The 144179-nt window shown below is 40.3% G+C and overlaps 11 protein-coding genes and 1 long non-coding RNA gene across 18 annotated transcripts in view; 8 read left to right on the top strand and 4 right to left on the bottom strand.

Annotated features, from left to right (window-relative positions):
• The first annotated feature begins 20071 nt into the window (after nucleotides 1-20071).
• LOC147753212 (uncharacterized) lies at nucleotides 20072-40705 on the top strand. Its single transcript, XR_015311893.1, has 5 exons — nucleotides 20072-20088; nucleotides 20227-20290; nucleotides 39491-39786; nucleotides 40196-40366; nucleotides 40631-40705. It is a non-coding gene; the product is annotated as an uncharacterized LOC147753212 (long non-coding RNA).
• An 8645-nt stretch (nucleotides 40706-49350) lies between these two features.
• LOC111262355 (uncharacterized) lies at nucleotides 49351-51728 on the top strand. Its single transcript, XM_022836557.2, has 2 exons — nucleotides 49351-49690; nucleotides 50183-51728. The coding sequence occupies exon 2, from the start codon at nucleotides 50229-50231 to the stop codon at nucleotides 50979-50981; it is 753 nt and encodes a 250-aa protein (XP_022692292.1). The 5' UTR covers nucleotides 49351-49690; nucleotides 50183-50228; the 3' UTR covers nucleotides 50982-51728.
• LOC111262357 (Cytochrome c oxidase subunit 6B) lies at nucleotides 51718-54809 on the bottom strand. Of its 2 annotated transcripts, none has more exons than XM_022836558.2 (4): nucleotides 54192-54809; nucleotides 52531-52640; nucleotides 52242-52343; nucleotides 51718-52004 (listed from the first exon to the last, which is right to left on the bottom strand). In XM_022836558.2, the coding sequence occupies exons 1-4, from the start codon at nucleotides 54304-54306 to the stop codon at nucleotides 51960-51962; spliced, it is 372 nt and encodes a 123-aa protein (XP_022692293.1). In that variant the 5' UTR covers nucleotides 54307-54809; the 3' UTR covers nucleotides 51718-51959. The 2 variants fall into 2 exon arrangements, with proteins under 2 accessions (XP_022692293.1, XP_022692294.1); XM_022836559.2 differs by having other exon boundaries at nucleotides 51718-52040; nucleotides 54192-54793.
• Nucleotides 54810-63652: 8843 nt separating this feature from the next.
• On the bottom strand, nucleotides 63653-65579 carry RpS7 (ribosomal protein S7). 3 transcript variants are annotated; one of them, XM_022836541.1, is made up of 3 exons: nucleotides 65561-65579; nucleotides 64630-64868; nucleotides 63653-64086 (listed from the first exon to the last, which is right to left on the bottom strand). In XM_022836541.1, exons 2-3 carry the CDS (start codon nucleotides 64866-64868, stop codon nucleotides 63744-63746), a joined length of 582 nt encoding a protein of 193 aa, XP_022692276.1. In that variant the 5' UTR covers nucleotides 65561-65579; the 3' UTR covers nucleotides 63653-63743. The 3 variants fall into 3 exon arrangements, with proteins under 3 accessions (XP_022692276.1, XP_022692274.1, XP_022692275.1); XM_022836539.1 differs by lacking the exon at nucleotides 65561-65579 and adding an exon at nucleotides 65256-65554 and having other exon boundaries at nucleotides 64630-64881; XM_022836540.1 differs by lacking the exon at nucleotides 65561-65579 and adding an exon at nucleotides 65256-65554.
• A 271-nt stretch (nucleotides 65580-65850) lies between these two features.
• On the top strand, nucleotides 65851-68112 carry mRpS11 (mitochondrial ribosomal protein S11). The gene is made up of 3 exons (XM_022836542.2): nucleotides 65851-66083; nucleotides 66995-67173; nucleotides 67611-68112. The coding sequence occupies exons 1-3, from the start codon at nucleotides 65887-65889 to the stop codon at nucleotides 67826-67828; spliced, it is 594 nt and encodes a 197-aa protein (XP_022692277.1). The 5' UTR covers nucleotides 65851-65886; the 3' UTR covers nucleotides 67829-68112.
• An 8435-nt stretch (nucleotides 68113-76547) lies between these two features.
• LOC111262351 (zinc finger X-chromosomal protein) lies at nucleotides 76548-77823 on the bottom strand. Its single transcript, XM_022836545.2, has 3 exons — nucleotides 77723-77823; nucleotides 76962-77210; nucleotides 76548-76774 (listed from the first exon to the last, which is right to left on the bottom strand). Exons 1-3 carry the CDS (start codon nucleotides 77748-77750, stop codon nucleotides 76548-76550), a joined length of 504 nt encoding a protein of 167 aa, XP_022692280.2. The 5' UTR covers nucleotides 77751-77823.
• Nucleotides 77097-79009, top strand: LOC147753211 (uncharacterized). The gene is made up of 2 exons (XM_086969076.1): nucleotides 77097-77181; nucleotides 77832-79009. Exons 1-2 carry the CDS (start codon nucleotides 77168-77170, stop codon nucleotides 78274-78276), a joined length of 459 nt encoding a protein of 152 aa, XP_086825202.1. The 5' UTR covers nucleotides 77097-77167; the 3' UTR covers nucleotides 78277-79009.
• Nucleotides 79010-86816: 7807 nt separating this feature from the next.
• Nucleotides 86817-94795, top strand: LOC111262352 (uncharacterized). 3 transcript variants are annotated; one of them, XM_022836547.2, is made up of 8 exons: nucleotides 86817-86997; nucleotides 87654-87809; nucleotides 89158-89265; nucleotides 90251-90430; nucleotides 90870-91288; nucleotides 91731-91917; nucleotides 92289-92462; nucleotides 93239-94795. In XM_022836547.2, the coding sequence occupies exons 3-8, from the start codon at nucleotides 89170-89172 to the stop codon at nucleotides 93743-93745; spliced, it is 1563 nt and encodes a 520-aa protein (XP_022692282.1). In that variant the 5' UTR covers nucleotides 86817-86997; nucleotides 87654-87809; nucleotides 89158-89169; the 3' UTR covers nucleotides 93746-94795. The 3 variants fall into 3 exon arrangements, with proteins under 3 accessions (XP_022692282.1, XP_022692283.1, XP_022692281.1); XM_022836548.2 differs by lacking the exon at nucleotides 86817-86997 and adding an exon at nucleotides 87126-87143; XM_022836546.2 differs by lacking the exons at nucleotides 86817-86997; nucleotides 87654-87809 and adding an exon at nucleotides 88312-88650.
• Nucleotides 94796-118077: 23282 nt separating this feature from the next.
• Nucleotides 118078-123438, top strand: LOC111262349 (uncharacterized). The gene has a single exon (XM_022836543.2). The coding sequence runs from the start codon at nucleotides 118307-118309 to the stop codon at nucleotides 122693-122695; it is 4389 nt and encodes a 1462-aa protein (XP_022692278.1). The 5' UTR covers nucleotides 118078-118306; the 3' UTR covers nucleotides 122696-123438.
• A 1003-nt stretch (nucleotides 123439-124441) lies between these two features.
• Nucleotides 124442-127516, top strand: Cnep1r2 (CTD nuclear envelope phosphatase 1 regulatory subunit 2). The gene is made up of 3 exons (XM_022836549.2): nucleotides 124442-124830; nucleotides 125586-125693; nucleotides 126035-127516. Exons 1-3 carry the CDS (start codon nucleotides 124803-124805, stop codon nucleotides 126274-126276), a joined length of 378 nt encoding a protein of 125 aa, XP_022692284.1. The 5' UTR covers nucleotides 124442-124802; the 3' UTR covers nucleotides 126277-127516.
• Nucleotides 127517-135061: 7545 nt separating this feature from the next.
• On the bottom strand, nucleotides 135062-141486 carry LOC111262354 (uncharacterized). Of its 2 annotated transcripts, none has more exons than XM_022836553.2 (10): nucleotides 141409-141486; nucleotides 140545-140654; nucleotides 140133-140190; nucleotides 139918-139985; nucleotides 139600-139674; nucleotides 139186-139286; nucleotides 138644-138873; nucleotides 137722-137954; nucleotides 137366-137507; nucleotides 135062-137065 (listed from the first exon to the last, which is right to left on the bottom strand). In XM_022836553.2, exons 2-10 carry the CDS (start codon nucleotides 140628-140630, stop codon nucleotides 136931-136933), a joined length of 1128 nt encoding a protein of 375 aa, XP_022692288.1. In that variant the 5' UTR covers nucleotides 140631-140654; nucleotides 141409-141486; the 3' UTR covers nucleotides 135062-136930. The 2 variants fall into 2 exon arrangements, with proteins under 2 accessions (XP_022692288.1, XP_022692286.1); XM_022836551.2 differs by having other exon boundaries at nucleotides 141140-141480.
• A 1454-nt stretch (nucleotides 141487-142940) lies between these two features.
• Nucleotides 142941-144179, top strand: part of LOC111262350 (uncharacterized) — a 10541-nt gene continuing 9302 nt past the window's right edge. Inside the window, exons 1-2 of the mRNA XM_022836544.1 lie at nucleotides 142941-143106; nucleotides 144160-144179. The exon at nucleotides 144160-144179 is cut by the window's right edge and continues 249 nt beyond it. Coding sequence (XP_022692279.1) covers nucleotides 143036-143106; nucleotides 144160-144179 — 91 coding nt within the window. The 5' untranslated portion in view covers nucleotides 142941-143035. The remainder of the gene's footprint in view (nucleotides 143107-144159) is intronic.

Raw genomic sequence — 144179 nt, 5'->3', positions numbered from 1 at the left:
TCATGATGACAATGCTAAGGAGTGTAAACAGACAGGTCTTGCTTGCCTATGCTGCTCTCGTCGATGTTTTGACTTGCCGCCTTTCGGATGCCCGTTGATGTTGTTGTTGTCGTGGTATTCGGAGTCGTTGGTGGTGGCGTTCATGATAACGAGCACGATGAGCGAGGGGGTGCAATCACTTCGAATAGAAACCACATAGCAATGGGTGAACTATGTCGTGTCGTTTGGTCTGGCTCACATAGTCTATGTTGGGTTCGGCTGGGATGGCCAGAGTTAGCATTAATCGAGGTCGACAACCGAGGTCAGAGCCCTGGCCTTTCAGTGTCGACGCCACCGTCACCATCAGTACCTAATGATGTGTAAGGACCAGGCGTGCAGAACGCCAACGCAGTAGCTAATGACATGACGCAATTTTTTCTCCTCATTCTTGTTGACCGACTTGGTGCCAATTAGTTCGTAGCGTAATAGCTAAAATGCAAAACAATAACGCGGCGTAGCACCGTGAAAAGAGGATGCGTGAAGCGAACCTTTGTGAGAACGCACATAGTGAAGGATATGTCAAATAAGGCAAAAAAAAAGGATCTTTGAGCATAAATGACCATTTGAATGATTGCCAAAAAAAAACATGAAACTGTTCAAGTAAAGTAGGTAAGCTATTTGGTAAATAAAAACAGCTTAAAGCTCGAGCATTATAGAGGAAAATATAGTACTGTGCAATTTCATGGGAAGGTGCTTTCTTAGCATGCACACTTTAGTGCCAACTGCCAAATTCACTTAAGCCGTTGGTAGGTTTCAATCTACAAATGGGCATATATACATAGCATGTGTGTAAAAAAGCGCGAGGTATTTGGGGCCGGACAAGGAAAACATTCTTGGCATCTTTCGACCTTTTCATTTTTCTTTCAATGCAGTGGGCAATTTAAGCCGGTACCTAAAGTCACTCGTTAACATTCCATTTACCCACAGTACCGTCCTGGAAACCTTCATTTTTGTTTCTTTAATTCTCTCATCTTAACGAGCAGACGTATTTAATTGTGCTCGCTTGTTATTGTTCGGATATATCCTTTGAAGTGTCTGAATCCTTCCTCTGCTACGGTAATTTGTTCAGTACCATACAACGGTTGTTTTTAGGAAACCATAGTAATGCTAATTCAATTCCGACTCGGTTCAATGTTAACCAACCACTTTAATAGCGACACTGCCATCATACAATTTTTAATAGGAGTTCATATAAAGAACTTTCACAATCCTCTAGTCTTCGTGTGGCTTTCAAAGAAAACAATTTAGCTTGCAAGCTGTTACCCGTAGCCTAATCCTCACAGAGGGTCATGCTCATAGATATTCACAGTTTAACAGCTTTGAGGCCAACAAATTCAGCTTTGTTATTTATTTCATTAATTGTTACAATATTCCGAACGTCCAAGCAAAACCTAGTTGCACCACCAGTCTCTTTGCCATGTTATATCTTTTCTTCTTTGGAGACTAGCGTCAAATCACTACGCAATCGTGTCGCTTTCCTCTTCTTCTGTTACAGCGCACCTAGGCGCTCACACACACAGATGAGGTTGTTATTGTCCCTACCTCAAAAAAACCCAGCCAGATCACATCTAATGGGTCAAAATGGCTGCCTACTTTGGTAGCTGATGGGATTCAGCTGAGCTAATTGAAGTGAGCACTACCGGCCCAGGCGCTACACTGGTATCCGTCTATATTCATCCCTTTTTGTTTGTCTCGTTAGCTGGAGAAAAGACGGGTTTGCCGTATAACTGACGGATCGGAGCAGACAATGAGGCCAAGAGCTTGTAGAGAAAATCGCGCTACAGTTATAGGTACCTTCGTCATAGCCACCGTTACCACCTTTCATATCGCCATTCCATTGGACGCATGGGGTCTCGGTTCGGTGATGGATGGCTAACCCTGTTAACCGGTATTGTCGTTAGCGTCGGCGTATAGCTATTGTGGTTCTTGTCGTTGTTGATATTATTATCTCCTGCCCTCAGAAAAAAGGAAGCAGAGTTCCGTAGCACCAATGAAAACCCCCGCCCCATCCACCCGTTTCCGTAGCACCCAACACTTCGTTAATATGGACCGCTCAATATTAGGATCTACGAGGTGCAACTCCCTGGGAACTAAGGGTTCTTCAGACAGAGAAAGGATCGAGGGAATAGGTTTCCAGTAAATTAAGATTCGTCCTGAATGTGACTAGATGACGGTTATAGTAGCAATAGTGAGGTTCATGGTAGAGGGATGCTGCGCTAGTTGGAGCTAATTGTCACTTAAGATGTCAACAAACTAAATACTATTCCATTTTAGACACCATAATAATTTTACCGGGGTCTAGTTGTAAATTTCTTAGCTGCCAAAGCTGACCACCGCATAAACACAAATGAGCGCCAACCAACGCGTAAAAAAACTAAGAAGGTAAAAGGTTAATTAACCACAATTCGTTTTTACCCGGTGAAGAAGGTCGAAGTCAATGTATTAATATTCTAGCAGGCTTATCACTAGATAGTACAGCAGGTCGACGTGATAGCAACTGTAGAGTCAACGATTGGTTCCCCAGCGAACAGAACTGCTATTGCCGACAGCAAGTGGACTAGTAGTTCTCACGAAGTGCCACCGTCCGTGAATCCCACTCTGGCTGTTACTTCTTCGTCACGCTTCTTTACAAGCCGTTGGAATGGTAGCTTATCCTTGCAACAGCAGTCGCTAGGCCGCCTATCAGGTTCCTGCAAACGCAGGAGCACTCGCTAAGTGCACACTTTCTATAGCCAACAGGAGAGCAATGCGGCCCAGGTGCAGTGGGTATGCCATTCCAGCCACGACGGGATAGGCTTATATAGGCACATGTGTGACTAAGCTACCCGTTGCTCGAATAACGGACAAAAAGTTGCCAAAAGGAGGCCGAAGAACGAACGTGCTATTCACCAAGTGGGCTGTCTACTCCTACAATGCTCAATAGGGTTTCCCGAGAAAAAAAAATACATATTTTTGGAACTAGGTTTGTGAAGGCTACCTAGATGTAGCTATATTCAGACGCGCCTATCTTAAATGCTACGACGTATTAAATTAAAACGGCTTATTGAAAATGAATATAGCATATACACGGTAGACATTTCTACTGTGCGATCTAATTGAGAATAAAGAAAGGACGCTACTAATTCTTAAATGCATGATACGGGATTTTCTCGATGTAAGCAAATACTATGCAAAGTATCTTAAGACAATTTTCATAAAAAATAAGATTTATCAACGTTCAGATATTCCTGTCCATGTTTGTTTTTGTGATTACGTACGATAAAAGCCTTTCGGCCCAGATCGACTTTATAAATAAGGCAAAGTATAAATTTGTCAGTATATTTTTACCATTCACCAAAGGGGAGACCCTGCATTCACCAAGGGAACGTACTAGTCGATATAGATAGGGCTATTTTTGTATGTCGTATGATAAATGACGTCAATGAAAATTGCAATATCGTTTGCTTTGGGGAAAAAGACATTTTGAAGGCATCGGATTCGTACACCGAATAGGAAACAAATCTACCAACGACTAACGATTTTCGACTGGTCGATAGAAGGAGCAGGAAATATATTGAAAGTCAATGGCGAGCGTTCTTTGTGGGCATTTGCACACATCTACTGGGGGGTTAATTTTCTCAAAATATACCCGTGGATATTGGTACAACTCAAGACAGATGACGCAAATAGTGTTCCACAGACAAGGCTGGTAACGATTTAGTATCATTTCGTCGGCAGGCAAACATTCGTCATCATTATCTTTTTTGCCTCCTTTCTTACTACAAGTTTAGGCCAAGAGCCTCGCGCTTAGGTGCCGTAATGATTTGGTAATTTGGATGATGATGATTTGGATGAATGATTTGGATTTGATTTGGTAATATTTTGTTATCTTAGCTATATCGTAGTCAGAACTGAATAATCTGCTCACACTAATATTAAGACTGTATAATTTATTCATTGACTGAACGTGCCGCACGCAAATAGAGACATTAGCAAGTGCACGCAGATTTCCATACAGGGAGGCGGGACGTTTACATAATTTCACTTTTAGGCCACCTAACATAAAACACTAATTGTCTATGTTATTAATATGTATAGTAAACCCATGCTATGGCGTTTATTTTTATGAAACGGAAATCGGTCAAGATAGGAAAGACAGCAGGTTGTTTCCGCGTATGCAGACCTGCATTTTTGCGCGTGCTCCGCTGACTATGTGTTTTATTCTATTCGACGAAGCCAACTACTACGTATACAGCTGCTGAGGCTAGAAGTTCTCTGTGAGTGTTCAATTAAAAATTCGTACGCTATATAATATTTCGATAGATCCTGTGGATCGAGCAGTTTTTTTGAGCAATGTAACTTGTAGGAAATGTAGAAATGCTAAAAGGCATATTTCTGTTTTTCCACGACATATTGTGACCGTCAGTAGAACCATCGACGTCAGACAGGGTCTATGTGCCGACTAGTTTTCTATTACGCAAAATCTTCTTAGGGATGTCGGCTAAAGAAGAACGCTACGTTTCAGTAAGAGTCGTAAAATGGATCGCCTAATTAAACCAAATGGCACGACATAGTTTGTTGCTTGAGAGCAAGTTTGAGGGCAGAAACTTTTCCTGCTTATTTCGAATTGCGCAAGCGTACGAGACGAACTTGGTCGACCTGCTTCAGCCGGCTTACCCCCTTATCCTGACTACTTGTACTGTCGATGTCGATGGTGCTAGACCGAATCAAACTTGTAATAAGCCAGTCTTATGAGAACAAAGTACGAGGTCCATAATGCTGCAGGTCACCGTCGAAACCACTACATGCTGGTACTTAAGCAAATACAAATGGCGCAACGAGAAGAAACAGAAACGAGCATTCTACGACACAAAAACGTGCACGGCAAAGGCACAAAACAAACAAGAAGTCAGCTTTCTCATATGCGCCGCACGATATACGTGTGCACGTACGTTATACTGTAACAGACAGGCTCGCAGAACCGTAGAACAATATTTAGCTCTGCTGTTTAGGAACAAGGGGGTTAAAGTCGCAGACTAATCAAAATCGATCGTTATTGTGAAAGAGATAACGGCAACGATCTGATATAAGAAAATGTCGGCGCTGAGAGACTTATTAACGTGAACTACCATACCTATTATGGATGCCTATAGCATGTTACGGGCGTGGAAAACTTTTATACTAGACATCTCGAAACCGGTTGATTCATACGACAAACCAACGGACGACATGGAACAAACTCAGCCAATAAAAATTTTACTTTTGGAAATCTTGATTGAAGCTAACTTGATAAGCTCTTATGTTCTAGGTGAAATGCTCGCGCCTTATAACATCTAAAAATTCACTTCGATCCATTTCATTCTCAGGAGAAAGCATCTCTGACCCAAAAATCAGTGTAAGATTATCCAGAACTGAACGGAACATAAAGCATGGATTTCGGCCGCTTTCTAAATCATGCGTTCCTTTTAGGTCAAGCTTTTGGTTGTTTCTAATCAAGAGTCTCATGTTTGCTTCTGTGAAGACCCCTATCCGTTTTCCCAACGGCATAGCTAAAGTGTAGCCTACCTGTGTCCGAGGACGCTTAGAGCATCCCGGTTCAGTGAAAGCAAGACGCGAATCAGAACCAGCGGCCCTGACCTGCCAATACCCGCCACGAAAACAGCCAGAAGGTAAAGTAGGAGAAAAAAGTGGAGGGAAAACGAAGAGTTCATCGAAGCGTAACACTTCGCCATGGTCTTGGCAGTCGACGCCTCTGCTCGCCTACCAGACCACCACCTAACGGCTGTCTACTTCGTCGCTGCTGGTAGGGCCTCAACCACGCTTATAGTTCTGGTAGTCAGCATCGCGACCCGCGACAGCCAACGTCGGCTATTCAGGCAACCGGTGCTAGCAGCTAGTTGCTGACGTTTTCGTTGGAAAACGATAATATGCTGCCCACTCATCCGAAATAGAAAGCGGCTACTTCCTTTGCGGCTGCGGGTTCTCCTTTGTCATCGTTCGTTTTCTGGCTGGCCTTTCGCCAGCCAAGAGATATCTCCTCATAAGTTCGCTGTTTCACTTCCTCAGTGATTTTGAAATCGCTGTCTTTTTTACTTTTTCTACGTTTTCATTGTTGTTCGTGCCATATTACCTTATGTGCTACTGTGGCGGTACGCAGGCATCCTAAAGAACCCGTATTTGCCGAAGAAATCGACGATCGCCGAAACAGATTTGCTGCCATTCGATACGCAAAAATTTATCAGTAATACTGAGCGAACAGCTAGATTCAATAGCGTATACGGAAGTTAAAGAAGGCTAGTGAGAGGCATACCAACAAGACCGAAAAATGAAACGGGACAAAGACAGGTTGAAGAGAGCGACTGTGCTGTGATTTTAGATCATGCGTTGCAAATTGTCTCTGAACAAAAGCAAGCTCAATATCGGGGGATACGCAGACTAATGATACTCGTGAAGTGTCTGCGTGAAAGGTCTCAATCATCTCAACAACGGAACAGCACAATTTAAATACCTCAATGTATAGCTACAAAACACTGTAGTACACTAATTCTATGCGATTCAAAACTGACGCAGACCCCTATACCTACATTTGGATAAAAAGTGGTTATTTTAATATTATACCGAGTGAGCTATGTCTACTACGCTTAACTAAGGGGAATAATGTATAAATTTTCAGGTTAGGATTCTGTCTGTGACGCTCTCAAATTAGCTCAGGCAGAGAAACTAGATTTGGCATAACGGAGCATTGAATATGCCTAAACTAAGACATCGAACAGCGAATTTATTTAGCTCACTTGTCTGAGCTGATATTCTTAGAAATGTCTTTTCCCTAAATAGGACTACGCCTCTAGTCACTGGTGGATCTCTTGAAACGTAGCCAGAGCAGTATTTTATATAATGTTTCCTTCTATATAGTTAGGAAACGAGTAGTTTTCTGAGCCATCCGTTCTAAAACTGTCTGCTAGTGCCTCAGAAATTAGCGAAGGAGGTGATAGTTATCGAGACACTTTCAATTTATGAGAGAAAGCCAAAGCAGAACAAGGAGCGGAAAGATGTGTCATAGGCACAATATAATTTCGTATACAAGTCACGCTCGCAGCAAGAACTAGGAGTCAGCGGGAATTATTCCTCAAGCCTGTTCCATGCTTGCTGATCAGTAAGCAGAAATTTATAAACCAGCTTAAGTCAAGAAAAACTATCGGCAAAGGTATACGTTGTTAAGTTCGAATAGAAGTATTTCTTGTTAGTGAAGCTGGCGCTAAGATTTATATGAACGCGTCAGTCGGTGAATCGACAACTTTCGGAAGCCGTAAGGATGAGGGAAGCATCAAGAAGAGGACTGCCTGACTAAATTGTGCCGTTTACGTTAGAGCCACCCATTTACTGGTAGAAAAACTAAATCATTTTTCTGTTAATCTATTTAGTTTTCGGACTACAGTTAATTAATTCCAAAGCAATTCCTGCAACCATCTCGGTCACATCTACCAACGCTAGCGCAGGCGAAAAAAGTATAACCCAAATCGATTGTTTGACCAAATACGCATATACTGCACACAAGCTGTTAAGCTAGAATCTAGTGTTCATTTTGTAAGATTTATAGTAATTCGAATAGCGGTATACGCGATAACAATATAATACAGACACAGCCTGAAGTTTAGCCTACTCTACAAAAAAAAACCCACATTTAGGGTAAGCCGTTGGTAGGCGCTCCTGATGGTAACGACCCAACCTTGAATCTACCTGTTCGGTGCATTTTTTCTACCTGACCCCCATATGTACTAAATCTCGTATCGCTGCTAGCGCCATCAACCCAGCTTCCAGCCCATTGTTCTACCGTAATGGTTATTATCGATTAGTTTAACCAAATCCAGCGAATCGCTATTAATTTTGCTCCTAGGATAACAGCCGTTGGCATTTTTAGGTTGATGCTTCTTATGCTCCACCTTGCTGGGTCTTTCTAACGCGTTCACGTGAATTTCACTATGTCGTTGGCTTGTTAGTTAGGAAGAGCGGCAGACACGCCAGGCGACTACGTGGTCGACGAGTCCTTTTCCTTATATTGGCAGCTCTTGGAGGAAGCGTTGCCGTGGGATATCAAAGTGGGAAATTGGGGACAGTTTGTCCAAGGGGGAATCGGGGATGGAATTGGCACATGTGAAACGATGAATGAGTTGGGAAACGAGTATTATGGTCGAACTCTTTAAAGACAGCAACATGGGAAACACGCGGATCGTGTTCTTGCTCAAACAGCTCCTCGGAACACGCCGTTGGATCCTTTGCTTTAGAACTGTTTCCATTGCGATAGTGTATAAGTAAATTACGTATGAAAGTAGAACGGCCCCATACTCAGGCAACGAGCAGTCTATGTGTGGTGTAACTGCCAGGTGCATGCGAGGATCGTCGAGCGCAGGGAAGATCGAACGTGTTCACGTCGATGAGCAGATAGTTCGTGAGAGAATGCTACGCGATCAGGAACGTTCGTATCTGGAACGACATAACGTTGCGTTGTATGTTATTTTTTTTTGTTTAATCGCATTTAGTATGAATGCGATGGAATTAATCTCCTTGAACGGTATTTTTGTGACTTATATCAGCGATTTTCACAGGAATTAACAAGCTTCAAAGATAGTAAGATTTGTTCTCTGTGGACAACAGCATCAGTATTCCCGCTAGGGTCCACTATTTGCCCTTATGGGATACATTGAAATCATACATAAGGAGTTAGCACAATTGCGAGGTTATAATCGTGATGTTATTTTTGAAGTTTTTCTGTTGGAGTTAACTCACCAATTAATTTAAGTTACGCATGTTTAATGTACATACTCTCTTTGACCGAGTCAGCAAGTCGCTGCTTCAATCCATACTCGCCCGTATCTTACTCATGGCTCATCGCATACATCTGAAATGCTACGTCGTAAACTCTCCTCGCCAACGAACCCGACCTAAACAGCATTTGTCGATATTTGCCCCATCAATGCTGAACTTGCGAAGCAACTAGTTCCCGCTACGGGCAGATGGCTGAGTCACAACATACGAAAAATCACAAAGAAATGCAGATGAAGAGAGTCAAGCAAAGCCAGCATTATTTCCTTTTATAGGGGGCAGGCAAGCGAAATTTTTGTTATTACTACTTACGCGTAAACAGATCAGAAACTGAGTCAGAGCGGGAAAGACTTGCATATGAACTAAGCGCAGCCACAATACGCAAGGAAATTAATATGCACAAATTAATCATTGCCCCTTACGTTAATAGGGACAGAAAATGAAGGAACAGAACCTAGAACAAGCGGAGTCCTATGTAGACAGACGTTTATGTATAATACTCGGTGCCAAAAAAGAGTCTTAGTCCTGACGGTTACTGTATCAGTCTGTGTACCCAATGTAAAATGAAAGCTTTAGACACAACCGAGACTTAATGGTCAGAGAAAGGATGCTAGCGATGAAGTGAGCATTAATGGAGATGGCAGTCCGCTGCAAAAACTGTCCAAATTTTCTCAAACAACTAACAGAGGAATGATCTTATCTGTATTTCTTTTTTAGCGTAGAGGTCCCGGTAGAAGCGGATACATCAAATGCTGTCGTCTTCTTTAGAACTGGCTGGCATCTACTTCGCGTCATCTAGTGAAGCGCCTCGAATTCGTCTCGTGTATTTTGTCATATCTAAAGTTCTACATCGCAGTGGTTGAGACTTAACCAGATCCAAGGTGACCTACAGGTTAAGCAATGTCACCGTTTACTACAGCAAATGGATATCTGCTGGATAGCTAGATTTTTCTCGTTTTTAATAAACACCTAATTGATTCTAGCTTAGTTAAAGGGAGCTTTTTAGTAGCTTATATGCTCAGCAAACACAAAGTTTTTGAAAGTTAAAATAGCTTAGCTATTTTAAAAGTAACTCCCTCGTGAGTTTTTTTTTTTGGTGGACATTATAAGCGTTTATCGTCTGAGACATCCTTTATATACCGAAGTCCCGCTTAGGCTAGTTCTTCCTATTTCTAAAAGTACCACGACAGTGGCACGTATACTATGATGGTAACTATTTTTTCAGAAAAACCTATTATACGAGCACTCGCGAATTGCCGCGTGTACTCTAATCCAACGTAGCAAACATGTCACAGTAGTTTCAGGCGATGCTGCGCACAAGTAAAAGTAAAGCTAAAATACAAGCATTGTTTACAGGTCATTGTTTTTCTGTTTTTCTAAGAACTACTTCTAAAGCTGCCCTCATATATGCGTGCCGATCTACATAAGGTAAACATATGTTTAAGCGATTTGCAAAGTATACTATAACCGGTAGCCTCCGCGAAGATGAAGTAGTAACGTGTTTGTCTAGTTAATTTAGAAACACATGGGGTGGTCCAAGTCCGAAACTGGGCCGAGGCACCTTTCCTCCAAAGCAGGAAACGAGTTATCCAAAGTAGTCGCCAACGGCTATAACAAATGCAAAACTCAAAGCGTTTTTTCTACAGTTAATATGTTTAGGTATGTCATGGTGATGATACGAACGTAGTTTATGTTATTATATGTGTATATATATATATATGTACGTTTTGTAAAGTTTCAAGGTGGTATCTATTTTTATGAACAGGTCCCAATGACGGTCATTTTCGCAGTCTCTAAAATCTCTACTAGACCTTAAAATGACTCCTTACACAGATTAAAAACGGCGCCATTTTTGTCCGGATTGGCAACGTGTGCTTTAGCTAAGCTTAAATAAAAGTTGTTTTTTTCAGGCACCCAGAACTTCATATTCGTACAAAAGCCAGACCCGGCAACCATCTGCAGGTATACAACTATAACTGCTTTCAAGTTTTGCCCTATTTCATCTTAAGCGGTCAGCGAAAGTAGTTGAATCCGTTACCTCGTTTGCTTTACCATTCAGGAACTTAGCTCGAATCTAGCTTTTAGTTCGACCCCATGTAGCAGCCACGTCCATAGAAACGCAGTTCTTGTTCTACAGTTCTCCAGAGGGGATGTGCAAGCGAATAAAACAACAGCGGGTCGAATGAAAAAGCATCAACAGCAAGACCATACGCAAAGGGTACGGCCGCTTCAGATGCTGTCTGACGCGCATCAATCGCAAAAACTTCCTTGACTTCAGGGAGCATTGTGGCCGTTGCAGCAGTAACAAAAAGGGCAAGTTTGCCAGTATGCCTGCAGCCCCCCACCATATTTATCGCCTTTCTGCACCTTACTAAGTTAAACTAGCCGTACTGGTGAGAAAGATTTAATTACTTTTCTAATAGTAACAACTTGGGTGGTTTTTCCATTTCAAAACGACTAAGAATTTTGGTTGGTTTCGCTCTGGCACGTACCACAAATATGATCAGTTGAAATGATGACAGAAACACTAACATGATGAAGAGGATGCGCCTGATGATAGCAATGCGACAACAAACCATAGGCAAGAGCAGCTGAAAGAGGCCGCAATTATTTAAAACCTAACTGCTTAAATCATATGCTAAAAATGATCAAATCGTGGGTCAATGGGTTGATGGGTGTCTAATCCAAAATTTGCCCAGATGTTGTTAAGGTTGAAGGTTTGAGCCAGTTTAGCCGGTTGGCCTAACAAACCTTACAACTTGCATATTGAGTACCGAACCGATATTTGAAATATCACTTTAAACCTCAATATGCAATTTTGTCAGAACGAGCAATACATGTAAACAGAATATCTACTCATTTATAACGGTTTCAATAATATTCATAAATTCTCGACAGAGAGTGGGTTACTACTTCTTCGATATAATCATGCACGCTATAGTATATGCCTAGGGCCGAGTTCGAACCAGGGATCTTTGGTTTAATAACCAGAGGTTTAGTTGTTCAAGTGACTTCACTGAACTGATCAACTTGAACCCATAGCCTAGCTAGGTTAGGCGATCGAGAAGAAAGAAATGCAATTTGCTTCTTGTGGTAGCCATCCAGACACACACTTTATAACATTCGTATTAAACTTTAGTCTGCTTGATGCGCTTGAATTTTACTAAGTGCACTGTGCACTAGCATGTTGCAATCACCACAGGTTTTAACCTCAGCGCAGAATCTCCCAGAATCTCCGCAGGACTAGCGGTCCATACGAGTTCATGTTTCCTAAGTCTGGCCATTCTCCTCCGTTCTCGCTTTTAGAACGTAGCCTTATGCGGGTAACGTTTCAACAGAGTATGTGTAATAGGAAAGACAGATCGACAAGTAGACTTATGGCGAGGAAAGAAAGGTCGCTGAATCTTTTTGAAATGTTCTCCTTAGTGTAAGCACAATTGAGGAATTTTAGGTCTCTTGCCAGTCGCAAGTCTTGCTCGAAGGACATCTACGTGGACGAGAGGTGTCGTAAGCATTACGGCTATGTGTCTGTGCTTGTTGTTACGGTCGAAGCTGTTGCTGATGTAGGCTTGTTAGTCTGCCAGATGCCGTTGGAGGTGACTATGATCATGCGTTTGCTGCGCCTTCATGGGGGCTGAAAGGACGAAAGCTCCCATGGTCTATTCAGATGCAAATGTGCTATGTTCGTCGTATCTACACACGCATGCGCGGTCTCGCTTAATTAAGGAGCTGCCTTGCGCAGCCAGCCGATGATCGCTAATGTAGTCTGCTCCAACCATCCCAATTTGCTCCTTCTCCTTGCTGCACGTGCGTATTCACTGTTAGCGATTGTTCCGTTTTCCCCAATGAAACGTCGCATGCGGTTGCGTTTTGGCAACATTGCCGATGCTTATCGAGTAGACCCCGCCAACTTGGATGGCCACGGAAAGGCTATGGGCCAGGAAGAAGCAGATCGACGGAACAGTGCGGAGAAAAGCTCCCGACGTCGCTTAAACACATCGCTCGCTATATGAACGCGATTGGGAGATGAAACGGAGCAGAGGTCGACAGATAAGGTGAGGGAACAATTGAGTGGGCTAGAATTACCGCCTGGTCATGATTAAAAAAATAATGTATTTTATGCAAGACGCTACTCTGAATTTAATAATTTTGTCACCTGTACGATGATAGGTGCTTTCTCAGTCGACCACGATAATGACAACATTAAACTGTCTACAAAGGCTCAGCCTTGCGAGGGTGCTGAGTGCCTAAACGTGTCCTGAGACCATGCGCTAAGTGAATTGGCCACGAGGGAAGCCGGTTCGCGATAAAGGCCACTCGTACTGCTTGCCGTATGAATTACTACTTGCGATGAAGGTTTTCAAGAGCGACTATTAGCTACAGGTCATGTAAAGGTTACCAGTAAATCGCGTGGCAAGGGGTTAATTGAGGGTAAATCTGCTGTACAAGTTGAGGCCATTAAAGAAATCTCACTTTAACAAACAATTATCTTTCTTCACCTCCGCACATGAAGCTTCTTTCCAAGCATCTCCGCTGAATGATTTTCCGCTAAATGGCTACATAACATTCTCCTTTACGTTGCATTTAAAACAAAACAAAGCCAGCTAATATGGTCATTGCACTAGTCAGGTTCTCTGTGAAGCACACTATGAAATATTTTTTGATACTCTAGAATCGATACGGAGTAGCCGATTCAATTTGAACGATATCTTGGCGTTGATTTTGTTTTTGCCATGTTAAGTTTGTCATTCTTTGAAACGTCTTTACTTTATTAACACTGCAAAAAAAATTGTATTAAATAGACGTTATTACAATAAAATATAAGGAGAAAGCCCACTGTTCATCTTTAGAATATAGCTTAATAACATCTACTTACCAGTGTTTCCACGCGTGATGGATTCAAAGAATGATCCTAGGTTCCCTTGATTTCCCGACAGTGATTGCTCACCGACAGAACCTGTAAACGTAGGATCTCGTATAGCAAGATTAAACACATGTGAGAAAAAGGCAATCAAGACTTTACGATTTACGGAAGTGTCCGTTCGCAATAATTCTTCCGTTTCCATAAACGTATTAACGAGCTCATTTTTCTGAGTAATCGTTCGCAAAGACTTCAGGTACGTGCCATTCGTCATAAGAATCAGGAGGGCCCGCCAGAAGCTAAAACAATAGGCTGTCTTTAATTTTACTCTGACAAAAAAGATTTGGCGTGGATGCAAAAGTCAATTGTTAACATAACTACTATTACACGGTATGTTCACAATCCAGGGGGCCTTGGCACTAGAGATAAAGCTAAATTTTTTTCCCGTACCTACGATCTGAGCGGTACAGCCAATGAAGAAGTCGTTGTAGCGTTGTGGCTGACAAAGGAAAGTACGTTTTTAATTTACAAACTGTGCTAAAACCGTCGATTAAACATTTTTGGCCGCATAACAGTCAGATTTTGATCCGCCGGATTATAGTATGCAAAATTTGATTGAATCACACCTTACTAAATGTCGAAACGTTGCCCAAAACTTGTGGCTCTTTTCGTGCAAATCGATAGAAACGTTTCGAAATAGTGCTAAAGACAGCTCAGACTCTGAACTGAAACTGTGATGGAAGTGAGTGCAAATTACATTTAACTAATAACTCGTAAGGGATGCCTCTATCAGTCCTCATTTGAATACAGACCTATGAACAAATGACATTAAACTTCTCGTATACTGTGTTATATTTTGGTTTTACAAACATAATTTAACAATAAGCGTGGTCGAAATTGAAACCATATGCAGACACACTCGTAGCATTTGTTATTTTGCTCATTAGGTCTCAATAAGAAGTCACTATCTATTTGTCGGTAATTACTACTCAGGACAGATCAACTACGAACCTAATTAAAAGCGTTTTCAACTCCCGTGCATGGTAAGTTCCCAAGCCTGCAAGAACGTGCTGCCTCTTACCGCTACTGCATGACAAAATCGAATATTTCCAAATACACGCTATTTATGTCTCACTACAACAACAATTTTCAAGTATCTTAATGACAATAGATCACGTAACCTTACGTTTATGTGTTTTAAAGAAAACCTCTATATTCCACTTACTCATCATGTGCATCTTTGCCGCAGGAGAGTTCAATTTCTGCAAGGATACTCATGAAAGCACCCCCACGGCTTCTATTATTAATACAGTAACCCTGTCGTTTATTTACCTCTGTTGCACATGCTAGATTTATTAGGGCATGGGAGGAGCATTCAGGTTCCACTTGTTGTTGCCGTTTTCCTCTTTTTCTGCAGCTGAAGAGAAACTGCTGGCTAGAAGGGGTGGTAATCTCAGTCGTATTTCACCACTGCCAGGCGACAGGCGAGGTGGTTTGGTGGATGTGAGCCTTTTAATCAAGCAGGTTTTGCCATCAGATTCTTGCTACCCCAGCTGCATGTAGGTTCGGATATAGGTCGGCACTGGGCGGCCCGCAAAGCCTTTTCGCAAGCCGCAGAGCTGCTTCCCCGCAAGCAGGTAACGCTGCTTTTTCGGCTGCCAGCGTTGTGTCCGCGCCTGTCGTGGTATTTGTCTTGTTCGAACACAGGAACAAACGTGCCCTTGCTTTTCCACGGCTTGCGCAGTTTGACATCGCTGCCATTGTGGCATTCTGCTGCCCGCGGTGACGCAGCTCCGGCAGATTCAGTACTCTAAAAGGCTTCCCGTGTCCTAGGTATTACCCAGCTGCTCCCACCTCCGCAGCAGATGGCAGTGGATCGAGCGGTCACTAACCGAGCATCCCAAGCTCCTTCGGTCGAAACCGTATCTGACCCAACCAAACTGGGCCGAAAAAGCAAACGGGACAAAGCAGCCAAAGGGAAGAAGAGAACGAGAAAAAAACGAATGACCGTCTTCTTCACACAGACGGCCGTCGGCCGACGATCAGCACTTCCACCGCCATGCGTTTCTAGAAGAAACGAAAAAGGGAGCATTGAAGAAAGCGGCTGTTGTCACCTTGGTCTTGCAGTAGCCAACTCTCATTCACAGTAATTCACCACGACCGCTGCGTTATCGAATCGGTTGGGTCTGTACGACCACGTACACCTCGTAGGCTTCCCGTACTATCTACGTTATTCTCAAGATGCTTGCGATTCAGCGGCTAATGAACTTAGGATGTGCAATTCTAATTCTTCCCTATTCAAGTTTCTTAGTTATACCTCTCTACGTGACTAGCCTTCCAACCACGTTCATTTCAATGCTGAGCCCTTTTCGCTTGTGGCCAGCTTGTAAGTTAAAAAAACATTCAAATAGAATATTAAGCTCAGCCTTACAGGATGAGTCCTTGTTCCAGGTTTCAAGCATATCGGTAAATAGGAGCGCCCTGAATCCGGAAAAAAGATACATTGTCCTAAAATCGTTTTTTACTAATTTGTCGTGAAAGAAAAGCCAAAGACACGTTTTTTGATAGATAGTTCCTAAGATATATTTGAACTGATGCAATCTGTCCGAGTATTCGATGCTTAGAATTAAAATTAATCCGTAACGTCTAAAAAATCTATTCAACATCTAAGAAACGAAAAAACCTAAACAAAACATGCTACTGTTCACGTTTTTTCATTTGCCCGTCGGTAGGCAGCTTCTAGGTGGTTTTGTTAAACACAGTAGACCACACCTCTTCTAAAATTCTGTGGCATACCAAATTGACGTTATTTTTGTCAAGACTGGAAAAGTAAAGCATAAAAACAATAAACATTAACAATCATCGCTGGTAAATATTATCAAGCCGCATTCTAACCTGATTAGACCAATAGCCTTGGAACATATTGAATTGAGCAGTAAACCTAAAAGTATGATCGGTCATGATTACCGAATACCGATTTATTTTCCTAGATATACCTCTTTTCTTCTGAGAGAACTCTTATGACCTTATGCTTGTCCTGTAAATTAGCTCTCCCAGACATTTGGATCAGGAGAGTGAGCACTGGTCGTCCGGATAGGGGCCCCTTGTTTTAGTTCAATAGTTGTAATAACATTCCTAAATTATGGATAATTTGAAGTATCTGGGGGGCATAGCAATACGGTCTTATTTGTTTCTGTTCAGTCATGAGTTATTACATCTCTCCGCCTGGCCAAAAAGCCTTCTTATTCACAATACTTATATACCTAGTAATCAAACAAATTAAATATCTAATAATAAGGATATAGCACTAGACAAAGACATTAGGTAAACGGCGCTGCAGCGTCCACAGAACTGTTCGGAAAATGGAGCTGAAAACGAAGTAGAAACCGGGCGCCAGCGGTGGTGGTACTGCGTACATCTTCTAAAGATTTTCGGTTTTACCGCCAATGAATTACAACGTCAATAGCGGCCCATAGCATTGTGCAGCCCGTCGGCCCTGCGTAGGAAAAGAAGCCATCTAAGGTAAACAACCATATTAACAGCACCAATGGGCTAGTTGTGACGCTCTTACAAACCTGCTGTCATGGATGCATCACATTTAAAAAGGAGATGTATCAGCAAGGTGAGGAGTTTTTCAAAGACGTTAGTCACCTCGCCTCCTAAACAGGAAGTTCCCAAGAAAGTTGCGAACCGGCAAATGATTATATTACGAAAAAAATGCAAATTTTTCTACTCCCTATATCGCAGCGCCTTATCGTCGAAAGTGGATTTTATAGCTATAAGAATTAGGCGGCTGGAAAGATTGCCTATAACATTGCCAGGAGGATAGAGCCTTGTTTTAGGCATAAGAATCCTGACAACCAAGAGATGCAGGCGCCAGAAGATGCTCATCTAAAAGCTATTGATGGCAACAACTCGAGAGCGACTGAGCAGAAAACCCAGTCAGCTTAAGCAGGCTTTTAGAACCAAACGTTCCGGTAACCGACTTAGTTTCAAAACGACGAATCGCCGTCAAGCAAAGCAACCGTTAAAAGCTGCAGTTCAGAAAGGCAGTATCTAAGCCAAGCAATTGGACCAAGGTCAACGGGTCCCAGCTGCCTCAACAGTGGAGGACTTTGTAAAGCAGGTTTTGACTAGTTTTGACTTTGTAAAAACGATTGGCGAGTCAGCTCCTGTACGCAGCATCACGAGGGTGATCACGGGGCTTGCAGCGAGGTCAAACTTTGAGAAGACGTTAACAACTGCGATGACTATAGCAGTGCTGTGAATTCTTTTTTTTTTTTAATACCATGACTTGTATTGCATTATACAATATCCGATCAGTGCACACAGACGTATGGCGTTATACTCTAGCAGAGGAAGTTACGAAAATCATAAAATTAAAAAATAAAAATCGAAGTTTCTTCGTGCGCCGATTTAAAAAAAAATTGCCCTTCTGCAATTTTAGTCAACGGCGGTAGATGTTTACGTAGGAAAAGTTATGAAAGATAGTCAGTTTGGCTATAGCCAAATAGACCCAGATATGCACCACATCAGTTTTTTTACTTGACCTTCAGCTCTCTGTGAAGTTATTAACCAAAGACTACGAAGTTTTCTATGTCAGAGAAAGTCATATCATCGATTCTCACCGGTTCCCATTTCAGAAGTTATGCAATCTACCTTCTCGTGGTCTATAGAGCTCGTCTCTCAGCGAGCTTCTTAAAGCGAAATTGACCCTCCGATGTTTGTGTAGATGTGCCTGTTTGTGTGTGCGATGGAGGACACCCCGGCCATTGGAAGACTCTTTCACCCTTTTTCGTGGGTCCTTCAACCTTTGGTTCGCTACACCCGCTTGACATCCAATCTAATCCGTATTCCAATCCAAGGTCTTCCTGTCCTAATTAACGTTCTTCCAGGCACGTCCGCGGCAGGCACGAAGACAAAAAGGCGTTCGTAGTTATACAACCGCGATATTCTTCGAAGCATCCATCCGCTTTTCGTCGGCTTTTAGCCGGAAACGCAGAAAAGTGAATGTTTCTGGAAAATTATTTATTATTAACACGGCCTACTGGTAGGACAAGCTGAAGGAGGAAAGATGGCAACGTTGTTCTGATTAGCAGCATAAGATTTAATTATTTGGATAATTCTTGGATTAATTCCGTTTTTTACAGGGGTAAATAGGTAAGCGTCCATGTCATGTGAATTCTCTGTTAGCCGAATGATTGATAAAAAAAAAAGTGTAGGAATAAGCCGATAGGCTCTACGAAAATCGGAAAAAAAACATACATAAATAATGTGTGCTTAGATATGAGCACTACCGCTTGGAATAGAGATGTAAATTCAATAAGGGTGGATGTGTGAGGCCTTTGTTTTATTTATGTCTCATAATAATACATTTAGTATAAAGTAAAAGTAGTATACTTTTGGTTTTAGAAATACAAAAAAGATAGCAGATTCAAAAGAAAATTATCGTAATCTTTATTCTTTCCGTGAAGCCTAAATGGCTAAAGCTGATGGATTGCCAAATTAAGATATCTTTCCATAGAAAGGATGGTGGTTCGCATTACTTTTTTGTGTGTTGTTTCACCCCCATAGACACCCCATAGACATTTAAATATCTGCGAAAGTAGACTTGAGTTAACAGTGTTTGTCAAGGCCTGATAACGTTTGTCTCGTTGAAAAGGTGTCATACAGTCGAGGTCTGTTTGTTCCACTGATGAAATATCAGATCGCCGATCAGGGCGCTTCCTTCTATCTACTGAAGCAGCGACGATCGGGGCCATCGCTGTGGACGTTTTGGTTCCGTATAACAGTCCCATTATTGTTGAATTTATTTTCGACATCGAATGTTTGGTAGAGGCATCACATTTCAGTATAAAAACCAGAATCTTTTTGTTCATGATAAGGTTTAAGCCGGCACGTAACTAATCTACACAAACTTTTATAGAACGAATGAAATTTGACTAAAGAAGTTGTTATTTAAACACGATCCACTGAATTACGTATAAACAGTATTGCGTGGCTAAGCTCAAAGCATGAAGCAGCGCGAAGCAAAGAAGGGTACATTGTTTCTTTCCCTAGAGTCCTACGCAAAAGACATAGGCCTGTGTGGACAGTTTGAGCCGTGTGTGTGTTCAAGACGAGGTCGACAGTAAAACAGCAATATAAGTATGGCAAAAAAAATGCCTATATATATATATATATATATATAAATAACCAAAAGGACACATAATAGTGGCCAATTTCTATTGGCTGAAAACGTGTACCCCTTTTGCCTTTTTTTTTCGCATGGCTATTGTTTCTCAGTCGGTCTCAAACGAGGAGCTATAGCGTTCTTCGAGAAAACTTCGCAAGATTGCTTGAGAAGTAAAAAAACGATGCCGTAGAGTAGGCACACCCTTGCGCAACAGGTAGGTTTTTTTTGCGACGGAATGGACTAAATGGTTCTACTGTTGAATATCTCAATGTGCCACTAACGGCAACGTTTGAGAACCAACGTCTAGAACACTAACAAACAGATAAAGGACATAAACGAACCTAAATTTCAGGGGCTGGATGTGGTCGGATGTGAACAGAGCTTGTGAGGAGGACTCGCCTACTCTCACGGGTATAGTAAGTCATCTGCTTTGCTTCTAAATAATAAGATATGTAATATTTATCAAACACCTCCGTTATTATTTACTCCGACCCTTTACGGAAGTATAGCGCAGTGGGCACACCAATACTCAATCGCCTTTTGTTAGGGGGTACCCCCAACGCGTTTTGGGGAATGAAAATCCAACGGTTGTTAGTTCTAGGCAAGTTAACAATATCCTTTATTGAAGTGATGCTAAATTGTAAACAATATTATTCGAAGCTAAAAAGAGTACACTGAAAAAGTCAAATTAGCCTCTTAACAACTACGAAAAGCTAGCACACTACTCTCACAAAGTTACGCCGTCCATTCTACAGCTGTTTATAAAGTGTTGGAGAGAAGTTACTATATTGCACTACAAATTGACAAATCTGCAAGTAAGAAACAACGTTTATTAACAAACGTTCGACGATACCTAAACAAACCCTTGTCAGATACTTTATCTCATTTCACTAGGCTTATTTTGTGTTAAGCTAAATGATAATATTTAAGCGTACATATATATATATAAATAACAAACAACGCATGGGAATATATGATGTTTACAATTAAGCTCTTAAAAACAAAGTTTTCTAGCCAATAATGTTTCATCATGGAAAATCACCATGGAGATGGTGGTACATTTTTTGGTGAGCAAACCTTGAACTCGATGGGAATTCTACAGCGAAAAATTCATTTATACGAGTGAATTTTTCGCTGTACAAATGTATGGCTTTCTTTTCCATGTACTTTTTTTAGTGTGAGGTCCATGCATATTTTATTAGCATCACTCTATCGATCTATCTACTAGTCTGTTTTATTTTTTTTTTTAAAGACAACATAGACGTAGTGGGAATGAGTTCTTTGATACTTAGCTTGCGTAGCACTCACTTCTTCACGTCCTTTGCATCATGGCCTTCGCTGTCAAACGTGCGAATACGTAAAGTGAGCTGTTAAGAAGTTGCCGTCATAGTGCGCTATAGGCACTACAATTAGAAGGCCCATTTGAAGAATTCAATAGACCTCGCTCAAAGTTCAGAGTTGGGGAAAACCATTCATTTCAGTACATCTAGCACCTTTTGGGCGCTTCCTTTAATTGCATGACAGGTTTAATGCCGACGCTATCCAGTGATTCTCATTCCGGTACCAGGTCAAGGGCTGACCTATACGAGGACACACTGCGCATGTATTCATACATATGTAGGTATATAATACTCAATATATCCGTAGATCAATATAGTCTAGATTATAGCGGCAGGCTGGCAGGGGCATCATTTGGCAACGTGCTCATGTTCGTCTGCGGCACTGAGCTAAACTTGCAACCCAGTTTGCTTTAAACAACCGTAAAAGGGAGTCTAGACGAATGCAATGAAAGATAATGTCGCATGAAATCTGCTTCCTCCTTTTCATCAGGGACTCACAGACGAACCAGAGGGTCGTTGATTGTTCTTGGACAAATATGAGTCCATGCAACCTTGGGTTATAATAGACATGATCGTACATTTGGACAGTAAAAAGTTGTATTGTGAATGCTGCGGATGTGTCACCTCTTTTTGTGCAGTAAATCATACGTTCTTTTTCATTGCCACTTGTAGGTGTAGTGGAACCCCATAGGTCAAGAACTACATAGGTGTGTTATATTTTTAAACGGCGGCGTTTTATTTCGGGTATTTTTTGAGAAACAGAATTATATCAGAGCATTTATTTGTTTTGCATTTAATCGAAACGTAAAGAATCAAAGTAAGCAGACCATTTTTCTACTGCTGTTTTGCCTGTTCGACAAGTATATTTGAACTGAAAGCGATTTGGACATTATAAAAGTTTCTGCATTAATAGCTATATATGAACCACTGCATACTCTATACAAAGGTCGCTGATATGACAAGGAAATGGACAGAACTAACTTACAATTCAACCTACTAATATATATCTTAAGCTTATGCTCGTTAATACACGTGCTCGTTGACAAAATGGCCGGTGGCTCATATAACTCCACCTCTGGCCTATCCAGTTTTACCCTGTATGCCTGCGTATATGGGCTAACGACGTATTTTCTTTTTAAACCTCCTTTAGATTGTGAGATAAAAATGTGTTTAGTGAACGACCTGTCGTAAACATTTTTCCGGAACAATGGTTGCGCCTAGTAAACGTTCGGTGATAGAACATCACCACTTTGTAATCTGTAAAAATATTGCTACATAAAAGCCATATATTCACTGCTTGACGAAGATACGACCTCATCCGGTCCGGTACCATTCAGTGGCCGTTTTCTCTTTGAGGACGTCCAAAATTATACATCGACAAAAGGCAAACGTACTTTCTAGCGGACTGTTTCTTACTTTCGACAACACCAATAGCCCGTACATCTTAAATTAGCATCTTTCACATCAAACACTCCCATGGAATACAACGAAGGGGATTAGCTATGCAGGTCCTACCGTGTCAAAATACGCTTCTGAAACTCGTCTTTCGATGACAATGCTGACTCCTTTAGAGGACAGGTTCTAAAGCGACTATAAATATTATGGGTTGTTTGCAGTTGAGATGGCATATTTGTTTCCGTTTAAGTTAGGTTAATTTTTCCATTAGTTTAGCTTGCTTCCTTAAAGATCAAAAATAGTCTATCAGGGACATATAAGTTACGAAACAAAAACGTCAGTTCATTGTATTCACGAACCGTATACTCAGCTCGGACACAAATGCTACGTAGTGCAACGCCCCTTAGGCCAAAGATAAGGTAACATTGCCTCCGATGGCCTTTAAATGATTGTGCGCTAAAGTAAAAGACAAAGCCTTTTTTTTTGTGTTTCTCAAACACGCAACATTGTTAGTGTTTATATTTATAAATTACCCTGTAAACGTCGCGAAAATCGTATAAAAGTTCGCCCTCTAGGCATCGATTGACTGGAGACTTTATCTTTATAAAACGGATCATTGTTGTTCGTTGAATATTTCTAGTGCCATTATAAAGTACCTTTGCTATCACACGAGTGCCTAATAATAATAATACCTATTATTTATACAGGTAAAAATATATAAAAGACTTGTACAGTGATCGATTGGTCATTGTTAATAAACTCGCAGCTTTAACCTGTTATGCTTTCGTTATGGTGACAATGTAGGGTTCGATGTCATTGAAGAACGGCATCGCGGAAATCATCTATTTTCGTTAGGGAATGCTAGGTTAACGTCGGACTGTCTGGCTATCGACAATGCGTGTCACGCCACTGAACCTATAAAACAGGTCGACATCCAACACAGTTAAAGAGAGTCCGGTATTAGTAGAGACAACGAAATAGTTAACGTTAGGAGGAACGGAAATTAGATGGTAATCAAAACACCGTTATCCCTTTGCAGGGACAGACAGTGTTAGCCATCTGTGCTTCCGTCTGTGCGCCACGCGTATACTATATTGAGTCATTCTACGCCTGTCTGATGTAACGGACTTTTGCCCTTTTTCGAAAAACCGCCGGTGGAATCACAGAGATCGCAAAGCCGACCATACCGAAAAAGGCAAACCAAGCCCCAATAGGCAAACCAAGCAAGCGATAATACGGCCCACATGATTTCAATAATTACCTCAATTTGGACAGACGTGAATGTCTCCGAGGGGTACATTAACTGGCGTCTCGTCTTGTCTGCTGCCGTATATGAGAGAGTGCGTAAGTCATTCCTTGACAGGTAGACGTACATACGTAAGATGCTTAATGTCCAGATGAAGCTAGTGAATATGTGAGAAATACCCACGAATAGGGCTGAAAGGATTTCTACTCTTTAGGGGCTGGATAATATAAAGGCTATAAAACGTAGCAAAAATGAAGATTTATAGCCAGTGGCGAAAATGAACTCATAGGTATAATACGCAGGCGTATTTTTCAGTTATTTGAAGCACATTGTTGCGTTGTAATCAAATCGGTATGACTGAATTTTGTCGAAAATATTGTGACACACCTCAATCAAAGTATCGAAGACAAAAACAAATTACTTCACTGTCTCCTCATATAAACCAGTGAACTCTACTGTTTGTCTACGTGAAGTTTATTACACTCTGAAGAATGAAGCTAGGAGCGCGATATAACACATATGCTGTACATGCTTCTTCCTTGTATGATACGGCTTCTATTTCAAAATACTCTACGAGACAATGAATCGTTGTCGATACAAAGCAGAGTCATTCCAGAGTCTCGTATACTTTCGCATTCCCACGCGCCCGCCAAAGTCCGACGACAACACTCATTACCTCGATCTGGACGGATTCGTTTTTTTTTTGATGCATATGGATTAGTTGCATCTGCCCTTAGTCGTCATGCATGCAAACCATAACAGCTACTTACAAAACAAGATCCTGAAACTTCCCGACGAGCTGGGAAGAACTCAGCTACCACTACTATTTAGGTGTCGCCATGTAGGAAGATCATTGTCGGCAATGTGCAGTTCGCGACTAGAGGCGAAGAGCATTGCTGGAGGAGACTTTCCGCTACGAAGACTGTCACGTCCGCTGGCTGAGTATCGTGCTAGACTAAAGATATTGAAGAATCGCTTATAGCAACTGAATTACGGCTGGACACAAGACAAACAATGGGGTATCGTGTTTCGTTTTCCATTATTGCCTGCGGTCCATCTCCAGTTTGAATACGGTCTGATGGAGAAGGTCTATACGCGGCAGACAGACGACACTAAAGCAGGGAGGCAATGCCGCACTTAGCGACGGCTTCCCAAATCCCGTATCCAGGCCTACGGTACGGGGTGCTTCAAGGGCCATTTGAGTTCGGTTAATCTGGTAACAAATCCGGCTGCCGGATGCGGCGAGCATAATAGGATGATCATATGTATTCAGTGCTTAATCGTAGGGTTCTGAGGGAAAGGTCCCGTGCCAGATTGTGTTTAAGATTGTTCGATTACATCTGACGGCCAATCTTTATTCATTTTATTACCCGGTTTCCATATATGATGATCCAAGCATAATTTATAAGGATTCATAACATAAGCCAATTGAAAAGTCACTCTCTTCCAATCTGACTATGATGATGTTACGTGAGAATAAAGTATTCCTTCTTGTATTGGCCGTTTCCATGAGGTAGTTCTACGTCTTTACCAATAATATATTTAGAAGGATGGTATCCCTAACAGTTGTTGCTGTTGGCAAAATTGACAAGTAATGCTGCACAGAAAGTGGCAGACAGTGGGATGAAAAGGGAAAACCTTAGATCCTGAGGTAAACGATCAAACTTCACAGTTATAGCCTTCTCATCGTATATCAAAAAGATATCCTTATTCAAGTCACACAGGCTAATTCAAATAAAGTACTCCTCTGTGGGTAATCATCAAGTTACACCACGACGAAACAAACAACAAAAGCCGCTAATGCGCTAACAGAATCCAGCTATTATATATACACATATTATATAATTAAATCAACTCACAAATTATTAAAGTGTCACTCCCCTTATCGAAATTAGCAAACGTATACAAAAGTTACTCTTTGATGTATCATTATGCGTACATCTGAAGAATACTACCTGTAGGATTTTAGACAGCTGCGTGGAAAAGGAAACAACAAATAAATATGGCCAAGTGGCCAAACCACTGGCCCCTCGTTGAAGCTCACCTCACGTATACCAGGCACCATATCGAGTTTTATTTATGGCACCGTTTCGAATTTGGAGTAGGCCAGTAGTTACTGACTTAGAGAAAGCTCACCACCAAAGACCTCGGCAGTGGTTCATCCAGTAAACGAGACTCTCCGTAGGGTGCCTGACATGTGGGTGTATAAATTCTACTCAAAGCGATGGCCACAGCAGTTAAAGGTTAAGACCAGAATGAGCTGACCTCGCCGCTTTGGCAGTTTGAGATACTGGGCAATCAAAATAGTTATTAACTCGATTTTGATAGTACGCTTATCCATCCAACCTCGAAACGATGTAAACACGTTCGGTCGCGACGATCTACAATACATATAGCCACGTCACGCTACCATATTGTATGAATGGGCTTGTCTTTTTCCTGGGGTCTTTTCTATATGCCAAATATAAGCCAAAGTCAACATCATGCGTCAACGAATCCTGATCCACACAGTACATTGCTGAACGTCTACCATAACTGTTTCCTGGATTGGGTATGCTTACGACAAAGTTCGCCATATGTCAGCGACCCTCTAAGTGGCCTTAGCAGCGTATGCACTTAGATATATATATATATATATATACGACACCCGAGACCTACTCAAAGTGACCTCGTTGGTTAACGCACAGATTGACACCGTAAATGCGAAATGATACGAAGGACGCTCTGAGTCGGGCTGCACGCTGCTCTAACTGTCGTAATAATTGTGTTTACCTTGCAAAGACCGTCCATTTCTAGCATCGAAAGGTGAAGTTAGCTGTGCTGAAAACACTGAACGCTCGAATCGAAATAAATAGGATGAATTGTTAATTTTAGTTTTACTCATGGGAGTTATGCGTAAAGTTGTTAACAAAACCCACTTTCTGGCTCTCTATTGGCGCATTGCATATGATAGTGCAGACAACTAACTGACTACTACACATTTGAAGAGGTATTGGGTCCTTTGGCTTCTAGAAAAGCGTACACAACTTTCTGGACCATATGATTTTACATGGCCATAATAATGTAGACAATATATATTTTGCTTTTGGGTTTTCAGTACAATTCAAGGTTTATTTTTTATTGTCAACCCTTTCATGCGTACTATCGTGGCCTGACCTTCATTCGCGCACGTCGCAAATAATATGGGCGTGCCACCGTGTCCCCGCCGGCTTTGAATATGTCGTCAATTTCCTCAAAAAAATGTTCGGATAAAGCGGTCGGAACTGAGAAGACATAAGAGGCCGAGTCGGTAAAGAGGATAGTGCTGGCCGTTAGGTTTAGGAAATGGCCATCTAGGAGTTTGCAATATCCTTCGTCACCGAGCTACCGACGACGCGGCATTCTCTTACAGCAGCCTTCTGCCTCCAGGTAGTAAGTGTTCGCAGCAAAAAGCAAATAGGCAGAAGAGCAAGAAAGAGAATTTCATAAGTCCATAAAATAACTGCTGATACTGCATAGAGCGCTCTTCACTGCAGAGAACTTTGCCTCCGCGTTAGCTTTCTAAGATGGAGCGCTCATTTTCTTTACGAGGCCTGCTGAAATAAGATCTAAGGTCAAGGTTCCAAGTCCGGCAAGGCTTGCCAGCACCTTTTGGGACTCGTTCGCTCTTAACAGACTGGTAGAACAAACCTTGCTAGGCCCAAAATATCGACCTTATAGGTATGTGTATGCGTATGTATAAACACGCGGGTATTGTCGAGCACGGAAATTGCCAATAACGTATGAATAGGCTCAGCGCACCGCGGACACTAACCAACCGGGCCGCTAGCTAAGACGCCAAAACTTCTCTCTGTCCGTCCGACGAGCGAATGTTCGTCTGCGTCGCGGCGTCTGCTGCTTTTCAACACCCCTCCCTCCTTTCCCCGCGCTTCCCCCGACCGCGCGTGCCTATTTAGAGAGCTCATTTTAAATGTTTAGACAAGCGCTTCTAGATTCTACAAAAGGCGGTAGCCTGTACAGCCAGAACATTCTCGCTCTTGAATTTTCACCTTTTACGTTACGTATCCGAAATGTGCAACAATTGCATGCGCTTTGGTTGTATCTGAAGGCCTTTTAAAGTATCCATTAAGATCAATCCCACTTTCAGTCACAATCACTTCCAGAAAAATATTCAAAATAATTAAAGTTCGCTTACTAGTTCCTTCTGATACTGATCTCTTTCTTAGTGAGAATATTGGTTTTAATTATCATTCAAACGTTGAACTGTAGTTAGCTGTAGACGACCTCTTATAAATATAAGCTATCCTAAAATGGCAAAGGTATTTAAGCGATAGTTTAACGATTTGCTCTAATAAAAGGCTTAATAATGTATGTCTTTGATTGACTGTGCCTATCTCATTATTCCTGGTATTAACCATGATCGAACATTTACCTGCTCAATACCTTAACACCTACAGCTCACATCATATACCAACCGATCAACCGGCACCACGGCGTGCCATTTGTTTATTATCATGCATATAGTTTGCACCATTTTTCAGCTTGTCACCCATTTCCCTATTAACATAGCCCTTAACCCACGTTTGACGTCGAACAGTATGTCTGGCCGAAACGAAAAACGGCCATTTATCTTTAGCCATTTAGAGTTTAGCCGGCAGATGTGGATATTTAGACTCCAATCTCACGAACGGGAAGAATTGACAATGTCTGCTCAGCTTGCCTATTAGAACAAACAGAAATTTCCACTGTATGACCCTTCAATTAAGTAAAGTCTTTTTACGTATCTTTAGCTATCTGATTTTATGGCAGCTAGTGTTTTTTGAATTAGGTGGGAGCCAGTCAATCTTCAGACTTCAGTACTTACTCTCCTTTGCAGTCTGTTACTAATTTCGCATGTTTTGCCTTCTTCACCGATATCGTTCCGTTAAAAGATCAAGATCACCGTCGCTAGCAACCGTCGCGGCCTCATATGCGCAATACGCGTATTCCAGCTAGCTACAACCGCCAATTACTTCACGACGAAGTACTGACCCATCATAATGATTGGTGATTTCATATTAATTGTGATTATAAACATGCATGAATTATTACTTGAGCGTGCTTTCCCCTTAATGGGCCGCTCTGTTCGATTCCCATATAGTACCTTGAACTTATTTTTGAAGACAACCGCGGAAGATAATATGCATTCAATAGTATACGAGTAAAAATGTCTCACAATTAGATTAAATTTGGGTGTCTGTCACTCGCACGGTAACTGGAATGAAATCGAGATCACTTTGCCGAATTGAAGAGGCTGCGTTACTATTCTGAGATCTTCTTTTTTTTTTTCGATGCAGCAATTATCGACTGTCTTCTCGAGAAGAGCGTCGCTTACCAATTATATCAGTCAGTTTCTGCACGTTTTGAACTTTGTGGTTCTTAGGGACTTTAACTTGCTATCAAATAAAATTTTAATAAGATTCTGTTCGAACTAAAAACGCAATCAAGGTCGAAAGTTTTATTCAATGACACAAGAATCACAAATGCCCTTTCTTACATATTCAGACTATCACTAAACAGGAAATAAAGTTCCATGCCCAGTCTCTCCGAGCTTAGATATATCCAAAAACGTGTATTCATAATTAGGAGCCATATTAAAAACCTTCGTTAATTTCGGCTCGAGCACGGATATCTGGCAGGATGCTCCATTCTGCGTATCATTACTTCACGGTTCCACCGCCATCGGTGAAACCTCGCCTATGCCAGCGTCACTGCTTTAGGCAACAGAGCATACACATACGTTTTCTCACCTGTTTATGTCCCCAACTTATTCCGACGTAACGGAAGGTTGACGTTGTCACGGTTATTTGCCGCTGTTTGTCACGTCGCTATTTGCAAATAGACCGTATTGAAAAATACTGTCAAAATTTTTTACAGTGTGCTAGCGTTTCGTTACGCAGATGAGTAGCAGGTTACAGACTGGCGAGATACTTAAATAAAAGGCACTGCTGAAAAATCGTAAACACAAAAGGGCAGGGCCGCCGTGGTAGTGATGAATGTAGCCGTTTGCCCCGGCATGCTCCTTACAAAAGTCAACATCTATACTTGACAATTATACTTTCGCGTACTTCAAACTAATTTATTCACCTTCGTAAGGTAGCATTTTAGACACTCAAATGTTTATAACAACATAATAGGCTTTATATAGTATCTTATATACATACATACATATGCCGGCTTTACAAACCTGGCTAAAACTAATGTCACAAGATGATTCCTAAAATGGTTGCTTTAGGATTTATTATTTTATTATTATTTTGAACCTACCAATGGTCTCGTTTCATGTTATAGAATATACTACTTCAATTCTTCCATTAGTTACCAGTCTAGCTGTCCAGTACTTGGACTAGCAAGCAGAGAGGGCCATGAGACAGATCCGAAGGTTGTCTACATTTAATTCGCACAATAAGAAGCACAATATTCACTGAGTTCATGACACTTTTATACTTTGCGTAAGCGATAATGAAAATCGTGCCCTGCACGTCTATTAGGTCGGTAAAGTCATTCCCAGACCTCGTCCATCATAGTCCTGTTTTGATATAACTTGGGATCGACGCCTACGAATTTTCGAAGCAACAGTACCTGGCCTTCTGCGCATGGAAGCAACTGCATCCGTAAATAACTAGATTATCTGCGTCGGAAGGAACCTTCACCTGTATATCTTGAGCCGATTATATCTTGTCAATAAGATCTTTAAGCAAAATTGCGAAAATGAAGAGGCTCGAGTTGTTACCCTAAGCAACACTCGCAGTCTGAGGAAAAAGCTTTGAAACCCCCCCATTGATTATAGTCCTGTTCTTGTAAAGCTGTTAGGTTCGCAAGGACAGCGATGTCGGCCAGGACGCTTAAGAAAAAAAGTTTTCAGCGCATAGTCTATAAACACTGCTTAGGGATATCGTCGAGGGCTGCTTAAAATGCGTTTGATATTGGTAAATAACATCTTATATGCTGCTCCAGTCAAATGCTTCCTCCTGAGTATATGTTGCTTTCAAGAACACGTTTAGTTTTCTTGCTAACAAGTACTAGAAAAAAGTTCATAGTAGATGCTTTTCTTCGCCGCCCCGCCCCATATGATTGGTTGATTTAGTTCGCCTTTGTCTTCTGGAACAACGCGAAGCATTGCATCCCACCAATGAAGGGAAGTCAGTCCGGAACAAGGACATTCGTTGAATAAAGCATTTTAGCACAGCGCCAGCTCTACGGCGATCTTGAGGTGTTCATTTTAAGTCCTCTCTGGTTCTGATACCTTCCTTGAGTATAGTTTTTCAAGCCCTTCAGTCGCTTCCATGATAAAGAACTCCTGGCTCAGCCTTTCGTGTTTGCTCGTTGTCGATTCGTTCCACGCTGCACTGAGCGCTCAGAGTCTTTGATGTACGCTGTCATTAGATGAAAACACTCCAGAAAGGATATGCACTAATGAGGCAATGGGACACGATGTAGGCCTGCCAAAGCGACGTACGCCGTCTCTTATAAGAATAGTTCCCCCCTATTCCAGGTATTTTCATGCGGGGCAGCATATATTTACGGCCAGTGATGCCACTGCCGGCTGTAGTATTGCCAGTAGCCCAAAGGCGCTTCAGGCATGGCGGGCGAGATGGAAATATATTTAAACTATGGGCGAAGTTTCGTGGGGTAGGCTGAACAAATTGAAAACTGCAGAATGTCATTAGATGATGCGAATAAACCCTAACACCGATTGAGTTTGTCCCATTCCAGAAGCTTTTTCGAGTTCAATCTATACGGACAAGCGATTGTCCTATAGGAAATCTTGAAATCCAATCCGACGGCAATGTGTGGCCGAAACTGTCCTCCTTCATAAAAAGAACAATTCTCTCCGACGTGTATGGGAGTGTTGCTACTCGTGTTCGTTGAAGAGATAACTATGATAGAGCTCCCTGCAGGGCTAACAAGCGTTAATATTTTGCTGGAGTTGATCGTTCACCAATGGTGATGCATTAGTGTGTCTGCAAGGGCTGACGTCCGGCTCGACGCAAGGTGGTCCAGACGTGCATTATAGTATCCTGCTACAATTGTGGAAGCGTTGGAAGTAGGGCCCGCCATGGCCTGCAGGCCGCCAACAAGCTTTTCCTCAAACGTTACGGTCACTTCTTTACACTTGACGCACAAGCAGTGTTCTGGGGCCACACAAAGCCGTAATGTCGTTTTCCATATGGCCCGCAATGAGGTCCACAGCTCCATAATGGTAAACCACTGACTTTTCGTATATGTGGCCATGGCTTGTTCCCTTTTGCACAGGACAATGGACGAAGTAACTTGGATGGGCCGGTCGCCCAGTTCTTTGTAAGCACAATGCTATCGACTGTAGCCCAAGACTTCTGATGCGAGTAGCGCTAATGTAGAGGCGTCCTTGTAGTTCCACCGAATGAACTTTAGCGCTTCTCATGACTTTGGCCCCGATTACTTTTCTGAGGGCGTGCTTGTGACTGAGTGTGAGATGTGGGGCTGCTGTCCCTAAGCATGGTCTGTGTTTGCAGTGCGATCAGAGCCTACTTCAAGATGTCTTCAATCGTCGATGGCGGCGGGAGCTGCAATTCCATGAAGAGTGCCGACACACTGATAACGGATCGGATAACGAGGAGTTCTCTTTGAAGGGCTGAAGCGATTTCCTAATGCGTTCCTTAAAAAACTCATAAATATTCTGAATTCTTGCGTTCACGTCGGCAGTCCGTACTGTCGATTCTTTCCGCGGCGGGTCAACGGCGCTACAAAGGTGTTCTTATGACTAGTCTGTAGAGTTTCTTTTGGAGCCATATTAATCTCACTCTTAAAAAGGATTTGATTCACCGTGCGATGTTCCACGCGATTTCCTTCGTTACATCGTCTTTCAAGTTGCGCCCACTCTCAACTTCTTTACGCTATGTCATTGAAAGAGACAAAACAGCGAAAGGCGCATTCTCCTGAGTTGCCCTTCTGGCAAGCTTTTCATTGGCTGCCTTGCGCTCCGACCCGAAAAGGGAAACAAATAGGACATGCGGCTCGGACTCTGGGTGCAGCAGCAGCTTCCAGTTCCATAGTAGCGGCTCAACAACGATTATAAATCCATCATTTTCGAACTTCATCTACTAATGGTAGCTTGTCTGGAGAAAGACGGCTACCAGGTCATTTGAATACCGGGATGCTTATTCACTTCGGCTATTATACTATTTATATCCATTTTCGTGGCCGCATGCACCGCAATAGATGGCGGCAAGGCCGGTTTAAAAGGCTCTAAGATAGCGCCGCCGATAAGCATAATTGCTTTATCGATAAAGGCGCAATACGGGTAGTTCCGTGCTGCTTGGACATGTTCATCTTTTCGTCCTTCAAAGGCCTAGTGGACGAGCGCATTGGCTTGCTTCTGAAGGCTTGCACTTCGCCTTGCAAAGCTTTAAAACGATGCAGAAAAAAAAGTGCGATGCGCGCGCTATGACGTCGGTTCCCAGCGGTACGCTGTCTATACATTTCATCAATTGCTTAATTGATTAGCTAGTTGCGGGCAAGCTTCACCGTTGACAAAATCATTTCTGGATAAACACGGACCTGGTGTCACCAGTACTGGACATGCCAATCAACGGTGAAAGCGTATTTCATGCAGTACAATCGGCATCGTTAGTCGGAATCCTGATGCGCCAGCATGTCGATGTACCCATCCTTTGATTTTTGTAAGCCTGAATTGAACTGGCCTGTGCCAATACCACAGTATGTAGATGTATAAGGCTGCATAGGCTTAACGTCCGAAACTTATGCTGTGCATTACGCTTTGATGTGCTAATGGAAAAGGTAGCAAACTTTATTCGTTCTTCGTTAAAGGGCATCTTAGCGTTTTCCGATGGGAAATCCTGATCATATTCACTAATGAACATGATAATTAGCTCTAACAGAATCCAAAACTTTACATATGTCGATTCATTCTTTTATCGATATTTTATAAATGTTAAAAAACTTCCTCAGTTCTACAGAGGCAGGATGACGATTTATGTATTATTTACGTATCCGTTGACGTATTGTCGACCGAAGATACTCGTTAATTTTACATATTTGTCTCAGTATGATAATCGTTAGAGCTCCGTAATACGTACTAGATGGCGTCAGCGGGTTGGCAACCTGTTGGTGACAATTTGTCGTGATATCCAAAAAGTGGGACTTTGTTTTCGCACCGTACTATAAGAGTACGTCTACATTGTAGGTCTACTCAGGCTCCGCGGCCTACTCCAACTGTCCGCAGCGGTGATGTGAGTCGTCGTTGTCCAGTCATCCAAAAAATTATTTTTATCGTGCTCTCGTAGCGTTTCCAGCACTGCTAATATCGCTACGACTAGTCCTCTACAGCCGCTGGCAACGCTGCTACTAATATTGCGGTTGTTGCAACGACCTCACGCTCTATTTGTGTTCCTATGTGCGACGTTGCCATCTTCGGGGCACCGTTCAAAACCTTGTCATTGTAGCTCCATCCCTAATTGCTTAGATAGAATACGTGAGCGAAGAAAATAGGGGGAACAGAGACAAAAACGACATTTTAAGTACGGGGCTGGCCATATAAGTTGTTTCAAATGTCGCACATACATTACAAGGGAGGGAAATACCAGCAGCAGGCTGACTATGAGATATGGGAACATGAAGTGCTAACAGTTGCCTGAGGCCATCCAAGCAGACCAATGACATTAGAGGAGGTATTCTGCAAGTCATAGAACTGAAAGGGTAGACAGGTGCTTTGCCTATCCACGAGTAGAATACGATAATGTGTTAGCCAGATAGCAAAAAATATTCGGATTTAAACATAAATATAGGGATTACGTAAAAGAAAGCAAAACTTGCGGGCCACCATTTCGACGTAACGGTGAGGCAACAGATGTTCAAAAAGGTCGGTTCAATAAGAGTTTGGACAAACACAAATATACATTTTAGATGTTTTTGCATTTTTCAGGAACCTATATTGTTGTAGGTTCGTTTTCTCATATTTTATTTGTTAACATTACATTCATGCCGGATTCTTCACTTCTAAAACAAAGCCAACTTGAGGTAAGTCTATGACCAAACCTTTACGGTAATTTTGCCTCTCCATTGAGAATTGCCTTACAGTAGAACCGTTACGTTTCACTACACGAGGTTAAATTTTGTGGATACTCTTATCTTCGATTAACTCCTTGAAGACTCTTCCTCTTTAACGCCAATGAAAGGGTAAAGTTAGGACGCAGACTACACGTATCTAAATACAAAAGGTATTTTCGTTTATAATTAAAAGTGGATATCCTTCCTTGGACGCATTGGACGGCTCTTTCCTTTAACTTGTTTATTCCTTACGTAAAACTTATTCTGACGAGTTATTTTCGGAAGTTTTCTATTGAACAGTTGTATCTTGCATTATTACAGTTGTGTCGAAGGTAGCATATTGTAAGGAACTTTCCGCAACAATGCAACACGTTCCTATTACGTCATGCGGCTTCGAAATTCGGTAGATTCCTGACGCCAAAGTTAGAGTAGTACTTCTCTGTAGAACACTGCGTGTGAAGCTATGCTTAACGGCAGTATTGGACATTAAAGCTCGGAACATTTATTAGGTAGTACATTGTGGTAAGTGCGTACATTCCGAGCCTTATTTCTATTCTTGAAAGTACGCTTCTTGAATATTCAATATTCCTGAATAATCAGTTGAGAATCAAATAAAATTTAGATTTGCTTTTTGTAGAAAACTAATTCAAAGAAATTATCATCGAACCTGTGTTTTTGAACAGTAACAAACTTTGTGGATAACATCGGAAGCTGAGCTTCAGAAATTTATATTTGCAATAGGTATGACCCGTTCGACGCAAACATATATCACATGCACGAACGATCTTCTAATTCTAAAGGTATTTACGCCCTTTTTGAGCTTAAGAGTTTGTTAGTACGTCTAGTTAATCACTTTCAATGAAGGTAAAAAAACATAAATTAAAAAACAAGCAAGATTAGATATTTTTCTATTAGGCTCGTGACTTCTTATCTAAGAATTTTAAATGGGTTAAATCTAAACAGTGAGGCCTTAAGTAGGCAATACGAAGTCAGCTTGCTCGGAGAGATAAAGGTCTATAAAAGTTGAAGAAGTGTCGTTTTTCTCCGCATTTACGCCGGACTCTCTTCCTACAAATAGGGGTATCTGTAACAGCGAATATTTCTTCTACAAATGTGTTTCAAATAAAAATATATTAAAGTAAAAATACTCACATATTCTTGCGCTTACTTTTCGATACTCAAACAAAACGAGTTCACTGGAATTACAATTATCCTGAGACACAGACTATTTCTTGCGCTCTTTCCTCTGTTCTGCCCTATGATAAACAATGGTCATATACTGTTTTAATTCTATAATACTACAATACTACAACTAACAAGAAGACTATCGAATCACAAATACTGACCATATAGTCTATGCTCAGTCGTTCCGGTATCCGTTAAACTTAGACGGGGAAAAATTGGTGCGTTTTTATTTTAGCATGTGATTTATTTCGGTCTAGTTGACAGAGGAAAGGTTGCCTTGCTTTCCATTCTGAAAGCGCTTGTTCTTGTCATCTTTTCGTCTCTTCAGCGGTTTTCAGTCGATGAACCGTTGAGCGCCTTTGAAGGTCAGGCGAAGGGTGAAAGCCGATACTGGACGGCAAGATAGCATGAGCACGTTGCCAGCAGACCGCACATTCAGGAAGAAACCGCACACGTCTGGTCTGGCTTTGGTAAACAGGGATTGAAAAAACTGTCTCTAGCGAGACGAACCGTACACGGATAGGAGCTGTTTTGCTGTGAGACTAACGGAATGAAGGCCGAGTAAATGATCGGCTAGGCAACTGGGCCGTTTTTTGTCATGGAAAAAGCGCGAGTCAAAAGTGGGGTTAGAAAGCGGATTACAAGAGGACGTACATATATTACGGCCCAATATAGATTTCACACATACGGACAAATTTCCTACTGCTCAAGTATCGTGACCCAAAATTCTATCCTTTGGATTAGTGTTTGTGCCGGATTCGACTCAGCTGCCCCTCAGAACTAATACCTCCACTACAAATCGGCTGAATGAAATCAGTTAATTTGGCGATGCGACCATATGAGTTACAGAGTTTTGTTCAGCTCAGATTTGCAATTATAAAACGACGTTTACACAGGTCTAAGCTGTTTTTAAGCACTAACTTTTTCAACTTTGTATCCATAATTCAACAAAAACCATACGCGTTTCGTGTTTTATTCTTCTTATTTATTATTATGAATATTATATCTATTATTAGATCACTCCTTCCGTTTATACTGAAAACGATCTATAACTTAGATATTCGTTAACCTCTGACAGTTTCACTTTCTTGTGCCTGTTTTCTAGTCACTTGAATAGCGTCAGCCAGTGCGTCAGCCCACATTTATGATCTACCCACCCAGTGACCTGTGGTAACTTGCATTTCAGTATCAATATAACAAAGTCATCGAGAAATTGGCCTTCTACATGTGCGCAGTGTCTTGTGCCTAAGCATGCGAAGTTCTGTATTAATCACATTTACTCCATGCACGCTGATAAGCTACGCTTAGCCCCAAACAATTTTAAATAACTCTCCATCGGCCCTGGTTAGTTAGGTCGCTCTTTGACGAGGCAAAGGCTACCCTTGCCTCATCTTATCCACGTCTGTTACTTTGCCTGGTCGAGCTTCTTTTTGCTGAACACCTGCAGGACCTTTACCAGGCTTACTCACAATGTATGCAAACGCATGCCGTCTGTGCCTATTTGCCTATTCTTTCGCTTTATTGTATTACGGAAGCATTGTGAAAACAGTTCACCTTAATTTTTCTGGACTTCTAGATTTTATATCAGCCATTATCAGAAGGCGCTAAATCAATATAACGGCTTCACAAAGCACGTTATAGGGGAATGCATGGACATTTTTTCTGTTACCTTCTACAAACACAATTAGTGGAACCTGGCTGGTCTTAATTCTATAGTACACGGTATCTAGCAGATTGGCTAGAAAGCTTCGGTTGTTAGCTTACATAAAATGGTGACGATATTTAAAGAAGGCCAATTATTTATTATACTGAGGTAATTTGTGTGGCTTTCCGTAATCTTGCTGCACCAATTTGGCAGTAAACGTATACCCCGGCTAAATGCTTACAAGAGAGGCGATTATTGATAAACCTATTTTCTTACGTTTCTCTTAAATCACTTGTCCTACGAGCCATACTGTATGAATGCGAACGATTATAATCTGGCTAAAGCTAATTCGGGATTTTTTGCAATAGATTTTGTTATAGAGGGTCGTTCTTTTATTACCGTTGCCTATTTGGCGGAAAAATTGCTCCTTGCACACGAACCTTAATTTTCTTGAAATGGACGGGTCGTCGGAAGTGTGGTTTACGGTTTAAATAGAGATTTTCGGTTTCAAAGCCATAAGACAAACTTCGGCAAGCGTTGCGACTTAGCTTTCAATCTTCCATCCCGCTCCTGGTGTCGCAGGTAAATATTCCTTAACGGGAAACAGTGAAGAGAGCAGTTTATGATTTAACTAACTGAGTACAATGCACTGTTATGAACAAACTCAGCCAAAATTCAAAGGGCCCAGCAAACGAAGAGTAGTTCAAAGAGAACGTTAAGCTTTAAGCCAAACGGCAAAATAAGATTTACAAGTAACAAAGGCTGAAGACTGTCAAAACATTACTTTCTGACCGTCTAAAATTCTCGTTGCTGTGTTCCTGCCAGCAGTGGCGTAGTAGCCAGGAACATAAGGTGAATCATAAGGGTGAAGTTAGGCACCAAAGTAACTTTAATATTAGATAAAAATGATTTATCCGCTAGCTTATTCTGAGTGAAGTGGAGCCCATTTTAATGACGTTCGATTCACTACGGTCTTCAATATCATCATTTGCTAGAGGAACTGGCGCCTAGGTCAAGATAAGGTTCGATTGCTATATTTTTTTCAAAGGTAACCTGGTTACTATTATTTTTAAGACTATTTATGGAAAAATACGAACGTTAAAACAGCACAGGTAACATGTAGCTTCAGACAAGTGAACTGGAATTGCACTACTTTCTAAGCTCAACTCTATAAATTTAAGTCAAAATAGTTAAATATCATCCCAATTACGTTCTTTTTTAAAAGCTCCAAGAAAAAGTAACATGAAAAGGGTTAGTAGGATGTCCACATATAGTATTGAGTAATTTCTACTGAAAATACGTATAAATTCCGTGTTTAATTCATGAGGTCACTCTAATTTATTTTAATTTAATAATAATTAATTCAATTTAATGGCCTTAGCCTATGTGTTGTAAAATCAAATGTCGCATGGTGTGCGGTCTTTTATATCTTCAGGGCTCTGACATGAATAATCCTTTTTGGATTTTGTTTAACAATTCAAGACCAGTCGAAGTTTACAGTGCACCTCTGTAACTTCTAGTTGAGAACCCTTTTCAGGTTCTACAAAATCCTATGAGTTGCTTACGTTATCTTCTAGGCTTATCTGATGTTTAATAATGCGTTTTGCATGAAAAAGTTGTGGGAATCTTGTACAGAGATTACAAATATATATGTACGTGCTTAACTGAAGGTTGACACTTGTATCGGGTTAGTGCAGAATTTACTGTCCTACCTTTTCTTGCTTTTGAATACTTGCAGGCGATCCAGGACATGCAGGCCAATGTGCAGAGAACTGGCCAAAATGCTTGCAAATCATCGATATTCACTGTGTGCAGCTGTTCAAAACTTAATTCACAGTTCAAATCCAGATCTTTACAACTCATAAACATTAAAAGCAGTTATTTCAAATACAGCTAATTTCTTGGAAATCACACAATTGGCCTCGGCTGCACCTTTTTCGGTAGTCAAAATTTCGAGAGTTGCCGGATCAAGTTTGCATGTGCAAGTATACGCTTTTCGTAACTGGAATATCGCAGACAGGCGGAATCGATCATGTAGGTGCCCTGTCCTATCATTTTGTCCCTCAGAAAAACTACTGCTGACGAACCCCGGGGCAAAATAATAACAGCACGTAGAACATCTCAGAGAATACTTACGCTAAATTTCTAATGAAACAAGTTCGCTAAATATGCAGCTGCCGAAATTTATATATTGTCGAAATTACGTTCCGGCTAACTTAGAATTTTCAGGCTTGCCTTGTTTTTCCGATACTAAACTAGTCCAGCTGGAATTAATTGTTAATTAGTTAGCTGTCTATTTTTGCAAACCAATTTCCTGGAACAGTAAAATGACTATGCACGTAGCATTTCGATTTATCCGCACTAATTCGTTGAAGCAGTTCAGGTCCCCGACCCGACTGAAGATCGGTCTTCAGTAACACACCCCATGCACCTTTACTTTCAGAGTTACCTCAAACCTTTCGTACCAGGTATCGTGAACTACTAGTTAGAATCGAGCCAAAACCGCCATTTTATTTCAACCCGAAATAATAGCGGTCAAGTATCTTCACTCTTCAGAGCGCAATCGTCAACACATTTCTGATGCGCTTCTCACTCGCCGCCTTCTTCTTCGAGGGTAAGGGTTCCTCTACACAGCAGTACTTATTCACTATTTTTATTTTTTTTTACACCAGGATACGATAATTTGTCTAATAGTGGTGTAATTTTCTTCCTTTGTAAATCCCAGCGGTTTCCTTCATTGTCCGCCTCAAAGGGCTAACTACGGGTTTGGATAAAATAAACCCGTAGTAAAATACCCGTAACAGCTTAGTGGGTATCGTATTTGGTTGCTAATCTTACATACACGTTGTGGTCTAAATTTGAATCCGGACTTAAACAGACTTCATTTCGTGCTGGGAGTCAGCTGCGTGATGGAATGCCTAGTAGCGATACCGGAAGTAAAACTCGAAGCATGTAAGCGCATATACACGTACTTCAATCATATACTGGTGAATGTGAAGCCTACAGGTAAATTCCGAGCACGGGGTGCATCCCAGGAGTGAAATCTGGAGTGATTACGACTATCCTCTGATTTGATATGTAGAAGAAAACGCAAGTAGAAGGTAGGTATTCGCATCGTATACATCACCACTCCTGCACCTGCAGGAAAGCCTCAAGTACCGGTGACGCAGAAAGAAAGCCGTTACAGAAATCTAGTACCAAATAAGTTTGACTGCTTACGTTAATTGCTATGACCACCGTTTTAGAATCTGCACTATAAAATCGACGTAGGCTTCATCATCACATGGGAATACGCTGCATCGGAAAAAAACAAGCAGGACTGCCCATAGTTATGGTTACGCAAGGGACAGTGCGAACTTGTCTTTAGCTGTTTATCGCACTTACAAACATCCATGCGTGAAAAACAAACAACATATGAAAAAAAAACTAAAACAGCACCAAGCACACAGGACGGGTGGCAAAAATCCGCTAGTCTGGCTTCGAACCGACAAAAAAAGGAAGTCAATCGATAATAACATCCATAGATTTTCGAAATACAAGACGATACTATTGTATATTCGTGTAGATTGATACATAGACAGCTTGTGACCCTAGCCGTCGCTGCAAGCGAACAATACGATTCGGAGCGTTCTATATAATCTCTTTATGTAATCCCCGCTTACAATCGTCGTGCAAAGGCCAGTGACTGCGTATCTTACTATTGCTTCGGAAAAACGCTGCGTCGAGCCTGTCAACGGAGTAGGTGCACTCGCACACAGGGAGGCGCTGAAAGGTACATACTGTAATTTCTATACCTCTGCAATAGACACCAATTACAGGAAGACCGATACTTGAAGTACAACAGAAGATACGACTGGACTATGTACAACCATCTCTAGCAATTGTATTTCCGATCATAGATTCTGAAGCGCGGCTATAAGACTTACAAGAGTAAAAATCGAGCAAATTGTGATAGTACTTAGGCGCTTGATTGTGACATCACACGCTCAACAAAACTATAATATATATATATATATATATATATATATATATATAGCGAAATTAAGAGAAACTGAATAATGGTGGACCGGATGAGTTGATTTGGTTCAGTTATTACAAGTACAATTTAGCCCGCCATTTGTCGTGTTTACCCCTAACTCAGTCTAAACTAAAAATATCGCAGTAACACAGTGATATTGTGATTCTACTGCTGTGATTGTCAGTGCAGCTTTTTCTCGTTTCTTTTTGCTCGCTCTGAAAACCCTGCGTCTCTTGGGCAAAGTAATATAATTTCTTTTAATAATCGAATAATCTTTCTCATTGAGTTTATGACAAAAGGACTTCCCCTGATTATCAAATTTGAACAAAGCTTTCCCTTCATCTGACCTTTTCAATTCATTCGGTTCGGTTCCGACCAACCCGCACACGGCTTTTATAGTTCCGTCAGTTGAATGGGTAGTACCACTTTCTGATAAAGACGTCCTACATCTCATCCTTTCCGACTTAATAACGTCTTATCACTCGTCTAAAAGAAAAGAAAGGAACCTTTTCATTTAGTCTATTCTGTCACGTAGACGACCGACCGAGCTTTCCATTGGGTGATCATCGCGACATTTAAGTTCTCGAAATCTTTTTGCTATCAAGTTATGGTGAAATTTGAAGATTCGTTTGGAATGATATTGTTCATAGAAATATCTGATTAGCGGCCATGGTATATGAAGCGATCGGTTTGTAAACTAATGTCAACAATGGAAGTTTAATAACGAAAGTAACGTTTTCTTTATTTTTTGCGTTAACGTAAATAATAAGAGAAACGAATCGCAAAAGGCAACAAGAGCAAACGTCCCATGCGTGATATTATTATTCAATAGAACTGTATTTTTTGCTTTAAAACGATGCTTCCTTTGTTTTTCTTAGTATTACGTTCAAAGGAGCAAGTTGAATACCACCGTTGATGTAATGCAGGCTCAGACAGAAATCATTTATCTTCTTATCTAGACCTACAGAGATTCAGCTTTTATTGCTGAAATTAATGTTTAAGTATCTATGCGCAGATATGTTGTTTGCTATAAGGTATCCAGGTCATTGTTTCTTACTTCTAATATTTGTTTAGTTGGAGATTTTGCCGAGGATTTTACCATGCTTTGATTTTATGCTAATCTCTCGTATCAATTCATTTCGATAGAAACGGAGTAAAAGTAATTGTTATTTGTCTTATCTAGATACGTTAGATTTAGGCCGAAGGCAATATTGAGGCAACTAAAAAAAATAACTATCCTTTGCATTCGGGCCTGGGCCTTCTAACGAAACAAAAAAATTAGTGCCAGCCAATGGTTTTCGTTAAGGAAGTTTTTTTTTCACTATAGATATGTTGCAAGACAAGTTTTAACAGCTTGCAAGATTAAACTGGACGATCGCCAAGTCTGACAAATTGCTAAGTAATAGAGCAAGAGGGGAAGTGCAGTAACCAAGCAGATATAGACTGCTTGTTCTATATGTCGATATTAGGCACCGTTGTCGTTCTATTCATCTGCTATTTCTTATCGTCTATTACGTTTCTTATTCGAATGAGGGCTTAACATGGGCGATTAATTGGTACTTTGTCCTACTATCGTAAATTTCCAAGTTACGACGTGAAGCATGAGTTCAATTAGCTTGCCTATCAAACACGTGACCATTGCATACGCTAACAAGTAATCCGTGTTGCATAACACCTAACCTGTCATGATCACTGGAACCGATAATAGGACGTATAAAGGACATCATTCGACGCGTACACCACAGAGTAGTCCAATGGCGACTAATGTCGCCATTGAACTACTCTGTGGTGTCTAATATAGACAATGGAAGAGTTCAAGGATGACGAGTTATTTCTGATTGTTACTCGTTTTCGGGGCTCGACCTCGACGTGCTGTTCACGTGTAAAGTTCTTCCCCGGCCTATGTTATCTGGTAGTTTGCCAGCTCTGTGGCGGTGTGATGCCCCGGCACCATTTGCATACGCTGCTATACCATGGATAACTGCATTGGCCTCTTTTGGGTAGAGCTTCTTCCATGTACAATAATTTTCCTTGAAGTTAAAAGAACACGACGGGTCGGAGAGAGCGAATAGGCCACACGCCGCATGTCGTCAGCCTAAGTGGTGAGCTACGACGAAAACTAATTGCACACGCCAGGAAATGATACCAGCTGTGCAAAAGAAACTGTCAACACTCGTTTTTTTTTTTTTTTTTAACCATGCATCAGGCTTCGTCAGTGGCTCGCTTTCAATGTTCACCAGTGAACCCATTTTTATGCACCGTGCGCATACGTATATATATATGCATGAGAAGCATTTCCCATTCCAGCTAGTACTTATCAGTTTTTCAAAGGACTGATAATAAAGATTAGCCTTAAATAATATTTGTCATATATGGATGTCGCTGTTAAACAGGTACGCTTCATGGAGAACAACGCTAGCAAGGCACATTTTATGTGCGTCGTACCGTGTGAGATCGAGGTCTCCTAATCATAACCCATTGCACCAGCCCGTACTGGCCTCGAATATTTAGCATGTAGTTCATCGTTATCTTCAGTCACGTATGAATTGTGCACATTGATTATAGATGCAGACATTTACAAGGAATATCAAAGAATCGGGAGGAGCAGCATGTGTCAAACGATTATCTTAATGGAATACTGTTCTGTTCGATTCGTCTGCGTCGTAGCTTCTAATCGATTCTTCATCGCGAGAAAGCCGCCTCTGGTGAAGCCGTTATTGGTGGCCATAGGACGCGTGTTTTTCTGGCTAAACCGTAATAGAAGCTGAGGGAGAAACGTAAAATGAAAAGGGAGTTTTGAGTAAAAGGCAAGAGCTGCTTCATTTCCTCTATCGTTCGCGCTTTATAGAGTGACCTGACTTAGATGCAGCTCCTCGATGAACAGAAAAAACCATGATGACAATATCAGCTCAGCTACGATCCAAATACATAGGCTTGCAGCTGTATAAAAAGCCTGAATGTGATTTTTTTTTTAACAATAATCAAGCTAATATATCCGTGCATTATAGAATCACCGTCGCCCGCAAAGGTGAACATAGAAATACCGTCCAATTTGCTCGTTCTGTTTATATCTGTACACTGAATGGCCGTTAAAATGTAGCGTTAGCAGATGTAGTGGACCTTGTCGGGTCCATCGAATAGAACAAAGCGAAATTAACGACGAGGGCAAACGAGCATGTGCAGTACGCGGTCTAAATTTAGCCCGTACAAAATACGCTCCCATAAATAATTGCAAATAGACATTGAGTCGTTAGGCAAAGCATATGATACTGGTAACGAACTTATCGCTCCCACTGATTTTTAAAACGCTGGAACTTTTAGATGAACCAAAGGAAGTGTGCAGTTTAGTAGAACAACTGTGTTAATATTTGGGAAGGGAAAATATGTCTCGTGTAGTCCTTGTTAGTTGCCATAAAGCAGTGGTGACGATCACTGAACGGTTGTTGTGGATTTCGCTATAAATTTTTCTAAAAGGAGCCATAGCGGTTACGCTCGATGGAAACTCTTCCAAACCGAGCTAATCAGCCCTAAAGGAATACACAATTTATTCCTAAGGAAAGCAGAGCGGACGAAAAGAATAAATCGTATACCTTCTTGATCGCATGCTTTTCTCCAGTGGTCCTAGTCAAAATAGGGCAGAAGTTGAACGGATCACGTATCACTTCAATCGTAAAATCATAGGCACAAAATGCTTTCAAACTTCACTTCATCCATTAATGGTTTCTTGGCGCCATCTCCACCCCGAAGTGATATCAACTTCCCCTCTTTAACAGTTAAAGCCTATGGCGATCTATATACACCGCGCTGGAAATTTACCTTACCGTGCAATGAAGTCACTCAACGCCCGTCAAGATCATTTTCGTCGGGAGCCACCGCTCCGTCAGAAATTCGTCGCAGTGCTGTTGCACAATCTGAGCGATAACAATACTTTTAAATGATCACGTTAAGAACATATATTATGTAACATTTACATATATATTTATTTAGATATATAAATAGGCACAGGCACAATGAAGAGTTCAAGGCGACACAATACACCGTTGTATATATTGTAGGTCTAAATTTATTTTTCATATCGAATATATCAACAGCGTAACTGGCGGTTACGGGAAATGATCTAATGCCAAGATGACGATTTCTAGTTCCCTTTCATTTAACTATCCCGTTAGGTGAAAAGAAAATTTTAATATAGCAATAAATATTGTTCTCTGTTACTGCACGTGACTCTCGTGTATAGATAAAGATAATGCTAACGTTCACTTTTTTAATATTGATTAAAAAATGTCGAAAAATACTGACATTCTTGGGTAAAACTCGTTGCCTTTTAATTGTGCAATATCAGGGGATGTTGAGAAATTCACTTGGAATTTTCCGCGATGTTAGCCGAAATCGTTGCCGTATGAGTGAGGTGAATCATGGCCAAAAACTTGTATCATAAATAATACTTTGTGGCAAACTTCAAATAAACAAACCTGATAAGTTTTTTCATATATATATATATATCGAAAGAACTGCGGATTATAGCCGTAGAAAGAATTCCATGATGAATATACTTGGAAAAGTTATAGCCAGCATTAGCTAAAGCTACCGATAATCCACCTTAAAGAGAATGTGAGGATGCATTTCGCTTCAAATCAAGAGATATATCGTATGAAATTGACTTCGAGCTTCTCTCCGTAAAGACAAGAAAGTGTCAAGGTTTTAAAAACAGTAGCGTTTAGAAAAAAAATCAAGGATCAATTTGAGAAACTGCACCAGTGCATATTGCTGAATTATGACTTTACACCTTTTTCCGTAGACCTCATCGTTATAAAAATGAATTGGAAAAGTTGCTTTACAAACACCCCCTGTATAAGGTGTATTCAGAAGCGTAAACGATAGAACCTTCACTTTCTACTGTTGTTAGCCAGATGTATCAAGCCGAAAATATTTTTTTTTTTATAAAATAACGCCTACCATAAAATACTGAATTAATGTAGGCATTATAGGTGCAGCAAACAGTCTGCTACCTGGGATACAGCCAATATATCTGGGAACTGCTAAAAGGAAATGTAATCACCTCTGATAGACAAGAATCGGTAGTCCCCATTGGATTCATATTGCATGATATGCACGTGCTAAGCACAAACCATGCTCGTTCCTTTAGCTTGGTATTTATCAAAGCATGTAACCAATATACTATAATGCAGTCTACATAATCTCGTGCGGCGGCTTTAACTAACAAAAGTGGATTTTTTTTTCCTAGAATAAATATCACATAGATTCGAATACGTGAATAAGTGAGCTCCAGGCAAAATTGATGGCAAATTTTCATATATAAGACGGTTCACTCACACAACGACCATTGTTGCCTTTGTTATGGTCGTGTATGGTAATATCAGAATATATAAACTACCCAGCTTCACAGTTTTTCTCTAGATATACCGCCAGCTCGTGCTTTTACTGCTCTTTATAATAAAACGTTATAAAAACGTTAACGAACGTACAACGATGTGCTACGTTGATCCACGTCACATTACCACTTGAGACATTGTTCCCTATCAGTTAACAATAACCAAATCAACACATCGTATTTTGGCCCTTTCTCTGTTCATTTTTCAACACTATCCTTCTATTGCTTTATCTTTGTGCATCTTCTGCGACCTGCGCAGAACCCGCATAATATGATGCATTTACGCTTGAGCGCAAAGCAAAGGAGCCACAGAAAAATGTGGCATAGTAAAGGGACCCTAGATAGTCGCGCTTCTCCAACTCTACCCTTACCTCGATCCCGGATTTCTCTGCTCGTTTATTCAGCTCTCGCCTTCATTAATGTTTTCGATTTTCAGTGGCTCCTACAACTGGGTATAGCAGGAACCATGCTCAGCACATGGCAGAACAACTTGCGCTAGCCAGTAAAGGTCGATTAAGGTACTGCGTGATGCAGGGATAGTGCCGTCAGCTAAAAGATGACTCACAAATGGCCTCACGCGTACTATTGAACACACGCGTACTGCCATGCACGAGTGAAGGACAAAAGACAAAAACGTCCCCTTACTTTATGGTCTTCGGGGAGTACGGGGGAGGCGGCGGTGACCTATCGCTGTTTCTATTCCGCTGCAATGTACCAGCGCTCATGCGCAGAACTGATTACATTTCCCCAATCAATTTAGCAAGTTTTTCCAGAGTTGGCCCACTTAAATTGTGCTTCATTTTCTTGCAACTAGAGCTTTGCTTCCTATTGCCGTCGTCGGCCGGCCACGAACCTCATTCTTAATTACATAAGGGCGTGTATCAAATTCTCAATAAACGTGAAGGCTATCATTCGCGACTGTTAAGCTGCATTATAAGATCCAATTTAAGCGACAGACTGTACAGTGCAATCTGCAAGGCCCCTGCAAGATTGGAGCACATGGCAGATGAACAGCGAAATATGGAAACAATTTCCTTGTTTTGAGACACAGGATACGGGTTCACTTTATACTGTTATCTACTACTACAGGTGTGCATTCCTTTTCTTCTATGCTTAGCGTTATCTCCTGCTGTCACGCTAAACGGTATCGTCTGAACATCCGCTACATCACAAAGCGCCTCTGCGATCGCTCATTGAATAGGAGTCTTCTCTACGTTGGAATTATACGAGACCATGAAATAGATGCAAAGTTAAATACGGCAATATGTGATGTACTGTCAAAACTAAAGTTAATTAACTAGTAACGTATTTTGGAAATTCCGGAAGTGATTTCATTAACCAACCTTACATATGCACCTAGCCATTATATATATATATGTGATAGGTTCCACCTATTATAAGGCATCTATATATGTGAAAGCTTTATGCGAAAATATCTAGGTATGTAAACATAATTAGGCTTGATATTAAAATCTGTTATCCTTTGGTAACAGAATATGGCTCTTACTAGAAAAGTTCCAGAAGTTCTTGCATGCCATGCACTGTCAACAACAGACGTAGCGGTGAACTTCAATCACACTATAAATTTGAAGGACTAAGTTCCCAGTTAAACAGAACGTCGATCAAGGTACTATAAGTATAAGCCTATGTTTGCTATAAGTAAAAGTGGCTGTTGACTTAAATTTTACTGGGTCTTTTTACCCCCTTGTCCAAATATTTTTTGGATTTATTAATTCCGTAATCTATGGTGTAATATCTACCGCAATACCGAAGTATCTAACGAGTCAGTCACACATAAATTTGTGGAGCTTTCGGTTTTACCCCTGACAGTGCATGAAAATGTTGCCTTGTTGGCTGTCACCGAGCATAAAACGAAGTGTGTCTACCCCCTGGTCTCAAGCCTACGCCACTTCACAAGATGGTGAGTATATTAAGCAAACATGTTACACAGTTGATTTAAGTTCAGAGTTCTGAGCTCGTGCGTTGGACGGCCCAAGGCGTAACATGTTAGGACAGACCCGTCAAATTTAAGTTTTTCTCCCAGCATAAAAAACTTCGTCTGCTTCTTGTCGGGATACGACGAGAAAAAACCTACTTCCAACCTTGTAGCGAGGGTGAGGGTAGATACCCCCGGCTCAGAGGAGAAAACGCATGGATGTATATATGTACTGCTTTGCCTGTCAAATGGAAGCTTCGCTTTCTCTGGGTAACACACACAGCTGTTCTCCAAGTACAAGCAAAGCCGACAACATGTGTCTCCAACATAATTAGTAGTCAAGTTCTCTCTTTTTGATGATATGAACCTAATAGAGGTGCATGTTTGCCTAGAATATCTAAAAATTCTGACACAACTTACGAGCTAGGTATGATTTAGTGGCTCATAGTGGTCATTTCTCTCCATCGACTTCGCGATCAGCCAACACAGTGTCCAGCAAATCTACTGCGAACGCCTGTATTCTTTAGCTACGAACTTCCGTAATGTCGGCGAAACTTCTGGTGATACAACTTGTTCTGTAGTGGATCAACAGGTAAGTACCCTGTTGTGCAAGTGTGGACGGAATGTCGAAAACGTAATTTTACCAACTGCTTTATGCATCGTTAGCAGTGTCTAGGTGCTATAGACGAATCAATCCCCAGAGTGAAAATATAGAAACCGATTAGGTAGTTAGTGATAAGCTTCCATATGTAGATAAAACACCGGCCATAGTGCAATAGCCGCTTTTATTTTATTATGCGAGGACATCAGGTTAAGCCAATGATTAGTATATTCCGTACAGTCGAAGCTTCGGTTTGACAATGCGGGACGCGGTTATTACCTTGGTTGTTGCATATCTTGCAAGTTTTATTATATTGACTAAAAACAATGATAAGACCTGATCTGGACGTTTGGATGGAGACGTGCTCGCCCTCGATTTAGAGATAGCCCTAATCTAACTTTACCTGACTTGTGCCGATTGATTGTCTTCTTCGTAGCTCAGTTACTCAAAATTGTCTTCATTTTGTCTCCACTTCTATTCCAGCTAAAGCATGTAAAGCTCACCCGTATTGCGTTGAGAAAGGCTCACTATGGACACTGCTGTAATTGAAGAGGGCGTTTTTGCGGTTGGTAGAATAGTCTCTGCCAACTCAGGCGCATCTGTGGCCTCTCAATCGAACGCGCATGTGGTCGCTTCGTCGTCTACTGGGGTCGCATGCTATGAAGAATCTCGATCAGTAAATTTCGATAAGCGCTGTCCTGGCCATCGACTTCCTGAAAGCCATCACGACGTGTCAAAACCGTGTAGTTCAAAGTACAAGGAGGCTACGTGCCACATCTGTAGCTTTGAGTCTGCCTCGAGTCAAGCAGCTACCAACCACATTCGAACCCACGATAAGAGGCTCGATCTTTGTCGTATTTGTGAATTGCCACAAATCTCCGAAGGTACACTACAGCTACATCTTTACAAGCACATTGGTGTACGGCCATTTCTTTGCAAGTTATGCGGCCGTAGGCTTCGCACGAAATACAGCTTCGAAAAACACCACGAGCTGCATAATCGCAGCACTAGATATTTTGCCTGCAATGCCTGTGGTGACTGGTTTTCATCGAAGACGAAATTAACGCTCCACGAACGAAGGACTCATGCGGTGCGGGAATGGAAGTGTCGATTCTGCGAAAAAATGTTCTTCAAGCAAACCGCTTTAGAACAACATGAAAATCTACACACACTGAGCAACCTGCTTAGATGTCCACATTGTCCGAAGCGATTTTCGGCCTCACAAAGCTTAAAGAATCACATCAAAGGTAGACATGGACTTATCTCAGGCGACACCGGCTGAGGTCAATGAGGAACAGTTTACTATTGTAGTGTAGTTATGCAAAAAAAAAAAGTAATTCAACAATAACGTGGCCAATCTCTCAGTGAGTTCGTGATTTGCTGCTGTTTCTGCCTGAACAAAATGTTTCACAGCATAAACATTTCATGATGTGTTTGATGACGTGCATAAAAGAATTATTTTGCTACAGAAAGACAAAATTGCGACTGGGCAGTAATTATAATTATAAAAATAAAAAAGGTATAACTAACATAATAATAATTCAACCTAATCTTATTTTATTAAACTTTTCATTAAATAAGTATAATTTCTTATTACTGGACTAATAGTCCCATCGGCTTGAACGTAACGTGTTTATTTACGGTGGTCACTTGAAGGCTGGTGACTGAATCTAAACTACTGCATTGACCATGCAACACTTCAAGGTCCACATGAACACTCAATTGCGGTCGTATATATGTTCCCACACATTAACTTCAAGTAGCTATATCTTATACTTAAACCGTTTATACTACATGCATTGTCATTTGCGATGCGGACACAACTTGTTAACAACTTAATGAAAGTGAAATCTTAATTCGATAATGGCACTACGTGCAAATTTTACGTCTAGTTAGCTTCACCGCCACAGCGGTGAAGGTAACTAGACGTAAATGAGCCTATATATAAACTGAACAAAGCAAATCCGTTCAACAGTTGTCCAACGATATGGCCAAATAAAATTAAAAAGGCACTGCTGTGTTTTGTGAAGTATGACTGTATTCTCTTCTGAGGAAGAGTTGATAAATACGTTACTCGTTTACCCAGCAAGCAATAGATGCAATCCATGAATTGAACACACAAGGTGTATTTCTTCTCGGATTTCGACTGTATCGTGTAAAACAATCGTATCTCTCTCTGAGAGATCTCCTCGAACGATCATCTTTATACTGTAGCCCGGTCCGTCTTCAACACGCTTCAAAGACCTCCTAAGACCACTCCTCACGTTCGAGTGAATAATTTACCCCACTCGCCGATTCGTTGATTCTATTAAATTCGTCCGGGAAAACGATTTTCAGCAATCTAAACATGAAACGCAACTTATGGGTCATTTTGTTTATCTGGTTCAAAAATACATCCACGTCTGACACTCGATCCATAATAGCGATTATTCTTAGTGATCCTTAAGGGTTATAGCGTTTGACACTGAATATGGCTTACTGCTTCGAAATAAAAGAGTGATTATCCTCACTTTTGATAAAGCAGAACTTTACTTCGACTTACCTGCGTATCCCACGTTTGAAACCACATTTTTGGGCAAAGACTTTTATATGCTTTTTTAAAGTACTCACAGGACTGTACTGGTTCGCCGCGTAGGTTCTTAGCCTGCAATAACACGCGACGCTATGACTGTGTAAGGTCCGAATGCAATATTTTTAATTGTTGAAAGAGGACGTAAGGCTTTATAGAAATGATTCCTATTGGCATCGAGTATGCCTTTTTTTTGTCCCATTTGTCGGGAGCATTTGAACCATCATCTAATTATAGATATTTTAAGTGTCAAGTTGCGAACCTTAACGCAGCGATGATAGTCGACATAGTTCTGGTAACAGTTTCTTGTTTGGTTTGTGTGCGGAAATCGCGGATCGAACGGCACCACCCATGGGAGCTGGGCTTTAAGCTCTAACAAACAGATGATATTTTAGATTTTAAACCAAAGTACTGCCTGTATCCTCCTACTTGGTCAATATCTGTGTCAGCTGAATAGTAGCAAAGCTAGATTCGTCAAACGTCCTCAGCACACATCCACAAAATCCAGCTATAAAACTGATTCAAAAAAACAAAGAATATCACTGCTTTGTTGGGTAATGGTTTTGAGTTAAACGCAACAAGGCCTCAGCTTCGGAAAGGTGCTACACACGAAAGCGGTAATGGGCATCGCTCTGTTTGGACAGGGAAGATTATAAGCAAACTTTGTGCCCGCTGATTTCATGTTTATGCAGATCACTTCATACCTAAGTATAGCGTACAATATATTCTTGAAATCAGATTTTATTATCTGTAGCGCTGTAGAAGACAGTACTCTCTGAAAAATTGAGGTTAGCCTTTTTTTTCGTTTCATGTTTTATGCCCGGTATTGCCATTAGCTATTCCATCAGACTGCTGGCTCCCAGCACGAACTGAAGTTTGTCTACACCCGGGTTCAAATCCAGATCACAAAGAGTCCATAAGATTGGCAGACATATGTTAGCCACTAAGCTATCAAGGTACCTTAGTTATGCCTAACTAAGGACCGAATAATTTCAAAAACGGAACGCCTGTTGACAGATGGCGCATACTTTCATGAGGCCGCTGAGTACAGGTGTGAATCATAGGAAACTGGTCGTGGACCATTAAAACAATGACTACGGTTTTGAGATGGGTGGTCCCGTAAACAACCCGACAAGAGGCCAGGTCAATAACGAAGGAATTGAGTGATGGCAAAGATGTCAGCGATAATGCCCCGATAATAATATCCGTCAGGCCGACTTCGCAGAAGGAAGAACTTATGCGGCGTTCCATGAAGCCAATATGAACAATCGAGCCCCATTAGATAATGCCAGTGAAAAAAGAGCTCAACGTGGCCATGTGACATCATTCCACAAATCTTGAAAAAAATATACAATTCATAAATGCCACCGAAGTAGGCAATTACATAGTGTATTCAATATCGCGAGAAAACGGGATCTAGCAGGGGTGTAAGAGCTCCAAAACTGATGTAAAGATAACGTTTGAAATCACCGAAAATCGCTAGGCTACGATCAGTTACCAGTAATATATTATTGTATGTCTAACAGATTGTTATCTGTTAGACATAATAAATATATAGATATAATGTAAAGTGTTTAATACGCAAGCAGCCTTGGCAAATTAGGCTTTTTAGCCTGAACAGAAAAGCCAATTTCGACTTTATCGTATCCCATATATATAAAAAGCTTTGTTGCCACGATACTTGCTGAGAACATAGTTTTCACTACGATCCAAGTAAGGATTCTTAAGAATAACGATCTTACTAATTAAAGATTTGAAACTGCAGTTGATTCTGAAGTGAGCTCTATGGCACTACACACAGGCACTACTCAAAGACAAACACTAAAAATAAATAAAGAAAAAGCAACAAACGTGCTTTCATTACGTGATCATTCACGTCTGTAGGCGCGATGCGTGGTTTCAGCAATTAAAAGAAATTATTACCTAAACTAGCCCTTGACGTAGACGGGTCATCTTCGCCGGCAGGTTTCTTGAAGCCATTTTGTGTTTTTTGCTTTTCTGACTTGTTCTGAGAATTTATGGTCTCCACGGTTACCATATTTATGCTTCGTTTTTTTGGAAGAAAAATGTTTTATGATCACGAACCTGCCCAGTTTCCTTAAAGCGCTTCCAAAATTTGCAGTAGTTGAAAAAACTGTCCTTTATATTTAGAGTAATTACTTTAAACACCAATATGAGGAGCGCATCGATGGAGAAATGAATCTTACACCTAATAGTTACTTATGCAACGATGTAGAACAAAGAGCCTAATGAATCAACTGTGCGCTAGACGTTTCCGGCTATGATATCGATATCTTATTTAAATAGTAACAAAGTGTGCTGTGTCTCCTTTGTTTTGTATATACGATTTTTTGGTTAATAAATACGATTAGCAAGTATCTCAGTTGTGAATCGCAATGTATCTTCATACGGTGTAAGATGTGCTTAAGTTTTGCGGATCATTCACCTGGTCATTCTTGTAGCATGCCCTTTTTAAGGCTCCCTTGCCGCAAACCGGGAGCTAGTAAGTGTCAATCGAAGAACTTCTGTGCTCTTCGATTCAATCAGCTGCTCGATGTTACCTCTCGCAGTGCTTCGGCTACGCGTTGCTTTCTGACTATAGAATAAGTCGGATTTTATAATGCGATGGATATTTTAGCCGAGCACTGCTTGTTCACTGCGCATCTAGAACATGCGTCTCAAGTAATGCAAGTTTGACTTATTCGATCGCCACCAGCAGTTCTTTGTGAACGCCATAGCGACTGAAGCGCGATCTCCTTGGAGACTCTTGAAGGTGATTTTAAACACGCACGCATCAACTAAATATTTACCCTTATGAGGAAAGTCTAGTGGAAAAAAGTCTAAGAAGGTTCATATATTGTTTGGAAATGTTGTAGATTCGGTGCGCTTATGCCGTCAACAGGTGTCTACAAGATATCTGTTATAATTCGATATAAACCAGATGCTTCGGTACAATTGATTACTCACCTTTATTTCTTTTAAAATTCGTGTAGATCAGATAGAAATTGATGGAACCTTTGGTAAAGCTAACCTTCCTTCTCTAAATTAGCTTATGGCGTATTTCTAGACATCTTCCACGGAAGAAATTGATTTTTCAAGGCGTTTTCGCAGTTCAGGTATGGATGACTCAAAAAAGTAGATTCTTAAAGGATCTCTCTATTAAATACTTGTGATAATTTATATTAAAACCTTTAATTTTTTTATTTATAAACAATTAATGCTGTGAAAAGCTAAACCTGACTCTTTCAACGAAAAAGTAGTTAAAATACGTAACGTAGCCTATTACTGAAACACTAACGTAGATGAAAAAAAGAAGAATCAATTTATCATACCTAATGCAGAAGGTAGAGAGTGTCGCTTAATCAACAGCCAGAATAAAACTGCAAGCATAAGTAGGCACACGCCATCTATAAGAGTCATAAAAGGAAAATGGCATACTAGGAGAAGAGTGAAAAGTAAATGGAAATACCTTGTTCATTCGGCTATTGTAGAGACAACTTCGTGGCGTTAATTTACTCCTGAATTTGCTCGAATGACTAGCGCATAATATGAGATGAAAACGAGGGATTAATGTCAGTATTTTAACTTACTACATGAACGTGAGTAACATTTAAATTTCGATACCTATAGATACAATGAAAAACATACACCTTCTTAGAGGCACATTTGTTGTATTTTTTGTGTTTTTATTTTAATGTATTTTCCAAATATTTGTGTTTATTTATCTTTTTTTTTTTATAAAAGACAATTTTACTATTATGTAAAGCTGCCTTTCGCACTATAACCTTATCATGAATAATGTATCCGTTCTCGGCTGCAATACGATCGAGGTTTATTACAGCCTTGGCTGTAATAAACCTCGATCTAGAAACCTATCTAGGCTGATAGATTGTTGATTCCGAATTTTCTATTACATGTATTGGTTCAAAGCCACCCGCTTATTGTCCTCAATTCAGTCCGTAACCAAAAGAGAAACTATTTCGATTTCAGTTTGCTTTTGTGATAACAAAAATACATCCTCATTTACTTATTCGATTGCATGCCCATCAATAAGGTCTTATCTACAAGAAAAAATGTAACAAAAAAAAAAAAGCTTATCTGATTTCTAGTTAAAATAATCTGCAGTATACCAGTCATTCATATAAAGTAGTGACGTAATGACCGCGTTTAACTAAATGAAGTTATACATAAAACAGGAAAGGCCAACTGCATTGTCGTTAATGAATCCTCCACTTTTCTATCACGACGTGATCTGTAGGTCGCCGCAGCTACGGGGACATAGTAGAACCGAGCTTCAGCTTTTCATAAACAGACGTACGCCGGTCACGCGTCAAGCGTAAGCGTTTTGATTCGTTGTGGATTCCTGCAACACAGTTTGTGTGGAAAATATTTGTTGGTTTCCACACGAACGCAATCGGTAATAGAGTCGAATACAAGTCGCGTAACGTAGTTTCATGTGCTGACACATACATTTGTGCACTGAGTGAGAGTAAATTATCTTCACGCTCGCCATACTTATTAATCAAGACTTCTTACACCTGAGTAAGGCCTAGCGTTTTAAAAAAAACCTATTTCACAAGAAGAAAGTCGCAACTAATACCCTTGGGGTACTAACGTATCACTCTCATCTGTACCTATGACATTGCTCACTTATTTTCAGTTTTGCTCAGTGCTTCTTTTCGTATTCGATTATTGGTTCCTTTTAGATGTGTAGCTTGAAATGCAAAGAAATTTAATCCTATATTTTAAAATTGTGCTACTTTGTAATTATGCGATAGTTGCTGACATCCTTCCTGAGATGCAATCAAGTTGGGTACATGTAAAGATAGCACTTTAGGTTAAAGCCTATCGACCCAGTTTTTACTTAGGTCAAAATTTTTAAATAAGTCAAAAATTCGGTGCCGCATAATTTAAGCGACGTGCAAAAACGAAGAGGTGTATACGCTTGCTTATTTAAGCTTCCATGTTATAATAATGATCCATTCTTGCATGGAATTCTAACTTGCAATAAAATTTGGATAATTTTACGATTAGCGCAGACGGTCACGTTAGTGTGTATACGTAGGTAAGCCAGCAGGACGGTATCCTAAAGCAAATGTGAAATTGCAAAACTTAGTGTCGGTTCTGTGATCTAGTGCAGGTTTTATTTACTACAACTCCGTGTATCCTCGTTCGTCGACACGTCGTACTGCTGAAGTGTATTGTTGATTATTAGAAGAAGAAGAAGAGGTTGATAAACCCCGCATTACGCTACCAGTATCAGTAAACAGAGAGCTTCTTTTTTGCCTGACAACGCTCGAACTCACACAGCAAGAATCACAATGGCAAAAATCCTATCTTGCAATTCATACTAAACAAACCTACTGTATCAGAAGCTTGACATGCTATGTCAAAGATAAAGCTGGCTAATTTGTTTCTAGTTGTGTGTATGACCGTGCTGGTGTTAAACATAAAACACCGAACAAAAGTAAAAAATGTTCGAAACTGTTCAAATGTAAAGCGAGAAAGTAGAACACAAACGAAGTGTTCAGTGCCTGTTTTACTTAATTAAACATCTCGTGGCGTTGGGCAACGGCACATCCTTAATATAGTGGCTTGGAGGCGCTAAATCTTTGCCCGTAAATCTACTTCACCACTTTTTTACAACGTATATTCTATTTCATCATGCATTAGAATTGCTTAGGTTTGCGTTTTTGGAAATCTTTTAGGATCTCGTAGTTCAATACTCACCGCTCCACAGTGCCGCATGCCACCTGAATGATAGCAAGGCATTTACCTCAAATAAGACGTTTGATGTGTACGTGGTAGCAACTGAAACGTCTTAAAATACACAAGTTCATTTCACTTTATTTCTTCACACTGCTGTCTGCAATCTGGGCACATTACATATGGGGAAATCGAGACGTTCGCTCGAACTCTATGCGGTACAACCCCGCGCGAACGAAATTTTGTGAGCAATTTCGTTTCAAATATAAAATATCAATTTTTAACAGTAAAACTAATATCGATGTCTGATAATTCCATGGAAAAACTAATATATTTATTGAGCTCGGGCATCCCCTCAAGGATTGACCTCAAGTTTTGATAACAATCTTTTTGTAGAATTTTAAGCAGGTGCGGAGACGTCGATAATGGTCTCCGGAAAGCGTCTCATAGGAGAGCACGTTTTGTTCCCATACGTCATTGCATGCAACAAGTCATCATATACGGGTATGATGTAGAGATAAGAGCCCAGTCGTCTACATATCACTCCAAAGCAAGTTAGGTCAAAGAATACCGGAACATTCAGGCGGAAAAAATAGAAATTTCTTTCTTTGTCTACTAGCCAAGTAGATTCTTCACCACGATGATATATCTACTCACAATAGAGAACTGTATGATTCAATTTAATACACAGTAAATGTTCAACCTAATAAGAGAACTACGCTTTTTATTTCTGTTGAAACACATTGCACACATGCACAGTGTTAAATTTTGCCATAATAAACGCTAATTTGTACAGGACGGCTTACGTACTTCTTTATCAACAAGCAGTGAAAACACATAATTTTGCTCTCATTACTAACCGCAGTGTTCCGCCTACGGATATAATTCGCATCTATTCCAACTTCGTAGAATTTTTAGTTGGCGCGAACTTAACGTTTAAGTGGGTTTTAGATTTCAGATGTCGGTCTGCCACGCTGTCTGATATTTCTGTTGTAGCAGACTTCTGACAATTTGATTTTCATCGACCCAGTCGTGATTTGCCTTAGCAAAAATCTGTAATGGCTCATTTACTTCGGCTGTGTTTAGTGACACATGTGTCTATGTACGTACTTCCCAACGTGACTGAACGATATATTTTATTTTGTGTATGGAATCGACGAAAAGAAACGTTCGACCAAAGGCTTCAACTAATAGCTAAGAAGTTATGAGCAAAATACCGCTAACACTACAGCATGTGCATCAGGACACTCCATTCTCTTTAGCGTCTGCTTTGAATACATTCATATGCGAGTACTTGTTTGGCGTTCAAAACGAACTTCCGAAGCATCGTAAAATTGTAAGTCTGAAAGTGCAAATACCAGCCGTTTCTAATTATCATTGTAATGTCTTATAATCTAAAACAAGTTCGATCAATCACAGATACCTCTGACATTTTGTCGAGACAATGCCTCACGCGAACTTGTTGAGGTTAGCCAATACATCGTGACACTGTACGTACCCTTCGGACATACTTTTGACGAATATATCGTGGCTGAACACATTCTAGCCTATAACGAAATCTGATGATTTCAACCAACAACCAAAATGAGCCTTTTTTGTGTCTTTTACGAGAAGACCCTGTGCTTACCAAATTTACCAAAGGTATGATATTTACTGATATAACAATCTTATACAATTAATTATAATATTATTTTTTTCTACGGAAAACTAATCATTGACTGAACAGAGCTGGTTTTAACGCATATTGTATACAAGTATAGCACAACATCGAAAAGTTTGCTACTGAAATATGCACGTTATATTTGAATAAAACACATTTTTATGGTACCCCAAAAGAACTGAACATATTCTTCAGTATCCAATGCTAGTCTCAAGATAACTAAGCATACAAACGTAGTATTCTAAATCTAGCTAGATCTCAAACCAAGCTCACATCGAATAAAATTGATGAGTCCAGATAGCATTGAATGGTAAATAATTTTCCAGTATCATGTGGGTCTAGATATAACGCCTACTTGTTGAGTTTATTAGAATGTGTCTCAAAACTGAATTTGATTTCGTTAAAATAGTTTACTGTTTTCGGTTAGCTCTTTAGTATTTGTTTGGGCTACCACTTTGATAGGGCGGCGTTACTCTTTTATTTGATAAAAGATTCAGCTGAAGTTCCTACATTTGTATGATTCTCGCGATCCGGCCTCTGTTTTCCAAATCAATGATTTCGTCTATCCCATCAGATGGAGACGACTAATCTTTTGCAACTAGTCCCAATGCCATGTTTTTTGATTAATTTTTCCTTAATAGATTTCTCGATTATTGGGACGAATCTTAAGGTTCCAGTAACAATTCCAAACGAAGCACTGAGGCGTAATGTCGTTGAAAGTTTTCTGTATCTTTGGGTTTTCAAAAAAGAAAGTAGCCTTATTTTCAATGCAATTTTAGCCAATACAAGACGGCGACTTCACAGAGTTGTCCCAAGTCAGACAGATATATTTATACTAACATCAGATAAATCAATGAAGTTCGATTGGCTATTGGTGGCGAGATGCTTGATGCTGTACTAAGGACCTTCTTCATTGATGCAGCTCTCACCCAGCACAAGGCAGATATTATTTCTCTCAGTGTGGCAGCATAATCAGTCTCATTCGACAAAGCGGCACACGTTCTAGCAGCACACTTCATGCTCATTCCACACGAGTGGAATCGTATTAAAAGCACGTCATTTTACCAGTTTATTACAAGTGAGATTAATGTTCTCTAGAAGAAAACTCCTTTGCCGATAGGCTATTGATCATTACACAGACCTTCGAATGGAGCAAGTTGTTTGGTAATGAATCAAAAACTTAAATTTTTGACCATTTAGATTAGATTTGCTATCTTTGTCATAAAATCCTTAACTCATTAAGGACTGTCGGGAGACTAACAGTCGAAGAAGCAAGCGCCGAAATCCCTGATTGCGTAACTTCCACTGAGATTGGAAGAGCAAAAAGTAACGGTAATTCTATCATTACGTTATCCTTGGGTAGAAACGAAGATTGTGATATAGCTGGAATCCTTAACGATGAAGTCGTCACAGTGCATCGGTAAGCGCATGACGAAGTGATCCGGAATAGAAACTGCCATTGCTTCTAAATCTGTTTTCATACACCTGAAATATCTAGAAAATTATACCACACATTGAAGGGAAGTTGCCTTCTATACAAAAACAAATAAAGAGATAGGTAGTTTTCGCAGCATTTCATGTGCCGGAATGGCTATCTTTAAAAGAAAGGCTTTCATCCAAATTAATAGAAGTATATACCTAATCGAATCTGGGCAGCGGCTTCACGTCACAGAAATAAACCAGTCCTTGGCTAAAAAAGTGTTCATTCCTTTGTATCAAAACAGCGTTAGAAAACCAAATATATCGCTGCCTGGGCTATACAGCAACCACTAAAAATGGAAAAAATGGCTTTGTATAGGTTTTCTTTTGGACAGCTTCTTGGCTTGCTCTCAGATGCCAGACTGCTTGTGCTATCCACTAACAGAGGGGTTATTGCCCTAAATTATAAACACGAAAATCTGTGCAATTATGGCAAATACCTGTTGCACGGACTAAATGCTACGAAACAGTGCTACGAAGTTTATCGGTAACCGCTGGCTGGATTAGGGGAGTTTCCTTTTTCAGTCGAACAACCTTATTTTGTTTGGTTCTTTTGCAAAGATACATAAGTCAGGTTATCGATACACCACAAATACACGGTAGATGACGTTTAATCATGCATGATAATTTTTGCAAGATTCGTAGTTCCTAGGGCTTGGTGCTTTGTTTTTTCTTTACTGTCTATTTATGCCACTGCAACGGTCGCAATGCATACATGCATAGATATGACTTAAAAAGTTCAAGAAATCTCTAGAAGTTCTTGCAGAAATAGACAATTTAAAATAACTCACAGCGGAATTTTTGTAAAACACCTCCCACGTAGCGATACTATGAAAAATCGCGCTTTTTTGTTGTGCCATGTATCTTCAAAATATATAAAATGTCGCGTTAGCTTTTCTGTAATGTATCGTTAAAACTGTAATATGTCACTTTAGCTAGAATATTACATAACCATAAGAGCCCATCGGACACACAATTCAAGTCAGCTAAACTACAATAAAATGCAATGACGGCTTTATTTAAGAGATTCACGAAATAAAGATACGGAAGCAACACATACACGTACTGGTATACAACTTGTTGCATCGTCTATCGAAAGCAAATCAATGTTGGGGCTTAATGTTTTCGAGATCGACAAATGATCGGTCTCATAGCCGAGTAAAGCGAAAGCGCCCTGTTTACCGATTTTCCCAAGAGATTCTACGCACAAGAAAATGACAATGACGTTAATCCACTAGGACCACTTGAAGAAGGAATAAACAAAACGATGCTGTTTGATGTGGCTTTTGAACACAGAAATGGTATTCTGAAAGCTCTTAAACGTCACATGCTTGAAAAAACAAACAAAAAACGGTGAAGCCTTGTTCTGCAAGCCTATACCAACGGTTAGCTAATGTCTTTAATAACCGGATGAACTTGTAGTCCAGCACCCTTTGCACCCTGATACTTCGAGTGGCAATGTAAGACGAAATGCAGCTTCCCGAGTACTACTGTTTTTTATTATTGTGTTCGATGAGTTTAATTTTTTGATACTGTTTTATCTGCGTTCTATTTTTAAAGGACTATAATGGATTGATAGTATATAAAGTGGAGCACTCGAAATATAAGTAGAGTTACCTAAAACATTTAAGAAAATTGAAAGGGGCATGTGGGTGATCATAATGACGTCAGGTTCCCTGCGACAAAGGGAACTCAAAAGTTTCCTATGATACTATTTAAAAATTTAAAGGCATATAACTAAACACCTAGCTTTCTTTCCTTAGATGCTTTTAGACAACTAAAATTAGACAACGATTTCCAGAATTATTTTTTCACTTGCGAAGTTTTAATATGCTTGTACCTGAACTCTAATGACTGTCTCAGATTTTGTTGACAACACATTTCATCGTTAACCCTTCTAACTAATAGTTAAAATGATGATATTCTTGTCCCAAAAACGATCTCACTGGGCCACTAATCCTTTTCATTTTTTTGAGAACTGGGGAGCGCATTTTAAAACAAACAATTTTGGTAGTAATCGGTAGTAACGGATTCGTCGTCACCAATGAGTTGAAAAATTCACTGCTAAGACTGCATCAATTTATTCTTCGAAGACCGATTGAAGAAAATATGTACAGTGCTTTCCAGTTGTTTTTCTACCACAATAGACAACGTACTGTGTTAATTCTGAAAATTCAGTTGAAGTTGTCTGGCTCAAAACAGGCCGCACTCATAGGTAAAAGGCATTAGTTAATTTTCCAAATCTTAACTGGCCAAGATGCTAAAGGAAGCCAACACAAAATGCAATTTTACATGATTACTTGCTCATTCCAGTAGGATTGTTTTCTACATGATAAATAACTAGGTAATTGAAAGCACAGCTTATGATTTTCGGCACATTAGTCAACACGCAAGGCTTTGTCACACTTGATAGGCACATAACACTAAATACGACATCGCAGAAAAGATGAGAATACCAAATATATCTCTGATGCCCAATTAACTTTACCGCATAAACACCTAACTTCTTACGCTAGTAAAATGATAGACAACACACACATTTCGTCAAGCCGACGCCACTGAGCTCCCTGCGGAACTCTACCCTTTATTAGCCACACGTTATATTTGCTTTTAATGCGTTGGCTGTTGGTTTAGACGAGGGGCTCCCTGAATTCAAGGACGACTTCTTTGCCGGTCAGTCTCTTGTAGACTGCTGAAAACGTGTCAGTCTTCTGTTCCATGTTGGTCTGCTGAGACTTCTCAAGATGGACCTTGAACAGTCGGGTACCGTTCATACGGTAACGTATACGCTTGCCGATGATCTCAGCCGGATAAACGATGTCTTCGAGGATCGCGTCGTGCACATGGGTCAGAGTGCGCGACATTGGTCGCTTTTGCTTCGGTTGCCTTTTACACTTGCGCGAAGGCTTCGGAAGGATCGTACGGCGCGCTAGGAAGATCACGGTTTTGCCGTTGAACTTCTTTTCCAGCTCCCTGCAGTGAAATGGATAAGACAGAAATCACGTCACAACCGAAATGCGTATGACGAATTAGGCTAAGCTGGATGATCTTAATAATGTTATTTCTAAAAAATCTCCTGAGGTCAATCAAATGGTTTGTCGTTATGCTACTAACTAGACATATAGTTATAAGCGCAAAAAGGAAAAACTTAGTTGCAATTTAAATGAGAAATATTTTAATCGAAGCAGATTCTCGTCGGATTCTTCTATTAAGCTAATGACTCACATAAAAACAGTAGATTTAACAACGTCCCACTAATTCCACGATTTAAGGACTCGATTAGAAATACTTTCATTATTACTAGGAATATATTAGCTCCTTTTCTAAATCTCAATAGCATTGTCATGTCCTTGGCAGATAAGGCCCGTTGCGGAACAAGATTGGTCGTCGTTTCGATCTATTGGTTACCATCAGTTGTTGCTTCGACAGTGACACCGATAGTGTTATTAGTTTTTTTTAGTATTTTATTAGTGCTCTGTATAACCGTTGAATTGGTCTGTACCATGCGTTACTCACCGTACGAGACGGGTATGAATCCTATGGTACTGTTTGAGCTGGGCGTAGGGCACGTAGATTAAAACAGCTTTCTTGTCAACAAGCTCCATCTCCTTAGCGGACACAAAGTAGAGCTCCTTAAGGTTGCCACGAAGCTCGGAGTGGACCTCGAGTTCCAGGAGCGTTTTGGCCACCTGCTCCTCAAAGTCATCCGGCTTTTCGCCGCCCGGCTTGATGCACTTCGATCCTGCCGTTGACATCTGCAAGAACAAACTGAATTACGAGTGTACGTACAAGACATAGTAAGCACTAAGAAGCAAGGAATATTCCGGTCTTGTTGATATAGACACAATCACCACAGAAGTGTTCAGTTCATTTGATATTGTACGCGATTACCGTGAGTACGGTCTATTTCAACGGTCCCGCGGAATATGATAATATTATTCAATAGAGTATCATAATGTGAGACAAAGCCACTTCAGAGATCTCACGTGTATGACTCTTTTAAGCAGTTTTGTTTCCTACTACTTTCCGTTTGAAGAAGCTCTGCCTAAAGCATGTCAGACAGACTGCATTAGATGGAGCTTCATGGCTAGTAGAATCTAAAGAGTTTGGAGCTAAGAAACGACTGCGCAGCACAAATGAACCTTTTTTAATGAGGCCACTCGGGAAAGACAATACAACTGCAGGCACTTCTTCAATTCAGAAGGGCGATATTGTTCTTCACGTGTGACACAAGGTTCCTATGAGCCCTTCGTCTACGATACGTCCGTAGTATAACATTTAATCCGAGGAAATCACATACTGTAACACATGGCTGGTATTGAAATTACATCCAATAACACAGGTCAATTAATGAGCTTTAAGTTGTGTTTAATTTTGTTGCATGTAAAAGGCCATTGCGTTGAAAACTTGGAAATTCTATTACTCGCTTCACCACGATCGGCCGTACCTTTCCACAGAGACCGGAAAAAGGACGCGAGACAATATGTGAAACCGGAAGACAGCTTCGAAGGCGCTCAGCTTCAAAAATAGTGCCACGCCGTGCTCATCAAAATTCGACTTTTTGCTTGTAAAGACTAAGCTACTGTACATGTCAATTTATTTATCGAATCTATACAATAAAATTAGAGATTTATTGTTTGTTTAGAAAAAAATCCATAGCGCTCTTAAAGTTGTTTAGTAAATATTGTTCAGCGACTACTACAAAAGCACCACAGGGCACCACATGTATCACTCATATTGACATACAAGTACCACAAAGAAGAGAGGTGCGCGATGTGGATTTCAAGAGTTTTGTCGGGTTTTCGAATAAAAAATGCTTCGCCAAATATTCGGTCGTTTACCCGGGGCACTATATTCCAAAAGTGGAAAGAATATGACCATCGATCGTGGTTAAAATCGATGCCGAGAAAAGACGAGGGTGTCGAGGGTGTTGGAAGTGTGGAAATGTGTGGAAAAAACAGAGATGCAAGGTGAACGAAACACGCGTTGAATGGCGTGTACTATCAACAATGTATCTTTCTATATCTGCAGTTCTTTTTCATCTAAGTGTATGCTTAAGAGATAATTTTATTCTTTGCTGAATACCGCAAAGCGAAATATCCTGATTCCGAGTTGAAAACTCACGGCATATCTTTGTTCTGCATACTAAAATGCCATTCTGTGATATTTTTTTTTTGTAAAAAAAGGTAATTGCGCTCGTGTTAATCTAATTAGAAACGAATAGTAAACACTTTTTCAACAAGTTCAAAATAGTCGTCGAAGCGCAGGCCGATGCAGAATACCACAGTTGCAAAATTCGCCAAATAAAAATAGAATTAGGAAGCTTCTGGTTTCTCCAAGTAAATACGCAGCGAACGCTTGGTAGATAGTAGCATCTAATCAATACGAGGAACGATTGACATGTTATATACATGGGCGGTGGAGCGTAGTTTAAACGAACTACGACCCACCGTCCTCAAGTCGCTGCTATTTTTTATCGTCGTATGCGTTACCGTCGCCACTGGTAAATGAAGCATCCGTTCATTTAGGCAGATATGTTATTAGCGAGACAGCGGATGCTGTCTTCCTGGTGCTTCCCATGGCGTTGAATAGAAAGAACTTACTTGGAAGAATCGGCCAAAGAAGGTAGCAGATCACTGGAGATTTACTACAAAAAAAAACTACTAAATAGTACTTTGATTATACCTGCACAAGAACGTTACAATATGCGATACTTATATCCCTATAAAGATGAATCCAAATTAGTTATGGGTGGCTTTCAATTCTGTTAGAATCGAAATCTAAGAATAGTTTTTTTCTATGTACCAACGGACTCTTTGTGCAGTCATACTGTTTGCATTTGGCGGCTTACACTTACTTGGTTGCTTTCTTGCTCCTACAGCTTCCCTACTGAGTCAACATTCACAGATCTACGGATAAATGGGGTTCTTTTCCCTGACCTGCCCATAGTCCACATAAAATGCTCCCTGAACAACACAATATGTGCACTAACGGACTCTAAAGGAAAGCACATTTATATTCGTTCAGGTGGAACCGAGGGATACAAAAATGCTCGAAAAGGTTTGTTTTAAGTCATAAGCTATAAGTTCTTGCCTTTATAAAGGTCACCTATCAACTTCAACATGTGACCATGCGGTTACTTAACATTGGGCTCATACAGAATTAAATAGAAATTTTCAGTCATAGATCATCTTCAATTCCATAACGATGTTCTAGCGGTAAATGTGTTTTGAGTAAGTACTTATGTTTAGGTTTGTGTTCTATGGCTTGCCCAACCGGTTAAGCTCACACAAAAGTCGTACTCTTTATAGATAGCTCTACATAGCATGTGTTCACGATCGTTGCAATTATCTTCTGACTTTAATTTATAGTACCTGCAATCATTGCCGTTGTGTATTCTGTCCTCTCTTGCATAGAAGTCAAAGATAGTCGCCTCGGGTACAGATCCTGCTATCTAACTCTTTTTTTTCTTAAATTGATTTTTGTTTTTGCATCAGGGACGACAGTTGCTGCGCAAGCCGCCGCGGCCGCGTTGGCTAATAAGGCACTGTCATTTTCGTTAAACGACGTGCGTGTTATTATTAAGGGACTTGGTCCGGGACGTCACGCTTCGATCAAAGGTCTCGAGATGACGGGTATCAACATTGTGTCGATCACTGATCGCACACCAGCCTCGGAGCGGCCACCTCGGCCTCGCAAAGCCAAGCGCTTGTAAAAATAGCTGTAATCATTAATGGCCGTATTTAGCTTTTACGCATAACGTATGTCATTCTGTCACTACATCATGTAATTGGTAAAGAATTTTCGGTACATTATGTGCTAACTGGCGTGTCGAGCCGCCGTAAATGTAACACATATTCATCTTTGAGATATAAGCGGTTTGGCCATCTTGTACAAATTTGTGGCGTTTGCCACCACTAAGTGTTTTTGTCATGGTAATGGTTGATCGGAAATAAACAACTTTATTAGAGTCATAGATATTTAATGCCTTATTTCGAATTACAAGCGTATTTTTATTACATTATTAGTTTGTACTCGTTTATACAGATGAAACACGAGTTGAGGTAAATATACGAGGTGTCAAAGACAGTGGTGTCCGGCCTGCTCTTATTTTACTATCTAAATTAAAAGCAGTTTATTCGCGTGAATTATAGATCACTTACCGTCAAAAATTTTGGTTGCTGTTTAAATGCTTGCTTAACTGCTCGCCGATATAACACTATGACACTGTGGTATTATATCGGGTATTGCTAGGTAAAAGATCATTATACGATCTTCGCAGTGCAGGCTCCATAGACAATTTCGCCTCTCGGTTTACAGCAAGATTCTCGAACACGCGCGCTGTGATGGAATCCTCGGTAGGGTACTCCACACATAGCACTCCTATTAAAGCTTTCCTGCTTTCATGATCTATTGAATAAAGCCAACTTGTTTAAAAAGTGCTGGTAGAGAAATTCAGATACATATTTTGCAATACTAGTAATGTTTCTGAAGTACATGGTCCCAATTAGCTGCCTATATTCTTTGAATTTGCACGGAAAGAGTCCTCGGCGGCTAACTGCGTTTGTGCACAGATGTGTAGGCTATTTGGAGCCTACCCACAAACAGCTCCCAAGAAGCTGATATTCATAATGTGTTTCTATAACTCCGATGTTAGCGAAGCACGTTATTTTGATAGAAGTCTGACAAGATATATTAATACATTGAATGCGGTCGAATGTGACTGTCATGCAGCGGAATCATAGCCAATGTATTATGCAGGAAAAAATATTATTTTGTATTTGAATGTAAATTAGTATTTCTAGAATAATAATAATCCTAATGCAGATATAGTACCTCTGTGTAGAATACACAGTATTCATCTATCTAAATAAGTATGTATTGCTTATTTATTGTAGACAACTACCAACACATTTATTTACATGACAAATGCTTCGTTCATTTTGTTATCGTCATCATCATTAATATTGTTTCAGCGTTGTCATCCATTGTTTTTCGCCCACTGATTTTCATATATAGAAGGTTCAATATTTATGTATCTACCAAATGCATACACTGCTTGCCATCGGTATGGATATATTCCGCGTATATTGTCGTTGCAGGTATATATATGTTTTTGTAGGTGTTTGCCTTTGTGTATCGTGTCCGTTGGTGTATAGTACCTTTGTATCTATTATATAATAGTAACACTAGTAATAATAATATTAGTTATTATTATTACTATTCTTTGTATTGCAAGTCCCTGTGTCCTTTCTACATTCAACTTTACCATACTCTCATTTCGGCTGCAGCAATTGTTGTTTCTGCTACCGTTTGATCTAAAACACATGTACATCTCCACTCTTCCACAGGTTGCATTTTTGATGACGGCGGGCGCTAGCCTAAATACAGTAGTAACTAAACTGACACATTATGTGGGACTCGTGTTTTTATTGCGGAAAATGTTTATATAACTTCTAGTGGCATCATGCTCTGCTGTTGTACATCGCTTTCCTACAGTTATTTTCCTCTCAGCTATTCACGCATCTTACCGCTGTAAACATTTATCAGGCTGTTATAAGCGAATCTAGCGAACTTTAAAACTGAATAGCTTTTTAACTGATTGGGTTAGAATGATGGTCTTTTAGTACGAATTAGGGCTATTCTCTTTCATTTTTTACCCCCTTATTTCACTGCTCTGGAAGCTCCTGGACAGGCATATACCTACCATTCGGAGTCCCGTATGTAATTCTCTTTATTTACACCCTCTGGTAGTAAATCTGTAGTGAGATATGCTTGGCTTCTAGTTGCTCTTTTGTAATAATCACCCAGCCTTAGATCAGGCGAATAAGCGGGCTGAAGCCAATGTTGAATATCTTTTCGCCTAATTCAGTAATTGAAGCTTGACGTTGTCACCAAATAATCAATGCGGTTCAATGGTCCATTAGTTTCTTAGGGCAAGCTTTAGTCCCTGTTTCATTTTCGGTAAATATCCTCTGGTAGTAGATGTCTCTGATGTCCATTACAAATACTACTATCTTATGAATGAGTGTCTCGGCACTGCCACCAGACCCACTTTCTCTTTATACAACACCATTTTCTCGTATGACCCCTCTCGAGCCGGCGGTAGAGAATAGTGTTATATCGCAAATCGTTCGTGGGACATACCAGACGCATCGCCATTAGGCCTGGAGTCAAAACACTCTTAAAATTTAAAAACACTTATGTATTTGGAATATAATTCTATGAGATGTTACATATGAAATTCTAGTTTTGGCCGACAGAGCCCTTAGACCTCAAACTCTGCTTTCGTGGAAAACCTCTTTAATAACGCCAATGCATTCTCGTCCTTCGGATGCGAACGTCTGGTTACCTTTTCACTGGTCTTCAATACTCCAGTCTTCGTTCTCGAAACTTTTAAACTAATTTCTTGATTTAATTATAATTCTATCTATTAATTATATAATGAATTAATGATAGACTCAACTGGTTTTTACCCACAAATTTTTAGAAGATTGGAGTATTTGCCAGCCAAGTCTTGTTTGCGAGTGGTGCGCAGTTTAAAAGTTCTTCAAGTTCAAAGCCCGCCGGGTTCGCTTATAAAAGCCCAGTAATAATTAGCTAACGTGCTCTACGTATATATATCTAATATATTGCTGGTCAGAACTTCTTAACAGTTCGTCTTCCCCCAGAAACCAGATGGCTTAACATTGCATTAACTGCATTCAGCTACCAAGTGACTAAATGCTATGGAAACCTTGTATTGCTGTGTATATATGTTGCCACACTGTGTGCATGTGAGTTCAGTAACCTTTTGGCATCTGAAAAAGTCAGCGCTTAGTAGACACTTGCTAAATGGAAATAGGGTTCTTGCACGAATAAAGAATTTGGAAAAACATAATTTTTATAATTTACAGTATTGTATAATATCTAAATTACAACCCGCCGTCAGTTTGCACTTTGGTTCTTATTCATATGTGTTAATTTCAAAGGGCTACGGTCTCAATCCATCGTGTTTTGATGTTTCTTACTTTTCAAAATGTACCTAGTCTACCTTTTCATGAAAAAGCAAAAAGCTTCACCAACATTGGACTGCTTCATAAACGTATGCTTGTTTCTTGTCAGAGATACCAGTGTGAACAAAAATCTCAGGTTAAAGGAATCGATGTAGACGTTAAGCTTAAATATCATTATGATACATTTATAATAAGCATTGTAAATATGAATTGATTCTGCATAGCTGCTGTTTGACAAAACATTATATTCGAGCCTTACACTGAGATACTGCGGTTCAGTTAGTGTTCTCCAAGAAGATAAAGTTCTGTAGTGAGAACAAAAATCGGTTTTCAATCAACTGATTAGCTCAAGATCAGCTATTACCCTTAAGAACCATAATATAGTATTTTCTAAGTTGACAAAGGCGCAGTTTCCGAAGGCGAAAACCATGATCTCTTAATACAGCGACCTTCAAAGTAGACGTGTTTATATTCCCTTCGTAAAGTCCTTAGCGTCAACTGCCTCTTCTCGAATGTTGCTGCTGCTGCTGCAAGATTCGATGACCGGTTATGCATATATAAATCGTGCTTTCTTTTACAACTAGGTCTTCAGAATTTGAATGTTTGTAACATAGCAAACCCCTTGGCAACTGGTACAATTAGCCTTCACGCCATTCTTTCATTTAGTTTCCTGCCTCCTTTAATATTGGTGGCGCTGACGATATAAAACTGGGGAGACTCTATCGCCTATGTGAAGGACGATTGCATTACGTAGCTTTCGATTCGTGTCAAATGGCTTTGTATTACATTCGATTAAACCGCCACTCTTAATTATGACAGAAATAATAATAATAGCATGTTAGCAAGTTTGTCTCATGGGAAAAGTTTTAAACGTTTTTACGTTTACTGATGTGTCTTGTTACAGCTTTTTTTTTTGATATTCAACAATTCGTTATGTAGTGATACAGCGAAGACGCCATATCGGGCGTGATTCGATTCTGGTTAAATATACATATGTACTGTGAAGTAACACGTTCTTTCCAACAGTCAAACTGAGCTTCCTGGGTGAGTGCGCTCTTTGCTAAGTATGGCACTTATCTAGAAACCCGATTTTTCTGGGTAGGGAGTTCCACACTCTTTGTGTAGAAAGACCATTACAAACAGTTCTTGTTTCACATGCATATCGAACTAGCATACAATGGCAAACCCCCACTCACGCATTATTCCAAGCTCGAATCTTGTACACAATTTATAGATACAATCACCCACAGTAATAACGCATTTTGAGGGATGGGTGGTCGGGAGTAGTGGCTGAGTCTAAAAATCTATATGCTGTGTTTGTTAGTATCTATGACAATTGCATCCCTGTTTACTATACCGCAAGTGAATTTATCAACATGCTATTATATTGTCTTCTAAATTGATTTCTCTACATTTGTGTGGCGTTCTCTTACAATGGCGTCGTTGTTTAATTGCACTACTAAATGTAGCTTCATGATTCTTCCCTACTTAGTCAGTCTGATCGCCATTATAATTACTGCTAGTACTTTATTCCTAAGTCATTAATAGTTTCTTAAATTTACTAGTATGTGCACTGCTGTTCTACGATGTGGCTGTGTGTATATGTATCTATATTGGGTTTCTCTGTATGTGTATATTTATACATATTCCCATCGTTTTCGACTAGCCATGTCTATATAGCAATCTAGGAAAAGAATACGATCTACCCTAACAGTAAATAACCCTATATATATATATATATATATATATATATATATATATATATATATATATATATATATAACAACAGAAGTGGTGCTGCTGTTGGCATCGATCTGTGTAATGAACGACAACATAATACGCGGTGTTAACATTAAATAAACTGCTAACTAACCCAATCAACAGGATAACCGCTCGTGTGATAAATTTAAATTGATTTGTTACTCATTTGTGATATATATATATGTCACTACTCGCAAAAACATTAGTAAATGCGGGGTACAGGGTGGCTGAAAAGCTGACGTGAATTGTGATGAAAACTTCGCAGACAGCTGACCAAACAATCAAAAGTATATAACCGGATTTTTTTACAGACAGGGTGCAGTAAAGATAAGATATTCACTAAAAGCTCACTTTGTCCTCGGTTACGCAGGAACTTTTTCTTTACAATGTAGATTATAGAAGGGTCTTCGTTTTATATGGCTGGTGGCATTTATATTATTTTAGTTCGTTATTGGTAAAGATCATGTTCTAACGATTATGTATATTATAGCAAATATTGAATTTTAAATAAGGATCGAGTCGCCCGCTCGATGATCTCGTTTAGATCGAAGGTAACGGTTGTTAGCGATATAGTATATAGCAATTTTCATTATTATTGGAAGAATATGGAAAGTTGGTTGCCGCTTTTCCAACTAGCTTTTGTACTTTTGACAATAACATTTGTTATAGAAATATGCCCGACTAACGAAGCCACGATCCCAAATCGGTAGGCTTCGGAACAGTATATTGTTATCTTAATAGTAAATGCTGGATAAAATAAACATAGATCTTTCACCTATATTTTGCCACTATAGTAGCCGAAACATTGTATAACAGATTTTTGAATGCAGCTGAACATGCATATTAGGTTTGAGAGATTGTTCGTACTTCATTCTCTATTTAATTATCAATCATTGCATGTCGGAACGAATACATTGAGAAGCCTATCTAGGACTTTATCACCGAACAGAAGTTAAAAATAATTGCTTTCGCTGGAATTTCAAGATGCAAGAAGGTTCGGGGTCTCCTTGTACGCAGTGTCGGACAGTGCTGAATAAGGTTTAGCCGGTTGATCGGTGCAGCTAATTTAGCGGTTTATTTGGCACCTTGTAAACGTGCCAACGCGAGTGGCAAGGACCTAGCTAGGAAATCCGGCGACTTAGCTTCGTAGTAGTCTATGGTGGAGTTATACTGTGTCACAAGAGAAGCATTACTGTAACGCCTGTACGAAATTAATGTAAAATATCCTAACTGTGTTTCGGTTATACCCATAAATTCGCAGGGTTTAATAACACAAGAGAGAATATTCAAATTGCACCGATTGGTCTCAGTTTGTTGAAAAAAACCTCTATTTTCCTTTGGCGTATTAGTCGTCACTCTTGAGCCACACACGATATGATTACATACGTTGCTTGCAGTACATTCTTTTGAGATCTGTGGTTCACTATCACATAGGTTCGATTTCAATCAAGGAAAAGTATAATGCTGTGGAACGTTGACGTTTGGTATTGCCAATTATCTTAAACCCATTGCTCCCAACGTGTCACCAACGGCCACGTCCATCTATTTTATACTTAACATACAAATGCGAAATAACCGTCGAGTTACCAACAACGCTTATAGTATGCACGTGAACAAACGTGCATTAACGTGTAATCATCACATGAAACTGTATTCAATGGCCAAGCGATCACTTTCTAAACATTTTCGTTTCTTCTGCGGTTTTATAATATAACGAGGATATCTTGGTCGTATATTGCCCTGGCGCGGAGCCAATGGTTTAGTTGGGGGCATTATTTGCTTAGGTTTGTGCTACTTTTTCTATCTTGCTTGTCATCCTTCGTGAACGAACGATGCATGTTTTGATGCATATCGTGCGTCATTCTGGCTCTATGTACCATTAAATAATATCATCAAGCACTTCGTGCTCCTAACAGCTGCTTTTGCCTCCCAAATCTAATTTTCACTATAACATTCCACTATTTACATGGATGTGACGTTCTAATACATAGAATACATTGCTATCCATCTTGTTTGCATATGATTTTCTAACTACTATTCTTATCATTGGTAAGCTAATTTATTGTACATTAGTGTTACGTGTCGCGTGCAGCCGGATCTAGTACACATACAGACACGTAGACTAGGCCTCATTATAATCTACATCAAACTGGTCTCTTCAACAAGTGGCTTCTCCAAGTTTCTAGCCAAAACGCTTAGACATCTGTTGCTATCATCATTATTAATTCATATATAACGACTTCCATTCATGTGGTTCTCGCTCGCGCATCTTTCAACCATACCTCTTTTAGCCGTGTCTCCGTTCTTACACAATCAGTAAACCTCGTGGACAATCTCTGTAGTAATAGGTATAGCAATACTATAAAACTCATGCATGACACTCTTAAAAAATGAATTTTTGCTCGCACGTTCTCCCTCAACTTCCGCAAAACGATTTCCACTTGTTCTAGTTCTCGTTGTCGGCCAGCATGCATTAGGCTATTGCATTGTCTCTATTTAGATGTGTATGCGTGTATGTATCTCAGAGGCATCGCGGGTAGAGGTGAATAAGTACATCGCCATAGTAAAGAAGTGTCCTCTGTTCTTCACAAGTAGCTCATCTACTGCATCGAAATTGCGTTCGATCGAAACTGGCTATTCACTTTGTCGCTTACCTTCTCCTCTGAAATGACTACAACATCTCTTCCTAAACGTGTACATGTGCGTGCGCACATTGTCTACGACTAACAATTGTAAATTATGCCCGGTCCTAACAGTTTTCTTACACTTATAATATATAGTTATGAATGTATGTTGGTAGGAGAAAGGCCCTCCCAGTAATGGCACTCGTGTTTGAAATCTACATTCATGTATTGTATATATATATATATATATTATATGTATATAGACATATTGCTTTAGTTCTCTGCATTAGGGAGAACCATTCGTTACACCATGGCCACACTGCGGTCGGCAGACAATTCTATAGCATTGGCCTTATCATAAATGCATCAGTTTTGGAAGGGGCAGAACTAGCTGATCGTTCGCTACTCCTGCCCCTATTGTACTCGACTCATGTTATCGCATCTCAAATTTGTCTTAGTTTCTAAAAACCACTTTCTTCCTATAATTGTCACTAGATTGCATTATGTGCATGATTGTAATAGTAATCTGTACGAACATGCTTATGTGTTCCTTGTGTGTATGCGGTTATTTTCTACAAAATCGACATTACCCTTCAAGTTGCGTCAGTCCTAAGCTATTATGATGATGACAATCAGTGATCTCTGTCTAAACGCGGTTGGTCTGTTTACGATTGGCCTACGGGCGCTGTAGTGATCGATAGCAGCCGCTGGTTTAGTTCGTTGTGTATATTTTTCGGCCAAGTGCTGGCTTCAAGATAAATTGCCGCGAACTTTACAACTTCCCCTTTGCTTGCCATAGTATTTTTTCCCCAGGGTTTCTCTTGAACGATACAGTTTAGCTCTCAGATCAGAGTACACGATATGCTACTTTGCACAAGTTTGGTTCGTTTTAGTGATGTAGATTCAGAGACGGATAAGCCAAACGTCACAAAATTATAACCTGTTAGTAACTTTTTTTGTTTTCGTGCATCACGATTATCTTTCGATCATGAGGCGTTGCCACTGAGAGCTGCAGATATCTCGACAACTGGTAGTTGTTCTCTCTCTTGCCGGCCTACATATTACCTGGTGTAGAAAGATTGTGCACGGAGTAGAGATGCGACTTCAAGGAGGATTTCTGTGTGAAGCCAGTAGTGCACAAAGGACAAATGAACGGCCGCTCACGGGTGTGAACTCGCATGTGTCGCTCCATGTCATGCCGCGAGGCAAACTGTTTGAGGCAAACCTCACACGTCTTATCCTTGCGTTTAACACCGCTCAACGTAGCATCCAAAATAGACACTGTGATTAGATAAGAACGACTAGATTAGGAAACTGTAACCCATAAGATCGTACGCGTAATTTGATTAAGTGCAACTTTATTATGTGGCGCATGGGCATATGTGAAACAATTTTAAATAACTTATAACAGTTAGTATACGATATATGTAGACACACACACACACACTTTACTAAGGGTTGCACTTACATATGTCCTTTTTAAAGTGCTGCGCTGCGGCATTGGCAGCGCCGTTGGCAAGAAGCCCGTGCGGTGACAGATGAGCTGTGATGTGATGAGCTGTCATGAGGTGAAGTTCGGGAAAAGCTTTGGAACACTGAGGGCATGTGAACCCTTTCGGGGCAGTCTGCGCAGAGTGGACACGAAGTTCGTGGCGTCGCCAGTTTCCTTTCTGGATGAACTTTTTCCCGCAAGTACCGCACTCATAGGGTTTTTCACCTAACATTGACGAATTATTAGAGCAGTTATTACATTAGGATAGTGTTGCTGTAAAAGTTTACTTCTCTTCAGCGACGCACTTACTATGCTTCCAAAAAAAAAACTTCGACCCACAGTACTGTACGCCCAATCTAACTGTCTGGCAATACCTGTTTAAAGCCACATTACTTATATTGGAACTACCTTGCTATCATATGCACAGCTCGCTCAGCTCTGCTAACAAAAAGACATACAAAACGCATGTACCAACAAGAAGAGGTTGTTGGTTAAGGTTATTTATTTATTTTATTGTTCTTAAGATCTCATTCAATTGGACAAAGTCGGCTCAGACAGGTTCAGCCGTTTTCCGAAATATCGGCTTGTTCAGAGCATTATTCACTGAACACGAAATTCAGTTTTCGAAAAAGAACAAGAATAAAGACTTTGGTTAGCCCAGTACTTAGTAATGCACACAATATCCTATTCTGTCAATAATGAGCAGTAAAAAGCTACTTAGTTAGCTAATAGCTTACCAGTGTGTGTCATCTGATGGTTTTTCATACTGCCGTGATGTTCCGTCGAGTACGGGCAGAAGGCACAGTTAAACTTTCCACTAACGTCCCTCTGGAAACTCTTGGCTAGGTCTTTGCGGCGTTCATCGCCAAGAATCGCTGGAGTGTCTTCATCGGAATCTCCTGCCGCGATACCTGGGCCGCTGCCTACTCCTGTCTGCTGTCCTCCGGAATTGCTGCTCGAATGGTTGATACACAGCGAAGTCAGACAATCGGCCGCGGCCATCACGCCGGCATTCGTCGGGTTCGTTAGCGACGATGCAGAGTTCGTAGATGTCGCCAGTGGGGATGAAACAAGTAAAATTCCACTTGATCCGACAGATTTCGCTGGTGCCGCTTGGCCAGAACTAGTGCATCCACCCCCTGCCGGACTGCTCGCTCTTGCTGAAGAAGATACAGCAGCAGGGGTCGATGTTCGCGCAGGTGGCGAAGGTACAGCTTTCAACCAGTTGAGTAGAGCTGCCCAGTTGGATGAATTAAGCGAGTCAGCAGACACAGAACAGGACATAAAATAGCCGAAAAAGTAACTTATTTTATGATGCTAAAAATGATTGCAATTTGTGAACATGCGCAATATTTCTTTGTTGGAAACTGATTCCGAGGTTGCCCGGATTGAAAAGTTGCGAAAAGAACAAAAAAAAGCGTCTTTTGTTTATATCGACGCTCAATTCATGCAGGAATATTAGGCAAGCGGAAAAAGGTTAAGAAAAAAAGAGCAAAATCATTTAAATTTTCTAGCAACGGGTGGTAGGGTCGAAATGAAAAAAAATTTAACAAAATATGCTGTAAATAATAGGTCAAAGATTTCCAAGCAGCTTCGACAATGATATTCTTCTTGCACGGCGGACGACTTCGCGAGAGTTACTCAGAACCTGTAAGGAAAACGCAATAGATCAATGGACATATTCTTATAGTAATTAACATTAAAGTTCGTGGCGAATAGTGTGAACGCACTTTGCTTTCTTTGGTAAATATTTTATCCATCTAATAGATTCCCGCATTGGTAGCCCATTCCTATAAGAAGTTAATGCATAGTAACATTTTAGTTAATTTACTTCGTAAAATCTTAGAGCTGGCTTTAAATGAGAGTCCTTGGATGCAGATATTTCCTGGATTTACCAAACCATTGAAAAATCATCGTTTACATCGCCAACGGTTTGGAGTGTTACCTGTAATTTACCCTAAAAAATACGTCACCCTGTTAGCAGCCCCAAATGCAAGGTTAATCATCATTCATTACTCCTTATATCATACCATAGCTTTTGAAATACTACTTTCTTGTATCAAAGCGGTCTCTTGATCGCTGACACATGTAAGGTCATATTTAACCTTAATTAATCTTCTAATTTCGATTATCGAAAGCCTTTGATGTGAATATTTACCATATTTAGACTTATATAGGGTGTTTCAAAACTCGAAATAGATTTTCGAGGTATTGATAGAACCCCCTAAATAAGGCGCTTGTCACATTGCAACGTAAAGCGACGATAATCATTTTGTCGCCTAAAAGTAAAATTTAAGAACCGCTAGTTTGAGACTAAAACGAAATGCTTTTGCCTGATATTTGTTTAGAGGTACCTAAGTGAAAGCAAATGGTAGTAATAGGTGCAAAAGTATAAAAATCGTATTGATCATCTCTGCTATTGTAGCATTTATATAGAATTATTAGAGAGGCTTTCAGTATGGCAAGCGACTTTTATAAAGGCTATTACGCAAGAATCATACTCTTCTAGTCCAATCAATATCAGTTAAACATACACTAAAATTAAAAAAAAAAAAAAAATATATATATATATATATATATATATATATAGAAATAAGCTCCTGTTTTATAGTCTAGAAATATATTTTTTTTCTAATGGAGGCTGCTATGTTACTGAAATTTAAAAAGTAGATGATTTTACAGCTCCGGTGTAGGGTATTTTCCCAACAAAAGGCCGAAATAGAGACTATTAAACATAACCTATTTTTGATGCAGATGAGAGTCGAGCGACGTACTTCCATATTGCTATTATTCCCTGAATTTCGGTGACAGTAGCACAAATTTCTACGCCCAGGGCTTGTTGCGGTTCAACGAAAAATTCGTATACAAGATTGAATACAAAATCTGCTGGTCAATAAGTAAGCAATAGGTAAAAATTAAATACCAGGAATTGTCGCTAAAATGGACACAAAGGAATGGGTTGTTCTGCTCTTTTATGGGTCTGCCGAAAAAAAAGAAGTTCAGCAAGGCTTACCCGAACCATCCTTTCTAGTAGAACAGGTTCTTTACACCATACCGAAAAAATATGTTCAAAGGTCAGTTCTCGCCGAAAAAGAAAAACTGAAGCTGAAGTAGTGTTAAAAAAATTAAATCAAATCGAGGACAGGTAAAAACCTGTGCGAAAACTGCTGACTAGCTCTTCCCAAACGTGTCTATAACCGTTCCGCCATGTGTTATATTAGTATCTAAATGGATCACCAATGCGTAATATCTGACATGCTTTTTTATGTAAAGGTGGCTCTGATGGTTAGGTTGGAGGTAGAATGGAGTTAGGTTCATCTCGCCTCCCCTGTGATCAAAAAACGGCCGACAGATTTCTACACGGCATGGATGGCCAATTGTTTTCATAGCTTGAACGCGTCGATAACGGTATTGATGTAGATCCTCTTGGGTGAGCCTAAAAATGGTGGCCACAGTTATATCGATACTTATTTCAACTGTGCAAGCGCTAAAATTAAGCTTTTCGATCACCAAGCCTGCACACAAAACTTGGTTTTTAAGGTGTGGAATTCTTGCAAGCTCTGCCCCGCTGAACTCAAACTTATGATTGCTAAATTATTCATTTCAGAAATGTATCGATGTATGCATTGCAATGTGTCAGTGTCCGGTGAATATTTATCGAGAAATGTCTCTCACAAGCTTAGTGTACGGCAAAGGTATTGCAATCTATGGTGTCATAGAGTAGGTTCATATCTTTTTTCACTATCCATGAACTGCTCTATCGCATGCGAACACAGTGAAATCACAGACTTGCTCCTCGCCAGAATATACTAAGAGATGCCCGAAAGCATCTTAAAAAACATGTATCAACTTGTTTTGTATTGGTGTTCAACCCGTGCTATGGTTAGCAGTCGCGGTGTTTCGAGCACTTGTTGTGAAAACATCCTACAGCTGAGTTATAAAACCATTTACTTTTTGAGGTCCATCAGGATAACAATTGTACAAGGACTGTATTAAAGGAAGGAGACTAAAACCGGAATTTGTTTCAATGATTTTCCAGTTTAACCTGATGTTTGGCCGATGTTCGATGAATAATGAGAAAGAGACGTTTACGTAACCGCTTCTAGGTTGTCCGGCATATTGGAAAATATGTTTAATAATAGCATTATGACACTGAAAAATAGATGTGATTAATTCAAATTGTGTTGAAAAAGCGCCACTTTCAATTGTTAGCATGAAATTAGTATCGGTGCTCAATTATCTTCCTGAGAGAAATGTTGGCCTCAGGTTTTGAAATACGCTGTTTAAAGCCATATTAGTTTTAAAACTGAACTTCTGTCCAGTAGATCCAGCGCTTTTATCCTATGTGAGCATAAGTTTGCTTCGATTGCTCCATGTTTACATTATATGATCTTATTTGTGATGCTCTTCGTTCTTCAACAATGTGTTTCTTACTCAGCTTTTTCTGTTTACCGTTTGTACACGTCATATCCCTTTTGTCCACAATTCAACATGCAGGGCATAAATAAGGCTTGGAAAATGCACTGCCCTGGGGAACACCAGCTTTGCCTTAGGGTAAGGTTGATTTTACGACGCTTTTTTCATAAGGATATAGCTGTTTTGATTTGACAACTCCTCCAGTTTTACCAATTCTTTATGTTCACTCCCTGGCCGCGGTATCTTAGAAGCTACCTCCATCCTATCACATGCGTACTTATTCTGCGGAGCATTAATTTTATCCTTATATAAGATTATAAAGAAGTAAATGATATAATGAAACAATTTATACTGACTTTGGACTGTTTGATCAATACTATTCGAGGTAGTAAATCGCGTAATTTTTATTTATATGACTGAGTTGCTCTTTAGAATATACGATAACTTAGTTCATCATAACGTTCGTAAGGTGCCATATAATGCGTGCCACAACCAATTTCAGCATCCACAATAATGACACTCTTCACCCGTGCCAGGGTTTCACCTTTTTCTAGCACTCTGTAAAGATGCTAACAAATAACAGGTATGATGCCAGGTGTTTTGACGGCAAGATCCGATTGCCTGGTGCTCGTTTAGTAATGTGAGTACTGCTCACGAAAGGTATTTTTTAAATAAACTTATAAAAATATTATTATAAACAAATAAACACTTTATATGCTATTCAAAAGAATTACTTTCACAAATGATCATAGCCAATTCAATATGTAGTTAATACTGAAAAAGTATAATACTCGAGTGACCCAGCAATTAGTGAGCACTGTCCTGGAAGACATCTTATGCCAAAGGTTCCTGCTACAAAGACACACCCATAAACGCGGAATTTTCCCTCATTCTTTTTGCTGTAGTTTGCTTATTGCCGCGGCGAAGGCGTGCTTAATAATAACTTAATAATGCGCTTGAGAAGTTCTCTGACTCATACAGGCGAAGGGAAATTTGATTTTTAAGAAAAATAGCTGGGCTTACTCGGCTCATACATTCGTCGCCGGCAGCCAACTCAGTTGTGCAAGAAGATTCCAATATAGGATCGTGTACGTTCAAGCTATTGCGGTGCCCCTTGCCAAAAGAATACGATGATGCAAAATGTAAATAGAGCAAACTATTGTTAGTTCTGATCCTCAAATCTAATGAAAAACTAACAGACTTTGGATGATCATCAAAGTGAGCCACTTCCAGGCCTTCGTAGGCGAATTAAACCAGTTTTAAAAACGAGGCACATAACACGGCTTCAGTTGCGACAAGTTTTAGTTGGAACAGCATAGCACATAACAAATACATAATATTTATAGATTTAACAAAGCTAAGATTCTGTCTGGGGTTCAAAGCATATTCAGAAAGAAAGCTATAACTAGCAGCTAATTAACAGAGAATTAAATAGAAAATGGCAGTTTAACTTAATCAGCATTGTATTTGTGCTTTTCAAAATCGCCATCTTGCGATATTTTGTTATTTTCCATGTGATTTTAACTCTCCAATAACGATTTCCCCTTATAAAATTTCAATATCTACAATGGATGCAAGATCCACGCAAGAATCGTAAAATCTTGCATCACAGATATGCACTTATGACATGCAGTCATTACGCAGAAAAATTTCTTCATAGATACCTATTACATAAAATTTGGGGTTAATCGGTTAATTTGGGTTGGTATTTACCCATCTCTTTTAACATCACGATACTAGACGGCCTGAACAGGTTACCAGCCTCCTGATTATACTCACTTTGAATCATTACTAAATACGTTTGGAACTAATTCCTGCCCTCAACAAGGGTTTACCCGTTCAACAAATATTTTTTGTTGTCGTCCCTGTCGTACAACAGAAGTGTTCACCTATCTCGAAAGATACGGTACTATTAAGCACTTCTATTCATCGGGTAGATATTCGTATATATCTATTCTTAGCACACTTCTCAATCACTCTCTCCTGCCCGTCACCCTTATCTACCAACCCTTCCCAACCATCTTTAACAACACGAGAGACAGACACCTACTAAGCATAAGGTAAAGCTAAAATCCCGTGAACCTAAATAAGATGTACTATAATTAAAACATGCTCGCCGTGGCCACCTAGCATGAATGTATCTACTTCTATGCATAGCTGATCTAGCTATTGCGCGCCTGCACCTCCATTTCAGTGCGCCGTTTCCTTAATTCCAACTCTGTTTAAACTGTGTGGAGCTAATGTTTGTACTTATTTCTCTCGTGAATTCTCTTTCGAGTCTCCGCCACCAAATCAGATTTACTATGTCGCGTCTTTTGGAAGGCCGAACGTAGGTACGGCAGTTGACGGAACAAAACACATGTGCAGTCTCAACTCCCCGCAGGGTGTCAGTAGTGCTATCCAGATTTCGTGGTTTCATCACCAGAACCGCCTGAGAGCACCAAAAACTCTGTTTCACACATAATCAATGTACACACATACTATAAAACTCGACGTAATAACTTCAGTTGCAAATATCTCCATCCAAATTCAACGCGAAGATAAACTCGCACGTCAAAATCGAATCGCTCAATTAAAACCTCACCGCACGTAAATCTTTATATGTAATTATGTATGATTATCTGTAATTTCCTTTGACTACATGAACTCATTCCATGTATTGGGATTCCACCGTTATTCAGCTGTTTCCAGCTGAAGCACTCGTCTTATCTCCTGCGACGAACGCGGAGTTAGTTGAGGCGCGCACGCAATAAACCCAAGCGAAAAAGATGGCCTCCTTCATAATGAGCACGGAGCAGCGCCCTTTGCAAAATCTCTTCTTCTTTTTGACCCGAAGCCAGTGCGAGAGCCAACGTGAACGAAGCGATGGTGGACTAAACCGCGCGCTATCGTTTGCGCGCTTTGTATTTCACCCGAAGGCCATGGCCAGGCGTCTTGCTAAAAGCCGAACACCGCCACAACCCATGTGCTCGCACTGAACCAATGAGTCGAATAACGCCGTTTATGGCCAACCGACCCGCAAGCGTCTGTCCATAGGATGCCCCGGGATGCTCCGCGTATTTCACCGATGATCCGGAGCCTGCTGTCTGACCCGATCGGCCGATGGAGTCTCCCCGCGCCGCTGCTACCGCCACCGACTGTGTGTGGATCAAAATGGAGATCGCGCAGGTACTCGTCTTCTCTGCTTTTCCTTGCCGCCGATTCTCTCTCTTATCAAACCGTCAAAATAGAACCTCCCTGCTGCGGCTCCCGTATAGAGAGCTCCCCCGGCGCCTCCTTTCTCATTTGTCCCCCTGTACTCACAAAAGCCCTCCACGAACACAGTAGGCTCGTCGGCCGTACTTCCACTGCTTGCGCACAATTCCCGCCAATGACGTCATAACGGCACGAGTCACCGCCAGATTTTGAATATAACAGAGCGAAATGGAAAAAGAAGGTTGAAACGGATGAGGTGGCCGCAGTAAAGAATTGCCGGCACTGGAATGCCATTACCGCTATAGGACTTCGATAGAGTTTTTAGGCAGTGCGTCGAAACAATGAACTATTTAGTTTCTTACAGGGTTCCAATGTTATTACTAATGTGTAGAAATCGATTTAAAAACCTGTTTGGCTTGGGTCAAGGTTCTCAAGACTGTCATGTTGTGGGAGCACATCAGGTTTGGAATTCAATTGGGAGTGAATAGACTGATATGAATGATGTGCTCTTTAGTCTTTTATCTGATGACCATCGGCTATCGTTTTTCAATATGCCTATGCGACGTTGACTACTCAGGTGAAGCGTACGATAGTTGATATAGTTAGAAAAGCGACCTGTACATATTACCAGTTTTTCTCCAAGCTAAGCACAGAAGGAGCCCAACTGTAATTGTGATTCGTTTTTATATTCGTACTTCTTCGCTTTAACTCGTTTGCGTTTTTTTGGCTTCTTTAGCATGCCCCCCCCCCCACCCCACCCCCCACCCCCGGTTCGACGCACAAATAGTAGGCCGAATTGTACACGCTTGAAAGCATTCACAAATCCTTTGAAGAGATCGTAAACATATTTGCGTTGTGCCAGATGCATAGCTCATGCTCAATTTCGTTTTTTGAGGTCACGTTGAGTCAAATCACGAGTTGACTGCTCTGACTGAGATATCTTTGTAAAAGTCCAACATACGAAATCGGTAAATACCTGCTATTGGTGTTAGATACAGAGATTAGTGTTGACTAATAGACGTCCTTGCACACGAAGGAAATAGGAGACAAAATAAGTACTGCTTACTGTTGATGTATCCGAGACTACTTTGTTCATCGTATTAGGATCTATAGTTGCTGTTACGAATCTAAGTTGCAAAGCACAAATTGGCGAATAGAATTACGTTTCTGATAGAAAGCCTAAAGGCAATAAAAAAAAAACTCGAAACATGGAAGATCATTTTTGATGGTGAACACACTGCTTGACCCATTTCGATCTTCTTTAATGTGGTATGAATAATTACCAATTTAAACATAATGGCTCCTTCTTTTGCAGATATAGCAAAGTTAAAGTTTTACATGAACTACTTTAGAGTACATGAATAGCAGAATAATTCGTTGAGGGTTTGCGTTGATTTTGTTGTTCATTGGCTCGTAGAGCTCATTTTAAGCTGGCTCACCTTCTGTTTTATTCCATTTACTTTATTCTTATGTTATATCAAGAAAAGAAATTGAATTAATTGAATAAAAATACAGTTCAAACGCAGTAAACTTTATAGGCATTCATTATTAATAAGGGTATAACCTGTAAACATGACTTTATTGTTATTATAACAAAACGTATGATATTTTTCTTATACATCTATATAGATTAATATACATAGAATACAGTCTTCAACTATGCGTTAGACACCCGTCTATGCTGTAAGTTCTCAAAGTCAACCAAATTCAACTTGCATATGAGGCTTAGTTTATGTAGCTTCTACGTGCTCTTTCCTCGACGTAGCGCATTTTCGTCACACAGACAGGTGCATGCTTACTGATTTTTTCAAAAAATAAACGAATATCCTGTCGAAAACGGGAAGGGTAGTTATGATAGCGCTGTTTGCAGAAGCCATAACGAAAAGAAGTCGCAATTATTAATAGGTTAAACCGCTGATAGCTGGCCTAACTGGTTAAAATAAAATTGCTTAAAACGTGGTTTTCATCATTACCTAACCGATATACGTTACACCATATTCCCTGATACAAGCTATATGGACAGTTGCGTTGATCCAGAATGTAATTTTTTTGGAACTTATAATATTCTTACAATGACACAAGCGAACAGAGCCCGCGTGAACAGCCATCTGGGGTTGAGAACCTATGGAAAGGGAAAGCACCAACAACGGGGAGGGTTCGACCAGAGGATGTAAACATTGGGTAGAGATCACAATGACCATTTCTTTATCTGTTGAGCGCAGTGTTAGTCACTGTATATTTCAGTACACTCGACTTAAATCCAAGATTGCTTGGAAAGAGCCAGTAAAGGATGTGGTCGGTTGTACGTATCAGTTATTGTTGTTGATGCGCAACCCAAGAGTATGGGTTCATTGATTTTCATTATCGAGCTCTTCTGCTTTTGCAGAATAATATCACTCAGGTTAGTATATTGACTTGGCCTGAAAGTGGACAAAATTTGTTTTCTTTTTTTTATTGTTTTGGAACTCGTTTTGTTCTGTGCCTCTACGTTACATTGCGATTTTAAACAGACTAATTGGCAGATGGGTATACTGGATATTTAATAATGTTAGTGTTTTTGCTATTTAAATCGTTTAGTCCCTTTCCCTTTTGGCAAATAAACTTGAGTCCCCATTCTGCTTTGAACATGCTGATATCGTCGTGATTCGTCGGATACTTTGCAGAGTAGCACTTCTCATCTAAGTTGCTGTTTAAGTAGATCTTGAGAAGGAATTATACTGGAAGTTTTGAATGAAGCCACTTGTGAAACGAGAGTATTCATGTGCGAATAGTAATTGTGTAGTGATTAAGTTAGTGTTTCGTGATACAGTCTGTTTTTTCAATAAGTTATTAGTCATAAAGCATTCGCAGCTAATCGTTCCTCACTTATCCTTTCATCCAGGTGCATACTGCCACAAATTCACTTTGTGCATTTTTGTTAACCTCTAAGTAGCCCTGATTGAATGCGGCGCCGTATTCAATATTGTATTTCTCCACATAACCGGACTTATAAAAATGACCTCATAATGAAAAAGTTTAAATATTTTGACTATTTGATTTTGTCGGGTTTCGTCATAGCCTGCCTGTAGCACGACGATTTTGCTGTAAAAATTCCGTGCGACGCTGTGGTTCTATTCAGCCGATGTTTGCCAGCTTCGACTTATCCTAGATCACCGGTCAAAGCTCGGATCACATTAGATGTAGTGCCATACATACACGCACCAGGACGAAGCGGTAAGTCAGTGCTTCAGTGGAAGCGTGTTCGTTATCATATATGTATACATATGTGTGTATGCATGTCATTGCTTTAATTCCCTGAGTGTTCTGGCTTCCGACCCTACGTTATTCGGTAACCATACTGTTCATTGATCATTGAATTGTATTTGCTGCTAGTAGCCAACGTGCCGTTATCCCACTGTATTCATTTATATCTTTCTATCTATATATATGATATATGAGCTACTGTATACACCAAGTAATCCAGGAGCGCCGTATTGAATCGGTCGTTGCTTTATCAGACGTGTTTCTAGTATTGAACATTGGCTCCTGTGAAAAAGGTGAGCAGAGCTTGCATCAGCTCAATTCTTCTTTTGTCTCCTGTTAATAGAGCTGTTTGGGAGAGGGTCTAGTATCCGAAGCCGTAGCGTAACGCACTAATGTTGTCATGTTAGCTATCACGGTGCGACATACCGATATGAACACACTGCCGGTAACCGCGTCCAGTTGAGGATTTTGTTTTGCCAAAAGCGTTTCTCGACGTTCTTCAAGTTCGAAAACAGAGAATTAAGTTGTTATTAAGTAGTTAGTGTCTTCTATCAATTTAACGCATGTTGTTGTTAGATTACAACAATATCGAGACAGAGGTTGTTCTAATTAGCTAAAAACTGCTTCTAGACGTAGGTTTGTTGAACGACTATAATAATTTTGGTGCAGCTCTTCTGTAAAGAAGAAAAGCTCTATTCTAAGCGGCTTTGGACTCGAGGCTGTCATAAACCTATTTTAATTTTTACTGTCAAAACGACAGGATCCGTCCGATAATACTGCAATGGCTTTCCTAGTAATTGACTACCAAAAAGTAAGTAGCGACGCATTCCCATTAAAATCTTACTATCCTAATAATCCTACTACCATTAAAGGTCGTAATTCCCGTACTTAGACAGAGAAGTATCAAGCTCAGAGAGCTTAAGTGTTTGTACTATTAGTTGTAGAATATAGATGCTCATCTAATTGTATGGGCGTAGAAGCAGCTCGCGGTGAGTATTCAAATGTCATTTACTTACTGGTCGAGATTGTCGCTGTCTGACTCTTCGAATAGCAACAAACAGCCGAGTAGGCAACTAATTAACACAAATATTGCTCGCCCAGATTTATTCGCGCCCGTTATTAAGGACAACCAAATTTTACAAACTGATTCGTTTCAGACGAGTTAAGTATGTCGCAAATTTGTGTCATATCTTCAGTAGCGTGTCTGAAATTTGTGAGTGTCCATATCTTCGTTTGCTGTTCTGTCTATAACTCTTTGTTATCATATAATAATACAAACGCAAAATTTTATCAATTTATAATTTTCTTTTTTTTTTAGCTTCGTCTAAGGATGAGAGAAAAGTGTCATTCCTGCGGTGAAAATGCCGTTATCTACAATGAGGAGCAACGCTGCGAGATCTGCTGTTACTGCGGCGTCGTTGGAGAGGTTTGTGAATCATGTTCAGTGTTGGATAATAGCCTTTTTTTGAACATTTGTGGTGCATACTCTACTTGGTGACGTTTGGTGTACATGTACACGTCAATGCCGTATTACAGTTATGAAGACTTCGGTAATTAACCAAGGTTAAACGAAAACAATAAATCAACAAAATAGTGTATTTATGTATCTGAAATGCAGTACATTTGCAAGCAAAACATTCTTTATAGACAAGCTGAACTTACGTTTCACACGTCCTCGAAGTTCAGCGACAGTGTGGACTGTCGACGTATGTGATTGTCTCTAAGTTAAAATTATCTAAAAACGTCCTAGCTTGATGCCAGCTTGTCTTCCAACCAACTCCTGACTGGATTTAGATACTTTTATGTATGCCTACTTTGTTTATGATACACCAAACGATCAAATGAATTAGTAGAAAATGTCGACGAATAATACAATGGATTTTATAACATATTAAACGTTTATCCATTATTTTTATATTCCATCCTGCGACCGTTAAAAGATAATAGATTTTTTCCATGGCTAACTTTCAGCATTTATTCATTTGAAGCAGAATCTGTAAGTTTTTCTTAAACCCTATCACGTAGCTGTACTCATGTTGTCTACTGATATATATCAGTATGTTTTTGTTTCACGCTCCGCTGAACACTCTTGGGCTGACGTATTTCCGGAGTCTTTCAAGCAGTAACAGCCATGCCGTCGACTTCCATACATAGTTTGTCCATTTCTAGCACAAATGATCAGCTCCTAACAGATTGATATTGTGTGGCGAGCTATTATTTCCATTTTAATATCAAATATTGCTACAAACTTGCTAATCCATTGAACTAGACTTGGCAACAGGACAAAACTGTGTATCGCAACGCTACAGTAATTACAACAGTGAATCGATTATATTTATTTAATCAGTTCTTTGAGTCGATTTAAATCAGTGGATTTTATTATACTATTTAATCGTTCACACTTTTTTTAGGTGTCGCTGGTATCGGGGTCAGCGGCAGCGCTTGACACCGATATGCGGACGTTTTGTAACGAAAACACAGTCACGAAGTTTCGGATGGGTAGACGTGGTATACGTCAGGGTGTCTGCACAACATCTAATTCATTGTCGTCGATGGGCAAGACGGGCCTTATCGGTCGGGAACAATTGTTGGTAATAATCAATTTCGTTACACTTACAAACGTTCGAAAAAACATAACGGTTGATGTAGATTTGTACGCCACGTTGAATTCTGCGATTAATTAATTTTCTGGTCTGTTTATATATAAGTCGCGCCTGCTCTACTCAGTTTAACGACAGTGAGGATTGGTACCCTTAGTAACGCTTTATTGTTTCGTGTTACAAGAAATTCGGTTTATTAGCTTCGCCTTCTCAATGTATTCGAAGCCAAGTTAATCCAAGACTGCTTGCGGTGGACGTTTATTAAATTACATTATTATAGACCTATTTCCTAGAAAAGTCTTTGAAGTAGTGTCCATCAAAGGGTTCGGCGGTTATCTTTTTGTATTTAGTTTGTATACATCTCATATTATATCACCTTGACCGTTGCAACCACCATATTAGGTAGTTAATTTTTTCTGTGTATTTTCAGCACATGCTTTCGACATTTGAGGTTCCTATGGCAGCCAGCGAAGAAGCCCTGACCCTTTATGGGGAGTGTTGTCGTAAGCGATTTCCGCAGCGTGAAGCTAAGGCCTTGGCCGGTGGAGTGCTGATGTATATTCTCCGTCGCGAAAAGCGCAGCCTAACATTTCGCGAAATCGCCGACGCTTGTGGTTCGACCGTGAAGGAAGTCGGCAAACAGTTCAAGATTGTCAGCGAGAAGATCATTCAGAGGGGTGGGGATGTCCCAGTTCAGCCATCGCTTGGCGATACAATTCAGCAGTCGATAGAGGTTTTCACTAATAAGTTTTCGGGACAGTCCTTGAGAAATGAGTATCGCATACCGGAAGTGATTAGCAAAGCCCTTGAGCTTTCAGACTGGATCGACCGGTGTACCATGATGCAGAGGCAAGTCCTTAAACGGCAGAATGAAGGTTAACACAGTAGGTTTGATTATAGGTCGAAAGTAACAAGCTTATTTCTTAGTCTTGCGCTGGGGGATTTACAAAGCGTCAGATATTCCATACTATAGAGATGTTCTCTATATATAATATAGAGAGTGCAAAAATGGTTAGAGCTATGGTGAGAGATGTCACATGAAAAACTATTGGAAACGGCCATTAAATTTTGCATGGATTATTCCACTGCGTCTTTACGCACTAATCTCTTGCGACCTCGAGCACTGTAAAAGAGGTTGCTCTCTTGCCCTGTAGTCTTGCCGCTTGTAGGTATACGGGGGAAGGGGTGAGGCTATATCTGTTAATATTTTTATAAATTATCATGATTTTAAAGTTATACAGTGATGCTTTCGATCTTACTTTGATCTTCCGTTTGTTTGCTCTCCATGCAGGTGTCCCCCTCATCTATTTGCATTGTCCGTATTTTTCCTGGCTTTCAAAGCGGTCAATGTCGAGCGCTTCTTCAGGATGACCTTAGCCGATTTCAATACAACCCACGGCTTTTATCCAATGTCGAACCTTAAAATTCCTTCATTTTATAAAATTTCCCCAAATGCAATCATACAAACTGTATGCGAGGTAAGTATTGTATTCTGCATATGTGCTGTAGGCGCAGGCACAATTTACCAAAGCGGGAATTGGACAAAACACAGGATTTTGAGTAGTAGCATTGCGACATTAAACATCACAAAATTCGCTATGTACTTTAGGCGAATTTTGATCTATCGTGTTATAGTATAGCTCAATGAAAGTATAAGAAGAAGCCATTGAGCCCGCAGCGATTCGGAATTGTTTCTCCTATAGTCAAGCTAATTTACGTCTCTTTTACATACGTCTGTTACGATATGGCTAATACGGATTCTTTGACAGTGGTATTTTATGAACGCAATATCTTTGCAAAAAGAGGCATATGAGTAACTTTCATAATGGCTTCCTCTTTATCATTTTAGGTGGTCAATACACGAGGAGGCTATTCAATGCTAATAACTCAGGCTAGTTTCTTCTTCCTTCTCGATCTGGTCCTCAAATTAAAGGCATTTTTTGCATACAAGGTAACCGACCGAATGACAAGTGTCGAAGGCGATGTTGCCTTTGAAAATTTTAAGGAAGTCAAAGAAGCTCAGGTAAGGAATCGCTTATAATGGCAACGTGTTTGCCTATTAACCTAACGGAATTGTGGGGTTGTCTAGGTTAAACACCACAGCGTATCTAATTTCACGCTGGGAATCAAAAACGTATACCAAACAGAACGCCTACCGCCAGTAGGCTTTTGCCCTTTAGGCTAACAATAGGTAAACGTAGGTGTCTCTTTAGTGTGAATACTTTCAAACTATAGGAACTATTAAAACTATTTAATCGGCAGCCATTACAAACGTTCGGTTTGCTTTGGCACAATTTTTTCGCCTTCATATGAAATTCCTGTAATTCAACGAAAACTATATGTACGAATGGTTGCCTGTGGAATGAATAGTTGACAAGTAGTAATGTTTATATAACATAGCATTTCAATGATCATCAGCAACAAATGTCATCCCACCATTTCATCTTCAGACCGTGGTGGTGTTTTACGATTTCGAGATTTTTACTGCTGCTCCCCTTCGCTGGTGCACATTCTTAACGTCAGCTGAGGCTGGACAAAGCCTTGAAAGATTAATTTATTTGAATTTGATGTTGCAGTTGGCCACCACTATCTAAACTAATCTTTCGCTTAATGTTTACAATAATATAATAAATGTAGGGATTATATGCTTGTGCAACAAACCTTCAAGTAATTCGCGTGTCTTGAAATCTGTGTCGTATATGTCACATAGCAACATTTTCCAAAACGCATAAGGACGTTCACCTAAGCCATACTCGTCTTCCGAGCATTTATTGTTGGTGCTTTTTTTGTTTATTTCAGGAGATGCTGGAATCATCGCTGCAGGAAGACGAGCACGATGATGGCAGCCTTTCGATGGTTATCCCTGAAAGCGAGCTAAGCCAGTACATTCTCACGCAAAAGGAGCAATCCCTTAAACAGGAAGTAATACTTCGGGAGCAGCTGCGCCGTTGCAAAGAGGGTAGCAAGCAAAAGGCAGACAACGGAAAACAGGATGAGCAATTAATGACAGTAATTGAGAAAAAGCCAGTAGCCGAAGAAGCAGAGCTGTCAGTAGTAAAAGAATTGGCGCAGCTAAGAACAGAGCAGACACCGATGTCGACTAAATCTACAAAAGCAATGAAACGGTCCCGCCCTGATGACAGCCATTCGTGCAAAATCGAACTCAAACAAAACCAACTTCCATTAGACCAGCGTCGTCGACTTGTATGCGACGAACTCGACGAAGAGGAACGAGATCCTCAGGACGCTACTACTATGTTAGCTCTTTTCAGAAGCGAAGAATTCGGCGATATTAATGACGAGTAGCATCTTTTTTCCTAAAAAAGCGGCCAAGCCGTGATTAATTCTGTATTGGAGACACTCGAGTAGAAAGCTAAAAGTGAATTTCTGGACAGATTTTATATCAAAGATAGCTTATGCGCAACTAATAAAATCGCAGATTTTATATTAAACATAGCTTATCTGCAACTAATAAGGTAATGACAACGGAAACTAACTAGTAGAAATAGGCATGGTGGTAAAAAAATGGAAGCAATGCGCCTCGGCGAAATTTCGTATGAACGCATTTCGTGTATAAACCGTGCCGTTGGTGTATGAATCCTGACGAGTAGCAGGGACGCATATGCAGTATTCCTACATAGTATATAATCTTCTAGCAATCGTGCTATTTAATCTCCTTAGAATCAAACTGTATGTGTGTATTGAACATACGTGGTAACTTAATGATAGCAAGGTCCTGCTGACGGTTCTGTGGAAGGATTGAGCGCACCAGTCAGTAGATGTAAATACTCAATGATTATAGAACGCCTATTGTTATAATTAACAAATATTATAATATTTGCAAATGTATCTACACATCGCAAAGTAGATTTTTCTGTGAAACCCTGTTTCCATACATGTAAGCTCAGTTATTGTACCTGATTGCAGCGCATGCGATTTTCCACGTCAGATATGATGAATAATGCATAGTAATTTTTATGTAGGACAATTAGAACTGGATACGCTACATAGTTTATTTGAAAACAGTCGAAATCGATGCTTTCTCTTTTCAGGACGCTGCCAGCTTACGCGAAAAAATCTGGGTTGATACACCTATTGAAAATATCATACCCTTCAAAATAAGCTATATTAAACGATAACTGTAACAATAACAATAATCTAGAATGCATTTTGTTAATTGACGCTTTGGTGAACTAGAAGCAATGAGAATCGAAAAATATGGAATCATGTGACATTTATTGGAAATGAGAGACTTAAGCTAAATATGTCAGGGACGCGGATGCGACCTATAAGGGAACATATGTACAACTTAAATAATGTTAATGAATACATAAAATAAAAAAATGGTAAGAATTATGTCTCACTTATTGATAAATATCTGTAAAAATACTTAATATAGTGGGGAAAGATGTAGCGCTTATCAATGTTTTCGGTGGCTTTTTGGGCGTAGTTTTGCTTCTTTGGAAGAAACAACTTAAACCAATTGTTTTCTCGTTGCATAATATTATAATTACAACCATCCAATACACTCTTTAGTTTATATAAACTGGACCGAGCTTGCCCACCTCTCTGAGCCAGTGATTATATCGCACGAAAACTGAGTTGAGTTAAAGTTTCTATTAGATATAATGCGACATGCGACATTGTCTTTGAATGGTCCTTTGCGACAGCACGTAACCATCATTTCTTATTTAATTTAATGAACAAAGCTCTAAATATCGCCTTGGTCAAGTAATCTTGGACTTCGCAGAAGAAATTGTGCTGATAAACCATTACAAAGTGAGTACATAAGTTAACGTGTAGCCCTGAAGTAAGGAATAAACCTTGGGTGTCTTAATACTACAAAAAATGTAAGAAACATTACTTCCGACAATGGGGGAGGTAAGCATATGCTCTTCGCAACCGATAATTTTTGAGATCCTACTTGCAAACTTTTTGAATAAAGATCACGTTATTTGTTGTGTTTACGGCTTTCACATTGTTTCAACAAGGAAGCTAAATCATACTGAGATTTATTTCTTATATAAATCTCAGGGAAGCAACTAAAAATGTCTATCTTCCAAAGGTAAGCGTACACCGAATAATATTCGGACAACTTAATTTACCTTATTCGTGTCAGATTTGCCTCTTCGTTTAAGGCCACGGAAAATAAGACAAACCATGGTTTATTTGTAATATTAGATACAGTATACAGTGTGCACCTGTATAATAATGCATTCATTACCATAGGATATTTATATGTAAATTAATATAAATTCGCTCGACCTGTCTCAAGACCTATCCATGAAAATCTGTTTTCAGTACTACTGGAAAAATTTCCTTTTAAAAGCAAAGATTTCATTAGAGAGTGAAAACAATAAATCTGTTCTTTTACTATCTGTAAAAAGGTTGAACTTTTTGCTTCACGGCTCTTTTTTGCGGCCCTACCCAAAACGATTTTGTCTCTCCTTCATAACACATCACCGTACATCACCCCATGCAAAAATGATGCTATAACTAAGAAAATGACTATATATAAAATATTTATATTCTGAATAAGTATACCAGTATTCAAATGATATTCAATCTATATATATCAATATTTAAATTTCAATATTTAAAATCAATATTCGATATATCAATATTCAAAATACGAATATTCAAAACAAAGTATTTGTGCAAGTGTATTTGATTTCAACGTATATATTTGTGTACATGAACGTATCCTTTACGGTATTCCGCCCGTACGAATGCAACAGGTGGCACGGTGCAGCAACAGTGAAGAGATAGATTTTTTAAGCGATGGTGCATTACAGGCTACAGAGGCAATCTTGTGATATCTACAGATGTTGGCGATAAAACTATCTTATGACATTACTCCGTCATTTTCACGCTGATGTCTTCTAATTATCAGATGAAATGAGAGTCCCCTAACTCGAGCCGAACGAACAAAGCATTTTTATAATTTAGTGAGCTTTGTTTCGCCCGGATCAAGTGAGTTGACTACTCCGGCTTTGTCGACGGACTAGACCGTTGCAAATTTTCAGCGATAACTATGTTTTTGTCCATGTAAGTTGAGGATGACTTCTTCTCGATTCTTCTAGTTGGGTGCGACAAATCAGTCAAATTCTGCACAATGGAATACAATAATTGTTAGTAAAGATAAAACCGAGCAACGAAATTGTGGCTCTGAAAATAACATTTTTTACTTTACGCACGGCCGACTTACTTTACCTTACTTACGTTACCTCAAATTATCTCTTCACGTATCTTTGGCCTTCGACTGATAAAACAAATACAAGGAACTGGAGGATTTACGTATGCATAAAGTCAAGGCTGTTATTTTTTCTATCGTAGTGTCGAGCTAATTAGTCATTTCTAGCCATTGAAAAGCAGCAAGAAAACTCCAAAATGCAAACTGACATTCAATAGAAAGCTTTTTTTGAGTTTAATAAATTATTAGTCAGGCAAAACGACTACACAGATTTCCCCATTTATCACCGTGTACTACCGAGAGCGTTCGTAGATATTACGTCGAACTTGTGATAACACCAGAAAAATATAAGCTATATCTTTGGATTAGACTGTCATAAGCCTGCTCTATTTAAAATTCGCCGTTCCTTTCTTAATACCTTCGACAGGCGCCCCCTACGGTCAATAGGGCTATAAGGTTGTTTAGTGTTTAGATGCAACGTCGTTTCGAAATCAGGTGAGGCGACGGCCGCCAGGGAAAGAGAGAGGCAGAGAAATTAGTTAATAGCGCACCATGGAGTAAGCACGTCAGGCGGAACTCCACCCTATGCTTCGATCTCCGCGAAACCTTTGGTGACTGGGATCAGCCATCACAGGCATTTACCTGGCCGGGTGCGCAATGCATTAGAGCAAAATCTATGTCTCCAACAGACAAACTACTATATTTAGCAGTGTTACACAAAAGACCTGTTCAGTCTGCCACCCTCCGATAATAACCTATGGGTGTTGTATAACTACAACTTAGGAACCACCGAAGTAACTATCAGACGTGTACATAATCAATTCGTTGCCTATTTGACGCCGCGTGTACAGGCGCCTAGCCGCGTCGAAAAATTTAGAACGCTTCAACTCAATTGAAGAAGTCGTTAGGATGATTATTGTCTGCTGGGCATGCAACACAACAGGCTAGTATTGAAATTACGCCCACGATTTGCCCAGTGATTTGATGCAGGGAAGCTAAAGAGATTAAGGCAGTATTTTTCTGTGATGGTAGATAATTTTATTGTAGGTTCCATGGAGAGAGCATTTGTACCGCGTGTAGGATTTATAGCATTTCTAATTCTAGCAACAATCTCGTAACATACCACGTGTGATTGGTCGATTTTGTTATTGCTGCGAGATCTGTTTGGAACCTCTCAGAACAGATATATTCTTGGAATTTGGATATTATTAGTATATTGAGGGCAAAAGGCAAATTGAGCAGAATGTTATTTTGCTTTGTTTACGATCTTTGGAGACAAAGCTGCCAAGCGAAAATAAGCTTTCAGTGTCAGATGGAAAGTTATAAAATTTAATTTTTGCGTCTTTCCAACGACTGCGTTTGAGATCTAGGTGAATTTACGGGTCTAAGGAATCAAAGCGCGATTATTCAAACATAGTTTGATTTCGGAATCTCGCTGGGAGTGCTTGCCAAGCATTTGTACATCGGAAATTAGATTATACAGAAGCTCTTATTGCAGACGCCATGCGGAAAACGGTCTGGCAAAAGATACTTTGAAACACTTGCTTTTTGGATAGCTGCACCCCCTTACGTTAAACTTATGGTAAGCGCATTAGAAGACTCTAAAATACATTATTCATGTTCCATGGATTATTAAACAAACCTGGGAAAAAGTAGAATGGCGATTGTCATAGTTTGCGGGAAGCACTGAAATCGCGGTACTACTATATACTGCATATAACATTCAAATTCCATGTAGTGACAGTCCAGCAAGATGTTAAAATGCAGGTCGAAAGCCAGCAATCACACAAGTTACCACAAGTGATGTCGATCGGTTGATTCCTATTATCATGCTGAGTATCACAAACGCTTCGGGCCTGTCTTCAGCTTGACCTGTTGACCAAGGCAAACGCCGCCGTCTTGGCTCACTGCTTACATTCCAGTACGTATTGTCTAAGAAACTGGGATTCGTCCGTCGCGCAAACTCACATCTACTGCCTCGAGAAGAGATGTCGACCGAATCTGACGGAGTCTCATGGCGATCTGGCCCGATTCCGGGTCTCGGGTCGGATCCTTTCGCACATGGGCGCTTACGACCACGATGGTGGCGACAGCGGCGGCTGCGGAAAGCTATGAGATTGACTTCGGCTCTCCACCCATCGAATTCTGAGGGGGCAGTGGTCGACTAGGCCGACTAGGGCCACCGACTAGGAGGACAGCCTCGACGAAGTACATCTCCCCTTGCTCACCGGGTCGGCAGGCCAAAAGGCAGAACTGTCGCTGTAGCAGACCAAGCTATCCAACCAACAACGTTGGACGTACCAACCCGGTCCAACACCTTGTGCTAAACCACGCTGCTTGCCAATAGAGCACGATCCCGTCAGCCGCTTCTATCGCCACTACCGCAGCTGCCAATATGACGACTAGTATGTGCCGCTGTTTCGTTGTGACACCGGTCCCCACCCTGGCGTTTTGCCTAACTGGCAGCAGCAGCATTGGGTCCTGCTCGGTCTTTCTTTTTTCTCTCTTCTCGTAATGTCGCGTGAAACGGACCTAGCTAGCTAGGTAGACGGTGGTTGCTGACAGACAGGCAGTGCTGCTCCGTAAGAAGCGACAAGGGCGTTCCTGCAACTCTGGTGGAGTCGCTCGACAATGGTTCGACCGACTAGTCGACAAGGATGGTGCATGGACTGCCGCGCGGACTGGGGGGTGGAACACATCATGGGGATGAGTACTAGGGCGTATGGACCGTAGGAAGCGTGGTGGCGCCTGCCGCCATGGACGACTTTGGTGGCAGCGGTTCCGACGATGATCGGTTAGGCAACCAATGAATGAAGGAGGGCGAGTCCAATTCTCTATTGCTATGGTCAGATTTGGGTGGCAGGTCCGCCACCGTCGCTAGCCAAACGATCCAGAAGACTGCTAACGACTGCCTGACTGACAACTGTATGCCTTTCTAGCCCACCTCTTATGCTGCGCAAGTATCCACCCCGTCGTCGTCGTCGTGGTCATCGTGGTGTAGTCCGAACGACGATGGGTGAGAGACACCGAACGAATGAGCACCCACGGTATGACAACGACTGGCATGAATCAAACCCCCGGATTTGGCAAGCAATCCCAACGTGAGGGATGACGGCTTTCCACCGAGGCGATCCGCGACGCCACCCTTCTAGACGGATGCACCAACAACGGGCGACTAACGGATAGATGAACGCAGAGAGACGCCGCAGCTGTGTCTCGGCACCGTTAGCCTGAAGCACTCTTAGTTCGGTGTCCGTGGTACAGCACGGGACAGTCGGGTTAACCCCAAAACAAACTCGGGGGGAATCATCGTCAACGATGTCGTCATTGTGGGCGCTGGCGCCGCTGCTAGGGTTGATGACGTTCGATTTTGCGTAGGAAGGGGATCGAAATATCGACGGCTAGTTTGCGGGATTTTGCAAAAGGAAAGACAGAAACGCTCAGCGGCAGCACCAGAAGTGTCTTTTGCAGGGACAGCCTCAGCATCGGTGGCGGTCAAAGTTAAAATACTACTAATAGTATGAGGAAACACGTAAGGGTGAAAACGAGAAAAAGAGGCAGAGATTAGGGTAAAAGATAGGAGGAGAGCCGGCAATACAAGAAGGTGAGAAAGAGAAAGAAAGGCAGCAAGAATAGGAGGATTGGCCCTCTTTGGCTGGAAGATGGGTTAACGCACGTAAGCTCACCACCCATTTGACCTCAAGCCCAACCCTGCGACCACGAGCCACCCTCAATCCCTATTTTCACTCATACGCCGCATAAAACAACCCCTTATTGCTTAGCTTGAAAAAAGGGAGTCATGTCTTCAAAGAAATAGTGATATAACACAATCAGGAGCAACAACAGCGGCAGAATTTGAAGGGTAATCAGACGAAAGCGATCTGCTGCAGTAAGTGGATAGGTTGCGCAGGGCTCGGTTCCTCGGACCAACGAACGCTGCTGGCGTGTTTCTCTGGCGGACGGCCGCCTACGAACCCGCAGCTGCCAAGATCGTCTCATATAAGGCGGTAGACAGGTAAATAGGTGGGTGAGACTGGTAAAGGGCGCGGACTAAGTGCCCTGCCCTTGTCCTCCTAAACCAAAGGCTAAGCTTCTCTCACATTTAGCTGCCATCCCTTACCCTCGAGTTAACCTCAGTAACCTCATTGACCCGCTGGTGGCTATTAATAGGCCTGCGCCCTAGACGTCGACAAACGAGCCACGGCTTGCGCGCGCTGGCCGACCGAACGCAGCGGCAGACGGGCGGTGCCAACAGCCGCAAAAAGATGGTAAGCGGCATGTTGTTATCGTTTACCTCAGAATCGTGAAGGGATAAGCATGGAGGGCTAAGACGGCCACAGTGATCGCTAACATATAGTGCAGCCGCTACTGAGATGGGAAAGATTATAGCGAATGGGCAACAAGTGGACAGAGGCTCGGGCGAAGCGACGAGATTGTGGGTGCAGCCTGCCCGGTTGAACAGGAAAACAGCGATCCACAACGACGAATAACGAAAAGAGCTTTTGTCCCTGAAAGAGAAACAACATCGTTCAACAGCCACTTATGTTGCTTGTAATAGATAATAGTGGTCCACTGGCTGTCGCTGGGAAAACGGCCAAACAGACCAATGCTTAGGCCACTGCGACCGCTGAAGGGGGTTGCTAGGAAGATACAAAGGAGATTGTCTGGACTTGTCGAAGGCAATGGAGTCAAGCTTAAACAACAAGATAAGTGGCCTGGGGAAGAAATGGGACACGGCAACATGTGCCTAGGGACGTATTATCAATGCCATGGGGTTTAAAGGGTTTAAAAGGAGAGTATATATCAGTATGGTCACTTCGTTCTTACTAAAAGCTACGATATCATCCCTCTATACGCTGCCTCAAGACTCTTCACAGTCTTTCTTGTAAACCATCTTTAATGGATGCTGACGACGTTATCAATAATAATACCCTTGCAAGCATGTTATGGTGTTGTCAGTAATTGTCATTAAGTGTTTAATCTTTATATTAGTTAAGTGTCTTTCTTTAAAAATCGGTAGATTTTTTAAAATTAAAATTCAAGTAGTGAATATTTTTAAAATAATTTTATACGACACTTATATATTATTTATTATTGCGATTTTTAAAACGATGCTGCATGAACACGCATTTCGCCTTGGTGTAATGCATTTTTGCGGTTTTCGCCATTTTTTTACTAAACACCTTATTTACTGGGCAATTAAGACACTTGATAAAAATTTTGCCAAAAATATCTTGATATATAAGGCGTCCTTTCACTTAAATACCTTTTATTCTGTAGTACACGCATTTAAATAACTCATCTAATTATTTATTATGCGTTTATCTATTCTTTACATATACACAGACGACATATCGTTTGCCATATTAAGTTAATTTTAAGTAATTTGGCATTAATAGAACACCCCCATAGATTCGCTTTACCTATAATTTATTCGCCTGAGTGGTAAGCGTAATAGAATCGTTGCGCCTTCTCTGAACGTGTCCACTTTGAAAACGATGTTGGCCGGTTAAGCTTGTCAGCGCTCAGTACTTATACAGCCCTTCACCACTAACATAAAACTATATATATATATATACCTTTACCAGCTTGTATGAATATGATCTAATCTGTTATGCCAATTTCCGGCAGATATGTTTATAATAATAGCACATAAAAGCAAATCTTTGTATCACATGTAACGCTACCCAAATGGAGTCTGTTTAATGCGGTTTGTCTTGCAATAAAGTGGCCTAGCCATTTTACAAAAATCATAATCGGTGCTATTAAAGCAACCGTTTTTTGCCCCAGTGAGCCATGAGAGACATTCTATTGTCACATCAAATTTATAGGCACACATTGTATTTGCTGAGATCCGCCTGAATTCCGCCGTCTCCGTCCTTACACTCATATTGCCATATATAATATTTAGTGTCAGCATCTTAACTCTACCCTTATAGGGGTAAAATATAATATAAAGAATAATACATATTAGCCTACGATGTTAGTGGGTATACTGCAAAACGCCTTGTCTTTTTATGAGCTACAGAGAAAATTTTACAAAGAGAGATACATATACATATATAATGCTTCATATCTTGGTAATATGCCGCCGTGTACGTTATTCTAAGTGGAAACTCCACCTGGCCTTTTCGCTCTCTCCGTCAGTACAGGAGTTGAGAGCTGTTATTGAATGTGGAGAAGGCTGGTATTTTGCGGCGGCCAGGAAGCATTACGCAAAATCAACGTTTCTAGGCACACGTCAAAGTCCTTGGGCCGTAAAACCCGGCCTAGGCCTCATTGACTGTCCAGTGCCCCCATCGTCCATGATTCGATACAAGGCGGTGCGGGGATAGCGGCAGCAGCAACGATGACGGCTTTAGGGTAGTTCGGGGTTGCGTGCGGGGATAGTGGGTACAAGTTGATTATGTCCGGGCGGAGTCGCCTAGCAGGCAAACGCCCTGGGGAGTCAGCAACGGAGATCGAAAGATGGATCATACCACCTACCTATCCGTGCACTACCTGTGTATAGGACGTCGTGCACCGACAGATCCTGGCAACGCGAGCACGCGGTAAGGTGGCGGAGCTGAAGCGCGTTCTTTCTCTTTTTGCCTAATCTGAGTTTAGACGGCCTACAGGATCATCTTGAAATCCACGGAACTCTAGATATTTCTCTCTTCTCTCTAAAAATGGGCAGCAGCAGCAGCAGCAGCAGCGGTAAACGCAAGCCCATCTTTGGCTGTCGCGTACAGCGATAGCATGCTTATAGTGTCAACGACAGTGCCACGATGACAAGCGCCGCAACCAGCAAAGTTTAAGCAAGTACGTATCTATGAAAGCCAATATGAATGTTAAACTGAAATGGCGCCCTAAGGCGGCCAGCCATTGATCGAAAAAGCTGCACAAGAGCGAGATAAATTGAATTTGCTTGCTCAGTCTGTATATGCCAAAGCTTTCTTTGTCTGAGCACGACTTTATGAAAGCGTCAACCACTGCTGCTGCTTTTGCCATCATCATCGGTCGCAAGTGCCGATACCTAGCTTGAGGCTGTGATGGTGCTTGAAGTAAGAGTTTCATTCGTGAAGAATTGTTTGTATGCCCTGTTGGGCCTATAGACGCGAACAGATACAAAGTACACGCTCGCTGACGGACACGCGGTACATGCTATAGGTCACGCGGACCACAAACCGCGGCATCATAGCCGCTTCTTTCTCTTTTGTGCCGGGACATCACTCGCTGGGTCATATGTCTATTTGCCAGATTTGATAGCGAATATGTTCTGCATTGTTTGTAGGTAGATATTTAAAAAGTGAAAGAACAAACAAGCGCTGGAGGGTACTAGTGGTACTAACGGTAAATGTCCTGAGATAGCTAAATAATCATAGTAAACTTATGTACTGGCAAAGGAAGATTGTCGAATCGTTAAGAAGACTATCATATTTTTCAACAGAGGCATTTGTTTTGGCAGAACGCAATGAGGCTGTTGTTTCAACTCAATATAGAATTTTAGCTTTGTAGCTGATTTAGGACTATAATAAAATAAATGGAAACTGCCTGAATAATAATAATATTATTTTCGTAGGTAGATTTAAACATGTTCATTTATAAAAGCTGATTCGAATGTGCCGAAAATTATCTAACCCTCGTCATCTGATTGCGAAAAAAAATTTAGCTATCGTAAAAAATGATTTTACTGATTACGTAACTATATATTCAAGCTATACATTCATAAAGATAATGTCTTCTAGAGCAATACTGCAATACTTAACTTCAGCGAACTTTCAACCTGGGAGGTCAAATGAAAGAGTAAATTTTAATTCAAATCAGTTACACTTATTTGAAATAATTAAAAGTGTGTTGTATTATAAAAACGGTCAGGCCAGCTGCTCTTTAAGCATTTCCACCAAAATATAACATAGCAATAGCACATGCGTTTGACTTAGAAAAAAAAAAGGCGGATCACATGGATGAATATATCAAAGTGACAACGGTATTTGAATGATTCAAGAAAGACCTGGTTCACGATTTGCCAAATTGACGTTTAGTTTTGTACGGTTTTTGCAGGAAATATAATTTCCTGCAATCTAATTTCGTCAGTGAACGTTTGTTAGCGTGGAAATACCCATCTACGTGTCAGACTTCGAGTTTTTTGTTTCGTCCGTCGAGTAGTTTAAAAACACTTATTATTTAAAATGGTCAACTTACTTTATATTCGAAGCACACTGCCGTCTCCGGACTGTTTTTTCTTCTGTAATGACCCCAACAACTCGCTAGGCCAATAGTGATATTAACGATCGGGTATAAACGAAACGCTGGATTCTCGACGTCCATCGAATGCTTATTTGCTATTTTGACTAAATTTCACCATTTTCGAACATCTTTACATGTGACGGAACGCAACGACTCTATTCGTTATAGCTAATACTAGGCACGCAACTGTCCTCGATCTTGAATAGCACGGAGCGCTTCTGTATACCCTTTGAAAGCACGAGGCCAGGCTTGGCATTGTTCTTCAAACAATGCTCGATCCGTCAACAGCTCGAACAGTTCCCAACGTCAGATTATGTCGGCTACTCAAATGCTACTTGGGAAAATAATAGGGCGTTACCTAGCTGGTAAGTAAGTTACAAGTGCTGCGACTAAGTAACAAAACCGTTGCGGTCATAACGTGTGTCGACTAAAATATTTCAATTTATCTTTTCAAGTTTGATAGAAAATGTTCTTCGAAGACAGAGCATTTTCTAACAAACGTTAGGTTCTTACACACATATATATATATATATATATATATATAGGTAGACACACCCAGAGGCGTACACGAATGTTAAAATTAGACTTGTATGTTACTAACTGCTTCTTACTTTTTGTCTCGAGCTTGTCCGGCTAGTCAAGTGAAGCTGTCCTAAGCTACTGTAAAGTTGGTGACCAGGAGGTCTAGAGGACGTTAAAGAAGTGCCGCAGCTACAGCAGAACCTTCATCGAGGAACTCCCTTCCAGCTATTACAGCAATCGTTATTGGTTATGCTGCTGATAGTGCTTCTACTGCTGATGGTAATGTTTCGGCTGCTGTTCCTTCTGTAACCCGAGAAAACGGAAAAAATAGAATCGCGCATTATTGTTTTGATGGAAGGCGAACAGTCCATAAATATTGGCTTGTCGCACGAATGCCCGCTAAGTACAGTTTAGAAGTTTTTATTGTTCAGATCTATCGAATGGAGGTTGAAAAATTCGGCAAGCGTACGACCACTACGCGTCACAGTCTGCATTCACTGAACGAGACAGCGTATTCTCGTTTTTCTCTCTCGATCTCTCTCGAGGAAGGCTGAACATAGAATGGAAGGAGCTAACGCGCTGGAGAGTATATGCCTGCAACCCATATCCACTAGTAGGACTATAACGTCGAAAATCTATCAAAAAAAGAAAATTGTTCCTATATGTATTGTTGTCGTTGTTATTGTCGCGAATACTTGCTTGAGTTATGGTGATCCTATGCCCTAGCATACACACAAACACACACTCACACAAAGACCAACAGAATGCACATGTGAACGGCAAATCGCCAATCTGGTCTAGTAGTAACAGTTTAAACTGTCGCGCCAGTGCACAGGTTCAATGCCGCACTGCTGATGATAGTTCCTTCTGTTCTGCGGGCCCATTCATTTTTGGCGCTGGAACAGATAGTCGTTCACATAGAGTACCACATCAAATCAATAATAGAAAAATAAGTATGTCAAAAAAGACAGCGGTATATATATATTGTGCAGTATACTCTCGTTGGCAGAATTTGGGATTCAATCATGTCGAAGCGTGCGACAGTCTCGTAGAGCTATAAAAAAAAGTGCTCAAAATCTAATATGGAGTAGAAAAAAAATCGAGACTGATTTTTAGGAGGTGTGGACACGTAGTCAGTTTAATAATTATGAACACTTCATCAATTCGTATTGATTTGAAACATTGCAATGAAAGTAACAGAGCCAGTGATTTAAAATCGATTACGCTCACTATAGAATTTAAAGGACAGAGTTGCATCCAAGCACGAACTAAATGCCGTCTTCAAGCCCGTAGTTGCGGGAGAAACAACTATTTAAATACACATATGTAAGTATACTCACATTATCTATAAAAATATCACTGGAAGTGTCATTCTGTACTCAGAGATGTAATGCATCATTTGATTAGTAAATTCGCATTAGGTTTGGCATTATAATAATTACTGATCTTTTAGCCTGAAACAGACCGTCTGTGGATTCCTGTGTAGCACCTGCGTCGAGAGCATCGACTTTCGTGAATTATAGGGCCTACAACGGCGGACTTCCACGCACATGTCATTTCAAGGAAATTAAACTGCGTGGCGAGCCAGGACGCTGGGTGACAAATGGCGTTGGATGATGGCAACCAATGTAAGAGATACCACGACGTTGACGTGACCTAATGAACAAACTGATGAGTAGGCAGCATACTTCTTTTATATTAAACAAAAGAGATTTCAATTTGCCGCTTAGCTGATTAAGGCCTCCATGCGAATAGCAGCGACTGCAAATGCGAATGTGATGTTCATGATATGAGCTATCTGATGTGCAATATCACCGTGGCAATGTTTATGTCCACTACGCTTCTGGACATAGAATAGAGGTATACCGCAACGAATTTATTCATATTACTTTAATATTATGCATATAGTGTCTATCCGCGCACAAAAATGGAGACCGCCTTCGACAGCCAACGGTGATTTAGCACTAACTCTTTTTCAACTAGGCAATTCTTACAACGCTCAAATCAAAGGCTATAAAGCTGCGGGAGTCGGATCAAAGTATGACCCATTTATAGCTCTGGCATTTATCTGCCTCCTCTTATGAAGTATTCTATTGCACAGAATTCGTTCGCAATCTAACTAGACTTTCACCAGTTTTGAAGAGAAGCACCAGCTTTGTCATTGTACCCAAATCGCCATTTTAATTAATGTTATTGGCACGAAAACAGTCAAGTGTATTATGCTGTCGCACATCTATTGGCGGCTAATCCTGACTTTATTGTAGAAATATAGAAGGGGAGAAATCTTTAATGAATACTCTCGATAAGCCTGCTTGTAATCTATATTAGGTTGAATAGCAATGTTGTCCCTTTTCACTAAACCGGTTGCAAAAAATCATTTGGATCTGCACATGTGACACCCAGCGTCTCGTAAGAACAGACGATATGATTCTAATAAATAACATCTGAAAACAAGACGTAACTACGTTTATAGCAAAAAATGTTACGTGAATTTGAATAGAAATCATGGCTAATTTTTATTTCTGTATATATACCATATTGGCTAGGTTTTTCTCCATAGACTTGCATATGTTCGAGGTCATAAAATATCCAGAGGTCCGACATAGTGATCTTACTCACGAAACGTTGATTTAGGGCGCGGCCATGCTATAATATTATACCCGAAAATAAAAGCCTTTTAGCCGACTAAACGGCATGTTTCACGTTCATCTATCAACAACAAAAACGTTGATCCTATCCAATGCAAGCTCTTTCTATAGCCTTAACCAAGTCTTACTGAAGCAAAGTTTGGTCACTAGTGCTAGTAAAAACAGCAAAAGCCAGGAGAAATTATGGCGTTAAGGTGCCTGCATTACTGCCAGCTGCGGACACAGACAGCAATGGAACATAGTAAGACCGCTGAAGTCGCTTGCTCATTGGAGTCACTGGGTAGACTGGGTTAAGTTTGCCTTTTACGTGACGAATCTGTAGGGGCAACAGCTCTGCCCTTGCGAGCAAAAGCAGAACGATTGGTTGGACCGTCATACTTTGGAGACAAGCGAAAACGATCCAGGGATTATAAAGACGGGTCCCATACCCCGTCAGAGTACCTAGTCTGCCAGCGCTGCTATCGAGGATTAAGAAACGCTGGAGAACGCCTACAACGGAGAACTGTGCTGACGAGTAGGGGCACTGAAGAGTATTAGTACTCTATGGAATGGCTCTTTCCCAGAACTTCCGAGGAAAAGTGCTTTTGCGTGCGGTTCACGTACCATAAACCTAAACAAGCTTCAGTGTATTGTAGTATAAGGACTAGGCCAACTGACAAGACATGCTGGTGACATAGAAAGTCAGAAGCAGTAGACTCTACCAAAGTTGTCCAGCAGTAGATCATGACAGGTAAGCAGCATTGTAAAACAAGAGTGAAGGTGGCCAGGACTGCCCTAGATGAGGATCAGTTTGATGATGCCGCATGGACGGCACGGAGGCAAAGAATGAGGTCAGAACGTCGTTAGTACAGCCGCACCCAGGATCGTCTTTTGTTTTTGTTCTTTTGAGCTATCTCCCTCAACCTCTATACCCCTTCTCTCTGTATCCCTTGCAATGGGCGCTTTTTCCTCCCTTCAACCTGCCCGTTTTGGGACTGACGTGGTGCGCGGCCCACCGGACGCTACTTGCCAATAGAGGCCCTGACGTAGATCTAGTAGCGTTTAGCAGCAGAGGCAGGAGAAATGGCACAGTTGAGCAGGGTTGAAGCCGTAGCCGAATCGGCTCACGCGACCAGGCGGACTACGAAAGGTGGGCGGCGTCCGCGGCAGGTTCGGGTAGCTGGGAAGGGTAGCAAAACAAAAGATGGGCCTAAACAACTGCCGGTACAGCGCCCAGCCACTGGCGGACATCGAGTTGGAACAATGTCTTAGGACGTCTTGAGCTAGCTAAACAGGCACAGGAACCTTTATTCTCTGCTTCTCTGCCACGCCTTCCATTAAGAAGGAGAATATACAGGCAGCTTTGGTGAATAGCTTTCTTCGCTCATGGTCAGAACTGCCCTGTCAGTGAGATTCTGGTTGCTGATGGCAGAAAATCGACAAGACAGGGCCTTACTCGAGGCTTGCTCGGTCAGTTGAGGTGTTAAAACGACGATGAACGAGTCCCGGGCTAGCATGGTGGAAACGCAGCTAGGAAGCAGCCGATATGGGTAAGGGGGTGCTTAATAGAAGAGCCAATGCATTATTTTATTCCACGTGATGCGAACATGTATAACAAAGTTACACTTACATTGTTGGCGGCGATGTTATTGCGGTACAAAGCAAGACGGTTATCGATAATAAGCACTCGACTGAGGTAAAGGCCACAGATTTATTCGATAAACTGTTTCTACTAGTGACAGTAATAAAATACTTTGAAGATTATGAATTACGGGAAATTCGTACGCCTAGAACCAGCATGTATGTAGCCAGTTCAGGGTAATGGTTAGTTGTACCTTTCTCGTTAATTTTAATTGTGCTACGTACGGTTACCGACGCCCCTTTTTTTGGAAATTATTCGGCAGGCTCACGATGATATGCATAATGGTAAAGCATAGCTTGGACGAATCAATCTACTTGTTTCGTTTGGTGCGATATAGACTTCACAGGACCTTTTCATGGCCTTGTGTTTTCTCCTATACCAACGTATTAAATTTCTGAACTCGTTTGTTTAACTCTGAGTGTTTGATAATAGTTCGTTATCCGCACTCCGTCAAGAAACTAGTGTCGAACATAATTGGCGAAAACTTACCTCCGGTATTATAATTTGACTATGCAAAGCGGCTAATATTATTTAGAGAATGTTTCTATCTTTATTATTTAGCAGGGAATACGCTCGACTTAATACAAATTAATTGGGGTTAGTCCCCAATGGGGGGCAATCCCCATAAACGTGCATGGCATTAAGAAAAATAAACAGTAGAAATGTTTCGGATGTCTTCTTATTGAATAAATTTTTTGCATAAGAATTGAAAACAATGATTTCTACAAAGCACTCTAATAAAACTTCTCTAGATATGGAAATTTTATTCCTACATGAATAAAAACATCATACAACGCTGTAGTCATGATAAGAACAAATATCAATAAGGATCACTACCTTGAAAACTTCTCTACCTACCTGTCGTTCTGAAGATGAACCCCCAAGTTACCATAGAAGTTAGCAAAAATCTGAGCAAAATCACAGTTACTGATAGAAATATCACGCTGAAGATAAAGTTTAGGTTAGTCTAGATGACATATTGACGATCAAAGATCGTCGTAAGGCGAGCAAAAAGAGTTAATATAAGTCTGGAACTTAATCGGATTTTAAGAAGGTAACCTCGCTCACCACAGATCTACGTGAAGGGAGTTGGCCTTTACCGAAGTGCGCCTTCCTTTCAGCCAGACTGGACTGTTTGACTTAACCGTGCGGCTGTTATTGTACCGAACTCGCAAGGCTATTGCCACATAGCGGCGGTCGGGTCGCTTCTTGACCACAGGCGTTTCCTGACCGTGTTCCTGGTTTTAACCATTGGAAGACTCAGGATGCGGAACTCACTGACGAATTCCAAAAGAAGCGGCAGAGTGGCCAGCTGCCACTCTGCCGCCTCTTTTGAGTCTACCGTGCGTTAAATCGTGCTAGCGCTGCCTTCCTTATAGGCGACAACGTTTTCTGTACCGTCACAGCCGATCACATCGCTGGCTTGGCGGTGATGGAGCTGCTGGAAGTAGTTGAGGGAGAGGGGTGGTAGTTGTGTCCTCTACTAGCCCATACGAAGTTTCGGCGAGAGTGAGGAAAAGAGGAAGTGAGTCAGTGAGAGACCAGAGGCTGGTAAGCGCTCTCCGGGCTGACTTCTGAGCGGCCGTTGGTCGCTTCGTAGTCTCATCTCTCTCACTCTTACTTTACTTCCCTCGGTGTGCTGGGTGATGGCACCGCCGAGTTATGCAGAGCGTCGAGCCTCTACAGGGTGGAGTCCCAGCCGCCGTTCAAACCCCTAAGAGCCGGCCGTACCTATCCCGACCACGTTCCCCCTTCACGAGCTATATCCCCGCACACGAAGCTAGAGGTACATAGTCATACTATGTACCTCCAGCTTCGTGTTGTCGGCGCTGCTTCTGCTCCTGCGTCGCCTCAAACCGTTTCCTCCCTAGGGCTGCCCTGCAAATAACGCTCCAGCAGGGCCGAAAACGGTGGTATAGAGCGCTACCAGTTGATGTAAGCATTAATCACTTTGTTGGACGGACAACTGACACTTCGCGGATACGTACGTGAAAACAGGAACGCGTTACGACAACATTCGCCCTTCTCTCCGTTTTAAACCTAAAGAGAAATGAGACTAGGGCTGCGATTTTCACCCCGTGGAAAAGTTAAAGCGATCAAAAGAATCTAGAATAACAATACCTGCCAGCAAAACATTCTAGTCATAGAGACAAATGCGTCTCGTCTTTCAGAAAAGCTATGATATAGTAGTACCTTTGCAATCTTCATAGGATATATCTTTATCTCGCACTACTTTACTTCCACCAACAAGCAGGCAAGCGCGAGTTGTACTTTTTATGGTAGAAACATAATTACGATGTAGAGTTAAAACTTTAATATTTATGTACAACATCAATAAGGAAGAAATTTGAAAAATCAATGAAAATTTCGAGCCTCAAGAGTAAAATAATGTACAGTATCCCTCAGGTTAAAAAATTGTCATTCCCTGTTAAAAGAGAAACATACACTTTATAAAGTCGTGAAAATAAATACTACAGTTGGGTAATGATGTTTCGCCTATGACGACTGGCTTTCAACACAAGGTCAAGTAGCTATATACAATTTTGTACTTGGTATCACCGCCTCACGTGTTTTTAGTTTAGTGGGCAAACAGTTCTAATTACACCATCAGGGGGTTAGTTGGGTAAGCCCATTCACGACGGATCATTACTGGCAATGTGGACAACATCAAATATGGTCCTTTACAGCAATCAATCATAGGCGCCTGGTATGATGAGGGACATGAGAGCATGTCTGTCAAGCTCGCACAAGCACTCACATAAATTTTACATCCATAATGACAGGGATATGCGAATAGATCGCTAGCAATCGAATCAAGCCATATCATATCGGTTACTTCTCGACGCTGTCCGATGCTAAATTACTCTCAAGCGAGTATGCTAATCTTTAACAATGCAAGGCCAGCATAAGACTGGTATTGACGCACTGAGGATATTCTATAAGCAATACGATATTTTTCTCTGCCGCCGCTATCTACGACTGTCAAAGAAGCCAAGGCAGATTACAGAAATCTGGGTCTACTCTGCACCGTTGCAGACACAAGTAATGATGTACCGATTGCAAACATTTTGCGTTATTATTATAATATATATATATTATATATACAATATACATATTGTGCGCCATCGAAATGAATCAACGAATGTCAGGTAAATGGATTGGATTACCATACATCAATTATTACCTATCGATATATATAGGTTGTAGAAAAATATACGCCGCCACCTGGGACTACTCGCAAGGCATCAGGTATCCCACTAACATGTGAAAAGGAATCCAACTTCTTATTGTCAATTATCTAACTGTGCAAGCTTGTTTTTCTTCAAGATTCGAAAAAGTTTCCTGCGTAATTCTATAATATAATTATCACCACGCAGTTTAGAAAGCGGCACACCCTTTTCAGTGCCTCAAGTTGTTAAATGATGTAGTTCTTCTGGAAGTTGAGGAGCTTCATGCTAGTAATACTCTGACATTTAAGGCAACTTGCAATCTTCTTTTTGCACAACGAACGATAGTGACTTCGTTGGGGTCGATTTTAAGAATAATATTCCTCGTTTGGTACGCTTTTATCGAATAACTGTTGCTACTGTTGGTGCAAATCCAGCGGGTCAGTTTCTTGCAGAAGCGCTTCCGGTTGACCAGTCGCACCACAAAGGACGTCTGTATCTGAATTGGGTGCTTTTGGCTGTTTTGAAATAGTTAATCTGTTGATAACCTGACTGATAACGATATGTCCTTTTTGTTTGGCTTCACCTGCTCTGAAAATATGACCACTTTGTATCACTTTGCCGCTACAATTTTACATGTCAAACCGTACTTCCTTGTCTTTGCGTTTATCTCTAGTAAAATATATTTAGAAAACAAAGCCATTGCGTAAGTGCTTAAAATATCGGAGACTCCTAAAAACATGAATGGAAAGCTATTGCTTTTTACGTACTGATTTCACGCAATTGACTATTACTTATTATTACGTATTACTTAACTATAGGATGCTGATGATATTTTGTATTATTACTGTTGTCTAGATAGGCTTAGACATTAAAAAAAAAAAGTACTTTTTAGCTAATAGGTTCTTGATTGTATGAATAAACTTGCCAGTTGTTGTTCCAGTTGTTACAGACGGAAACGTCGTTGTCCGGTCCATAGAATCGTCCCACACCGTGAAATCATCCTGAAAGATTACTCAAAATTAAAAAATTTTCACAGTTACTAATTAATACTCTGTATTCGATGAGCAAGAGGATTAGTTTTCGCTTCTGCGACTTATAAGGGAAATTGTCCCTCATGCCTTCTGCAAACCTAGTGTCCAATAAATATATAATACAGACTGGAGTAGTAGTTAAATCTGTAGTTACAGTTAAGTAAACGCAGGAATTATGGGACAGGCAAATCTCAAATTGAAGCCTGTTCAACGGACTGAAAAGGACAGTTTATTATAGCCCATACTTCTGTAATAGTCTGCACTGTGGGTCTCACATTCGGCTGAGCGGCACGAAGGACCGTGTCTGGCTGTGTAGGACAAAAAGTTGCATGTTTCACTTTGTCGGCAGCGTCGTGTTCTACCGATGACATACTTTCTGATACAACGTTATTTTCGACTGAAAAAGAGAAGTTCTCCTTTTTTGGCTGGAGCGTTATTTCCTTTACAGTGCAGACATCCGTGTGTCACTAATATTGCAACTTGTTTCTATCTGGAAACCAAAGTTGAAGGCAAATTGCTTACTTGATAAGCATCCCGAACACAGCAGAAGCCTAGCTTTTTACATGCGTCTCGCAATCTTTATTCAGATGCGGAACGTGTGCTACGAAACAGTATAGAGCAAGGCTGTGCCTACCGATTTATTGCTTGGCCCACTAAACCTCGCACCAAATGCTTAATTAAAATTAAGCCTTGGGGTCGACTAATAACTTGTACCAGATATAATAATATTAAGAAAATAATGACAACAAAAATAGAGCTAGTCAAGTCACAGATCGATGTACTGGCTCCACAAACGAAGTTTACAGCACGCTCATGACAAACTATTAGTCAGTCATAGTCACTAGACCAGTGATTTGTCGCATGTTACTTATGCTAATATAGACAAGAATAATTCACACATTGACGAACAATTTATTTTTTAATCATATATCAAGGCGATGCCGTCATATATTTTAACGCACCAATTTGCATTTATTTGACGGGGTTGTTGGCGGGCTTGGGGTTTGTCAGGCTTCTGGCGGAGCGGTTATGCTGGCCGTTATTTAACGACCTTTGGTACCTATAGGAAAAGCTACCCTGGACACGGACGGTGTGTATGGTTCACGTAAGTTGTGTAAACAGTTCTTTATGTTTATTGTTAAACAAACCAATCGCCATCTATGCGTGGACAATAAATTTAAACGTTTAAAAGGCCGCCAAAGTATAATTGTTGCACAAAGCGTTATTTCACAACTGATACCCTAAAAAGGCACGATGCCGTTATTAAGTTTAATGTTTTTAATATCTAGAGTTTATCTAATCAACCACTATTAGAAACGTTTTGTTCTGTTACTACGGTGGAGCTTTTTAGCAATAAACATAATAAATGTAAGAATATTGTGTATAGCTGAAACGCGACCTCTATACCGAATAAAAAACTACATTGAAGGCGCTTACCGAAGACTTTTGATGTTATTTTTAAAACACTATTTGTTTTTAAACTTCTACTAGAGACGTTAGTTTTTGTAATTAGATAAATTTGCTTAAAGCAAAAGATATAATGATTGATACGTCTTTTAAACACTCTGTGCTGTTTGGAAGCTATATTTTGTGGCAAGCAAGGTTCAAAAGATAACGAAAATATAATATAATACATAATTATATCCGTCCATTATCGTTAGATTAGAGTGTACCACCTAAGTGTACATTTACGTTGACCTGAATCTAGTTCAGCCAACCGTATTGTATCAAGGTCTTACCTATATCAGTGGCGAAGCAGATGAGTAGTGGATATTGCAGGCGGGCCTCAGTGTCTCAAGCCGCAGACTACCATGGTTTTCTGCGCGTATCTGTGGCCTTCAGTCCAGCAGCGAGGTGTGACCTGGTTCTGCAGTGCAGATCCCACCGCTGCTGCGAGAAAATGTCAGCAACTGTCGTTCGATTATGCGCAAGCGACAATTCCATATTCTCTATTCATCAACACTATCCCGTTATAATCATCATCCATTCCTCAGCCTCATCTAGAGTTTTACGATTCGCCGGGCGTGTATAGACTCAAAATGGGTCTGCAGTACCAAGTGGTTCAGGCACGGTCACGATCAACAGATAGGGGCATTGGCTGTATTTATGAAGCGCAACTAGTTGTTTAATTGGAAATGTTTGATTTGTGCTTATTGGTAGCTGCGAAAGAACCTTGATAGCTAAGAGTGAAAAATAAATATGGCAAGATAATGCGCATTGTCTAGGAATTTTATCTTTTCAACGCTAAATCAAATAATTATGGACAAGGATCCAGTCGTTTAAGTGCAGAGGCTACTTAATCGTTAAATGAAAACAAACATGAATCAAGGATTTTTCAAAATATTTATTTGCCGCCTACATTCCAGTGCACGTACGATGTAGCTTGCTGGCCAGTCATTCTCTCCATTATATTTGCTACGCGGCACGTTTTCTATGCTTACAATAATTATTTTCTATTACTCATGCCATATCGGTGTTAGTTAAATAAATGGTCGGACATGCATTAAAAGATAATGCATTAATTCAATAGTAATCACACTCCTTAAACTTCATACGTTTGTATACAATGTAATATTTCTTTTCTACCTTCGATTCGATCCCATATCATAGATTCTTTACGCGTACGACACCGATAGCAATCGCTTTCCTTAAACTTCAAACACTTACTTGACACTCTCTTTAAGTTTTGTACATCTATTTAGTATCATTAACAATGACTCTAGTTAAACATCGGACACTAGCCCAACCTCAATGGCGATAAGTTTTCTTAAACGCCGTATCGTAATATTATTCCGGTGGAAGTTCACCTGGGGCCAGACAGATTTTTGAGATGTCAAACCAGAAAAAAAAGCGGACAGGGAATTCTACGCAAATGACGCAACTGGCTTTACGATCTCCCAGAGCAACGTTCTCTGCTGATGCGACCGCTGAAATGGATAAAGGCCACGAAGAGGCCTCGATGCTAGGACAAAGTGAAATGGCGTCGGTCTTATGGAACGCCAACTGGTGCGTATGTGCGAAAACTTTTATTAATTCACAATTAAAATCCGTAACTATACCAAATTGTTCATATCCATGAAAAACAAATGTACGATTGAATTACAAAATATTTTTTGTACAGTTGACGAGCACTTTCAAAGTAACCAATTTCCTATTTTTCTTAGTTAATGCTTTTTAAAGCTTTCTGTTTAGGTTTAGATATAAATAGATTTTTGATTGAAGTTCGCAATTTGAACTTAAACTTCTTAAAAAAAAAACTAATTTTACTTGAGTAGGTCATAAATTGACATTAACCTTTGTTATATATAACGTACGATTCCATTTGTAATTCAGTATTGCGCTCCAATGGACTCTGATAATTAGTACAAAAAAAACCAAATAAAACTTGCAGATATAAATTTTAATAGAATCGGAACTTTCATGCTTAAAATTTTCAGTGCGCTACATATAATAGATACAAGTAGCTTCATAGAAAATTCACAGTAGGGTGCTTCATTGGATTGTTAATATTGAACGCTAGGTTTTACTGAGTGCATTCGATTCTGTTGACCTACAACTCTCCAGCCTCTTAGTCGAAAAATTCGCACGTCAATCCGTGTTTATCACAGGAGCGTACTCAAACGCAGTGTAGATTTGCTTCACAATACTCGTACACAATTAGACCATTTATTTAACTGGCAGGCAGTAGTACCATAGAATGTTTACTAAGCATACCTCATCTTCCAATAGCTCGTAGACCCAACCTTACACATTGCTAACAGTTTGCATCGCTTAAACGATATGATCAAATTTAGGATCGAGTGGATAGCGACCAGAAGGGATCTCTATAAAACAGCAGACCCCCACTTGGTCATGTTTATATAGCATGTGTTCAATTTAACCGCTCAACAAACTAGAAAAACCAAGAGTCACATGCAATTTCCAGATACTCTATTGACCAGCATCTGATGGATTTGCTGGTTGTATCGACTCAATTGTTTGAATTGAGCTGCTTTTTCTCGTAGCCAGTTGTGCAAAGGATACGCGCATTCACAATCGAAAAGGTTCTTTCTTTTTCTATCCGGAAACTGTTCTTCGATACACGTTTGCAACACTCCGTCAATCATCTATCAACATAACAGAGAGCACAATGGAGATAAATTTAGCTCGCGCCCAACACTTAGCAGAAAGTACGAGCCTTCTATGCTGTGCGTCCGCTCATTGTTGTGCTTCTCCTCCGGCGAATTGGTGTTGTTGCCGCTCAGTCTAGACAGTGTTATCGGGGAATCACTCTGTGTGAAGCGGCTGATGCTGGTCGTGTCTTGCCTATCTGTAAGTCGTAATAATATATAATCACCTTGTGCTTGTTTGTGGTTATAAGTGGTCTGTCTAGGCCCCGTGCTGTACTGACGAGACCCTTCAGTGAAACATCAGTTGGGGACCGCTGACCCCGAGGTCCCGACTGCCTTGAATCATGTATAACGGAGTCGGACTACAGACTGCCCGAGGCAGCGGTACCAATGGGTATATACAGCGCAACCTCGGCTTTGTGAACCGCAATCGGCAGCAAGTGAAATACAACACTGAAGAAGATATCGAAAAATTGGACCGCCAACTCAATAGCAAGCCAAACCTTGCCATTCTGGAGCATAACCGCCGACGGCAGATCGAAATTGAATGTGTCAAATATGAAGAACAGATGATGCAGCAAGGTTACGCTGAAGACGAGGTGCAGAAGAAGGTTGTTCGGTACCGCCAGAAACTTATGGAGAAATATGAGAAAGAGGCGGATAAGCGACCGAAAATCGCTTTGGACGAACTTGGGAGACCACTAGCCAAGGAAAGCCACGAAATCGCCGAGGCGAACCAGCTAAAAAATGACAAACTCCGTGAAGCGTTCGGAATCGACAAAGACTTCATTGATGGTTCGTCTTTCGATCAGAATGCTCGGAGAGAAAGACTTGAAAAAGAACGCCAAGAAAAGGAGCGGCAGCGTGAAGAACAGCGCAAACTTCGCGAGAAGCGGGGCTTTGTTGATATGGGCGCTTGTGGGGACACTGAGGAAGAGGGAGCAAGTCCACCAAAAAAGAAACAAAAATCAGACGAAAAAAACAAAAAGTTGTCGAAAAAATCGAAAAAGAGCTCCGTTGCGGCTGCACCAGTCAGCAGCAAGAAAAAGCGGCGAAATTCTCCATCGAGTTCATCATCTACTTTATCATCGAGTTCTTCATCGGATTCTTCTACGTCATCGGGTTCATCTTCGTCAAGTTCGACCTCCGACTCGTCGTCTTCATCTTCGTCGTCGTCGTCTTCGTCATCATCGTCCAGTGACTCCGAATCGGAGGATAATGAGGATAAGAAACGTAGGCGTAGGAAGAATATCAGAAAGAAGTCATCTTCGAATAAGGATAACAGCAAATCGGCGAATGAACAGAATAAGAACAAGAAGAGATCGCATTCTAACAAAGACAAGGATAGAAGCAAAGAAGACCATTTGATTCGCAAAAAAGACGAAATCACAGCGCATAGTAAACTCCGCCATGTGTCGCCTGCTAATGGCGGTGGAAGAGGAGACGAAAAACGAAACCGACGAGTAAATTCTGCAAAAAGTCAAAAAAGGCACAGGCGAGACTCTTCGCTAGGCCAGGAGGCCAAACGACAAGTAGATGGTAAAGGCGATGGCGGTCGTTCTCGCACGGATTCAAGAAAGTCGCCTAGTCGACGTGGCGCAATTGAGGAAGAAGTTAGTCATTGTAACACATGGGGTAGTTCGTCCCCCCAGGCCGAAAGATCACGTGCACGTGATTCGAGTGATGAAGGCACAAAGGGACGTCTTGATGGTACTACTAAGTCCAAGAAGAAACACCACAGTGAAAATAATAACACAACCGACCAAAGAATACGAGGGGGTAGTCCATCGCCTCACACCCACAGAAGGAGACATTATTCTTCGAGCGATGATGAGCCCTCGAGAAAGCGAGATACTGATAAGTCAAAGAAAAAACATGACATCGAAAGAAATAAGGAAGAACGCGCCGTCGAAGAATACCGGAAGAAAGACCGCGCTCACAGATCGTCGGACCGAGTTAGAGAGGACCGTGAACTTCGAAAAAGGAGCAAATCACCCCAGATCCGAGGGCAAAGGCAAGATTCGTCTAGTAACGATGGTTCTGATTCGGACCGTGACAAATCTAGGATACGACGTGAAGAAAAACAAAACAAAGAATACTTGAAGAGGAAGGACCGCCATCGGTCTTCCTCTGATGAATGCAGTGAGAAGTCTAGACGTGCTGTTTCCGGTGAAAGAGACGTGAGCCGAAAGCAAAAGGGGGGTCGACCTGAAACTTTGAAAGATGAGCGGACACGAGGGAAAAATAAGGATTCGCGGCGAAGCTCGTCCAGCGACAAATCCGATCACAAAAAAGATCAATGGCGTGATCGACATGATGAGAGCTCAGACGTTGAAGAACGAGGCCGTGATCGCTTTTCGCCGGATAGCGTCTCAAAACGTAGAGAGAAAAGTAATCGTCACGACTCACCCGAAAAGCTCTCCGAGCACCGGGAAAAGAACCGTCGGAATACTACTCCAGAAAAGCGTTCAGCACGTAAGGACAAAAGCCGTCACGACTCTTCAAGTGATGAAAAAACTTCTTTTAACAATAGCCATCGTGACACAGCGCATGAAGATATTGACGACAACCGTACCGATCGACGGGAGAAACATCATCAATTTACATCAGATGATGAACATTCGGATACCTCACAAAAAGGTAGTCCTAACGAATCTCCTGATGTGCGCTCTGACCGTAGCAAAGACCACCGTGTATCATCTGTAGACAGTGGAGATGCGAAGAAGAGCAGCCATTTTGTTTCGCCTAAGGGGGATTCGAGCCGGATGGAAGAGAATACTGGAGCAGCTTCATCCGATGCTGAACACGAACAAAGAGGCTCACGCGATCAGGACCGCGATAAGCACTCGAGGATACATCGCTTAAAACGGAATTCCTCAGAAGAAGCTAAAGAGCCCAGCAGGACTGATGAGGTACGGCCAGTACAAGTCGAAGTATTTGAAACAGTTGAAGTTCACGAAAATCCCAATAGGGATCAAGAAAAAGATATGAAATGTAACGAGGACAAAGATTTGTCACGTGAAGATGACTATAACGTTGAGGACACGCACCCACGCAAAGAATCGGAGCAAGAGAGATCGGATATCGAAATGCGAGAGGTTGAACCGAAAGAACGAACTGAAACGGTGATCCCCGAGGAGCCAATTATAGAAAGAGATGAAAGGGATGCGAAAGAAAAGGAATCACTTCGCATAGACGACCAGCGAGAAGCATCTGAAGAACAACAACGAGACAAATCTGAGGATAAAAGTTGTCCAGAAAACAAGGCAGCGGATCGACGGCGCAGCGAATCTCGGAAGAAGTCGTCTAGCCCAGTCTCACCTTCCCGAAGGCACCGTAGCTATTCTCGAAGCCCACAAAGAAAATCATCGCCATCGCATGATGAGCACCGTGCCAAATCTCGAAGCCTGTCAAGGTCCCAGCAAAGACACTCCCGCGATCAGCGGGATCGCAGCCGCTCACGAAGCAAAAGAGAACGGAGTAGGTCTCGAGTACGACGGGATAGGAGTCGATCACGTGATAAGAAGGAACGCAGTCGATCCCGAGGCCGGAGAGACGGAAGCCGAACCCGATTCCGAAAAGATTTGCGGAGTGGTGGTGGTAGACGCGATGCAAGCCGATGCCGGGGTGGAAGGAATAATCGGAGCATTTCTCGTGACCGGAGACGATCAGTGGAGCGGCACGTTACTCAACGACGGCGAACAAGGTCGAGAGATCGACGTCGACTATCTCCACGTCGACGTTCACCGATTGCGCGATCGCGTTCTCCAAGACGCAGGTCGTTGGTAGCCAGATCGCGATCCCCGCGACGAAGGCTTTCCCCAGCCAGGTCTCGTTCTCCTCGTCGGCGATCGCCCATGGCAGTAAGAAAGCGTTCCCCGGCGGGAAGATCCCGCTCACCGCGTAGACGGTCTCCAGTCGCTCGGTCCCGCTCGCCACAACGAAGACGGTCGCCAGTGCGACGACACGATTTTTCGCCACGGCGACGGGCATCACCCAGACGTCGATCCCGCTCAGGCCGACGCACGCCGCGAAAGTCGCCTGCGATGCATCGTCGCTCCATATCTCCTCGTCACCGCTCACGAAGTCGTTCCACCTCAAACAAACAACGGCGCTCAGCAGATAAGGTTCTTCCTAAGAGTTACCAGGATGCCAATCCCGACCGTAGGCAGAATCGCTCGGATGTATCTTCCAGAAGGAGAAGACTGCCTGCTGCTAGAAGGGACAGTAGCAGCTCATCGGACGATGTCAGTGACGAACATGAAGCTGCGGCTACAAGAAAAAGCAAGGCGCAACAGTTGGGAAAGCCGCGCCGACGTTCTTCATCGACATCTTCATCATCATCCGATGACAATGCGGTGCCAGCAGCAACTAACGTAGATAAGGACAAAGCCAAGGAAGAAGCCCCGAAAAAGCCAACGCACGACGGACCCTCATCAACAACGTCATCTTCAAGCGATAATGAGCCTGCAACTGAAGGCAACAAAATCGATGGCCGAAACAAAAAGGGGAGTAGAACCAACGGAAAGCCAAGAGATCGAACCGCCTCAGCGACAAGCTCTTCTAGTTCGACTTCGTCATCGTCAAGTTCGTCAAGTTCTTCCTCAGAGGACGACATTAACGACGCAGGTGGCGGCGGGGACGCTGCTGTGTGTCGCAACAAGAAACACGTAAAAACCAATAAGAAGCGACTCGTACACGCCAGCTCATCAAGTAGCGAGGAGGAGGAGTGAGAACTACAGATGGAACCTGGCAAAATAAGATCAATTTTTCCAAGCGTGTTTTGCCGGACGCCGATGCGGAAAAATTATTTCGCACATATAGAAAAACGAAAACACCTATTGAAGTGTTGACCATGAGAAAGTGGATAGAGCGAGAGGGAAGTGTATGCGAACGAAGTATGGGGAAAATTGTGATTTCTTGCATCGCGGCCAAGAAAGAAAACTATAACAATAGAATGGTGTCTGATGCAACTTGCCACCACCAACGGGTCAGCTGGATCCCAGGAGAAAAGTCCCAGGTTGGCATGGTCAAACTTCTCACCAAATTCAATGACGGAGCGCACATTAGCATGGAGCGCTGAGCAACCCGTGTCGATATATAAAGGATTTCTTTGTTTCTATAAAATATCTACTGTCGTACGGTTACTACGACAACTATTACTGTAAAGGATCTGTAGAACGAATAATAAACAATATAAATCTATATAAATATCTTTAACACACCGTAAATAACAAGTAGATATCTTGTATTACATACAAAAAACACTACATCGTACACAAACGCATACATTCATGATAAGTAACATTGAACACTGACACTTAAATACACATCATTTAGTTCGATACGTATTAAATAAACAAAAAATATATATACTTCGCCACTTAGTTTGATCCGTCGATTTGCGCATCAAAAAAAAAACATTATTCGTGTATAATGTCTAAAAACGAATAAAATAATGTATTATAGAAAACGCTGTTATGTTTCTTAAATGTATTTAGGTGTGTATAATAAACGTAAAACTAGACTACCGACGTTTAAGCGATAATAAGGATAGAAATATACTATATGGCTAACTAAATTTTGACATCTTCAATTGACAATTGACTTCTAAATTAAACTGAAGCCGATATCAAAATACTAGTGTTGTTAACACTGAAGCCATTCCGATCAATTTGTGGCACAGAGAAAACTTTTTTATAGCAAACAAATCGCAGGACATTAAGGCAGGCAGTTAGAAGTTAGCGCGCAGTTAGAAGGATATGAAAATATTCGATCTGTCTCCTTAGTTATTATTCCTAAAAAAAATATCTAAAAGATTTTTTTTTATAACATTAGCTTAGTATTATCGTTCAGTGTGATGTCATGCTCATTTCTATGATTCAAGCGTTAAAGCAAAAACTTGTCGTATCAGTAAGCCTTCCGTGTATTCATCCGTTCTAGTATACTCGTAGAATTTTACAAACTCAATTCGTGGTGTCCTATGGTCATTAATGTAAATTACACAAAAAATTAAACAAAATTATGTTACTATTATGGAAAAGGAGTAGTAACAAGAAAAGCGTATATATAAAAGACGGAGCAATTTATATAGTTTTCTTTACTCTAAATTTCATGAAACCACAATCCTGACAAACCGGCAACAGCCGAGAAAGGTAGTATGATACAATTATTTGACGCATTTCTATGCAGCTGTACTGTGCACGTAGAGCACCCGAAATTGCGCTTATTGGCGACGTCTCAAACCAAGCAACCATAGAGGATTCTTTGTCTACTCGATTGCCTACGTACTATTCTTTATTTGTAATTTTCTTCACCACAACGATATTAAATGAGGCAATTAAGAAATAGCCCAGCTAACTTCTGCCGCTTTGGTCACAGTTAAGAAAACCATAACATCGTGCGCGTTGCTAAGGGAAGCTTCTATGGCTACCTGCGAGAATAGGACAATGTCGCTCAATCTGCGGCGTTAGCTATCCGTCTGCTTGAGCTGAACGTGGAATGGAGCAGCGCTCGTTTCTGGGTGTCTGTGTGCATGTTCACGCAGGTGTCCAGGTTATGCCAGCCATTGATAACGAGATCGTACGCAAACCGCTGACAATGAGAAATAAACAAAGGGAGAGGAGTCTTCGACAAATATTCGCGTTCTGGCTCTGCTGATTGAAAAACACTGGTCACGAATCAATTTAAAGGAAAAAAGATTGTGGCGTTTTTTGGAAGTTGCTCGTTATGGCGCCACCGAACACCAAAGGGAAATAAGCAGTGACTAGTGCTGCTCTAAAGTGCTTTGAATGAAGTTGGTCTTGATTAGCACATTTTGGGGATTCGTGAAGAACGACCATGACTTTAGAACAGACAGCCTGTGAAGGTAAGCCTGAAATCACCGAAACCGTGATCGTGGAACTAGTCTTATATCCTGCATGCGATTGTGCAAGATTGGTCTGTAGTGGGTTGATAATGAAATACTGCTGTTTATTTGTACAGTTACATTTTCAATAATTTTAGGAATGAATCTAACAGTTCCTCTTCAATTAATTTTTGTCGATATTTAAATAAAAATAAAAATTGTTTATTTTCTGAGTCACACAAAAATGCGTGAAGTATTTATAATAGCAAAGATTTTGATACAGGTCTGTCAAATCGTTTTAACTACGAAAAAAAAGGAAAGTTTCTTTTCGAACGTCTGTTGTTGAGGTCTGGCATGCAGTGCTTGTTTCATTGTAGATGGTTTCAGGACGTTTCAATTATACCGATGCCTATTCTGCTATAAATTATGAGCTTGGTCTAATAAAGTTTTACGGTAAAATGTTTCAGTGTGTAAGAAAATGCTTTCACATTTATCTCTTGAACTAATTGTAGTTATATCTTAGAATTCGTAAACTTCTTTTTGGGCACCCAAGTGGTACTATTTAATACTTTTCTAATGAGATAAACCAATGACCCTTGGTTACATTTTTTTAATTGTTTTATTATTGAACGGAGCTGTAAATTTTTTGCTTAAAGAGTCCTATAATTTACATCTACCTCAAAGATAGTCCTTAATACTGCACCTACAATTGACAACTTGAACGTCAGATGACTTTTCTATAGTTTTTAGTGAACTATTCCTGTGTATGATTGCAGATTTGAAGGCGTTCGAGCGCCGTCTGACCGAAATCGTTCAGTTCCTTCAGCCTCCAACAACGCAATGGAGAGCTTTGCTGGCCTTTGTTGTTTTGTGTGTTGTTTCTGGTGAGTAAATGATAAGCTGAAATTTTTTTGACATGCCGACAGTAAAAATAATAGGTTTACAGAATACATCGTTTCAAATTTTTTACTCGTGCAGTTCTTATTATAATACAATTCCGTTAGGAATCATTGTATAAAATAAAAGACAACCCAAACGCTCAACTAACACTCACTTATATAAGTCAGAATTGATACATTTAATATAAACATTTCTTTCCTAATAAAGAAATTCATATATTCTTATCTCTAAATGATAAGTAATTTTGATAAACCCGCACGACTACATTAGAAACTCTGCTAGTATGTTCTTCTCCATTGTAACTTTGATCTTGTTTTGTTTCCAGGTGCAAATATGTGGCTATTCGATCCCGAAACGTCGCGGGTTTCGCTGTCAGCTTCGCTTCATAGCCACTGGTTCTTTTCCCTATCAGTAATAACGTTAATGGCGTTATTTGCATGCGGCGTTCACCGGCGCGTCGTGATGCCGGCCATTATAATCCAGCGAGCACGCAACGTTCTCGAGGAATTTAATATGAACTGTGACGATACAGGAAGACTCATACTCAAGCCCCGTCCTCAACAGTGAGCTCCAGCATTTCGTACACCTACAGTGCACCCATGTGCTGCTTAACTTGTTCACAGCTGTTAAAAAAACTGTACAATACCTAACCTGATAAACACATAAAAAGTATTTTAAGAAATGCATATTGAACTTTCCTTTTAAACGAACGAACGATGTAAATACAGGAAAAACCAACGACTCAGAAAAGTATGGGCCCGCATATTACCCAAGTATATTGTAGCATGTCCAGGAACAGTGAACGAGCGGCTGATAATCGGTGTGCTATTTTCGTGAAAAAAGGAAATAGAAATTAAGGGAGGAACGAACCCACGATTATGGTGAAAGCCGCAATTCCGTACAGTCCTTGGCATGTTTATTTGATAACGTAGCTATGCAGTTTGGAGCCTTCGGGAAAAGGCAACCAGAAGCAAAATTTTAATTTAACAATTTTCATATCTCTACTCCACATTAAGTAAATATTGGAGGCGAAAGAATTTGTCAGAGAGATCAGTAACATTAATAGAAAGACAGGAAAAAATAAAAACGTAAACATATTCAGCGTTTCCTTTCTATCTCTCCATCTGTGATAAAATTGCATTGAGCGGTCGGCTGATATTTGCCTGACTCCAAGGAGCGAACGATTGATTCTTGTTGTACTTGCACCCGTAACAGTATATAGCATATGGATATTACCGATCATATAGCGGACAGGCAAGAGAAGAATTCTGAAAAAGAAGTTTAAAGAAAAGGGCATTAAGTTTCCTGAAGACAAGGAAGCAATCTTTGAAATTCTGCTATAGGGAGCGCAATATTTGTTAATATAATATATATAATAATGTTATGTAATATTTGTTATGCTAAGCATGAAGCTGATGTTTGTGATATACAAGAGAAAATACGGGTACTGGCCATATATGATTCATTGTGAACCTAACAGTAAATTATTTAGTTACAACATACTTAAACCGCTAATTTAAGTGGTTCAAGCGAACACAGTTAATTAATAAGGCGTGGCAATTACCTGAAGTGATGAGGTAAGCTATAGAACTATTAGATTTCCTCAACAGTAATGTTGCACGAATCAAGAGATCTTTACTATCGCTTGTATGGTACAAAAAGCTATTTTGACACTGTAAATTGAATTAACTTGAAATTCTTTACCGCAGAACGTTTCGGGCAATACCACACAGTAATCATAGCAACGCTCAAATGGGATGGAAAAGAATGAAATGAAAAATAAAGTCCTTTTTGTTCAGCCAAAAAATATTAGGTAATCCTGTAATTTCATATTTCTTGGTTATTAAAAAACTACGAGGACACTAAGAAGGTAATTACTAGTTGTGTTTTTTAGATTCTACATGGAAATGAAATGAGGAAAATATACAACCGTGAAACGTGAGCCGGCCGGCCGTTGAAGTCTTTAAAAGTCGGTATTGATAGCTATCATTATTGAGCAAAGACCCTTTATAACGATTTTTCAGTTTGACAGGCCTCATAAACTGCTCTCAATTATACTCTTGAAAAATTCCCTTCAACAATTTTTGGATTATTTGGTAATCCATAAACGCCAAGTAATGTCAACAACAATCTTCTCAATCAAACTGCTAGTCCGTTCTCGTCCGCCACACTAATTAGCATCATAATGCTTAGATGAGGGAAAGCATTATGCTTGCATGCTTTATTTTGAGAGACAAAGGTAATCAACTATTGAGCGATACTGGCTACAGAAGCTGAAGTTCGAGCTCCAACAACTCTGCATTATTAAAAAATTACCCATTATTTATAATTTAAATTGAGATAAATTAAGGTCACTATCTAATGATATATGGATGGAGTTTAGAAATAAATTGCTGAACATGCATAATTTAGTGATTTTAAACGTATGCGCAAACTTTCATAATTTTTATTCGTTTGTTGCACTTATTAGCTATTATTTTGTTGTATTTTGATATTATTACGCATAAGATAAATAATTACTATAAAATTATCTCAAAATATATAGAGAAAACACTTCATGCACAATTTATTTACAGCAATGTAGCTGCTAATAAGCTAGTTAGTATTTACTCTGAAATCGCCCAGCTGCCAAACTTCATAACAAAATTTAACGCGCTATTTTAGGTACCTCAATAAAGCGTCTTTTGTCATCCGGTGGGTTTATTATCGAAAATCTTCTGAGAATATGCCAACTACCATCAAAAAATTAAATTTTAGGCAATGCACAGTATAGAACCCGAGGCGCGGACACCGGAATGGCATAAGCTAACGCTCCACACATGGAAAAGAAACACCAAAATCTGCTCGAGTACCAATGATAAACGGCAGAACAGACTTGCGCTCATAGGTGCTTGCTTAAAAGCTTAGGAAATGTAAATGCGACTACTAGGTATACTCTAATTTGACTGAAGCATATCTGTGTGGTTAAAAGAAAGTCGGCAATGAACCTATCGGCAAATTACAAAAAAGAATTCTCGGTCTGTTGTCTATAATCAGATCTCGTACAGGTCGCCCTTGGTTCGTATCAAGATCTGCTAAGCCTTTCTTTTTCTTTTCCTTGTTCCTGTTTATGGCAATTGCTATATTTTTATCTATGGGAATTTTGTGCAGGTTTTAAATTATGCGCGACGTTTTGTTGATTTTTTTTCAATAACATGAATTACTGTGATGCAGTTTTATGGATTGATGATATTAGAGACAGCAACATAAACAACGAGATTATGTAGTAGAGGGTGTCTGTATATGCGCGTGCTAACAATACGACGTTGTTCACTAAATAACGGTACTTCATTTAGTATATGTTAACAAAACTCCTTTCTGATAGTTATCAATTAAGGGATATGTAAGTCAGGATCCTTGAGAGGATGTTGCAAACGCTGACATAAATTGCCAATGTCGTTATTGTTTTATTTTTTGGGATTAGCACATAACTCCTATATCCTCGTAACAACCAAGACTGCCTACGGTACGGTAGAGAAGTATTTCGAATAAATTACGAATAAGAACTACAATGATATTATGGTGATCAAGTGTATAATGACTCTGCAGTGAAGCAATATTAAAAACCATTTTAAAAAGCATCAAGCGTCAATTATGCTCCTGAATCTCATGTTGTATCCACTTAGCACTTAATGATGGCATGCTCTTTTAAGCCAGTTTCTATTAGCACCGATGTCTTTTATTTTAGATAGATTACTGATGAACTGGTATATGTCCATTATGCTCAATGAACGCCGCTATATGCATAAAAGGTTTAGTGAAGCTATCTTTTAATCAAAGAAATTTCTTAGACTGGCCCATATATTGCAATCGCATATTAGAGCCGTAGGAGATTTTTGGATCAGACAAAAAGGAGAACAAACAATTTACAACAATAAACAAAAAATTACAATATAACATTTCGGTTTACAACAAGGTATTATAACAAAACAAAACCTATACAGATGGTAAAGGTATCTTTCGATACAGATTAACACCTAATTATCTATGAAGATTATCACTTGTTGAATCCTAAACGATCCCTAATACGGTAATAATTGAGGTTTGCCTGGGACATCCGATGTCAATTGCAGAGCAGGCATTAACAACTACTGTTTCGCCTTCTGCTTCATAATGCGCACTATTGTCGGCCAGGCAGTAGCTGACACAATACCTAGTTAAATAATGCTATCACGTACGATGATCGAGAAGACGAGATAAACTTCTTTGTGACTATTTATACACAAGCAGATCTACGCGCAGCAAAGATATCAACAGCTGCTGTTTCCAATTGGCTTTCTAGTATTGCGAATGTCAGTATCCTGATCGGTTGCGTTTTTGTGCTTACGTGCATATATGCTGGGTCAGATACCTCGGTATATGGGTCATAAGGAACTAATAGGCTGTCACCTGATAGCCCAGATTGTCTCAAGGCCCCCTTCTGGAATAGACTGATTAAACACTTGCGACGCGCAAGCTGACGTTTTGTTCTACAACTGATGCACGTCAGTAGCCCTATCATTGCATATCGTATTAAATGTTTCACACAATATCATTGTTGGGACTGAGTGATGTAATTTTATAATGTTAACCCAGTTAAGGTTATATGATATACCCGTGTTTCTGTAAGAAGGTACCAATTGAAATCACTCGAGTTTTTTTTAGATATATCTTGTATATACTAAAACAGTTGAAGCCATGCGTTTTAATATGATAATATTATTACGTTTTAACACGGATATATATATATATACATATACATATATATATATATATATATATATACATATATATATATATATATATATAAACAATTAAAGCTTCGACTTGAGTTTAATACACCGGGATCCTGAGGAATCAAAGCATTCGTAGGTAACCTAAAAGGACGGTTGAAGCAGTCAACAAAGACACGACTTGTCATTGGATGGGTGAGTCATGGAGGCAAAGTAATACAGCTATTATTTCAGTATTAATTACTGATCTTCTTTCGTACAATACAAATGTAACCTACAACGTGAGGAACCAAGGGCCACATTATGTATCCTTTCAAAACTTGGTAGGTTCACGTCTTTTCACAAGCGTATTTATAGATAAAAAAGAAAAGGAAGGTATAATAACATAATATCGGCCAGTAACTATCTGGGTACATGTACATAGTTCCCACTTCCTCAACAGCATACCGAATCCCTTAGAAGGGCCTTACTGTTAGAAACTATGCTTCACAGTACCTGAATATCATGTCTAATGACCTCCTTGATTAGACGTTTCATTAATAGGAGGCATCGTAACCACCCAGTTACAACGCCATTATCTGGAACCGTTTATATGCGTAATGTATCAATGTTCACCAATATCATTGCGTAAATAATGATTTTTCTGTGCAGCAAAATCACATATGCTTCATTGCTGTCATAACGCTTAGTAATTATCACGTCACAGCCAGATATGATGTACTTGATCGCTAATGACCCAATAACACCCATCGCTTGACCATTTCCAGCAAAAGATACCTAACGGCCGCGATATCGCACCAGAGTCATGAATAGAATCGTCAATTTAACTACAGATCGGTCCGTAGTAGGCTATAACATCAAGAGCAACAAAATTAGTAGCAGGAGAAGTCGTTGCTTGTTCTTTTCTATAAACAACTAATTATCTAATAAAATCGCTTTTATTAGGCACGGCGACGAAAACACTAGAGAATTCCATAGATTTGAGATGGTTTTAGGGCCATCTTTCTACAAAATGTTACCCCTTTGGTAGTGTTCTTCTCCATATACTACTAATCCAATTCAAGCCACAACGACAGCGAAGGTTATTTGACATTGCAGGATGATCCATAAAAAGTAAGTAATGTACAGGAAGGCAACATTTCGATAGCAATCTAACCAGTAAAGATTAAGTAAAACGTAGCTGACGCTGATGTTGGCATAATGCTTATCTAGACATGTCGATACGTGTACGCACTTGCGGTGCAGATAGCAGAAGATAAATGTTGCTGAAATCTTGTCGCATCAGTCTCACTCTGCTAATAATGACAGGCGTAATGAAGACAACAAGGAGATAAGATACGGACATTATTGATATTAATATATGAGTGAATTGACTAGCATCGAATTAATCTAGATCCGTTCTATAATTCCGCACCTAATCAATTACCTATCTGCAGTAAGCAAGACAGATCTTCTTAACGAATTCTGTTGTTGTTACTGTTATTTTTGTGTTTATTTTTTTTATATTGATTTGATCTGTTTCCGTGTGAGAAAAACAGAAACGGCAAGTTGCCGAGTGAATCAAACCAATGTCCTAGTAATAGGTAGGTATCCTTACACTCTCTTTCGGTCTCTTTCGTTGTGTGGCTCTCCGGTGGGAAAAAAGTATTGTAGTATACAATACCTATGTAGAAACAATACTGCATAGAATGCCGTGTTTTTAGGTGATACGAAAAACCTATATCGTTATTACTAACGTATTATATAACGTTTAGATATGCAGTATTTCAAAATTGGTTATAAAACTTAAAAAGATATAAGTATATGGGTAGATCAAAGCGTTTTTGAAATGACAAATTGTACCTTAGTTTAGAAGAAAATTCGTTTGTGAACAGCTCACTGGTACGCGGAAACTTGTCGCATACAGAGAATGTAGGGAATTGCCCTCATCTTCGCAACCATTATGTCGTATTGCGTTAGGACAGATCGCACGTTCAAGGATGTATCCCTCGTCCATGTATCTCTCGGTCAATCAACTTCATAATGATTAGCTAAAGTGCTGGATTCTGGTCATTCATGACGATTCTTCTATTTCGCTCTGAAACATCGGAATGTAGTAAAATTTGCCTCTAAATAATTTCCAAGTCTACATATTTCAGATATCAGATGATGATTTCATGCTTGTCTAGTAAAGCTGAAATAAAGCTATAAAGTGATATTATTTTTTCTAAGCTATAAGTTTTCCACCGACTTATGTTGCAGTCGTAACACGTTACCTTTTTTTTTAATAAAAATTGACAGCCTCAGGATGGATTAGCTGAGACGTGCATCAGATAAACAGAAGCATGTTGGGCCTTCAGAATTGTACGCGATAGCTTACAAGGACTGCTTGTAACGTTACATAGCTTCTCGCTTAGCATATGCACTTGAGGAGGCATGTGATAATTTTCGTCAGTATACTAATAATTTTTCATAAACTCCTTCAGTAAGAAGCAACTGTCTCACTGTAGTGAGTTTTGTGTTGGCATCTTCTTTCCGAACGAACAGAACTTAAGAGACTTTCGGCTCAGCCAAAACAAATCCAGTTACTATTATGGCTTCAGAGGTGGCGACGAGTGTAGAAAAGCTTTTAAGGCGATCCAGAACGTGTTTATCTACAACATCAATTCTGAAAGCTAAACTACCTTTACTAATAAAAGGCTGGATGAGCTTGGTCAAAAAATAATCAGGTGACCGATCTTGTAATTGGAGAATATTACCGTGAGAATGATTAGAAGTCAACAATTTTACAAACCTATACGCAGTTTCCTTTAAGCTTACTTTAACATCAAAATTCTCAAGTGAATTCTTGTGTTTGTCCATTAGGGAACAAAAGATGTGATTCGACTGTAGCATCCGGATAAGGTTTCACATCAAACTCACAAGCCTACAAAGCCGCAGTTGCTAGGAAAGCCTTTGAGGGAAGTAAGTTAAATTCCACTAAGTTGGACCACTGCTTATACTAAGTAGAATCAACGTCTTTTTACTCTAAGATCAGTTGTAATTTTGACAGTTTTATTCAATTTACTCTGAAGTCTGAATTGGCCTAACATCGATAGTTATTAACAGTTATCACACTTCTTTAGTTTATTCTGTAAATTTACAAGTAAAAAAAGTAACTTACAAAATGTACTTTTTTCTATATTATAACGAAGACCACGCCTCTGTATTTTTCAAATTACCATAACAATGAACTAAATGCCGAGCTATAAGGCAAGACCAAGATGAGAGCAGTTGGCCAAACCATAAGGCCGGACTAAGGACTACAAGTGATTCTACGGATAATTCCTACCACAAACCAACAACATGTAACTTGATTTGCGAGATATATGCTACCCTGCCGGAAGTTTCCGAACTTATGACTGTTAAGTCATCGGCCGAAAGACTTTCACTGTCGAAAATCTTGCATGGCCTGAGGCGTTTCATCAAGCTAAGCCGGCCCCTCTCATAGTTGTTGGTAAGGCAGAATAAGCTAAGACTGTAAATCCTATAGCGATTGTTAAAGCTTCACAGAAATCTGCAGTCATATATGACACTAATGTTCAGCTGCTACCGACGCCGGAAGCCATCAGGGCCTTAAGTACAATACTAATAGCTCAAGAAAGCCCTGCTAACATTCAGTTTAGCAAACCCGTCCAAGTTATAGAGAGCTCACAAAAACCTGTTTGTACGTCGCCTACGATCGGTATTCAAAACCAGAATACAACATTGATCACCAATGAAGGCTTTAACTCAAATTGCGTCCTTCTTTTCTCACAGCATCTCTATTCTATTATACTAAGTTGAACCCGCTAGGTTGGACGATTGATGGCCTTTTCTGATTCAAATCCAGGAAGCATAAATCCTGTACCCATCGAGGTTGCACCTCAAATTAAACCACTCAATAGTACTTGAATCCGAGTGATCGAAGCTCGTTCGCAGATCTCTGACGATATTTCACTGAGATTTGGGGCAGTTGTACGTCCAACCACGGACATCAATGTGGTTTCAGTATTTTTTACGCTTCTATTGGCTCAACAAAGGCGCTATCAAATCATAGATTTAAACATGTCGACCATCGTATCCTTAAGCGATAATTTTTCAATGTCTATAATTGAGTTTAATTCTCCCCAAACAATTTTCGGTAGAGAGTGTCTTTAGTAGAACAACGCTATTCAGTTCCCAGTGGTGGCTGTATGAAGACTGGGTGATTCACCGGTTGACTTAGCTAAAAAGGATTTCTACTTGTATATCAGATTTGCTACGAGGTGCACATGCTCGAGAATAGGTCCGTTCATAAAATTCTCCTTGAAGCTCCAAGAAAAAACACCAACGCCAACTGACGTATGCTGATATTGCACCTACGGAAAAACAAGCTCCAGGTCAATCGACTTTTTAATGTAATAAAGTATTATTAATAATAGATGAATATTCGTTATATTAAGCATACTTCTTTTTTTAAGATCAGCATGGCGGTCAAAAGATCATAGCAAATGTTAAATGCAAAAGTATTACTTTCTCCCATAATATTCAGAGCATACAGAAACATAAGAACAGTTAAACGCAGTTGAGTTCGTAGTTTCAAGTAACGCATCCGTATAATGTGTAGGTATAATCCTAAAAACTAGTTTATTATTATAATAAGAAGACATGTAGGGATGCTGAGATGACAAGGTGTTCTTTCAATTCGTGATTCTCGTAAATATGATTGCGAAGTTCGTTAGAATATCGACTAAACGAGCCAGTCAGTCTTTGTATATTCAGACCGTGGAAGAAATGGTTTGCCAACGACATCGGTGCTTGTTCAGAATTACATTTCAGATTCTCACGAGACAGAGGTTTGAGTTCTTCGGTATGGCGTTAGCCGCGACGAAGGCCCGCGAGCTACAAGGCCGACGAACAGGTTTTTCACCCAGAGATTATGAAAGCATTCGTTGTTTAATGAGCCGACCTCACCTCCAAGTAATAAACGTATCGTGGCTGTTAGATAATAAGTATCGATGTAATCATTAATTTTTGTGCTAGTTTTGATTGAAAACAAACATGTTACGCCCCTTATACGCGACGGTCACTCTAGCATATGTCTTACAGATGATATACCTTGTGTTTACAAATGCATGTATCTGCAAAGCGAATTTACCAATGTCACAACTAAGGAAATTGCACTAAAAAAACTGACTTCTTTTTTGACTCCGTATGGTAGGATTTCTGGAGTGAATATTTAGTTCTTGATAATTTTACAAATTGCGAATACCTAACAAAATTATCTTACCTTAGACCCGCAAGCTCATATCTACATGTAGAATGGTTTTAGAGCGCATTATGTCAAACCACTGTATTTTAGTTATTATTTCGTTTTATAAATGCGCGCAAATGAATTGGGTACATAGACCTCAGAACGGGGCGGCTTAGAATCTTTTCTATAGAGAGTCTTCCAAAAGAGCTTATAGCAGGTCAGCCTGTCTTCTCCATCTAATTGCCTTTTAAGAGGTATATAGGCACGAAACTTACCGGACCCACCTGTACCCTGTGGGGGTCCGCAGGGCCAAAGCAATTGTTTCAGCGTTTTTCAGTCGACGATCCACAAAAGCTATTTGAGCAAATTACCCATCTAAGTTACCAAAGCTTGGTTTAAAACATATGTAAAATATAATAGAAGAGTAAATTTCTAGGTATGGCTTTATACGGACACGAAAAAGGTTTTGGTTAATAAAAGAAATCATGAAACCTAATTTTACGCATTTGCTTATTATGAAACATATATATAGTAACTGCGACTAGGTGAATAGCTAATTCATTCAAGAATGTTAGAACGTAACACAGTAAGGGTCGGACTGGTTGACCGACAAAAGTGTGATTCGCATTTAACAATGAAAATGGCCTAGCCCTTTTTCTTGTCCCTTAAAAGTGGTCGATGTGCAAACTGTAGCCACATAAAAAATCACACAAAGCGTACAAAATAAAAAACTACCTCAAGTGCGTGTATGTACACACCTAAGTACGGTTGTTCGATACTAATGGGCTATATACACACCATATGTATTTGCTAACTGCAGTTCTTGTTTTTCGTTGTTCTTCCTTGTTACTGATCTGTTGAAAGCAATATATAATAGAATACGATAATGCGAACTATGTATACAACAATTTCGTGTTTCGTTCACATATAATTCTACTCCAAAATCAATTATGAATGTAGACTGGTAAATGGACATAAAAAGAAGGTTTCGCTGGGAACAACACAGACGGTGCCCATTTCCGCTACACGCTTCTCCCCGTCACCTAACCATTTTAGCAAGTGTAGATAAGTTACAACCCTTCTAATCAAACAATAGATGTTGCATTGTGTAAACAACAAAGCGACAGAGGCGATAACTCCAGTTTTTTGGGGGAGCAATGAAACAGGTTACAAAAGCCGTAATATCAATCTTGCAGCTTCCTTCGCTCGATTCGAGCGAATTTTTGGTGAATGTTCACTATTTGCTGAACGTTTGGCGTAATCTCTTAATTAGTGAGAGTATCGGCTCAATGCTCCGCAGAGCCACGGTCACCAACGGTATGCCAATGCACGCACCAAAACTCCCTCCAAGACACGCTACGACACTCTCGTACTGTAATAAGCAGAAAGAAATAGCTTCCGCTACTGCTATACAACAACAATGATGCATTTCAATCAACATGAATTGAATCGTAACTGTATATGATATTTGCTGAATTTACTTGAAACCATCTGCAGTGACACATGCTGTATATATGGTGTTTGATATCTTTAGAGCGGAAATTCGTGGCAATATTGTATGTTCTAATCTTGGAATAGATTATTGAATGACATCTTTGTCTCGTTTAAGAAGTATAATAATAATAATACGTTTTCACCCTACTCATGTTTGAGGCCACCTGTCAGTGCGTACCGTAACAAAAGGATGATATTTCAGGTGCTCAACCCTGTTGGTGGCAAACCTAAGCGTGACCTCAAATGAAAAATCTCGTTGTCGTGGTGGGAACTCGCGCATCTCGGATATTCTTGCCAGACGGAGATCGTACCGAAGTTCGCTGCGGGTCGAAAAACAGTTGTCATTGGGATATGACCTGTACGTTTTAGACAACCCCTACCATTCGTCAGCTCTATAAAAAAAAAGCGGATAAAATTCAGCAAATTGTGACCACTGAACTGGAATGATTAGTTGACATTAAGTGACGTCCTAATAATATATATGATTTGGCTAAGCTAATCGGAATAAAGAAGGACACCTTGTCTTCTACTTACCGGCATGATGCGCGGCATTTCTCCAAACAATGTTTGTACTTTAACGATTTGACCACGAGATCTCTACAGTATTCGATGCCCTTTGAGGCGTCCGAGCAGATAGTATAGTGGGGTGCATAGTTCGCAATGAATTCATGGCCATAAGACAAGCAATTGCACATTTCTAGCTCGACCGAAATGACGCATTCTTGAAGGCAAGACTCCATCGTATGAATGCCGCCGTTGAAGAAATCCTGCAATTAGTGTAAATAGAAATGCCCGCTTCATGCTCTTTCTCTTAATTATACCCAATCTGTACCAATTAGAGGCTTTATTTAAACTGAGCTATCCATTATATGCCATTTTCGGACACTTCTCAAACGGATTTGCTCACCTATTTAGCCAAACAAAATATAAACACTTATTCGTCAAACTAAATAGAACGCTGCTCGAATTAAATGGATAATAAGATTTAACACTGTACCGAATGTAGAATATAATTTTTTAGAATTTGAGCTTTTCAGTAAAAGGCTAATTGCATCATGTTGCTTCACTCACTCTATGCTCTATCATCATGTAAAAAACAAAGGTCTTTGCGACTTGACGTAGCACCGCTAAAACGGCTTGGCTCACGGATGATCAATTGTAATATTTGACGTAATATAACTGAGCGTGCACAACTTGCAGAAAAGTTTCTCAGTACTTTTTTGTATAAGCGTGCGTCTGAATTTGACTCAAAGGCTGTCTGACTTAGTGAAGTAAAGCTGTCATAAACATATTTCCAAACAAGTTAACATACGTTACTAATTGCATATGTTTATCTTTTACAATCCAGCATCAAATAACCAACGGTCAATAATATTGTTGTCAATTATGAAAAACTGCACATGCGAGTTATCTTAATGTTTGTTCAGGAAGTTAGGTTCTGTTGTGATATTTCTACCTGCGGTCCCATTGTCCTGTAATCGACACAAGCGAAGTTGTAGGGAAGAGGCACACCCTCCACCACCTGCTGTTTTAGAGCTATCGTGTGACGAAAGCCTCTCCGAAGATCGATTTGAACGCTCTCTGTCATAGGAACAACACCGCTCTCTAGGACGATTAAGGGTATACGGTCCGTACGGACCAATTCCATAGTACGCTCTGGACGCATCTGTCCAAATAGCTCCAATTCTGTAAAAGATGTAATTAAAAAAAAAAAAGGGTACAAACATGATAGAAGTCAAGTAGAAAAATGCGCTTGCAAAAATCAATGCTGACACACGATTTAATTGTAAGGGCATATGAAGGGCACCGCGTGAATGAAGGTCAAATTGGCCGAAAAACTCTGATGTAATATCATTCTTGTTTTGCCGTTGTCTGCCTTTAAGTTTGTGAAAGGGTACGGGACGGTGCCTGTAAAAGCTGCTCTGTTTGAAACGAATACGTGGACAATAACTAGTCAAATATTCTTAGCTTATTGCCATGTTATATAATACAGCATACCGTAAGTCGAAGGGTGGCCACAATTGAGCAGTGGCCCATAGCGATGAATATCTAACGTGTAGCACATCTGCAGAGGGCGTCTGAATGTAGTCATTTGTAGACTAAAACAACAAGCATTTCCTCGTTACTTTGCACGTATAAAAGTAGATACTTATTCAACGTACTATTATGAAAAAGGTAAGCCTCCTTTACGCGATCTTCATAAAATCACAATAAAATGCATACAACGCGAAGTATTTTTATGGTTAAGCTAAGCAAATGTTGGCATTATACTATCTGTTATAGCAGAATATTGGATTTTTATTAGCTAGTCTCAGTTAGTCTCTTTTCGAACTTAACAATGCGTATCAATGGTTTTGTCAAACATTTTATTATGGGTTAGTGGTCTGCTAGACGCGATCATTAATGTCTCACAATGGTGTACAGTCCACAGTTTCGTGACACTCAGGATCACACGATGAAAGGCGACATCTATACAGCTCGTTCGGACTGTAATATAAATGGTCAACAATTATTGTGAGGTTAGATACGTGCATCGCAGTCTGGCTTCATATTAACATAAATGCGCACACACGAGACGAGAAAGAACGAACGATGCCGCTAATATTAACGGTATCACGTCTCCTTTGCAGTTATCGCCGCGTAGCCTTCAAATAAAGATACTTCTATTCCCCATTGATTGGGGAATACTAGAGCTTTTATTTCAGTAGACAAATAAACACTATTACGCACGAGAAAGCAGTCTCGGAGCGAAGCTCTGGCCGAATACTTTGCTGAAAGAAGGCGTACATAACGATTGTCTGAAAAAGACATAATTGATTAAAACTTATAGAGATAAGGCAAGAATTGTTCGCCGCATTGAACGTTTTCGTATCTTCAGTTAAGTTCTGTGAATTCCTTGCATATCTGAGTTGCGCGGGCATTTGTGCATATACTTTTCAACTTACCATAGCCTTTTTTGTGCAATTTTTGGGGTACAGTTCACACAAGCGAGTTTTGTTTGTCCTGAAATATAGGATGAAACGCGTTGCTTTTAGAATAGTGTTCTATAAAGTGTCTTTCTACCAATATTCTCTTGCCTCACACTTCCTCTGCACTCTAAAAATTATAGATACGATCCTTTATTCAGCCTATATTGACGATTTTAAAGCTTTGGTAAGTTCTCTACATATATCCTAGAGACATACCCGTAATTTAGCAGTGAGTACACTTTTCATCCTGACACATATGGATTGATGGGTGACGAAATAGAGTTCAAGAGACTCTGCCGTACTACTACTCTCATGAAATGCAAAACGAATACCTAGATCGACTTAACTAATTACACGTTATAGTGCCTTAAGTATTCCTAAATTCTACCAGAAGTCGACACAGGTCGTAACGCTCGGAAATTGGAGTTCTTTGTTGGGTATTTCCTGTTGCGTGACTAGCGTTTTTCGTTCCATGTAGTTACTGTACAGCTGCGACACCTGGCAAAATTAAGAAAAAAGACCATAGTGCTATACGTAAGGACTACAACACAAATAAGACAATGCAAATCAAATCTTTCAAACCATTTTTATTCTATTGTTATTGATCACATTTATTATTATTGGGTCCTACGGTGCCATTTCTCATAATGTCCTGCCATGGTGACTACATACGGTAAAAGCGGCAATGTAGTTTTCTATATGGCATTATTTTTTACGGTTATTACTAATGAAAAATTAAATTTCACTGTACATTTGAATTTTCAAAACTAGTAATGTTTGTACTAGTTGCAGAACGTAATTGCCAATGGATTTACTCAGTTGGTGTTGTTTCAAAATTAACTTATTGCGTTCGGTGATGGTCGGGAAATACATTGTTCGAAGACTCGGTGACAACTCAACCAAACGTCTCGGCAAACTCGCAAAAATAAACATTTGGACATTATCGGGTTTTTTTTTTCAATAAAAAGAGTTAAAAGAGTTACCGTTTACACAGTACTGCTGGTTATTGCACCTGGTTATATATACTATGCTTATGAGAAGTACGAAGAGGGACATCTTCTATGATATTAGAACTACTTTCTCCTGTTTAGGTAGAATTGTTGTCAGATGAAAAACATAACGTAACGTAACAAGAGTTAGAACGGTGGTTTACGTGGCCATCATTTACATTGCCACCACTTCCTTTGAAATATACAGGAAGGTTCAGCTAACGGTTTTAAACACTCGGAAAATCGATGAAGTTCCACTTAACCACAGAAAAACAGTTGTGTGTGATTTAATTATTTCTTTCATAGTCGTAAGGGGTCATGAGTTTGACTTTCACAACGACTTTTGACGACGCAACATGTGGCGGGAAAGTGAAATTAACAAATAGATAAATGAGAATATCGGACAGCTGGTTCACGTATCCATGTAATAATCACTCGCCTGTACATAGACGCTTGTCCAGGAGATAACGTTGGCTACGAATACGCCAAGCCACTTGTATAACTTAGCCATGGTGGTTCCGACCGAATTGTGACTATCAAGCAGGTAAACTGGCCAGATTTATACGTGTCTTTGAACTGATACTTGTCTAAAACGATCCAAAAATCGATAATGAAGATCTTGCGCAATCGAACTACAACCACTATAAATTATACAAAATTGATTATACAAAATTATCTCGAAGTCTAATTAATCAATTGGACTTGGCTCGTGAGAGTGGTAGGTATGTTGAGATGACCAATGCTATTTAGCTAAAACAATAAATTATTGGTGAAGAGAAACCAACAAAGACTACCATTTAATTATGATACAGCGTGTTCAGTACCGTATTAGTAATATTACGCGGCGGAAATCGGACGGGATAAAGATAAATATCTAATATGGGGATAAATAAAGAGGCTGCTTGTACCGGATTCATACGGCTGCTGTTATATATATATATATAACAGCAACATATATATATATATATATATAGCAGATGCGTTTCTCAAAAGAAATCCTTTTGCTTAAGTCGTACAACTTCTCTTGGAGATTTATTGATTGATATCTCTCTCGAAGATATACTTTCTTAAGTAACAAACCTGTTGGAGTTCGATACTTTAAAATGACGTGAAAAGCACGACTGTGATGATGCTCTAAAGCAAAATCGTTATAAAAGTATCCGGAATGTCGGTGTGTACCGTCGAACTAATACTTCTATTTATAAACATGTCGATAAATGATCTCTAAATTATAGATAAACAAACCTTTCTATATTTCACAGTAATTGACATTTTTCGTAACATACTGACGATGTATCGAATTATTTATGTTGGATCGTTTAGTGGTACGCTACATATGCTACTGTTTTTATACTGTACGCTAAGAACATCACGTGGGTCTGGCAAAATATAATATGATACACAGGCATCGTCTTTAACAGAAAATAAAAAGCATAGAAGACGACGCAAGAATAGCTTTTCATGAGGAACTTGTAACATACCTTATCTCCGCTTCATAATTAACTATGATTTATGTGAATCTGAACTATCTACGGAAAAAAACGGACAGTATATATCTAGAAAATGTATCTGGCGAATAGCTAAGTTTGTCGCTTTCTTTTTTGTTGCGAACTGTTACTTCCATACAGAAGTCTCAGGTTGAAATGTATGACGGCGCGTTTATGCCAATAGCTCCGCCTTGTGTCTATTCGAATTTCGCCGGGCCGCCCGTTACGCGCCAAACCTGGTAAATGGATTCATTCATCATTGTTTTCGTTTTGCGCACGCGGGTTACCTCATCAGTGTATGTTCTGTTCGTTCGATTGCGTAAAGCGGTGAAGTGTGTAAATTTGCGGGTTTGACAACGCCGAATTCCGCATCATTGATATTTGGTGACAGAAGTAGCTGGTGATGGCGGGGTTTAATTTTGGTGGTTCACAGCCGCCTGCCAGTGGAGGTTTTGGATTTTCTTTCGGCTCGAAGTAAGTGAAAGCGCCCAAATTCTAGGTATCATCCTAACAAGCGCGGAGTTACCGCGAATATCTCATTTCGGGTTTGAGGTAATAAGCACTGTCATCGATAAGCGTTTATCATGTATTCCAATACTATAAGAAAATTGGGTTAACTGGGAAGACAATGTACCGACACCGTACGTGCTGTGACGTGACATGCTTTCTTCTAGCCATTCGGTAACGTAAAAGAAAAATCTTTTTTATTATAATTCAATCATATCTTTAAAATCGACACTCTTATCGCTTATAAAGTGAATTTTTTATGAAATTATTTTGTAAACAGCCACATTTTTCTAGCTACCTGCCTTCGAAATATCTTTTCGTTTGGTGTCATCTACTAATAATTATAACCGCAAACGGCGAGCCACTTGGATGAATAATCGACAATACGTTAACAACAGTAGAACTTCGTTGGATGATAGACACGATAAAGCTGGATTATGATAACACCATAGGTAGTTGCACCAGATGATGTTTGTAACCATCTGAGGCAAAAACCAGTGTTCAGTGACATAATATATGTCAGGAATACAGAAGTTACTATGACAGACAACTAAAGAAAGACGAAGGAATTTGAGACCGAAAAATATTTCGGGAATTTCACAATAGAGAGAGAGCACAATATCACGAAGGAGACTTTTTGGAATCTTTTATGACATATACAACATCCAAATATGTTCTAAATACACAGCATCATTATAGTTCAACACTTGTATATATACACACACATACGTTTTGGGAAAGTTAGAAAGTAACTTTTATTTGAAAAATAGCCGTTGAGACTTTGGCTCCTAATGATCATTTATTAATTATTATTTTATTTTATTGATTGGTCCATTTATTCATCATAATAATGTGGGGGGTTCATAAATGTGAACGATGATTAAAATAAGCAATTTGTACCTGTTATACCTTACAACGTTATACATTTATGCTTCATGAGCAGAACAACCTCGACGAATCTGAGCATTGCAAATTTAAAACAATAATATTTTTTACTTTTGTGTCTATTAATAAATTAAGCACAAGTACTGCTGGTTCAG

This window comes from Varroa jacobsoni, unplaced genomic scaffold, assembly GCF_002532875.2.
Source record: "Varroa jacobsoni isolate VJ856 unplaced genomic scaffold, vjacob_1.0 scaffold_655, whole genome shotgun sequence".
NCBI lineage: Eukaryota > Metazoa > Arthropoda > Arachnida > Mesostigmata > Varroidae > Varroa > Varroa jacobsoni.
The sequence above is the reverse complement of the archived record's forward strand: the minus strand, read 5'-3'. Positions and strand labels throughout refer to the sequence as shown.

Bases quoted from the DNA above. Each gene is read 5' to 3' on its own strand.
- mRpS11 (XM_022836542.2), top strand. From the start codon at position 65,887: ATGTGGATTTCAAGAGTTTTGTCGGGTTTTCGAATAAAAAATGCTTCG. The intron at 66,084-66,994 runs GTGAACGAAACA...TTGCTCCTACAG, and splicing joins GGAAAAAACAGAGATGCAAG to CTTCCCTACTGAGTCAACAT. The intron at 67,174-67,610 runs GTTTGTTTTAAG...TTTTTGCATCAG, and splicing joins ATACAAAAATGCTCGAAAAG to GGACGACAGTTGCTGCGCAA.
- LOC111262357 (XM_022836558.2), bottom strand. From the start codon at position 54,306: ATGGTAACCGTGGAGACCATAAATTCTCAGAACAAGTCAGAAAAGCAA. The intron at 52,344-52,530 runs GTTCGCAACTTG...GTGTTATTGCAG, and splicing joins ACTATCATCGCTGCGTTAAG to GCTAAGAACCTACGCGGCGA. The intron at 52,005-52,241 runs GTAAGTCGAAGT...CGAATTTAATAG, and splicing joins TTCAAACGTGGGATACGCAG to AATCAACGAATCGGCGAGTG.
- RpS7 (XM_022836541.1), bottom strand. From the start codon at position 64,868: ATGTCAACGGCAGGATCGAAGTGCATCAAGCCGGGCGGCGAAAAGCCG. The intron at 64,087-64,629 runs GTGAGTAACGCA...ATTTCACTGCAG, and splicing joins ATTCATACCCGTCTCGTACG to GGAGCTGGAAAAGAAGTTCA.
- LOC111262354 (XM_022836553.2), bottom strand. From the start codon at position 140,630: ATGGAACGAAAAACGCTAGTCACGCAACAGGAAATACCCAACAAAGAA. The intron at 138,874-139,185 runs GTATGCTGTATT...CATCTTTTACAG, and splicing joins TGGCCACCCTTCGACTTACG to AATTGGAGCTATTTGGACAG. The intron at 137,955-138,643 runs GTAGAAATATCA...CACTAATTGCAG, and splicing joins ACAGGACAATGGGACCGCAG to GATTTCTTCAACGGCGGCAT.
- LOC111262351 (XM_022836545.2), bottom strand. From the start codon at position 77,750: ATGAAAAACCATCAGATGACACACACTG. The intron at 77,211-77,722 runs GTAAGCTATTAG...CGTCAATGTTAG, and splicing joins CCATCAGATGACACACACTG to GTGAAAAACCCTATGAGTGC. The intron at 76,775-76,961 runs GTAAGTGCAACC...ATCTAATCACAG, and splicing joins GCACTTTAAAAAGGACATAT to TGTCTATTTTGGATGCTACG.
- LOC111262355 (XM_022836557.2), top strand. From the start codon at position 50,229: ATGGACACTGCTGTAATTGAAGAGGGCGTTTTTGCGGTTGGTAGAATA.
- LOC111262349 (XM_022836543.2), top strand. From the start codon at position 118,307: ATGTATAACGGAGTCGGACTACAGACTGCCCGAGGCAGCGGTACCAAT.
- Cnep1r2 (XM_022836549.2), top strand. From the start codon at position 124,803: ATGACTTTAGAACAGACAGCCTGTGAAG. The intron at 124,831-125,585 runs GTAAGCCTGAAA...GTATGATTGCAG, and splicing joins AGAACAGACAGCCTGTGAAG to ATTTGAAGGCGTTCGAGCGC. The intron at 125,694-126,034 runs GTGAGTAAATGA...TTTTGTTTCCAG, and splicing joins TGTTTTGTGTGTTGTTTCTG to GTGCAAATATGTGGCTATTC.
- LOC111262352 (XM_022836546.2), top strand. From the start codon at position 88,621: ATGGCTTTCCTAGTAATTGACTACCAAAAA. The intron at 89,266-90,250 runs GTTTGTGAATCA...CACTTTTTTTAG, and splicing joins ACTGCGGCGTCGTTGGAGAG to GTGTCGCTGGTATCGGGGTC. The intron at 91,918-92,288 runs GTAAGTATTGTA...TTATCATTTTAG, and splicing joins TCATACAAACTGTATGCGAG to GTGGTCAATACACGAGGAGG.